At 33.1% G+C, this 144,179-nt stretch overlaps 10 protein-coding genes across 16 annotated transcripts in view; 6 read left to right on the top strand and 4 right to left on the bottom strand.

Annotated features, from left to right (window-relative positions):
• Positions 1-43,693, top strand: part of LOC140063072 (G-protein coupled receptor 54-like) — a 61,936-nt gene extending 18,243 nt beyond the window's left edge. Inside the window, exons 2-4 of the mRNA XM_072109509.1 lie at positions 26,538-26,731; positions 34,423-34,558; positions 41,998-43,693. Of these exons, the coding sequence (XP_071965610.1) occupies positions 26,538-26,731; positions 34,423-34,558; positions 41,998-42,569 (902 nt within the window). The 3' untranslated portion in view covers positions 42,570-43,693. The remainder of the gene's footprint in view (positions 1-26,537; positions 26,732-34,422; positions 34,559-41,997) is intronic.
• A 2,582-nt stretch (positions 43,694-46,275) lies between these two features.
• On the top strand, positions 46,276-47,793 carry LOC140063071 (uncharacterized). The gene has a single exon (XM_072109508.1). It carries the CDS (start codon positions 46,276-46,278, stop codon positions 47,791-47,793), a length of 1,518 nt encoding a protein of 505 aa, XP_071965609.1.
• A 3,838-nt stretch (positions 47,794-51,631) lies between these two features.
• On the top strand, positions 51,632-57,815 carry LOC140062350 (uncharacterized). Of its 5 annotated transcripts, none has more exons than XM_072108526.1 (7): positions 51,655-51,704; positions 52,056-52,139; positions 52,422-52,484; positions 53,062-53,250; positions 54,077-54,201; positions 54,478-54,552; positions 55,831-57,815. In XM_072108526.1, exons 5-7 carry the CDS (start codon positions 54,126-54,128, stop codon positions 56,301-56,303), a joined length of 624 nt encoding a protein of 207 aa, XP_071964627.1. In that variant the 5' UTR covers positions 51,655-51,704; positions 52,056-52,139; positions 52,422-52,484; positions 53,062-53,250; positions 54,077-54,125; the 3' UTR covers positions 56,304-57,815. The 5 variants fall into 5 exon arrangements, with proteins under 5 accessions (XP_071964625.1, XP_071964627.1, XP_071964623.1 ...); XM_072108522.1 differs by having other exon boundaries at positions 52,422-52,496; positions 53,021-53,250; XM_072108525.1 differs by lacking the exon at positions 52,056-52,139 and having other exon boundaries at positions 51,675-51,704; positions 52,422-52,496; positions 53,021-53,250.
• A 4,433-nt stretch (positions 57,816-62,248) lies between these two features.
• On the top strand, positions 62,249-68,042 carry LOC140062834 (uncharacterized). Its single transcript, XM_072109194.1, has 4 exons — positions 62,249-62,451; positions 62,627-62,717; positions 63,341-63,397; positions 65,206-68,042. Exons 2-4 carry the CDS (start codon positions 62,633-62,635, stop codon positions 65,619-65,621), a joined length of 558 nt encoding a protein of 185 aa, XP_071965295.1. The 5' UTR covers positions 62,249-62,451; positions 62,627-62,632; the 3' UTR covers positions 65,622-68,042.
• Positions 68,043-68,102: 60 nt separating this feature from the next.
• On the bottom strand, positions 68,103-78,274 carry LOC140062514 (hephaestin-like protein). Its single transcript, XM_072108769.1, has 15 exons — positions 78,021-78,274; positions 77,279-77,526; positions 76,749-76,961; positions 76,189-76,329; positions 75,511-75,677; positions 75,017-75,140; positions 74,389-74,560; positions 73,955-74,229; positions 73,213-73,421; positions 72,626-72,770; positions 71,857-72,069; positions 71,306-71,516; positions 69,461-70,284; positions 69,113-69,232; positions 68,103-68,533 (listed from the first exon to the last, which is right to left on the bottom strand). Exons 1-15 carry the CDS (start codon positions 78,182-78,184, stop codon positions 68,325-68,327), a joined length of 3,435 nt encoding a protein of 1,144 aa, XP_071964870.1. The 5' UTR covers positions 78,185-78,274; the 3' UTR covers positions 68,103-68,324.
• A 617-nt stretch (positions 78,275-78,891) lies between these two features.
• Positions 78,892-101,311, bottom strand: LOC140062440 (uncharacterized). 3 transcript variants are annotated; one of them, XM_072108660.1, is made up of 35 exons: positions 101,190-101,311; positions 94,282-94,346; positions 93,819-93,857; positions 93,160-93,289; positions 91,671-91,898; positions 91,276-91,323; positions 89,516-89,705; positions 89,155-89,253; positions 88,479-88,529; positions 88,269-88,349; positions 88,068-88,094; positions 87,668-87,703; positions 87,492-87,527; positions 87,197-87,262; positions 86,929-86,997; positions 86,667-86,720; positions 86,261-86,350; positions 85,872-85,928; positions 85,547-85,591; positions 85,290-85,343; positions 85,098-85,151; positions 84,692-84,745; positions 84,477-84,530; positions 84,111-84,164; positions 83,872-83,925; positions 83,578-83,685; positions 83,196-83,294; positions 82,873-82,980; positions 82,257-82,328; positions 81,909-82,022; positions 81,597-81,743; positions 81,287-81,341; positions 80,544-80,738; positions 80,171-80,251; positions 78,892-79,997 (listed from the first exon to the last, which is right to left on the bottom strand). In XM_072108660.1, exons 1-35 carry the CDS (start codon positions 101,198-101,200, stop codon positions 79,807-79,809), a joined length of 2,916 nt encoding a protein of 971 aa, XP_071964761.1. In that variant the 5' UTR covers positions 101,201-101,311; the 3' UTR covers positions 78,892-79,806. The 3 variants fall into 3 exon arrangements, with proteins under 3 accessions (XP_071964761.1, XP_071964762.1, XP_071964763.1); XM_072108661.1 differs by having other exon boundaries at positions 89,173-89,253; XM_072108662.1 differs by lacking the exon at positions 91,276-91,323.
• A 4,720-nt stretch (positions 101,312-106,031) lies between these two features.
• LOC140062473 (large ribosomal subunit protein uL13m-like) lies at positions 106,032-110,884 on the top strand. Its single transcript, XM_072108709.1, has 7 exons — positions 106,032-106,124; positions 106,804-106,927; positions 107,197-107,290; positions 107,580-107,640; positions 108,068-108,154; positions 108,600-108,721; positions 109,078-110,884. Exons 1-7 carry the CDS (start codon positions 106,098-106,100, stop codon positions 109,100-109,102), a joined length of 540 nt encoding a protein of 179 aa, XP_071964810.1. The 5' UTR covers positions 106,032-106,097; the 3' UTR covers positions 109,103-110,884.
• A 47-nt stretch (positions 110,885-110,931) lies between these two features.
• On the top strand, positions 110,932-114,261 carry LOC140062472 (uncharacterized). Its single transcript, XM_072108708.1, has 2 exons — positions 110,932-111,321; positions 112,593-114,261. Exon 2 carries the CDS (start codon positions 112,673-112,675, stop codon positions 113,453-113,455), a length of 783 nt encoding a protein of 260 aa, XP_071964809.1. The 5' UTR covers positions 110,932-111,321; positions 112,593-112,672; the 3' UTR covers positions 113,456-114,261.
• Positions 114,262-114,388: 127 nt separating this feature from the next.
• LOC140062471 (kelch-like protein 24) lies at positions 114,389-118,902 on the bottom strand. Its single transcript, XM_072108707.1, has 4 exons — positions 118,842-118,902; positions 115,834-116,946; positions 115,431-115,595; positions 114,389-115,069 (listed from the first exon to the last, which is right to left on the bottom strand). The coding sequence occupies exons 2-4, from the start codon at positions 116,914-116,916 to the stop codon at positions 114,572-114,574; spliced, it is 1,746 nt and encodes a 581-aa protein (XP_071964808.1). The 5' UTR covers positions 116,917-116,946; positions 118,842-118,902; the 3' UTR covers positions 114,389-114,571.
• Positions 118,903-119,679: 777 nt separating this feature from the next.
• On the bottom strand, positions 119,680-138,344 carry LOC140062439 (alpha-aminoadipic semialdehyde dehydrogenase-like). Its single transcript, XM_072108659.1, has 15 exons — positions 138,142-138,344; positions 137,334-137,453; positions 135,030-135,110; positions 132,288-132,411; positions 130,584-130,716; positions 129,949-129,993; positions 129,509-129,586; positions 128,521-128,578; positions 126,590-126,671; positions 125,863-125,957; positions 124,201-124,285; positions 122,917-123,023; positions 121,702-121,916; positions 121,400-121,549; positions 119,680-120,503 (listed from the first exon to the last, which is right to left on the bottom strand). Exons 1-15 carry the CDS (start codon positions 138,262-138,264, stop codon positions 120,449-120,451), a joined length of 1,551 nt encoding a protein of 516 aa, XP_071964760.1. The 5' UTR covers positions 138,265-138,344; the 3' UTR covers positions 119,680-120,448.
• Between the last annotated feature and the right edge of the window lie 5,835 nt (positions 138,345-144,179).

Genomic DNA, 144,179 nt, shown 5'->3' with positions numbered 1-144,179 from the left:
GATAAAATGTGACGGGTTAGGTCGAATTGCAATGCAGAATATCTATAAACCCATCGACATTTAAACCAAATTGAATCAATTCCCTGATAAAATAAAATTAAGATTAAAATGATGATTTTTAGATTGACAGATAGATCAAATGTGACGTTTAAACATGCACATTTCTGATAGAATTAGTATCAATTTAATACGACACGTAAAAACTTACAATATTCAACAAGGGCCTAATAGAATTGAAGAATACTGCTTAGTATAAGTCATGTAACGTGGAAAAATAGGAATTGATTATGTTACAATCATGCAGATTCAATTTTACTCTTCTCTGATTTATTCAACATTTTAAAGTATTTTAATGATTAATCGAATCACCATATATCTAAAGTGAAATTCCATTACCATAATAACAATAATTTGTTTAAAGATGCATTGTCCTCCAAAATCATGAAAAATAAAGTAAATATAATTAGACTTTGAATAAGCCATTTTGTAGTTTTAATGTTATTTACTTACCGTACCATAGGGAAAAAACAACAATTGAGATTTCACTTATAAAAAGACATTTACATTCAGGGGGACAATAATATATCTTTAAAAATGTTATCGTATTTTGACTAGTATTAATAACTCTAAACTATTGCATTAACTTTCTATTGCTAAACGACATTTGTATTTAGTTAGTTGTGACTGTCAAATGTTTACTCAAATTCTTATCAATCCTTTTAACCTTTTTATTGACGTCTTTCGCCGCCAGATTGATTATAATTTAATGTATCCATATAAATAGATTTTTATTAAACCAAGTCTAATTACCCATCAAGTTCAACAACATGCTAAACGCTGTAAAATAGCACGAGTGGTGAAGCATCACAATACAACAACGAAACAAAAAAGATGCTAGTACTCAATTAAGTATGCTATGTTTCAATATTAGTTGTACCAGGGAATTCACTCTTCCCTGGTTGTACTTTATCCAAATTACTCTACAAAAATAATTGTTAGTTTTAAATTAAAGTAAACAAAATGTATCCACTGTATATCTGCATAAGGGATCATAACGAATTGTTGCTAGTGATTGGTCAATTACTTTCGCTTACTTACTCGCGTACCCCTTTGCGCGGCGTCCTACTTTGATACTGTTATTTTAAGCTCTGTCTAAATTATCAAACTTGACAAAATAAGTGTGATGTGCCAAAATATTGTAGTAATATGCTTAAATATGGTAGTGATATGACATCATCATGTCCATATATGGGCACATTTTTTGTCACATTAAGTTTGATAGTGTAGGCATATACAGAGCTTTATTGTGTTACAAGGAACTTCTCAGTGTACTGTTCTCAAAATGCTTTAGATAAGAATACATTACGTCTAATTTGTTTAATTTATTGATTGAGTAGTGGCACTATGTTTATAAATAAATTAAGCATAATCTCACGATTCAACTTTAATGGTTTGCATTTTAACAAAAACATAATTATTGTAACGATGAAAGAAATGGTTGCTAAGGATTCGTGTTTATTGAGCAAGATACGGGTTTAAAAACGTATTTTCAAAGAACGGTATCTTGTCAATAAAACCTTTTGAAGACCCACAAAAAAAAGGAACTGATCTTAATGTATTTTTTAAACCACAGTTGATTCCGGTCTCCATCGTCAACTGGTTTTAAACACCCTTTCCATAGAGAAATTTTAGTTACAACGCAATCGCGGTCTGCAATTCGACCTACACTCAACATCAAAATGAGAAAATGGTTTTCTTTTCAGTAAAATTGATCTCCAACGGTCACAGACGCGTTGACATGCCATTCAAACTCTAAACATAGCTTGATATGCTTAGTTTGAAGCATAGCAATAACGTTTGATGCATATTTGTATATTCAATTTAAAAAAAAAAAATGATACAACTTGATAATGCCGTATTTTTATATCGCTAGGATACCGTACAAAAATCTAAGTGGCCATAGACGTTGTGAATGTGTGATACATTGAATCACCACTGATGGTTTAATATGTAACTATTGCTATTGGTTACTTTATCAAAGTTTGAGTATGTATACACTTGTCGTCAGGCTATCGAATATCGATGAGCAGTGCCTTATTCTAGTTACAACACAATCATACAACAGTATGGACTCTGAACCCCATCCAATTTAACTTTATATATCCAAAGAAAGCGTAAGTATACGGATCCAATGTCATATCTAATTATTATCTTGCACGCATAGCTGCGAATGTATGCATGCGTTTTTACTTTTGTTCAAATATCTAAGACATGCGTATATCAAACACACCAACAAAATAATGCATTTACACGACATGCTGTAGTAGATCAAGAAAGTAGTCATATTGAACAGCGACTTAATAAGAGATTACAAATTCTAGCTTGTAGTATAACCCATTTAGTATTATTGATTGAACGTGTCAGAAAATGTATGCGAACGGGATAAATAAATTCTACAAAACATTGTATAATTTAGACGACTTTATTGTGTATCGTCAACCATGTGACAGGATACAAACTTAAGTACATAAACACATTAGTCTCTGGCCACTAAAACACATAAATTTTAAATTCAAAGAGCATTACTGTATAATACATTTATTAGGCCTTATGCTTAATTTGGTGGTCAGTCACTTTTTACAGTTTGTTCGAATCCGTAAATTATATAAATCGATAACGTAATTTGTTAAAAGTTCGGTATGCTTTCACGATATTAAATCAGCACTTATGTCAACTGTCCTACATTGCTTTGGCCGTATAATGCATATTTATGGCACGCCAGGACGGACATATGTTATGTTGACATCGCTCGTGTTATGTTAACATCGCTCGTATTCGAAATAGTCGAAAGACAATTTAACTACTACTTTCTTGTTAGAATTTAACTCAGAATGTGTATAGGTAGTTTCAGTACTATATAGTGAATGTTTCCTGATTCTGTCAAAGTAATGTTTGTTAAAATTGCTTACATAAAGTTCAAGTTGTCTAGATAGATTATAATTGTATCATCTTTTCTTTCTGTGACGTTAGGGTATAAAACGCAGTAGCTAATGTGGATTACGCATTTGCTACAATAAATCAAATAAGCATGTTAAAAACTATCAAAATAAAGATGGATGGGCAATTTATAAGTGAAAAATGCAGTAAATTTTGATTAAGGCTATCACTCACAAAAAGTCTACCAAGAAAAATAGTAAAAATGTTCGCCTGTTAGCAATGTATATACGCGAATAGGTCATTCTGCAATTAGATTACCTTTGCTCAACAATTTAAGTTGAAGCCGTAAATCTATAGTGGGTTTAAGGAATATTGATAGATATTGCACTTGATCTTGAGAAATTGTTTCTACAATAAAACAAACTAAACTAATTATAATACACAAAGAGATATTCTACTTGTAAGCGCTAACTCAATTATTGAGGATATCTTAGCCAAGGATTTTTCTTTAACATTTAATTTTACATTTTTAAGTGAAATTTTTATTTTTGGTTCAGATCTTCTTTCGAATTGTGAAAATGCTTTATTATTTTATTATGTACAACAATTTCTTGTTAATTCTGGAAGATTTAATTGATGTTTCTGTTAGTTGTTTTAAAATGTTGTATTTGTTAATCTGAGGCGCCTTGAAGCTAAGATGGTTCCATCTTGTAAGGCGCCTCTGTGTAATATACTGAATAAAAAAAAAAAAAAAATGCAACCTTTCAGCCCTTTTCATCATGTTCGAAACACGTAGTGCCATGAGCATCTTTAGCCTGTAATTATACCTTGTTAATGTTAGATTTCACTCACTGATTTTAACGATTTGAACCTCGTTAGAACCTCTTTCATATTCATGTTTTAATACTTTGTGTGGAATATTTAATAAAGCCAATCAATCTATTTAACGACGCAGCAGTCTAACTATAATCCCTAACGCATACTAGGCTAAAGCTCTGTCTACACTATCAACTAGTTTGACAAAAAAGTGTGATATGCAAATATGGTAGTGATATGACATCATCATGTCCATATTATGGGCACATCACATTTTTTGATAGTGTAGACAGAGCTTTAGAACTGTAAAATAGTCTAGACTTTTAATTTCGGTAAAAATGATATCCAGATAACTAGATTCCATCAGTTCGGGAGTGCCTCTTTAAATCATAGTTTCTTTGATCACACTGAACATGATTGTTACCTTTTTGTCTTGATATATTCTCGGCATTTTTTAGTCAAAATTGGAACGAAAATATACATAATAGTATGACGTTAAAAGAAAATGTTGACACACACGGCGTATCATACCTCAAAACGGCTGCTAGTGGCTCGTAATTTAAACAGTAATGCTTGGTTCCCACTAGCGACGCAACGTAACGCAATCTAGGCAACATAAAGAAAAATCATTGCGTTTTCCACCGCCTACGTGAAATCGAACCTACAATATTTGCAACACAAACACAATTATTGGAAGGAATATTTTTACGTTGCGTAGGTTGCGTTACGTTGCGTCGCTGGTGAGAACCAAGCTTTAAGCGTGGTTCCCACTAGAACGCAACGCAACGTAACGCAGCGATGTATCAACGCAAAGAGCTGTATTGCGTAATCACAAGTGGGAACCGACGATGCAATAGTGCTGCAAACATTGCAGGTTTGATTTCACGAAGGCGGGGGCAAACGCAATGATTGGAAGGGCATTTTCTTAAGTTGCGTAGATTGCGTTACGTTGCGTCGCTAGTGGGAACCAAGCTTAAATGCTCCAATAGAAAAAAAATACTGTATGGCTTTCTTATTATTCCTTCATATGCACCACTGAATACTCTCTTAATAATAATAACGTTAAAATAAAAAAAAATAAAAACTTTAGGGCAAGTCAACTCTGGGCATAGTAATGCACGTTTACACAGTAACAACATAATACCGTAAACGCTACATAACATATTCACAACGTCTAATTCACGGCGATTTATCGATTTTTACAGTGTAAGTAAGTAATGAATACAGTAAGTCGATTTAAGCAGCCTCCCAACCGATTAGGTCTTTCATATTCAATTATGTATGATACAGCGTATGGTTTATTACATTAAGTACCGGTAGTGTTGTTTTCACTTCGCATTTTTCTCTTTCCCACTAGGACAGTCACAACGCAAAGATGTAAGTACAGCGTAAACTTGAAGCAAATGACCCATCGCGTCGGATTTGTAAATCACTTGCCTTTCGTTTATGTCGTTGCGCTGTGTACTGGTGGACAATCAATCGCAAGGGACAGTTCGGATAATATTTGTGAGAATGAAGTGCAATTCTCATGGTTTCGTTTGCGTTCTTGCGTTAAAGCGTCGTTCCCCCAATAGCAAAACAAAACATACGCAACGTAAGAAAATGCCCTTCCGATAATTGTGTTTTCCCCCGCCTGCGTTAAATCAAACCTGCGATGTTTGCAGCACTGTTGCGTCGTCGGTTCTCAATTGTTTACGCAATACAGCACCTTGCGTCGATATGTCGCTGCGTTACGTTGCGTTGCGTTGTAGTGGGAAATAAACCTTTTTATGCGGCGCAAAAAACAATAATATTTGCCTGGTGATACTTATTAGATAAATTACATTGATCTGCCTCATAAACTGCCTCATTCTCTATCGTATACATCAATTTACATATAAATGTCTCCAGTTTTCCCGGTTTCATATTTGGACTGTATCGTCATCTGAAATGTCTACAATTTTCTGTTGGCATTATTAAAATTGAATAATAATACACCCGAACAAACCGGGTGTCACGAAAGCTCAGACCACGAAAGCTCAGACCCCCTAAGACCTAAGATCACGAAAGCTAAGACCCAACACCTAAGATTACAAATACTAAGATATACTACAGCTTAAAAACAATACTTGTTTATCCATACATAATTTTAAACACAGTAGGTTTCATTTATTACCATAAATATAATTTAATACTACCGCAAAACATAGATAAACTCACATTATTTTCGCCCGTTGAGTAAATGTATATTTATATATGTATATATATACAACAAACAAACTTGACGGGTTGTTTGTTGGTATATATTTACTCCATTGTGTTGCTTCAGAGGATGTTTTTCTTACGCACCTGCCTTTCTTGTATTTTGACTCCAAATTTGTTGACTAACTTTATCCTGAACAACACACTTTAAAATTAGGACTTATAAGTACTTTCAGAAGGAGAAACACATAATAACAAATAAATAAATCCTTTAAATTGATGATTTTACAGATGTGTTTCTTTGTATACTGCTGTAATGACAATGTAACTCCTCGAGCTCCCCATGCTCAATGTTTTTGTTTCTATGGAGCGCCAAAAGAGCAACAATAATAGTACAAGTATAAAAACAGAAAGAAAACGAAACAAAAAAACTTATCATGATTTTTAAATTAAAATTTATTTGCCAGTATTTATTTCTTCGTACTTGCATGATTATACTATTATCATTACAATTTTAATTTTACATTGTTCCATCCACACTGTAGATGGACTCCACAGAGTTTTCAGGCCTCTATATAATTTTTGCTCTTTTGACGTTCCATAGAAACAAAAACATTGAACATGGCCCATGGGGTAGGCCTACTGTACTGGTACTGTAGGCTAGTCATTTTGTGTGCGAGAAAAACGTCTGTAAAATCATCAATTTAAAAATGTATTTGTTACTTTTTATGTGATTCTTTTTCATGAAAGTGCCAATTCTAAGGTGTGGTATTCAGAATAAATGGTGGGAGTTAAAATACAAGGCAGGTGCGAAAGATAAATATTTGTAATCTTAGGTGTTGGGTCTTAGCTTTCGTGATCTTAGGTCTTAGGGGGTCTGAGCTTTCGTGGTCTGAGCTTTCGTGACACCCCGAACAAACCTGTTAAGAATTTAGTCTTCTATATCATAATAACATTTGCTTCGAATTCTGGATATCTATAGTAATAAAATCCATTTCAAAATTATGCGCTCTCTCCTGATTTTAAAGTGTGATTTTGATCCTACAAATAATCCATTCTATGAATAACAATTAAGTCATAAACATTTATTATTGAAAGTGATTCCATTTAATTTCAATTTAAGTACGTACTGCATAAATCTCAATTAGCCTAACCTTCTCAAGAGAACACTATTTTGATTTATGCTTTTTTAGCTATCTTCTTATTAAAATATTTGTTGCAGATCGCCTTTTCTTGGGGAGGCAGACGTTTTGCGTAATTTAGTGCCGTTAATTAGCAACATTAGATATCAATTTTCTATTATTTAATGTGCAAATTGTAAATATCAAAGATAAGCGTAAAATCAAAATGAGATAAAGGTGGTGTAGGCCTACGCCAATGAAAGGTGAAAAAAAACCCACTACAACACAGCCTCTGTCGCACTTGTAACTTAAATGAACGCGCAAAGCGAAATTCTAGTACGCGTGTAGCGAAATCGCACTCTCGATGACGTAATTAAGAGTACAATAAACAAATAACAAGAATTCAGTAAGGTTTGTAAAAATACATTATTAGGCCTCCTTATGTTAGTTTTTGAGGATTTTAAAACCGTAAAATCATTGTCAATTTAAACAAAATAGAAACGAGAATTTACCCCTTCTTACTATTTTATGAATAAGCGAGTGTGACAGTGCGCATGCGCGTCAAGATTGAGTTTCCAGCGAACGTATAATATCAGATAAATAGATAATTGATGGAGTTGAAATTTTAATGCATAATAATAACTAAATTCAAACGCTATCAAACTGGCATTGTACTGAATCAGATAATATAAATCATCTTATTATTCTAAACTTCTACAAAGCTTCTCTTTTATCTTAATCGCATTGTTTGACTTGAGGCACAGTTATCTAAGACGTTCAGCAAGGATGTGCCTACGGTTTGTACAGTAGCATCATCAGAACAAAACAATACTAAGAATTTTAACTCTTCCGGCACAGAGGACATGTTTAACGTAAAAGTTATACCTTGGGAGGACATTACGATTGGTTAAAATCGTGCGCTAAAGACTCCAAAACAATAACTACTGTATATACCTGTTTTTTTTTTTCGTGCCTCCCTATTTAAAAAAAAAATTTCCGGTAAACACAGGTAAGAGGGCCGCTTTTCAATTTACTGATTGTTCTTGAGAATTACTGTATTTTTGGAGGCGATCGTTCTTAATGTGAAAAAATACAAATGAAGAAGTAGACTTCATATACTTTTTTGGCTTTGTACTCAAGTACTGTATATTATTAAACAAATAACGTTCATCATGCTAAAATTAGCATATTCGTGATGATGAAAATGACTGTTCATTAATGGGTCATTTGTATTAAGTGGTGCAAACAATGTTGATATAGTGTTTGATCAGTTAATATTGGACATAATGAATAGATGTGTTCATGTAAATTTAAATTTGGGATTATTACTAGAAATTTGGGATAAGTATTAGAATTTTACAGAGGTTTTACAGAATTTGTGTTCGATTAAATTGTTGTCATACATTTTGAAATGTTGCATTTTCCCTTGGAGTGTATTCGACAGTGAACTAACCCGAGTAAATTGTCATGCTCAATCTTGTATACTGTAATCCTATTTTGAAACAACCTGACTGACCCATGGTTACTGTTTTATCTAGTAGCCGGCTTTAATCCTACCAACCTATAAATATCCGACTACCACCCGAGCAGCCTACACAATGGAACATATTTATTTTCAGTATCACAAATAATACGTACATTCGAAGCATTTAACCTCGTGAAGGATTCACGGATTCACGGTATATTACATATAAATAGTAGCTCACCTTTCATTCTTTCCTGGTCTGTAAGAATAATGAATCATCAACACATTTACTACAATTGTTTGGTTACATCTGTAGATCTGCAAATTAATGATGTAATAGAAAAGAAATATATAGCATTGTTACTACTAGAAATCACAACAACAAAAAACAGCTGAAAATCGAAGAATGAATTATATAAGAAATGGTTATTTTGATTATAATAGAAAAAAAAAATATATAGCATTGTTACTAGTAGAAATCACCAAAAACAAAAAGAAAACAACAGCTGAGAATTGAAGAATGAATTATATACGAAATGGTTATTTTGATTATGCCAATGGTATAATTCTGAATAACAAAATAGCAGTAATAAGAAATAAAAACTAGAATACTAATTACATTTTTGAAAGGTTAAAGGCTATGATTCAAAGAAAGTATGATAATAATGATGATGGCGATAATGATGTATGTATATTAATATATTATACTAAAATATAACTATAATGCACGTGTGATAATGGTGGTGATATAAGTGTCACATTCGGTTACTTCCGTTAACTTATCAAATTAAACGGCGATGAATGCGACGTGGCGCTAAGTTTGTCTATCCCTAGCCCAATTATATTCTTGCAACTTTTTGTTTGCCTTTTTGGCGTCACAGATATGTAAATAACAACGTATTAAGATCCTTACCCCGTTACTTAAGTGTAGCAATATTTCTTTTTATATATATCACCATTAAAATAAATTAACGGGACACAGTGATACATTAACACGTAGACGGATATATTACTTTTAGAACTTAAGGACTGAATACTACAGTATTTCAACAATGTCCACCGCAAATTTTCTGTTCGAACGTATTGCGCGTCGCTTCGCGCTGCGTCGTCCTAAAGCCGATTTTCCACTAGGCGAATTTGTTCGCGCGAATCGAAAGCGTCATGCTATGCACATGCGTATTCGCGTTTCTGTCTGTCATACTGCCTTCTTCCACGAATTCTATTTCCTTTGATTTTTCGCTTCAGCGAAATTTACTAGTTCGAATTGTTTCTACTTTTTGCGAAGCGAAATATTGCGCAACCAATCAGAGCTCAGGAAATGAGCTATGACGCTTTCATGAGCACTCATGCGAATCGAAATGCTCAGCAACCACGCGAGGAACATGAACGTCGCAGCTATTCGCTCATGTAGTGGAAAGAGAGTAGGCGATTTTTTTCTCTTCGAAACGTTTGATTCGCGCGAACAAATTCGCCTAGTGGAAAATCGGCTTAAGTGTGAATCAAGATTTAGCTTACAAAAAGCAATTTTTTTAAATATTCATACTATTTGGATAGTATATGCAAACCTAAAACGACACAGAATTAAATTACTTCCTTCTTAGTTTACAGAAATGACATGCAGACGGATGAAAAAAAAATCATTATTAACAAATATCCATCACATCATTTTTATCTAAAGCACATTTTATATGAAAGACTTGGCAGGTGTGTGAATAATATCACAGATAAATATGTATCGAGTATTTTATATACTAGGCCGCAAATTTCTTTGTCATTAACTTTGTCACTTACGTGGTCTATTCATATTAGGTTTGACATGTTTCAAACAAAAAAAATTGCATTGATGTCTTTACAGTTACTTAAGTCTTTCCTTCAGGTAATATATACATTTCATATGGATCATATGTATAATGTAACATGAATAAAGCACTTTGTATAACCACGGAAGAGTATTAATCGTATGTGATTTCACTTCACAACACAAACTTCAATTACAAACATCTGAAACGGCTTGATATTGTATTAATTGTTGGTGACACTGAATCGTTACAATTAACTTTGTCTTGAAATCCACATGCTAACCTTCTCAAATACAATACCAGTCATTTTAATACTACTATTTTTCTTACTTACACACTCTCTCTGATTTAAAAATGCTTAAATAGGTTTTTTATCGCTAATGCAAACGAAAAGTTAGTAATAGTTTTTTTAAACGAAGTTAAACATAACCTCAAATGAAAACCGATTACACGTTAGTCTTGATCATAGTGAAGAAGTTCAATTATGTTTTTATTAGATTTAGCATTTTTTTGTATTCGGTACCGGTATATTATATTTCGCCCATTGGCATTTATTAGTATATATTATCTATAATTACACCGTAAAACAGTATTGATGCATAGTCGTCTCAAAATGTATTGATGTCAACGCTGATCAAACATGCGTTGATGAAAATTGTTAAAAAACGTTAGTATAGAACTAATGTTATTGCGTACAATAATTAGCTAGCAGTTCATAACATTTAAGTTTGTGACTTATTTATGATGCTTGGCTACAACTCAAAGGGTCCTGGGTACAAGTCCCGTCCCGTCATTTTTTCTAAGGACAAAAGTACAACTCCACTCCCAAAGACTTGTAAGACTTTGTTTATGTAGAGCATCTTGTATATGTTTGTCTTGTGAAGCTCTATCTACCTCTAATACTCGTTTCGACAGTTTTTAATTGTGCTGCTTCTCTAGATGTTTTTTTTGGTAGATTTTTTTCACTTGTCTGAAACTGATGTTTTAATTGAAAGCCTTTTAGTTAAAAAAATGCAGCTCTTTTGGCTGCTACGGATTTTGATTTGACTTGGAATCGTTTTTGATGAAAAATAAATAAAGATTGCGCCAAGATATTTTATCAATTTGTCTACACTATCCAACTTGATGTAACAAAACAATGTTGTGTCCATAGGCATGATAATGTCATATCACTACCATATTTGGGCACATCACTTTTTTCAAACTATTTTTATAGTGTAGACAAAGACAAACTAGTATAAAATGTGTTTTTATTAATTTATTTTTGATTAGGTTATTTTACTTTTTTAATACGGAAAATGATTGAAGCAAAATCAAGATAAATTTTGCTAAGCAAGATATTTGGATAAATCTGACCCCAGTAGACATAGGTGTCTGGTATACAGCGAATTAGTTTTTAAAGATGGTAGCCTTAATGTTTATAAACCATGCAAACATGATTTTAGAAAATGTTCTTATAAGATTGGTGAACCTGTAAACATGAGTCTGACCATAATGTTAGTGAAAGTTTATATGCAATAGCGGCACAGATTTGCATTGATGGACCATTTTACACAATCGTGTCAGAGAACAGCCTGGTCAAAATATAATTATTTCCACGCATGCGCTTCTTCTTGACTCACAAATTAGCCAAAACAAACTTATTGCAACGGTACCGTTTATTATAATAATACTTAAAAGTATGCCTAATACCATTATTCTATAGAGTTCTGGTTTTTGGCGGATCGAGGAAAAATTAACGAAAAAAAAAATTTTTTAATACCTACCAAGAATGAGGTTGTGAATGAGATGTTCAGGTGTATGAGTTACTGAATAAATGCAGTATGTTATAGTATAATTTGTCCAGAGTTCAATATTTTATCCCAGTGTCATCGTCACATACTAATTAAAACTAACTACTGACAACTACAGTTCTAATGGAATTAAAATATGTTTGAAACATGCGCACGTTTCACACTAACATGATAGGTAACATTACTTCTGTTGATTAAGTGGTCTTATTTTTCCAATGGGTTAAGGGTATATGGTGTTGTAAGGTAATTTTAACAACGGCGTAAGTCTCACGTATATTAATTGCGGCTCCAATAATAGATATCCGGCGATATTTTGTTTTCAACACGCAGTCGAGTAAAATGCAATTTCTGAGCTTTTTTATGGCACCTAAGGATGTCATTCTGCGCAGGTGCCATAAAAAAAGATGCTCTAAAATCATTCAACCATATCACACTTTTTAAATACGAATCGCGATGATTTTTGGTGAATAAAGACGATGTTGTATAGTAACGGCCTAACCTTTTTGGTACATTTTTTTTAATTGTTTGAAACTGATGTAGTTAAACTTAATGTTTTAAAAACAGACTTGTATTGCAAACATGATTTTACTTCAGGAAATGTTATGATATTATGACTGATGAAACTTTAAACATGAGTCTGAACATAATTTTAGTGAAATTAAATTCATATGCAATAGCGGCACAGATTTGCATTGATATGGACCATTTTACGCAATCGTGTCGGAGAATACAGCCTGGTCAAAATATGATTATTTCCGCGCATGCGCTTTTTCTTGACTCACTAATTATTAGCCAAAACATCATCATGTATCGACCATCTTCATCAATCAGACATCAGCATAGCTAAATTTCCAAGTTTTGCGGTCCTCAATGACACAAGCAAGTTCAGATGTATTTCCTAAGCTGGGATCCTCAAGAAGGACCTTGACGTATGTTTTGTTTCGTGGACCTGATGATCCGTGTTTGGGTTCCCAGAGCAGAAATCTGCTTGCTGCTTCTTCTTCTGTGTGACGATAAAAATGGCCGGCAGCACCCAATATGATCGAGGATGAATTACCTATAAAAGGTTGTTACATGATTTTCGGTCACAGTTAAAAGGTAAATCTTCCATTCGCATTCTTAACAAGGATGAGGTTGTGAATGAGATGTTCAGGTGTATGGGTTACTGAGTAAACGAAGTACACTATCATTTGTCTAGAGTTCAACGTAACATTTTCTCCCAGTCATCGGCACATAATAATCTAAAACTAACAACTGGCAACTACTGTTCTAATGGAATTAAAATTTGGTTTAAACATGGGCACTTTTCACACTAACATGATATGTAACATAACTTCTGATGAAGCGGTCCTATTTTTCCAATGGGTTAAGGGTTGGGTGTTGTAAAGGTAATTTTAACAACGGCGTAAGTCTCACGTACATTGATTGCCGCAGATCCAATAATAGATATCCAAAGATACGTGCAATATCAAGTTGAAATTGTATTGAAATGCCGCGTGATAAAAATATCGACGCTCAGAGGTTCACAAGAAAAAAATATAGGCCTAACAAGATGCTCTACATAAACACAGTTTTATAAGTATGGGAGTGGAGTTGTACTTTTCTCCTTAGAAAAAATCCTGACATATGACGGGACTTGAACCCAGGACCCTTGGAGTTGTAGCCAAGCATCATACATAAGTCACAATCTTAAATGTTATGAACTGCAAGCTAATTATTGTACGCAATAACATTAGTTCTATACTAACGTTTTTTAACAATTTTCATCAACGCATGTTTGATCAGCGTTGACATCAATACATTTTGAGACGGATGTTGCATCAATATTGTTTTACGCTGTAATTATAAATAATATATACTAATAAATGCCAATGGGCGAAATATAATATACCGGTACCGAATACAAAAAAATGCTAAATCTAATGAAAACAATTGAACTCGACCTCTTCTGTATGATATAGACTAACGTTTAATCGGTTTTCATTGGAGGTTATGTTTAACTTTGTTCAAGCACACGTCACAGCAATTTACGGCGACGGTTGTACTGTACGGCAAGCGCACACAGCGATATCGTAAATCTCGCAATTTTCCTGAAATAATATGTACATTCCTAATGCGTTATCAAAATATTGTTCTTGGTGAAGTTGTCCTTTAACAATTAATTTATTCTCTATGCACATGATCAATATGTTACTTCATCTGTTCTGTTTGTTTCTAGTGCTATTATTATCTTGTCTAAATGAATTGTGGTCTCAATTCAATTAACGAAGGGGTTATTAAGTTAAAACAACTTACAGTGGTGTAATAAAAACAATAAAACACAATAGTAATAATATTAAATTAATAATTTAGAGAGCGAAAGATAATTTTGAAATAGTCGATTTTCCTTTAAAACCAATAGTGTCACTTGCATTATGTTGTACGTTCTTTATTGCATCATTTGTACGATTTTTAACAACAGGGATCTCAACCGCACAAGTTGTTTTTTGTTATACTAAATACTTTAAAGCAAATCTTTTGTGTTATTTATATAAATTTTACGAGACAATTATCGGTCTATTGATACCTTTTGCGTCAGAATGTAAACGTTAACGATCTTAAATCCATCATCCTGCCGTTATTGGTTTCTATATTTAATTTGTGTGTGATTAAATTTTGTTCGAAATCGTAGGGGAATTTCATACGCTGGTATCCAAATATCAGTATAATAATTGTATAAGTATTTATATATATAAAGCTTGTCTTCTTTGTTCAAGTAATCTCACTTAGGCCTACACTGATGAATGTGTTTCCCGAAAACTCTGCCAATTTTTCTGGCTGTTTTACTTTATTGTTTTGATTTAGCTTTTTGCTTATTTAATTTTTAACCTTGTGAATGTGAGTTTTGTGTAATGGTTATATATCCAGTGGTCCAGAATTGGGATCCTGGTCCGGATGGCCTCTGATTTAAGGGAGTGGTCCTAGCCCTATACAGTATCTGGTTGGTAAATAACTTACACAAACAACACACATGCTATCGACTATACGGTGGCATGCACCACATTATCACCACTCTGTAATGCATATATTTCTTCAATATCATAGGAATATTTGTTAATATAACAACACATGTGTTATCTCCTATTATTATATACCATAACATAACCCTAAACTTAACATTGATGCAGGCACCACATGTGATACAGAGAGATGCTGAATTACCAGGGAAGAGTGAGTATTACCAAAAATATTTCAGAATTAATTCGGTATATAAACAAATGTTTTCGTAAATATATGAAGTAGGCCTACATATTTGATTTAAATTTATTTGATAAATCATTATTGTCCTCATTAATTTTAGGACAAATAGTTATATTAGAAATCTATAATTAATAAATTGTACTGTATATAAAAATAATATAAAACAAAACATGTCGGATGTAAGTAACAGAGTTTTTTAAGGAAGCCATTAAGGTTATAATTCAATCTACTGAATAATTGGTATGATCAAGACACACAACTTCAAGTCCTTCAACATTTTGTCGTTATTTTCTCGACGTTTCTTTCTTCCAATATTATTAATGTATTGCGTCACCTATTATGTTGGTCACATCCCCTACACTAATAGAAAAGGATATAAAATGACAAAATACGATGTATAAGACAACAACAAAACGAGAAGAGTCCGAAGTAAGTCAGACAGTGATGGCTAAACTAATGCGTGTATGTTAGGAGGGCCGGCTACATTGATAGTGGAACTATGAGATGAATATCATCTAACGAGTTTAACTAGGGTCACTAATACGATTATTTTCTCTAATGACGTTTCTTTCTTTCAATATTAATGTATTGCGTCACCTATTATGTTGGTCACATCCCCTACACTAATAGACAACAATGATATACAATGACAAAATACGATGTTAAGACAACAACAACAACACGAGAAGAGTCCAAAGTATTTGTCAGACAGTGATAGCTAAGCTAATGCGTACATGTTATGAGGGCCGGCTACATTGATAGTGGAACTATAGATGGATATTAGTTGACGAGTTGTATAACTAGGGTCACTGATCCATAAATATAAATAAAGAAGAGATGAGAGATGAGATCATCAGAACTACTCGACAGAAGACAAAGGCGAATGACATGTAAGAGGACGGCTACTTCAACAGAATATTATGATGAAGCTATGAGATGGAATTCAAGACGTCTGTAACTTCCAAGCGTAATATATAGGCCTACTGTCTAAACATGACTTTGTTATGATCACAAACATCGGACAAATTATAAATGCAATTAGCTTGCAGTATTATAATATTATAGTACTTATTAAGATAAGGACCCTCCCCTAAGGAATGGGGGGGGGGGGGGTCAATTATCAAGTATCAAAGTGTAAGTCCGTTGTGTCAAATATTTGTTTTCAAATTGTTTTTTTATTGTTCCATACTGAGCAAAAAACGATTCCTTTTTTGTCATTAAACAGTTTTACCAGCGGCTATAGAAATAATCACATTTCAAAAGAGTCTATAAAATGTTTTTGAATTTCTAGACATCCTTTTGGCAACAAACTGCATAATTAGTGAACCGTTAAATTTGTATGACGTCTTCGTTGATATTAAGACTACACAGTTTAACAAACACAACTGATTTAAAAACAAAAACATGTACGGTACTAATTTCATAAGGCAGGTCACTGTATTAATTCTCTGATGAGACATTTTCAACAGTGACGACAAGACATTTTTTGTCCAAATTAAATGACTGTATTTCATTGGAAGAGTGCACTTTAATTGATGATGGGCAAAGGAACACGATGATGAGCAAAGGAACACGATGGTGAGCGAAGGAACACGATGATGAGCGAAGGAACACGATGATGGGCAAAGAAACACGATGATGAGCGAAGGAACACGATGATGAGTGAAGGAACATGACGATGAACGAAGGAACACGATGATGAGCAAAGGAACACGATGACGAGAAAAGGAACACGATGATGAGCAAAGGAACACGATGATGAGCAAAGGGAAACACGATGATGAGCAAAGAAACACAATGATGAGCGAAGGAACACGATAATGAGCGGAGGAACACGATGATGAGTGAAGGAACATGACGATGAACGAAGGAACACGATGATGAGCGAAGGAACACGATGACGAGAAAAGGAACACGATGATGAGCAAAGGAACACGATGATGAGCAAAGGGAAACACGATGATGAGCAAAGAAACACAATGATGAGCGAAGGAACACGATAATGAGCGGAGGAACACGATGATGAGCAAAGGAACACGATGATAAGCGAAGGAACACGATGATGAGCGAAGGAACACGATGATGAGCAAAAAGGAACGCGATGATGAGCAAAGAAACACGATGATGAGCAAAGGAACACGATGATGAGCGAAGGAACACGATGATGAGCGAAGGAACACGATGATGAGCAAAGAAACACGACGATGAGCAAAGGAACACGATGATGAGCAAAGGAACACGATGATGAGCAAAGAAACACGATGATGAGCAAAGGAACACGATGATGAGCAAAGAAACACGATGATGAGCAAAGAAACACGATGATGGGCAAAGAAACACGACGATGAGCAAAGAAACACGATGATGGGCAAAGGAACACGATGATGAGCGAAAGAACACGCGTATTAGTGTATAAGTAATTTGTTTTTTTTTGTGGTTAATTTTGCATCACGTACAATGGATCATTTTCTCCATTTTCAACGACTGAAGTTATTACTATTGTACGGTCAGCAAATTACTGTGCAACGCGGCAGTCCTCTATGATATTGCGCGACGTGAAACCGACCTGTAGTGTATGCGCGCCGTCTAACTTGTGCACCCGCGGACCGATTCCGATCGTAACAGTTTTCCTGTTGACGTACGTGTCGTTGGGTTGCGTTGACTTGACAGGATGAAACGATTTTACAGGAAAATTGGGTAAAAATCAATGTAAAAAATCGTTGAAATCTGCAATCGTCACAAGTCGATCGTTAAAAACTGACCAATCAAATGATTCACAAATTACGTTATTGCAGATTGTAAAAAAATACGGTAGGTGCGCGCTGACAATTCTTGAATTTTTACAACGCGCGACCGGAACCGTGCCGGAACTTGTGTGAAAGACCCTTGAAAGACCCTTTAAAAATATACAAAAAAAAAGGTTGGGCCTGATATTCGTCCGTGTGCAACGATCGCGTAAGATGTGTAAATATTCGCGGTCCCGCTTGATCCTCGTTATCTTGATTTATTTTCAACTTCAACGATTTGAAAATTCAACACAACTCGCCATAACGTTACTTCGACAGGAAAACAGGCAAATTTAATCAACAGCCTATTTGAATAGTCAATAACAAATTTCAATCTTTTAAAGACACCAGACCTGCATTGTTGACGTTTTGTAAAAATAATGCAAAGAATATTATTCTGTCCTCCATTTACACGTTCATAGTGTATTATACTAATACTGTAGGCAATTTTCCAAACAGAAATACCTCAAGAGATATCATATGCTGATGATGTAGATTTCTTGAGTCTAAACAGCAAGCATAATGTAAACGAATTAGAACGCCATTTATCAACTTTCAACTTAAATGTAAATAAAGAAAAAACAGAACACACGATCGTAAGACGAGAAAAAGAGGACATACAAGAACAATGGAGAAACACGAAAAAAGTAGGATCGCTCCTTGGGGACAGACAAGACATAATTAGAAGAAAACAACTAGCGCGTGTAGCAATGACCAAACTAAACTCGATGTGGCTTCGAAAAGATAAAATCAAATTAAAAATACGTATCAAGCTGTACAACTCACTAGTTAAAAGTATATTACTCTACAACTCTGAAACATGGGGACTCACAAAAGAAGAAGCACATAAACTCGACACATTTCACAGACAGCAACTTCGCAAAATCATAGGTATCAGGTTCCCAGACAGGATATCGAACATAAATTTATACAGAAGGACAGGAACAAAACCGATTTCATTAGAAATAGTCGACGCAAGATGGAGACTATTGGGTCACATACTTAGACAAGACCCATGTACACAAGCAAACACAGCAATAAGCTATTATTTCAGCAACACTACCAATATAAAATTTCGAGGAAGACCGAGAACCATCCTACCAATAACTCTCAGCAACGACCTACTCACCCTTTATAAGCATAATACAGACATTAAGTATCCCGGACAATTGAAAACCAAGAAAGACATGAAACAACTTAAAGAACTAGCCAATGAAAGATCAGACTGGAAGAAACTGGTAAAAGAGATTTACGGAGCAGCCCAAGCGGAAATGTCGGCAGACTTTTCAGCGGAAAGGCAGTAATAATAAATATAATAATAAATGTAGGCATACCTCACATTGTAATACTACCAAGCAGGCTTTTATGTTGCCTTTTTTACTTCATTTTATGAAATATTCTAGTAATGTAGGCCTATATCATCAATTTCTCATACTAGACATAACGTTTGTTATTGAAAGTTTATAATACAAGTTTTTCAGAAATCCCCCATTCGACCATTCGGAGAGCACTTCGTGTACGTAATTTATTATCCGGGTCATTGGCTAAAAGTTTTAATGTAACATAATGGCGGTCTAAAATAGAATAAGACACATTACGGTTTTATTTCATGCTGAAAGCTTTCCACTAGATGTAACTAATGGCTGTGTGAAAAAAAATCAAATTATTGGATAAGATCTGTAGTATGTATAAAGAATGACTCTGGTGTATATGCATAGTTATTAAACACAATCGTGTGTGCCTAGTTGTTGAGAAGCAGACGACAAAGTCTTTGTTTTTCCCACTTATATAGTCGTGATTGGTAGGCCAATACGTGAACATTCTTTTGTATTAGCGTACAAATATAACTTCGATAGAAAGGACCACCAACCTTGTATTTATATAACTATTTTATCACTAGTTACTATACTACATTCAGCATTTTACTACTGCATTTTTTTTTTCTAGGTGGCGACAGACGAATGGTATATGGTATGGTAACATTTCAATATGTTTGTGTACATGAAATTCTCTTTTAATTAAACATCAAACAAACCTACCGCCCAATAATAATAATAATAATAATAGCTAATCGTCTTGTACCGTTAGCATTATACGGGTAGATGTACTTCTGTAATGTAATAACCTGCACTTTTAGAGATACAAAGCCGCATGTTTTTGTTGTTATTGTAAATTTGACCGAGTTATTTCATGATATGCTTACAAAGGACATTGATAAGAGGTTTCCAATCGGTTATAATTCTAAAACGTACTAAACGTAATAACGCCGACCCACCCACGAAGGCAAACACCGAACAGATAAATGGATACATCAATCCGATCAACGTTTCGTTAATTCACCTGAGATTGGATCAATATTTTCAAACTCACAGATTGGAAATGTTCAAAAAATGATCCCGTATGTATACAATATAACAAGTTCAGCGGTACAGATCCGTTTGAAAGTTCGAGGGGAGGGGAGTTATGTAGAAGTTTAATATAAACAGGCCTACTTTGTGGGTAAAGTGAACGTTCTAGGCATGTAATGTACTGTATCTGACTCATACGGCTGCAAACAAAAATAACAATTATGAAAATACAATATTGATATATACATAACGCCAGGATAAACTTACAAGTTCAAGGACCTAACATATGGAAACAGAAATAAAATATGTATCTAATTTATTGTTGAAATATTATGAAATTTCAAATCCTTAGATCAAATAATAGTATTTAGACAAATGGTAAAGTAGATGATACTAAAACGACATACATGAACATAAGAACATTATTTTTAGTTAAATGAACTTGTGACAATGGAAGTACTGATCAAAATGTTAGAAATTGCCGCGAAGTGGTTTAGAACTAATATTTTCCAATAACAATACGTAGCTGACATAATCCTAAAGAGTCGAGCTTGAAAGAAGAAAACTTAACCAATTAAATTTGATGTGCAGTAATTTTTTTTTCTTTCTTCCATTACAATCGTTCATAATGCTTTGATTCCCAAAGGGAAACACTTGAAATCAGATTCGAACGCAATTTAAAAATCGACTTTCTAAACTTTTGACCAATCATAATCTTGGATTTAATCGTCGTGCAAGCTGGCTGTTCATTCTAGTTAAACAATTCGGCGTGTCACACATACTATGCGCGACAACCAATTAGCTCGATGCTGTTCACAAAATAAGGAATTGCAGTAAAAGTATTAACAGATACGAAAAGCTAGCTGTTAAAAGTGAATAATATTATGTACAATCATGGAGGAAAATTTTATTTTTTCCTCCATGGTACAATCAAATTGAAACGGACTTATGCATATACACCATGTGGTTATCTCTTTGCCAATTAACTGTGTATGCATTGCAATACGATCATAAATAATGTTAGAGTGACTGGCTAGATTTCTGACACGATATTTATTTTTAAATATAGACGTGCTTAAAATAGCGTAGCAAATTTCTACCTGCATGGCGGGAATTGTAATGTATTATTGTAGAATGTCAGATTAAGAATCATAAGCTCATTTTTTATGTTACAAAGCCCAGCCAAGAGTGTGAATGTAAAAAAAACAATATCAATGATTGGTTCCTACTAGAACGCAACGCAAGGACGTAACCCAAGAGAGTTGACCAATGACAAGCGACAGTTTGAATAATCCATCGCTTGTGATTGATCAACTCGATCATGTTGCGCTTACGTCCTTACGTTGCGTCCTAGTGGAAACCAAGCTTTAGAACAAACATTTAAATTTGTATTCGACACACGGACTTACTGATAAAATATCGAATGTAATATGTTACCGGTTAGGTTCTTGGTGATGGCTAAGTATTATCTTAGTGGCTGCGAGTAATAGGTATTAACGATTTTTGTATTATCTTTGATATCAATTTCGTGACAATGCAACTTTAATCATGTAAAGAGTAGTTTGATTTGTAGTACGGTGACGATAATGTACTTAATAAGTATGCAAAGTTGCTACTTATTGACACATTGTGGAGTATACGTCAGTTACCGGTACTCGATTTAGTAGCTGAATTTGACCGATATATTTTGTCATACTGCTTCAGGCTAATTGTAGAAAGGACTTTGTTATCGTACTGATTGTAGTTGATTTCTTTCAGTTTCCTTTTTCTTATTTGATACTCGACCATTAGTGCCGTCATCGTCTTTCATACCATCACAATTACTATCTTGTACATAGAGCATCTATCATATATTTTCTCTTTACAATCCGTCCTTTGCCAGACTTATATTATGCACTACGTTTTACATTTCATCTGCTTTACCATTAAACGCTTATAACAATCTAATTTTTTTTTTTTTTATTAAACATAATCTAAAATCCAATCAAGTGACTAAACAACTGTCAATCTATATACTGTATTAGATAAATGTCTGCTAAATGCATTAAATGTGAAGACGAATAAATAAAGTTAATTAGGTGATCTATTTCAGTGGAAAAAATGTATTCGAGAAAACGAACACTGTTTTGCTTATTTTGCGATATAGCCTCTCTTCCAAAAGTGAGAATAACAAAAATCTTAACGTTGAAAATTCACTCGATTCTCGCACGGTGTCATGTCTGGCAACACTAAACCGGGCATAAGTGTCTTGTCTGCTAACTACAACCTTTCTTTCACATGGATTACTGTTTTGGTTTCTCGTTTATTGTTGTTGGACATTACAATATTATGGGAAAACGATTCTAAATTATATTAAATTGAATATATTGATTGAATAATTACAATAGTCATCACTGAATAATTGTAAATTATGTGTAGTTGCTGCTACGTAAAGAGATAGGAGTTAGCAACGGCATTCACATTAATTCATAATTTAGGTCTCTTGCTATGATACTTTAAACTATAACAATCTATTCTAATTCACATTTTACGCAGTGTTAGAATTGATTAAGCTATAATAGTTTTTTAATTCTCGTTACACTTAATGCCATAAGAAGTTGTTATACTTTCTCATTTTTAATCATACCTAAGGGTATTTCAATTACCTACATTGCTATGTTTCTGCATTTAACTGTGTCTTATGAATTATTCATGTGGGAGAAACTTCACATCTGATTGGTCAACGCGTCGATTTCATAGGGTGTCAGTCTTTTTGATCATTTATCTAGGTCTACCCTATTTCTCGATTATGTGGCCTGTTTATGCTAAAAAATTGTCGATCATCGATCATCAATCAATCAATCATTATAAATTTGCAAAGTTAAATCTCATCACATTAAATTGAACAAACATTTCAAACGTTCAATTTACATTGTATTTCTCTCATTATACATGTTTTGTATGTATCAACTTGGAATATCCTCTGGATATACTTTAACAAGGCCAACAGCCATAAGTCGCGTGCTCTCAGAAAAAAATGAACTTTCAAAAAGTAATGTACATCACAACAGTTCAAAAAGTACAGAAAAGCGATAAAACGTATAGTGATACCGGACCGACAGACAGACCGACAGACCGACGGACCGACAGACATAGTGAACCATTGAGTCGCGTCCACGCGACTAAAAAGGAACATGATCTATGTGAACGACATCATGTTGGAAAAAAAATTTATGTCGTTCAAGCTAAGTTTATACGAATGGTTTAGTGCAGTATTATCGTAAGTCGTTTAAATCCCTATGAATATCAATCTTTGTAATTATTTTTACATCTATCTATTTTTGAAAATAATTGAAGTCATTATTCTCCATTGATTTGAATGAGGACATTGTTTAATTCTTCGATTGGTTATATAATCCATTGATCGGCAAGTTGCCTGTTTGTGACATACTTATTTTCTGCTACTGTATTTAAAAATAACATTAAAACTGCCCTTAAGAGGTAACCTATAATTTATTACACTTTTATTAATTATTATAATAACAATAACAATAATCATAACAACAATAATTAAAAATAATAATAACTACTACAGTTGTAATGACTGCAATTTTTATGTGTTTAAATTTTAAATGTAAATAGGCCTATGTATTATTATGTTTGTATGATGTAGTATGTTTAAGCGGATATTAGCCCTTGATAGCATTTGCAGCAATAAAGAAATTGAATTGAATTGAATTGAATAACTTAACTCCGCTGTTTTATGTATTGATCATCGCATATAGATATTGTATTTAGGATTAGAAAACATTTAACATAATTATTTGAAAAAATAACCGAATAATTTTCATACTGTATTATACAGAGTCATTTTATTTTTTAAATACAAAACTTATGGGGTGTATATTTGACCAAAAAGTTACACTTTCGTTAATATTTAACATTCCTAAATTTGCAAATTAGAAGGTCAAGATGTATATTTATATATTAATATGTGTTGGTGATCAGCCATTTTAAAATTAAACATACCAGAGCATATATTTCCGAATTTAACCGATTATTTCTAGTTCACATGAATTAGACCTCTCTGTCTGTGTTACTACAGACTATAACAATATCATAGGCGTTGAGTTTCTCCAATCATGGAGGAAAAAACTTCCTCCATGCTCCAATGGACCAATACATTTACCTGTTGTGCTACATACTAAATAAGAGAAAGAACAGGGATCATCTTAAAAAAGTAGATTAGTTACATTGACATAATTTCATGTTAATAACATTTAAACAGGTGATTTTAAACAAGAACTCTCCGCAGCCGAGGTACATATCTTGTAAAAGTAAAAAAATAGAAATGTTTAACGATTATCATCTTAAAAAAGTAGATTAGTTACACATTGACATAATTTCATGTTAATAACATTTAACAGGTGATTTTAAACAAGAACTCTCCGCAGCCGAGGTACATATCTTGTGAAAGTTAAAAAATACATTTTTTTTTACGATTTTGCTGAGTCAAAGGTCACAAAATTCTACTGACTGGGTTTATGTTCTAGAACACAATATTTTCAATTCTTATTTTTTACCGGAATCATATAACTTTGTTAGAAAATGGCAACAACTACCGACTTTCTTGAACGTTGGTCATTTGGTATTATCAAAGAACTTATAACACAACAATCTCCTGTTCTTTAATTTGCATTCAAAACATAGTATCGGAAGTACAGGGTTAAAAGGTCAAACTGGGCGACGCCATTTCACAGCATGGAAATGAATGATAAAACTAGGAAGTCAAAACTATTAATTACTATATAGAGGGTTCAGTCAATTACTCTATCCCCCCCTATAGTATTAGCAGATCCCCTCTATGATTTTGACTTTCTAATTTTATGCGGGCGCGCTAGTCCATGGCTCACAATGGCGCCACCCATTAGCTCTATTCTATCCCACAATGCCTTTCGAAATTGTTACGCGCTTCGGTGTAGAAATAGTGTTCAGAGATTTAGGATCATAGGTTTCTATACGGAAAAGAATATTCATGTATATTTTATTAGTAGAAATAACCAGGGAAGAATAACGTACTATCGATGTCTCGGATTCTATCATAATAATACTTAGCTATAATGTTTTATTTGAAAGTGCTTTTGTTATGCTTGCCAAAATGCTGATTTACTCAAAGACTTACGTCACGTTTACGTGATGAATAAACGTTGCTTTTATTCACCTTTTAAAATGAATGTCCGTAGCCGATTACTCACGGTATAAACGAGTTATTTAAGCTGATAATAATGTTGTTTTGTTGCTTTATTTGACCTCTGGGATCCTAATAAAAAGGCTTTATTTACAAGAATCTATTTCAGCGACAGATCGGTAGATCAAAGTGTTTCTACAGACAGCAACTCATACATATTAAACATAACTGTATATAAATATAATTGTGAAATGAATCAGATGGCCAATGGCAATTCAGAAATGTATCTGTAGAATATGAATATCACATTATACTATTTTAATGAATAGTTTTTAATGTAGACATGACGGGTGCACTTATGCGTGTACCATAGTGCATATTGTTAAAAGTTAACACCAACATTGTAATGTGTTTAACCTTCTATCATTCATTTCCAATTGAACTAATGGCCCGTGAGAATTCAAAGCATTATATTTGTTTCACCAACAACCATGATGTTAGTTTTTAGAAATTACTAAAAGCATTATACACTGACTTTTTTAATTGAATAGACAAAAAAAAAAAAAAAATGCTAGACCAGAAGTTATGTCACGTGCTAGTCCAGAAGCATGTCGCGCGCTAGTCCAGAAGCATGTCACGTGCTATTCTAGACGCATATCATGGGCAGACCAGACGCATACCACGTGCTAGTCCAGAAACATTCGCATTAGCCCAAGAGCAAATCACCCAGACGCACTCGTTTACTACTTCAGTTGGAGATGATTTTCTGACCATTCAAACACATCCAATGATGTTGGTCTTCAAACACGCTTCGGTTCGAGTTTCATTTGCTGTAATAGTAATTAGGCTATAAAGTAGTTTGATTTTTTTTTTCTATTCCATAGGTAATACGTTAGTATTGTATATCATCATCACTAATAAGGACATGCGGACAATAACTAACCAGTATCTACTACATCTGGCAATTACAGACATATCGTTACTTGTATTCTGTGCAATACCTATGACTATATTGTTTTTTATGGTGGATTGGCCATTTGGAGATTTTGGTTGCCGAATGATCTCATACATGCAATTCGTAAGTATGCGTTCTATAATAGTACAGGGTATATTTTAAATACACTCAATTGAACTGCGCATCTGATGAGTCGAAATCCATTCAGCCCACGTTCAGAAACATGAGCATGCGCACAATGATTGATATGCTCAATAACTGTATAGTAGTCGCACCGCGTCGTGTAAAAAAAAAAGAACGGTCGCTTTTATTTTGTTTTTCAATAAACTCTTAAGCTAGTAATGGTATTTGATTGTTATACATGTTTATGAGAAAAACTGAGATTATTTTCACTTTGCACAAGAATGATGGATTGGTTCAAGTTGTAGTTACTTCATGAACTAATCAGTATTAACTTCGTAATCAAACTGGACCATTTCAAAAGCCAACTCTGTGCATTGTTAACTACACGACAACAACAGTTTTTTGTCTAAAGCTCTGTCTAAAGCTCTGTCTACATTATTAAACTAATCTGACAAAAAGTGTGATTTCCCCAAATATGGTAGTGATATGCCCAAATATGGTAGTGATATGACATAACCATGTCCATATATAGGCACATCATATTTGTTATCACATAAAGTTTGATAGTGTTGACAGAGCTTTATACAGACAAATCTGATTTCATTTAAAAGATGTATGTCATTGGCTTCAATAGGTCTATTGTATTTCATACATCCTTTTTTATCTTCTTGAACTACAGTACAATTTTTAAAGAAACTTCTATTTAACTAGCTCAGACCATGGATGGAAGTATTTCTTTCACGCTTTGCCTTAAGTAAAGATTTAAAATCCTTGTGTGCCGGACATAAGTACATTTTTTCAATTATCGTTAATAAATCACCTTTAATATTGTGCGTGTCATTTGTATCATTTTTCAAACAGCATTGTTTCTATCCAAATTTGTAGAGGAAATAAGTTATATTCTGCTGGTTGGTGGATGCATTCTAAATCCTTTCGGATTTTCGATTTCTACGCTACTAATTGTTGAATTTCGAGAGTAGCATATTCAAGAGTATACAAAGTCCATATTATACTATCAACATGTAGGGTAAACAGTAACATGCATCATTAAATACTTAAATAGCCATTATTATTAATATTAATATCCATTTACGCACTTAAATAGCCATTTTACACCTAAATTACTACAAATTTATAACAATTAGTACATACTTATCTCAGTAATGAATGCAATTTATGTTTGGTTACTCAAATGTTGTATTACCATCATTCAGACAAATCAATGAAAATATACATAAAAAAAATTTTAAAAATGTTCAATTTTGAGAATATTTCATGAGTTCACAACAAATGTATATTTATAAATATTAATTTATTTGAATCTTTACTTTGGATCATTAGAAATAAATTTAAAGACAATTATATGAAATACAGGTAGGCGGGTAGGCATTTGTGTGTATAATAATGATGAAATAGTTTATTTATAATGGTATAACTATTTACAGTAAGTAAAAGCTAAATTAAATCAGAACAAACTTGTTTTTAAATAAAAAATCTATTTCAGAAAAACAAAAAACAAACAAATTATGCCAAAAAGATATTTTATCACATAAATTACGTTGTTAATTGATTATTCGGTAGAGAGAAAAAAAATACAATTGATTTTTATTGGGTAACATTTATATAATCATGTAACATAAAAGTATAACCTTTTTCTGTTTATATGCTTTTGCCATTCAAGTTCATTTTGTACAGCTATATCCAATTCCTTTCACTATGGTTTACAGACAAACCATGGGAAGAAGCAGTGTGGAATTAAACGATAAAAAAGGTGGATAAAACTCCGAAAGCTCCTCTAATCAACTTAAATGAAAGTAATATGATATGATATAACTCTATATGTTACCATTGCGTTATTTATAGAGAAAACTGCGTGGAATGTGCAAATAGCGTTTCAGTAATATTTTTAATAAATACAATTTGTTTAGGCCTTTATACCCAATTCTCAGTGCTTTATCTCCATGTACGATCGACAATATTTGGCCAGCATCATAACATTCGGTAATACCGATCACACGTGGCGTATCATGTAAGGTTAGTTTAAGGGTTTGGTTATGACCTATGACACTTGCATGAATCTTTGTCTACACTATTAAACTTTATGTAACAATTGTGATGTACCCATATATGGACATTATGACGTCATAGTACTACAATATTTTTGGCACATCACATCTTTTTAAAACTAGTTTAATAGTGTAAACATAGCTTTTCGGAATTTGTCTATGAAACTGGTGGGCAAATCTAGATCCAGTACCCGAAAATCGTATATTATGCTCAACTAACTGAATTCTGTACCATTATCTTGATGCGAATATTTGATTAAACAAGACTCTCTGTACTGTAATACCTTTTTAAACACATAATATATTCCTAACTGAATTACATTCTTTTGATGCGAATCACATTACCAAACCTATTAATTAATCATAGCATAATTCAATATAGTTGAGAACTCATTAAAATGCAATAATTTATCACGGGTGGTCGATTAATTTCTAGTGACGCCTCCGTTGCTTTCAACAAGTAATTTGTCATCTAATGGTTTAAATGGAAGTTATATTGATTTTTCTTAACATTCTATATTTCACCGCTTATTTTCGAACACGGATCTAAATCAATATTAATATACGCACTTAAATAGCTATTTTACACCTAAATTACTACACATTTATAACAATTAGTACATACTTATCTCTTTAATTTATTTTTGGTTACTCTGAAAGTTTAATTACCATCGTTCAGACAAATCAATGAAAACATACATAGAAAAAAATGAGTAAAAAATGTTCACGTTCAATGGTGAAAATATTTCATGAGTTGAAGTAATATTGACTGTTCAATGGTGAAAATATTTCATGAGTAAAAATAATATTGACTGTTTAATTTAACGAGGTGCTATCAACAAATACAAACCATTCACTTTGTTTTATAACACAACTACTCACGTTCTAAAAATAAGGTTCTGTTCAGTCTCCGATTATTATTAGGCATTCCTACCGTTTGAAAATATGTTATTTTTTAAATAATACAATGTAGTTCATAATAGATAAAAACATATAATATAACATAATAAAAATACGTTGGTAATAACTCTGCCTGCGATATTTCTTTTCGTACATAATGTGGGGCCCCTCATGAAACGTCACAAATAAACATAAACATTCATTAGTCATATTCATAAGTGGCGTAAGAATTGAGCTACTACAATTATCCAATACAAACGCTTTCTGTCGAGCCGTCTGTGTAGTCGAGTAGATTAGACTATGGACATGTCGATGTATATGGTTCAAATCCCATGAGCAATTTCTTTTTACTTTATAGTAAGATAGAGATTATTTAGAGGGTTAGGTTTACTTATAGTTAGGAAGTAGTTCGGCTATCTTTCACATAAAGGGTCCTTAACTTATTTACGAAAAGAAAAATCGACATTGATTCAAGATGGATGCAGTGAATTAAGTAAATAGAAATTCACTTTAGGACATGAATAAAATCATAATTGTATACCGTATCCATATAAGTATTATTTTGATTGTATTCAAACATTTTATGTAGACTATTACATATATAGATGCCATAATAAGAAACATCTGTTACTCTATATTAGTACCGTACAAATTATGATGGGAATACGACAGACAATTAAACTATTGATCACAGTAGACTAGAAGTCTTTTATTGCTGAATAATGCTTTATTACTAAAGCTTTTACTCTGCCTTTAAAAAAAACAAAACAAACAACAAACAAAAACACTCCATGTAAACATTATTTTGGAGTAAAAGCTGATGAAATATCTGCTATATGTTGAATCAACAAAAAATTTGGTTTTGACATTTGTTTTTCGTAAAATGTTGATACGTCTCAATTGTTATAAGACATTCGCCATTGAATATCGCCAGTTTACTAAAATCAGGAAAAAATTTTTTACCACGTTTGGTACTAACTGAAATTTCACAATAATATGAACCGTTGAAAAATAATTTTAGTTTTAAAAAGAAAACAAAATGGCGGCTATTAGTCGACACGATTTCAAATACAAATATCTCAACACAGACAAGATGGCATATACTGTACTGTAGCTATTCAAATATTTAATAACACACTTGAATTAACATGATTTAAATCTAAATTTAGTAATTTAATGTTTTGAATTGATATTAGGCCTAGACCTATTCGTCCATTCAAAAATATTTTTTATTCTGAGGCGCGGCAGGAAATTTGAATTCGTAACATCAATCAATTTTGTTTTCATCACACTGTACAATAGAGATTAACGCCTTTTCACTGTAGCTTATTGATGGGGTTTAGATACAAACAACAACATTCGAACTGGTTAGCGATTTCTATGACAATTAATATCTTCGTTTTTCTAAAAATATACCAGCGGTAAGAACAAAAAGGTATTGCTAATGTGGGTATTCTACGTGTCAGATAACTGACGAAAATATTCATCAACGGAGACCGTCGGTGATCCACTTGTTTAAACTTTACACAACATCCAACTAGCTACACATGTATTTTATGCATTTGTCAACGTTTGTAACTCAAAATGCACTGACTAGGTAAATCTTTTGTAACTTAAAATGCACTGATTCAGATCAACCTTTTGTAACTTAAAATGCACTAATAAATTCAGGTATAGACAGAAAACCAGAAGCATTAAGGCACTGTTTTTATAAATAATGCAAAAAAGGTGTGATTTTTATTGAAACAAGGTTTATTTGGAATTGGTTTGGAATTACTTCCTTGATATTTATTATGTTTAATGTACAATTTTGTCTTGACCAGAGAAGAGTGGATCCTGGTGCTAACCTACACGTTAAGGCACACCATATCATAAACAACATCATGTATACCTGTATAACCATTTCTCCTGTTGTTGTAAATTTCCCGCATCATATTCTATTGGGCTAATAAATCTCTTTTTTTTCACTACGGTATGTTATACTTATCCCAATCGATCAACTAAAATTAAGCATGGAATCAAGATTGATCAACACCTGTGAAATTACAACACTGAAACCATGTACTGAATTACAATCAACTCCGTTAATGTTTTTTTTTTGTCTACTCTTGCAGAATTCTCATCTTTATCGTTTCATATAATATTTCAGCTGTATTGCTGGGCGGTTTAATATTTCTTTATCTTTTTTACATTATATTCTTCTAAACTAAAAATCGTATTCATCCTAAGTCTTACTTAGTGATTAAGTTTATAATAATATGTAAATTGACTCGTTATTTTTAAAATGCTATATCATGGTGATGTATTAAAATCCATCTAAAACTCCTTTATGCGTCACTAGATATCTTTCCTATCATAGATACTAACTTACTAATGCATAAGTTTGTTATCTATCTTTGATGAAAATAACACACGAAAATATATCAATTATCAACACTTACTGTGTGTGTCTTGATGAGCTAGACAATTATTAGTTTGGAGCCTTCTTATTGGTACGTCGTTCATTTATGATGTAAGCATGACTATATTAATATGAGTTAAGTAAAAGAAATCCACGTTTTTAATTAAATAGACTGCTTCTATAACTGTCTTGTTATTATTACTTTCATTGTAATTAACTATCAAAAGGTATAATATTATTGGCCTACATTTAAAAGTATTAGTGTTGGTAGTTGAAGAATAACATATGTAGAATATAAATAATGTAAATGTATAGCTTTTTAAGCACTTAGGTTGAGGAAAATGAATCATTCTGACCACACGTTAGAATTATCAATAAAGGTATGATGTATATGCAGTATAATGAATTTAAACATAGTTGAATATTAAAGCCACGATAATACTTTTTTAACACCTTGATATTTTGTTTTATTGAAACCATAATTTCGATGGGATTTCAAAATTCAAGATTTTATTTATTATGCCTACAATTACGGTTTTCAATTTACTTTGAATAATTTGTTCATGTAGACTGATTTGGAGATTCTTAGGAATACATTTATTTTGATTTGAATGTGATTTTTTGAATAAAGAAACATTAATCATTTTGAAAACACATTACAACTGATTATCAAGCTATTGTAAAGTTATGTCTGCACTATCAATGTAGTTTGACAAAAAAGTATGATGTGTGCCCAAATATGGTACTGATGCCCAAATATGGTAGTGATATGAAATCATCATGTCAATATATAGGCACATAACATTTTTATTGGCAAATAAAGTTTGATAGTGTAGACAGAGCTTAAGAAAGGTATGGTAATATACATGTATTATGTAAGTTTATACAGTTGAATATCGATAACCATGATAATACCTACGCTTTGAAATTTTATTGAAACCATAATCTTGATGGGATTTCAAAATTCAATATTTCATTATATGCCTACAATTATTTTTTTTCAATTTACTTTGAATAATTTCCTCATGTAGAGTGATTTGGAGATTCTTTAGAATAAATTATTTTGATTTGAATGTGATTGTTTTCTTAAAAGCTTTGCATTGATTGGTTTTACCTCTTTATTTGTGTTGTGTATAAAGTAGTGATGAACAATGATTCTCAAGAATTAGAATAGACAATAAAGGCAATGATTTATTTCTTTCTGTAATTCAATCCATTTATTTCAAAATATTTTGGGGGCTGAATATTTTGTGAGTTGGTTAAAGTAGTACGGTGCCAACAAAGCTGGCATTACTGACAATGGCAATAATATTTCTAATTTCTTTGAATAAACGTCGGCTACCTGTAGTTATTCTTTCCAATCTAACAACAGGATGCTGAGCCCCGGAGATCAAATGGTTTATCGGTGGCTTCGACAATATCAGTTCCACGCCCCTTAACAGACATCGCGCTTCGAGGAGGAGAATATCTACAATACTACTTTTTCGCAGCCAGACATAAGAACAAATGACTTACGAGTTCCTATCTTGAAAAGGCGAGCTCTGTGCAGTTGATAACATACAAAAAAAAAGATTCGTTTCTATTAATAAAGTCACTGTGTGACAAATAACTAATTACCTTTGGTTTAAGGTCAAATACTTTATTTATCCATTCATTGAATCATTGATTAAACTCTGGAATACTGTCTAGACATGTGTTTGATTGCAATTGGACAAACTTTGTAATTATTATTCGAAATGATATGCTGACCTCTAAAAATAGTAATGAAAGTAATTCGGATCAGGATCTAGGGATTACCTTCTCAATATCGAAGTTAGCGTTGATGTTGACGACGATCGAACACTTACCTATACATGTTTTGGTTTGTTTTGAGATTAAATAGGCATGGTATTCTAAGCGAAGCCAAACAAACGGTGTTTACAAAAACTAGAACAAAATACCCGATTCGTTTTGTGACGTAAGCAAAACGTAATACTTGTATATAAGCAGGCATACAGAATGAAATACTGTACGCGTTTTATACAATACAATCGTGATTTTAAAATATTGTTTAATTCTATAAAATATATTTCAACAAATTGGTAATATTGACCTACATTTTTCAAAAAACAAGATTCTTTTTTTATAAATATCTCATACACTGCTTCTTACACGTCATCAATCATAGACCATGATTATAAAAAGAGATGCCATGAGTTGGCACAGACATTATATACTATAATGGATCGAAATTGAGTAGTTAATAAATCATGTACAATACAAAAAGCTTTTATGTAGGCCTATATCATATTTTATAGCAAACATTTTCGTATTATTTGTTACAGGTTTCAACACAAGTAACATGTTTTCTGCTAATGTTGGTGACCATTGATCGATATTCATTGATTGTTAAAGCAGTTCAGTCTCGAAATTCTAGGAGTATTCGAAAAGCACGTATTATAATTGTTTGCATATGGATAGGTAGGTATTATATGGAACATTTTTGAAAACGCATTGGTTGGTGTTTGGTATATTACGTGCACTTCAAAAGCACTGCTCCCTATTTTTAAAATTTATTTTTTTATTACACCTTATTGATAGAGGATGACCCTAAACGGCGTATGCTGACAATCAAGGAGCCCTCTTGATTAGTGACAGTGGCTGTGTGTATACTAGTACACCGGGGTAACCCCCTAGGCTACTCGTCTCGAAAGATGTACTCTATAGGTTCTTTAAAGTGCACACGAGCCAGTGTGTACTCTGGACCTACGGTTTATAGTCCTTATCCGAGACTCGTTCTATCACCAGAACCACGGAGTGAGTGAGCCTCGAACCCTTGCCGATGTTATGGCTATGGATTACGATTCCACTGTCTTAACCGCTCGGCCACACTCACTCGAATGAAAGAATATATGAATATATATACAGTATATGAATTTAATACGATATACGGCTCATAAAAGGTAATGAAAAATAGTTTATATAGTATAGTAATAGTATAGTAATACAGTAGTAATTTAGTTAATACTTGTCAATAGAGGGCAGACTATTTCAGGTTCTTTAAATTAATTTTGCGACTGTATTTCGATTTTTGTGAATAGCGCTTGTACAGATAACCAAATAAAGCTTTATTAATACACAGCCTATAGGCCCATTCATGATTATCCACATTAAATATATTTCCCCGATTGATACCCCTACCCATAATACTCTTAGACATTTTTCGAATATATATTTTGTTAAATTGTAATACTAGATATCATAATATTATTATCTGAATACGCATTGCGAAAAAATTATCGTGTTACCAATTTTAATACGTATCAAAATACGACTAATGCTAAATGTACTAAGATGGTATGTAAGAAAAGGACGATTTCTCGATTGCATCATATAAATTCTATTAAATATATAGAAAGCAATGGCGGAGACGTCTACTCAAAATGTAATCAAATTACTATAATAACATTATATTTTGAGAAAATTAAAGAAAACAGAGCTTATTTCAAGATTTTGGCATTTCGTCAACCACGGTGTAGAGGATAAGCCTAGCTCCTCATTGGTAGGGGGGGGGGGGGAGGGAGACGATGTTTAGTATGAATGTACATCGTACAAGAGACAGAAGTTAAAACCGAAATAACCAAAGTAACATGGAAAAGTCTACTCAAGCAAACCCTGAAAGCGCAACAAGTATAAACAATAACAATCTATCAAATCAAACTGATATATTATTCAATCCTATTACTCTATAGCCCCTTTCTCACAGAGCTGAGTGCCAGGAATATTGCGGGAATATACCATTACCATGCCGGTATGGTTTTCTGTGAGAACGGGTCGTCTTGGCATCATGCCGGCACCATGCCGGCATCGACATGACCTGCTTTAGACCTAGTAATATTCTAGGGATATTCCCCGCAATGCCAGACGGGCATTCTGTGAGAACGTAACGCCGTTATATTCCGGGGTTCCCTGTCGAGGCTTCAGACACCTTGCGCGGTCAAGTGTATCACTTTGGCGCCGATTCAATTCAATTAACAATAATAATGTCGAACTGGAGGGATAATGAGATAAGAGAGCTGCTTAAAATAAGGGGACAAGAAGAAATTTGTAGCATAATCTATAGCAGGCCTAGCCTAGGCCAGCTCTTTGTTAATGTTGGTGCCTAACTAGCCTGACCCTTCGTCGCCTTGTAAATTGTACAGCCTTCTAAGGTGTTTTACAGATTGCCGATTGACGGCTAATTAATTGCTGTACCTGTATAATATATGCACAATATACTGTACATAGCATGTATTGCATAAATATGCTATAAAGGAAGATAATAATCTGTAACCTAACATTCGCCGCCATATATCCCTAGACAAAAATAATAACAATAAAGGACGCCCTCAATAATTATTTTGTCAGAGACTTTTTATTGGCCGAATATGCCCGACTCCTTTCTCACAGAAAGCCGGTATATACCGGTTATATTTCCGGCACGATAGTCCGATGAGAATGGGTATATGCCGGTAACGATACCGGCACGACGCCAGCACTGTACCGGTATATTGCAGACACATCTGTGAGAAAGGGGCTTATGTAACAACTTTGACGAACAGGATGAACTAACTGATCATAGTCTTAGCAATAAAATATGTACGATAGAGACATGCTCATATATGAGCACAGACCAGTTAAATGACTCGGTTAATAAATAAATAATATCAGCTACTCATTTTTACACTATAATATCAGAAGTATTAACAAACACTTAGATGAATTAATTACTTGTTTAAACGACATTAAACACCCATTCACTGTAATTGGCATATCAGAAACATGGCTTAAAGAAACATCACCTAGACCATACTTACCAAACTACGATTTCCATGCTCTAGACAGGGAAAATCGAAAAGGAGGTGGTGTTGGCTTGTTTATTTCAAATACTATAGAGGTCAAAACAAGAACCGATTTGAAAATTAATTTCTGTGAATGTCTGTTTATTGAGATAATTGAAAAAAAGTGTAAAAATGCAATTGTTGGTACTGTCTACAGACCACCAGACATGAAAATAGATGTTTTTAATGATTCACTTGAAGATGTCCTCACTGCTATAGACAAAGAAGGTAAACCATGTTATATCATGGGAGATTTTAATATCAATCTGCTTAAACATGTAACATGCAGTGATGTAAATGATTTTATTGAAATAATGATGTCTCACTCGTTTTATCCATCTATATCTAGACCAACTAGAATACAAGATCAGTCAGTAACACTAATTGACAACATATTTTCAAATACAATTTCCGAAAAAGTTCTATCTGGTATACTAATCTCGGACATTTCCGACCATTTACCAGTATATCAAATAACACACTCTGCTTCGTCTTCCCACGTAAACACGCACATGAATAAAGGCACCTCAGTCTCATGTGACACGTATATAGTTAACAATAGAAATATTACGAAACTAAATAGTGATTTATTAAGTGCAGAGTGGCTTTGAGTATATGAAGCGACTGATCCAGAAATCGCTTATAATGATTTTCTGGATAATTTTAAGTTTCTATATAACAAACACCTTAAAAAAACTGTAAAATCATCAAAACAGTATGACAAATTCAAGCAGCCCTGGATGAGTTTTGGGTTATAGGTCTAGTAAAAGAAAGCATGTAATAATAATAATTCAACATTTATTAGTTTCTAACAATGGTATAACAATACAATAAAAAAGAATGATAATTTATAATGAGAAAATACAAAAAATACCATTAATGTACTGTATAAAAGGTTCATAAAACACCCTACTGTAAAAAACAAAAATGCTTATAAAGAATTTAAAAAAGCTTTTGCACGCACGTGCAAAATCGCCAAAAAGATGTATTATGAAAATCTTTTCAATCGAACAAATGGTAATATTAAAAAAACATGGAATGTTATAAATGATGTAATTGATCCGAACAAAGGAAAAACTAAAGTTCCAACTTCTTTTACACATAGCAATGAAACTATACATGGTTGCGAAAATGTTGTAAATCACATTAATGATTATTTTATTAATGTAGGTTGTAAGGTTCAAGACAATATTGAGTCTACTACGACAAAATATTCTGAATACCTCACAAACAAACAACGCAACTCAATGTTTTGTTGCTATGTTGATGAAGAGGAGGTACTAAAAGTTATTGAATCTCTGGATTCAAACAAAGCCCCCGGATTTGATGGGACATTTCAGCAAAAGTTGTAAAGGAAGTAAAATACAACATTTTAAAGCCGCTGACATATATTTTTAATTTATCACTTCAAACTGGACTGATACCAGGGAAGTTGAAAATTTCCAAAGTAGTTCCTATACATAAAAAAGGGGACCGCCATTTGGCCTCAAACTATTGTCCCATATCGCTGTTTTTTACCCCATTTTTTCGAAAGTTTTTGAAAAGATTATCCATAATCAATTATACAATTATCTTATAAAATTTAAAGTGTTAAGCAACAATCAATATGGATTTAGAAACAAACACTCAACTTCTCATGCTATGATCGACTTGGTCCATATAATATTAAATGCATTTGAAAAAAAGGAATATGCACTTACTACCTTTATGGATTTGTCAAAAGCGTTTGACATTATCGATCACAGTATTCTGTTGAGCAAATTGGCGCATTATGGTATAAGAGGCATCGTTTTAATGTGGTTTAGAAACTATTTAAGTGGCCGCAAACAATATGTGTATGACAATGGTAGATCATCATGTTTAAAAAACACCAATATAGGGGTGTCACAGGGCTCTGTTTTAGGACCACTTTTGTTTTTGATTTACATCAATGATATAAGTCGAGCAAGTAGTAAAATAGATATAATTAGTTTTGCTGACGACACAACTTGTATAACAAGGGGAGATGACCCTACAATGTTAAACCATACTATGAATATTGAACTAGAAAAAATAAACGTATGGCTTAAAGCAAATAAGCTGTTACTGAATGTCAGCAAAACTAATTACGTTGTTTTTAGAACTAACCAAAAGTACTTTGACAAAAACCAGTTTAAAATAAAAATGAATAATGTGTTATTACATAGAAAAGAAAATGTGACATTTCTAGATGTAATTTTAAACGAAAATCTTAACTGGAAACATCACATACAGCTTATTAGAAAAAAAATGTCTAGGGCAATTGGTATACTTTTAAAAGTAAGAGAATTCTTTCCTCATAAAGTCCGTATTAGTCTTTATAACACCTTAGTATTACCTCACCTTCAGTATGGTAACTTAATATGGGGAAATACATACAAGAGCACGTTAGAAGTAATACTAAAACTCCAAAAGAGAGCTGTAAAATGCATTACCTTCTCTAAATCCAGACAAGCCTCAGAGCCACTGTTTAAGAAACTAAAAATATTAAACGCTTATGATATTTACAAAGTAAACGTCATAGGATTTATGGCAAACGTAAAATTCAATGAATTATCACATCACATTTTAAATATTTTTAATTACTGTGACAGTATTAGGCCTACTCATAACCTCAGAACAGAAACTGATTTCGAAATTCCATTCACAAGACTAACTTGCAGTCAACAGTTTATACACATATATGGACCAAAATTGTGGAAAGAATTCACTTGTAATGGTGGTAATAAACCGGTTATCTTAAAGAAACAAAATAAATGTATAAAAAAACAGGTCAAAAAATACTTTTTATCACTATATGCTGATTAACAACACCTTTGTTTATTTAAGTTCTATATACTTGTTCTTATGTAAAAGGGTCCTACAAAAAAACGAAGCTACAGCTTTTTTATGCAGGATCCCTGTTTTCAGTTGTATTGTAATTATGATGTACTGTAATTGATGACTAAATAAATGTGGAATAAATTGAAAATTGAAAAATTGAATACTGTACATTATGTTCCGATTAACTGTTTAGGATTGTAAACATTCTCTTAATGCTATTTTTATATAGTTCTTGCACTTTTTTGTAGAGGGTCTATATTATAAATCTTGAACTTTTTTTTTTACCATTGCCAATGTTATTGAAGGGATTTGGTATAGACAACTTGTTTGGTTTTGACTGAAATCTACAAACTCATACAAATAATCCAAAATCTTTAGATTAACTGTCATGCTTTATTAGTCAGAATGTTGCTTAGTTTCAATCTCTCAGACAATCGTAAAGAAAAATCACGTGTTTTCATCCTATCCTACAATTGTTTTATGGATATAAATTAATAGTATATAATATTATTTTATAAAATAGTGTACGCAAAAACACAGCATATTCTAATGAGTTCTGTATAATAATAATAATAATAATAATAAATCTATCTGATGAGATATAATATTTGAGACAAGGGGAACATTAAACAATATCATATTATGAATTATTTAATGGAAATGATGATACAGGTATTTACGAGAAATCAGTGAAGTTAAGTCATATATGATTAAAAGGGAATTAAATTCACAATCCCGATAAAAGCAAACATTCTATTTATAGTTCCGTCAATATTTTATCCCAACGTTTCTTTCTTCATAAATTATCTTAATGCTTGTGTTTTCTTTAGGTTAGGTAAATGCTTACCGCTTCGTACCTGTGAGTATCTAGATTTCGGCAGTACCATATTAACAGTCCGTAATAAAGCATCACATGTGTTGTATGGAGTGAGTGCAGAATCTGTTTGGGCTTTAGCCTATTCTCATTCCTGGTTATTTTTACTGATGACCGAATAAATATTATTATTATTATTATTATTACATGTATCGCCTGTAATACACAAGGCATGTCGTTACTGAATATTAATTGTTTTATAAGATAATCGCCAAATGTTGTTGTGGAGACAGCAACTGAATTAACAGCTTAATAACATGTCCTAACCTTTGAACAAACCTAAAAAAACACACACTTCTAACTGGTATAGAGGAAGTAAAGTGGATTGGTGCAGTGAAATAATCATGACTGCTGTGGCGAATCTATAATTTTGAATAACTTACTATAAGGATAAACCTTTCTTTATATCCATATGATCCTGTCTGTGTTCTTTTATACGACTGTACATAATCCTTCAATTCATGATTGGATGTGTATTGTGAAACGTGACTGCTAAACGATTAACTAAAACAACCAGTGAAACCTAATGGTGAATTAAAACCTTAAACTAATAGACCTATTTTGTGACGATGTCTAGGCAAATCGTTCGATGTTCAGTTTAATAGTCGGTCTTACGGGCTGTATCCTTAGCAACCACATTGTACATATTAAAAGATTATTTTAATGATACCGTACCATCACTGATTCCAGACAATTACCTGAGGATGTATGTCGTCTCTTTAAAAATTAGCCGTTGTGGTCATTGACATTTATCATTTGACAGTAGGCCTACATACAGTATTTTTCAAATTTATTATATTATATCTCTTGCCTTACATATGTATATATAATTAAATATGCGCCGCCGCGGCTCGGGGCGCAAGACAGATAACTGCTGCTAAGCTCATAATACTGTTACGGCAGTTAACAAGTAAACGCAACCAATATTTTAGCTGATATTTTACATTTTCTATATTTAATTATAATTTGGCTACAGCATCTTCACGCTATGTATAACTCGGTCAAAACTTATTTCAATTTTAATTATAATGGTACATAAATCTTCCGATATTCGTAAATTGACGTTATAATATTGTAATAAAATTAAACATTCCATTCTAAATGGACAAGATAATGATAATCTATATTGGCTTTGAACACTTGCCAACTTGTAATCTTAATTGATTATAATCTATCAAGAAGTAATTTAAAACTGGTAATTGATTACAGTATGATGTTTGAAAGCTATTTTTACTATGAGTTATATACCGTAGTTTAGTTTACTGTAAGTGTTAAAATTATTAAACAAAAACGATAATAATTGCTTGTATTATTTTTTTTTCAAGTTTCTCTACTCCTGCAACTACCGGCCGCTGTGCTAAACAAAGTAACGGTATTTGAAGACGGTGCCAAAGTGTGCGGTACAATACTCAGAGATGGTTTTCAACAACAGGCGTATACAATCTACACATTCTGTTCAATCTACATTGTTCCGCTTACTGTCATTGCAATTTGTTACGTCAGGATATTAAAAGTAGTTTGGATGAGAAAATCAACGTCCACTTCAGTTTCAATGAGGAACAGGAACCGCAAGATACAAACAAAAAAGAAGATAAGGACAACCAAAATTGTTTTAATGTTGGTTGTAGCATTTGCAATATTCTGGTTGCCAATTCATGCATTTTTACTTTGGCAAGTGTTTGATCCTATGAGTATGATCAAGATGATAAATCAAAAGCTAGTTGGGACTACGTATATTCTTGCACTGTGTTTGATGTATTTTAGCAGCTGTGTTAACCCATTTATTTACGCATTTTCTTCATCTAGCTTTCAAAAACAATTTAGAATCATTTTTACAAAATGCTGTGTAAACTCACGAACAGCACGGAAAGTTTCGACATCACAAACAGGCCTATAGCTCTGATATTTGGAAAGAAACATTGCGAATTATATGCAGCCCACCGAAACTCGTACGGTACAATGTCTAGAGACTGGTGGGCTGTTTCGTACCAAGCAACCAGAAAAATGTCAACATTTGGTAATTAGTGCCAAGCAGTTGGCTTGCCGAAAAGAGTTGACATAATGTATACTGAAGAAAGGATATAGTCAGGAGACAAGCAGTTCGTTCTCTCTAGACATAGTAGTGTACTACTTTTATAGGAATCATAATTTAATGCATAACTAGAAAGCCACTCTGAGAATGCATACCTCCACCTACATCAGATATAGTCACCGGAAAGTGTGTGTCTCAATGCTGTGCTAATTTCACTACAAGCATTTGTATGTGAGTTTGGTGTAAGAGTTTCATTTTATAGTGTTCGTAAATATGTAGAGGAAAAATATATCAGTGTATTATTTTAAACTAATTGGCAATATAACACTTACAAAGAAATGTAATAAGACGAGCTCAGAAGGGCAGTTTGTTAGAAGAGTATGGGAAACGATTGGACAAAAATAATATAGATTATTTTGTATGATTGTTTGAAACAACAGTTATTGTAGGTTTCTTAGCAAATAAAAAATGTTTTCTAGAGGGTATCTCAAATTGTATATTGGCTTCTGACGTACCCCTACCAAATCAAATAACTCCTAACTTAAGCAACGTTTTCAACATTATCCCACTAAATGGTAAAAACACGACCACGCTAGTCTATTGACTGTAAAGCTGAAAGCTAGACTCACCAGCAGCTGAAGAATTAAAGCCATCGACAAGGCTATATATGAAATGAAGTTTGCTGGCAAAGACGCGATACTGTATGATGTTGACGCTAAACATGATACTGACATTCATGCAACAGCGATCTTATTTCGCAGAGTAACATTTCTCTTTTTTACAAGAAATATACAAATAAAATGTTTTAAAATAAAAGTTTAAGACGTTATATTGATTCAGGAAATAAATATAAATTAATTGGATTAACATTACTGTAATGTAGTTACTACATTTATTGGAAGGAGTAGAAAGAAATTATTTATATTTTTTAAAGGACAATTATGATAAAATCAATTGTGGACGTGATTGCATTCGTATTGATAATTTGTAAGCCAAACATACATGTATAACAGTATCAATAAAACATTTATCAACAATACATAAATAAATAATATACTAAAATTCATGATAGTGGCTTCTCTAACTTTGTTCATAATACAATAATGTATAACACGTGACTGTGACGTAAGGTTACTCTATGACAAAATGATGACATGGAATATTATAAATACAAAAACAAATGTTTCTATATTTCTCTCTTAGGAAGATATTATGATTTCTGGGTTAACGTAATACATTTTGAAACTTCCCCCAACGTTTGCCGTTGGCGGCGACATTCATGTTTTGTTGATTTTTTTTGTCAGGGGCCACATGTAAAGTGAAGTAAAATAAAATCATACTGCAAAATAATAACGATTAAGTCAAATATCTATATATTAATATCAACAATCGGGTAAAAATCACGTAAGGCCTACATCGGGAGAACCGACAATATGTTTGAAATCAAACCCCGAACCCCCAATGGTAGCCGAGTTGTTGAGTTCTGGGCAGGTTTGTAACAGCGCGCTATCTGTTGCATGCAAGCCGTTTAAAACGTATATCGTCCATGGGCCAGAAAATCTTTCTGTGAGGTTTTTACTCGAGTTATCTAGGCCTATGCCTAACATTCCGAGATCCATCGTCTACACTTATTACTATAGAGGGTGAAGTGAGCAATCGAAGCGAGCTCATCCTCTAGTTGCAGTAATGAATAACGTATTGCACTATGCTAATAGAGGGCGGTATAGATCTAGTTTCATATTTATCGATACTTGACAGACAATTTTCATCAATTGTGATTGAGTTGAGATTAATTATAATCGTTTACTAAGTCCAGTAAAAATCATGAGAAGAAATACAACAATAACTAAACTAAGTAGTTACTGTTGAAGCTATTATGTACAGTAAATTAATTTACAATTTATAAAGTACAAATTATTGGGATAATGTTAATCTAAAATGTAAACAAAAACAATTGTCTTGACTTTAAACCATAGACCTATTACAATGTATAGGTGATCAATATTATATAAAACACAGATATGTAATGCATTGGGTCCACGGTGTCTCGGCATTGATTAATTTTGGCTACATTGATTATGTTGGTTGAAGATTAGACTCACGTACAACTATCATTTATATTATCAATTATATTATCAATAATACATGATAGTACCCCATTCGGTTGTGTAATGTATTCTGTGTGTGCTCCACATCATCACCTTAGTATAAGAACTTTAATGAATGTACCGTAATGTAAAGAAGAGTGGTTGACATTTTTATCGGCACCGAAAGTGTGTTGTTTAGAATCGATCGACATTCGTTCAGAATGGTAATAACATTATTATTAATGTTCTGAATGAAATCTGGTTCAATCACAACAGGGTCGATGGATGTTTAGAGTGTGTCAGTATGTGCCATACGACTTATTACCTGACTTTAATGGAGGTAATAAAGGAGTATGTCCCCCAGTGGAACTGTTCCGTAATGCCTAATGCCTCGATGTACTAAAACTAGATCAAATTTCAACTTGAAAAAATGTGTGTAATGTTAAATGAGCACGCTTACTTTCGTGCCTGATTTACCACTTATAATTTATTTATTTTGAAAGTTTTTCAGAATTTGATATCATTAACAGTGTGCGTGTTTGCTTGTCAATTTCTTACCACGCAGCGTTCAATAGATTACCTAAATAGATTCAATAGACTCAATTGATTTGATGATCGTGGGTCACATGGCGTTTTATAGACTGTATACTGATAAACGATCGTGTGATAGTACTTTTTTATATTTTTGTTGTATGAAAAAATCTTCTCGAGTAAGAAAAACAAAAATTCAAGAGTAATCTAACACTACAGTATCGCCTGTTGTTTTGCACCCCGAACAAGTAAAATCGGTTATGTCAACAGCTTTTTAGGCCATGTTTCTGCAGTCAAAACCAAATTATCGGTTAATGTCTTAACCAATAAAGTGCATGTATCATTACGAAAACAATCAGATGCCCAATCACGATGCAAGAATGTGTCCGTCCTTCAGGTCAAAGGTTCAAAATTGTCGCATATTTTCGATAAATATCCGATTTGAATGAGATAAATTATCGGTTAACTTTTCGAGTGGAATCAGTAAAATCCCGTTTCTACAGGAAATTTAACGGTTAATTATCAGTTATTTTTTGGCTGCGGAAACACAGCCTTAATTTTACATGCCGACTCTTTGGCTGAATGGTATATTCTTCAGCTTCATCGACTTTAATGTCATTGATGTATGTATTTAATAGTTGATACAGATTATTTAGAAGGTTATGTTTAGTAATATTTAGGGAATATCAGATTTCTTTAATTGTAAAAAAGTTTCCGACCAAGTCATTAAAACACTGCTGCTACTGCTAAACAGGTTAGATCAGTGACTAAAACATCGGTGCTAAAATACATCACTAAAAAAGGTTAATGGCCTAACATCCACAAATCGTTCAGATATAACCACATAGTGATAAAAACCAAACATGCGACTTTAATCACATCTATTAGGCCTACCCTATTAATTCTTGAATGCTAAGACCGGATCTGGGTACCATCAGGGGTTTGCACAATGCATGGGCCAACATGGTAAAGGAACAATAAACAGCAATGGAATAGCACTTTTGGAGATGGCAATGAGACATAAACTCCTACTCACGAATACTATGTTCGAACACAAAATGTCACATAGAACGACATGGGTTATGCCAGTCAGGGTTAAACCACATAATGAAAAGGACGGTACGCCACGTAGAAATCCCTATAGAAATCAAGTAGATTACATTATGATTAGGAAGAGAAATTTTAATTTTGTCACGAACTCTAGATCTTACAGCAGAGTTGATGTAGAAACTGATCATAGAATAGTAAAAACACAACTTAGGCTGCAATATTTTAAGATGAAACCAAAAAAGAAGTGTAGAATAATTGACGTAGAAAACTTAAATGAAAGGACTAATCAAGAAAAATACCAGAATAAAGTGAAAGAGTCTTTAGATACAGATAAACTAACTAACGTTGACACTTTTAAACGATGGGGGCTTATTGCAGACGTCTGTAAAGATGCAGCAATACATGTAGTAGGATTTAAAGAAACTCGAAGAGCAAATAAAATACAAAATGATGAAATTAAGAAACTTTCTCAGAAACAAAAGAAACTTAGGCTAGAAATAAATGCATGCAAACAAAATGATGATAGGATTAAAATGAAAAAACAACGAAATATAGTACTTAAGGAAATTCATAGTAAGATAAAATATGAGGAAGAAAAAACAATAAGTAGACAAATTGAAGAACTTGAGAAAATAAAAGATGAACCAAATAAAATGTTTCAAGCAATAAGACATCTAAAAAGAACAGAAAAAACGGATAAAAGTTTTCTATACGACTGTAGAAATAGCATAATTACCAATGAAACAGAACAAGTAAAAATTGTAACAAGTTATTTCAGAGAAGTCTATGAGAAGAAAGGAGTTGAGAAGAACCTAGGAATTGATAAAATAAGGATGAAAAATCCATTTAAGATAGAAGAAATTAAATTAGCTGCCAAGAAACTGAAAAATGGGAAGAGCCCAGGGCCAGATGAGGTTCACTCTGAACTTATAAAATATGCACCTGACAACATTTTCAGTAGTATTGCAACTATGTTTAATGATATGGTTATGACAGGAAAGGCGCCCCATGATATCACAGAAGGTATCATAGTTCCATTACATAAACCAGGCAAACAAAAGGGTATCGTAAAGAACCTTAGACCAGTTGTCCTCCTAAATATCATTAGAAAAATTTTGGCCATTTGCCTTATAAATAGAATTGATGATAAGCTTATGACCATTATACCACCCTCACAGGCAGCATACTGTAAAGGAAGGAGTGTCACTGAACATGTGTTTACTCTCCGAACACTAGCAGAAAAAGCAATCACATCATCAGACTACGAAATAAATGTACTCATGTTAGACATGAGCAGTGCTTTTGATACTGTAGACAGGAAAAAATTAATTGATATAATATCTCACATCCTTGAACCAGAAGAGCTAAATATTATCAAAATTCTCATAGAACAAGTAGATCTTAGAGTAAGGATTGGATAGGAAATAGGCGACCCAATTAAATCAAACATAGGAGTACCACAGGGAGACTGTCTTAGTCCCATCCTTTTCATTACATATCTAGCACATATCCTACAAAAATATGAACAAGAGCAACGTCAACAAAAACAATATACACCTGAATTTACATTAAACATTCAATATGCAGATGACATATCTTTTGTATCTACCTCACAAGAATATATAAATGAAATAAATACAGACATTCCACGGTATCTACAAGACTATAATCTAAAAGTTAACCCGTCAAAAACCGAAGATTTTAAAATAAAAAGGAAAGGAAATGAAGACTGGCGAAACTGCAAATTCCTTGGAAGTAAATTGGGAACCAGAGAGGATGTTAATAACAGAAAACGTCTCACATTAGCAGCTTTCAGCAAGATAAATCACATACTCCAAAATAGAAAAATAACAATAAACCTGAAAATGAGAGTCTTCAACGTATACATTACAAGCATCTTTCTGTATAATTGTGAACTGTGAACAATGACAGCATCACTAAAAAGCGAAATCGATGTCTTTCAAAGAAAATTCCTAAAGAGAATAATAGGTATAAGGTGGCCGGAGAAAATAAAAAATGAAGATTTGTACAAAAGAACAGGAGAAAATGAGTGGAGTAAGAACGTAAAGAAAAGAAGGCTGACATGGTATGGTCACCTGCTCCGTTTAAATGAAAACACACCAGTTAAGATCGCACTCGGAGAGGCTCAGAGAAAGACCAAAAAAACCAAAAGGAAGACCAAAAACAACATGGATGGCAAACATAAAAAAGGAAACAGAACTTTTCACACGCGGACCTATACACATGCTGCTCAAAAACGTACTGAGTGGCGAACACAAGTGAGACGCGCAATGTCTAACGACGATTAGCGTTTTAGGAGGGATTAATTCTTGTATAAATTAGGTAACGTAGGCCTAATGCGTTTTGGATATTACAGTTTAGATTGGTTGTTGCCTACATTCCTTGTTTTATTATGCTAATTACTTACTTATTTATATACAATATGTCCTATTGGTATATAAGCACTCTAGGCGTTGTTGTTTTTGATGAGAATAGTTTCTCGAAACATGTCACATTTACATTTTAAGGCAATTTGCCTTTTTATTAAATGCCTCGTTATAGTCATCATCCTAACTCGAAAGTTTAGATTTCGTTTTAGAACCGTACTCGAAGTTGACGAGCGCCGCCTATAACAAAAAAATGGAAACTAGAAAAGCAAATCTTGGAAACTCGGTGATGTATTACAAACCTACAAGAGTCATAACTTACGCCTAATTACAAAACATCAAGTTGTACTAATAATTGAGACACTTATTATTATTATTACTAAACATTTTTTTTGCCAAATAACGGTCTTAAACCATTATGTAATATTTGTTATTACAAACTATTGAACACTTCCATGGTATGATTACTGCCATTACATGCATCGAGAACCTTGCAATAATAAAATGTGTTCAGTAGCAAAATCGATTTTATCTTTATCATAAAACAACCACCCAGTAGTTACCATAGCAATATAACCAAAATATTAGATCTAATACTTGATCGCCTAAGCAATTATGCAAGTTTTAGAGTGAATAATTCACATTATGAAGTTTTATAGATCGGTTGGTTATTGTTGAAAAGGTAGTAATCGATCGATTATCGTAATAAGACTGTTGTACAATTAGACCTACATACACTTAATATTGTAAAACATTACAGAAAACCGATTGAAATTGTTTCTAGAAAACAAATATAGTTTTTCAACTAAACTATTTTTTATTTTAAGCTGGTGATTCTTCGATGTTGGTGGTAATGACGAAATTTGAGTTGATAATGACAATAGGGACTTTTAAATTGAGTGAACGTGCACACGACCGTCACGTCCACGTGGGTCGTAGTCGACTGTTACACGTCGACAGTATGTAAACGTTTAGATTAAGTGTACATTAATTTTACGTTGACGTGCAAGTGAACGTATGATATAATGATCTTTGGATCTGACTTTGTAATCTCTATATGTAGCGCTCGTCCGTGGTGCTATTCAATCGGTGAAATGGCACGGGCTAAGTTGGTGGCTGATGCATAGTCTAGATCCTTAATTTTCTGAACGAATGCCGGTGTCCAAGTGATAAGCCCAGCCCATAACCTTTATTATTAAAAGCTTTATTTCAAATAGCTATACAAATTAATAATTCACAATGTGAAAATCTAATTTGACTAAAGTTCACTCTAAATTCTCAGAAAATCATAGCGACACATTCTCAGCCATGATTTTGGTAAACATTTCCAGTGTTATGACGTCATACGTCCACTAGTACTCATCGAACGTCAAAATGCCACTGAACAAGTGCTCAAATTTGACATTCGACGTACCAGTCACATAGCGCATGCTATGACGTAATATGGAAAATCTGAAAGTTTCATTTTGGCTATAGACTTTAAATAATAGAGAGCTTTTGATTTGCGACGATCACGGACCGACAACCAACCTAGGTCAGGTCAAATTGTGTCGGTGGGGAGGACACGCGTTCCAATATTCCGCATGCGCACAATGAGCTACGGTAACATGACGTAGTTTGGTTGTCGGTCGTCGCAAAGTCGTTAAAATCAACAAACAGCTTCTGATAATGGGTTGCATTTTAGCAAAAGATTAAAGCTGTGTTCACAGACACAAGGGTTATTCACACACGCACACACGAAATGGGAAGCCACGACGTTAAGTTCTTTATAAACGTCATAATGTAATATTATAGAACGAAGTTACTAGTCCGTAAAATTACATAATTATAGAATATGTAGATGTTCGTGTAATCGGTTAATCTCGTATTCCTGATTCGTATCGTTAAATCTCCGATACCTTGCTGCGATATAACTATACGCTATACCAGGTAAGAGTGCAGTTTCACTCTTCGCTGGATGGTATATATCCGATAAAAAGTTCCGAGTTTGACACAGAATACATAATTACCCCATGATGGAGTCGAAACGTCGTTCTTTTTTAAGCGTTGTTTTTATATTATGTAGATTGAAGTTTGTAGTTAATTTCGTTACTCTCTTGATGTAAAACAGCAAAAAAATCACTCTATTAGAGTGTGTCACTCTTTTTGATTATTAAAGGAGTGAAAGTCCCTATGTTAACCATTTTCCTTACTTCCATAGTGAACTAATTCAAACGATAACATCATTTCAAACAATTTTAACCACTCTTGTTCACTTGTTTATAACGATAGTGGGTAGTGTATATGAAAATTGTTACAGAATACTGTACATTGCGTGGTTTGTTGACAGCCTTGGGTTACAAATTCTTGTAGTATGTGTGAGTATATTAAAATATAAATGTATATGAAAATATATTACTTTTCACGGTAATATATATTTTACAAAGGTTAACAAAATGATTATTCAAAATGTATGCACACAAGTACATTTACAACCTTGTGAGCAGTTCAAGGAAATAAGATAAATTTCATCAGCGAAATATTAAAATTCAATACAAATATCATTATCATAATCTTCTCAATTACATTAATATCGATCGGTATTCATACGTCGATAACATCAACTATGTTTCTAGACACTGTAAAAACACAGTCGAGATATTAAATATAACATTATTTGATAATCGGAATTTAAACAAGTATTAAGCATAACTTATAATGAGAGTATAATGTTTTTGCCTGACATAGCTTCAGTACACTAGCGTGGACTGATGATCCCGTGCGGCATATTTATTATATTATTCTCCTGTCGATATTTCTGGAATTTCAAACAAGATACAATATTCTCAGTGCGCATGCGCCATGCAGTGCCTAATGTCAGGTAACTAGATTATATCTCAGATGCGAGATGGATGTCCACTGATCGAATAATAGTAAATTATCTGTATAGGCCAATGCAGTAAAAGGTAAGTTTATTATTATTAATTTAAATAAATGTAGATTATTGAATGTTGTTTGGCCAATTTTTTTCTCTAGTAAACATCATACAATATTATATAAGAATATATTATAATCATTAGATGCGTAATAGATGATTCCTAATAGATACACTCTATGTACCGTTATTAGTACCGCCATCATACCGTGTTATGTTTGCTCTGTGTATCACAATATCAGAAATGTCTAATTAAGTTGGCGCTGATTAAACAGTGGGCTTAAATTAAATAGGTTATAGGCCAAATAGAAAGTAAATTGTATTAGTCGTAAAACCTGTTTCGCAATTCAAATAGTATGTCAATTAATTATCTTTAAAATAGTTTACACACAATACGAATGGGGTTCAGTAACTCAATGGGTGTAGAAAAGGTACAGTTGCAAATTAAAATGTTGATTGCAATAAGGTAGGTTTCCAGATTGGCAAAAGATGTATTTGGGGGTTTTTTTGGGATCAGATTTAGACCTACTTTACTTTACTACATCAGCGTTGTACATGGCTATTTAACATTACCAACTTGACGACTTTTAGCCAACCTTTTGACACGTGCTTTAGTGATGATATAGAAATACGTACGAATGTACAAAATAACAACATTTTAGAGATAAGGAGGGAGAGTAGAGTTGCATTGTGGACAAGTTGAATACAGTAAAGGTTTTTTTTAAGAAATTATAAAACATTTTTTTAGAACATACTGGCAACCAATTCACATAAGATAGCTGTGTACCGAGATTTAACGTGATCGAGCAAGGTATTCATACTAGTATGTATCCGAATGTATCCCTTTTTTAAATCATAATATTACCGCCACAGATTTAACGTGGAGCGATTTTAGAATATCACTCTTTCTATAGAATACGGTAATACAATATTGAATATTTTAATATTTTAATCTATATGATAATCTATCCATAAACTATCACTAGGGAAAAACACAACCTTTGATTGATTTTGCATATTTATCATTAACGTCGACATGAACGAGTTTTGTAAATTGGGGGCGTAATGGTTTAATTGAGTTATTTAACGGCCAAGGGGGAGAAGATCAACTCAAGTATAGTAGTAATAGCTAGCCTAAGAACATAGATGAAAGATAAAGTTTTGATTGTAATTACGTGATGTAGGCCTACCGCTCCTGTGTTAAACTACGTTTTTATTTTGGTCATTTAAGGTTAAAATTGTTGAAAAATTTAATTAATTAATTTTCCATCGGTTAGTTCCGTTTATTAGAAATTGTAGCATTCAAATGTTCACATGTCACGCTTATCAGATTCCTTTTGCTATTAGGACAGAGATTTTGTATTGACTTAAATAGCATGCTTTCTCAGCAAGCAGCTGTCATAGTTGTATTCGGCGGGCTTTAAGATACTCTGGAAACTAAGCGAGTCAACTTATGTCAGTCATACAACCGAAAGCATCTTTGACTGTGATAAGTACTGTACCACCAAAAAATCTCGGGCCTAATCCTTTTCGAGACCACCACAATCCGAGACATTGAAGAACATCTGAGAGACTTTGTAAGCAGTTATTTTTTTAATTTTTTTTTAAAATTTTAATTCATACACATCCAAAAGCGAGCACAAACTCGCCAATTACAGGAAGGACCCTGGCACTAAGTTAGGATTGAGCAAGCACGTTAACCACCAAGCTACAGTTATTAATCAATAATATATACTATATAATACTACTAGGCCTTTAATATAGGTTTAAAAATAGAAATAATAAGACTGCCTAATAAGATGATTCAATTAAACATGCATAGTTTCCCGTGGTGAGGGGATTTAGTGTCAATAACAATGAAATACCCTCGGGTTAATTACAACACGAAAACATAACAATCATACATTCATTCGTGTTTCACAGCGCAAAATGAAGCTTCTTAACATGTTTCTACTTTATTTGATATTGATGACGTTGTGTTTTTCCAAGTTTTCAAAATGTAGGCTTAGGCCTACTACACATACTTCCTTAAACTAACTGCAGCATACCCGTGTATTTAAGAAACATCTAACTAAATACAACAACGTATTTGTTGGTGATTTATGTTGATTGATTCCAATATAGCGTTTAAATCTATACGGGATTATTGAAAAACTAATAATAGTCATTTTCGCTGACAGATTAAGCTTTCTTAGAACAATTCAATGACTTTCAATCTTGTTTTTTATAGTTCATTTATCTCTTTTTTCCATCAACATCCTCGTTATAAATTTTATAAGCATCTGCAGTAGGAATTGAAATGCAGTATAGGCGTTATTATTTACTCAATTTTCAGTACGATAAATAATTGTATTTTTATTTTAATTCTTCTCATTTGCAATGACCCATGTAACTCTGTTTCAGAAGATGACCAGCATACGTCAGTAGTTTATGTATACGGCTGCTGTTTGTGATGGGTTACAACGTCGTATACATCCTGTATATTGCCGTTACTTCCCTGGGGTTATTAGCAAGTGCAGTTTACAGCGGTAAGTAGGCACTCTGAATATGAAGAAACAAAAATGAACAGAAAAACAGCATTTCTATTATATTTTGAAACAGTAAATGTTTCATTCAATGGAGCAGAGTTGAATAGAACAATAATTGAAATATACTCTCTGGTACGGATTATGGAGGCGGAACGTTATAACTTTGCTACAGGTTGAAACATGTACAAACCTATTTTCGAAGAAAAAACATTATATTTTCTTTCAATGATAAATTCTCATGATAATGACTTTGTTGATTATCTTTTCCCTTCGAAGAATCCGAAGATGCATCAAATGAACGCCCACAGAGACAGCGCAGACAAACGGGTGCTGGAGGGGCATACTCATCAAGTGAGAAACATTTAGTTTTAATAATGTTAAATTTTAAAATAAAAACTTTAAATAAAATCGATTAGTGATTAAATTCACATTTATTTGTGTAAGTACTGTAAGTTGGTATTCATCTTTTATGGGAATCACCCACCTTTATTGTAATTTCTTCTCATTTTCAATTAATAATAGTATAAATAATTCTGTCATTCGTAAAACGATATAGATGCATATTTGGCATTAAGGTAAATAGACTCTATACAGATGAAACTATAATAGAACCATTGATAAGTTGATATTCATTATAAGTATAAATTAATTAATTGTCTTTGTTTAAGTTGTTCAGTTTTCATTATTATTTTGGATTAATTTCGGTGGACTTTTAAAACAAAATAAAGTCCACTCATCCATGTAAGTGACAATAAACTATCGCTATTAATAGGGAGCTTTGAAAATTCGACAACCTACCGGTACTGTACGGCTTAGAACATACGGTACTGTATGACGTCATGTCAGTCTATTGTCTGCATGTGTTTTAACATTAGTTTTCGATGTCGTAATTTTGGAGACATTATTGTTAGGCCTATATTCTAGTGATAAATACGATAGTGAAACTTGAGCAATCAGTGTGATATGATAATTATGCAAAGCCAATAATCTAATATTTCATCAGTAATTGTCGGTTATTGTGTAATTGAAGGCGACCGACATAAGAATACAACGACAAAAATAATAGCTTAGGGAGGTTTCAAGTTGTACGAAATAAAAAAAAACATCGTTAAAATCTAATAAATAATATTTTCTAAATTATCATTATCATAATAATAGTTTACATATTTCTACTAATTCGACACATGTTTACTTTGAAATTGTATACATGAAAAAAGATGCAGTAAGTAGCATGTACCTATATTAGATATGAACACAATTAAAAATTAAATAATTTTATACAACAGTGCGATGATGATTTATGATATCGTTCACGTACCAATCATTATTTTTCTCATGCTATCGATGTGTAAGATAAACAACTGTACTAACGCCTACGCTGAAAAAGTGCTAATATATACTAAACCGTACGTGGAAGAAGTTTAAGCACACACTAATTTTAAGTTTGCAACAAGATCAATTAAAAGTAAAATTAAACCAGATTAATTGTTTAAAAGTTTAATGTCAGATGGACCTAATTTATATTTTGTTGGTCTTTTGTCTTAAGTTTTGATTTTATGTACGTATAAAAGAAAAGAAAAACAATACAGATAATAATATTTAATTTTTGTCATCTTTTCACTTTGACAGGTGGAACTTTTGCTTGGTGGAAAATTGTTCTTGTTGTTATTGGTGGACTTGCTGGAATGGAAATACTCTACTGCTGCTGCAAGAACTATTTACGGAAGCAGGGTAATGAAGACAACGAGAAAAGTAAAGTTCAGAAAGTTAAAGACAATCGCACTGAAAGTTCAGTAACTATTAACGAACAGTCTGCAAACCATTTGCGCAAAAATAATAGTTTCGTTGAGGCAATGAAATTACAGGGATATTCAACACTACGTGATTATAATTCTCCTGGTTTCTACTACCCTCCACCACCGATGTCCTCTGGAATTAAGCCTTCATATCCACAAAAGAACACATTCTATGTAGAGCAACCGACACTAGGGAACGACAGTAGGCCTGTACATTTAACTCATCATTTGATGATGTCAGACACACAAAGTTTGCAATGGGGACACACAATGCATCCGTTGTTAGGAGCATCAACATTTGTTTGATTCAAGTATGTTTGTGAAAGAACGAGTATTACTACTTTTTTTTAGAATTATTGGTTTTTTCGTTGATCTTTTTTTAGAGATTTGTTTTTGCTTCAACACTAAAAAGGACTTGAACATGTATAGACATAATTTGTATGTACAGTTTATGCAATAGAAACCACTCTAATTGCCAATAGAATGCAATAGAATTTAAATTAAATTGAAACTGATTGAACTTTGGTTAAGAAACACGTTTCGTCACTTTTCACATATGACTCTACAAAATGTCCATCAAGAAAGACACTGGCAGAATGAACAAATTGACCATTCAGTTCTTAACTTCAACCAATTTTAAAACAGCTGATTTCTACTGTAATCTATTTCTTATAAATGTTAAATACATAATTAAAGTATGTTTATTTTGTACAGTAACATTTTGATAACAGTATTATGCAGATAAACGTTGCTCTTCGGAAACTGTTTTCAATAAACTTGAGTATTTAAAACTATATTTGAAATTGGTTCTCTGTATGTGGCAAGAACATGCATCGTTTATTCAAAATACAGTAGTTAAATCTTTCTTCTCTGGCTCAGTAGTAAAGAGCCCATAAGTATTACTATTGCCCAAAATAACAAAATATTACGTTCTTCTAATTATCTTTACAGATTACTGTATATTGATTATATATAATTAGTAATTATTACGTTTATAAAAAGATGTTGTTTTTTACTGTTTCCATCACGACGAGTAGTCGTGCCTACGGTATTATTGTCTATTTTTTTTAATAACTTGTGGTTATATTAGATATCACACTATTAATTTCATATTAATCAAATCAAAAAATAATATTGTAATTTAGTAACAGTTTTAATATATTTGTAATTTTGATTGTAATATAATATAATACTTACTCTATAATTATTTATTACTATAATTTTGTTTGTTTGTAATTTAAATAAATATACATAAAAGGATACAGATCGTATGCTTGGTTCCAACTAGAGACACAACACAACGACGTAACGTAACGTAGGGGATTTGACCAATCACAAGCGATGGATTATTCAAACTTTCGCTTGTCATTGGTCAACTCACTTGCGTTGCGTCTACGTCCTTGCGCTGCGTCCTGTGGAAACCAATTTTTAGAAATCAGCTCTCAGTATATGGCATTTTTATTTATTTTAAGCATTACATCATACTGTATAACTGTATAATATCAGTTTTGCAATTATCATGTCATATATTGGATGTTCTATTTGTCGCAGTCAATAATATCACAATGGTTATTAAATTGATAAAGGAATCGATAAAGTTGAAAGAAAATAAGGGTTCCGTGCATACAATGCGAGTGTAAAATTGATCTTTGTGGAATGAAACGTCATACGTTAACTACCTAACATCAAGCTATCTCAGAGCACAATGTTAAATTAAATGAATGCTAAAGTATTTTAGTAAACTTAATTTAGACTTTTTATTTTTAATTACATATTTATAGTATCTATAATTAAACTACGTCTCCGTGTGTACGTTTTGTCTAAAGCTATGGCACCTTATTATAATGTATTTACATTAAACGTATATTATGTATACAAACTGGTTGATACACCTCCCAGAAGTATCAGTCGCCAATTAATATCAAAATTAACTTCATGGATCAGTTACAAGTGATATACATCGTTCAGTGTCGAAAACGCCATACAACACACAAAATCTCCCACAATCCTGCATTTTTCATTCCTTATCTTAGGTGTTTAGGCCTATTTTTTCAGCAACATAACCGTCCTTTGTTCATAAACGAAAATAATGAATTGCAAAAACGTAAAACAATCATAAGAACGTCCGAACATCGTTCAGTGTCAAAAACGTCATACAATACACAAAAACCCTCACAATCCTGCATTTTCCCTTCCTTATCTTAGGCGTTTAGGCCTATTTTAACTAACCTTTAGCCTATTTAGTAACTTAACCGTCCTTTGTTCATAAACGGAAATAGTGATTGTAAAAACGTAGAACGACAAGACACGTCCAAACTATCAACGAAGGTGGTAGTTACTGTTGGGCGTAGTTGATTATTGAGATGGATGCTCAAGGAACAGTATCATTGCTCCTTAGAGAGTGCACTGGTAAATTTCCGGTTTATCCAAGTAAGCTAGGCACGAAATGGACTACTAAACAAAATACAAACAATTATTGTTGATGAGTAAAATGGTACAAATATAAAACGTTCTTATCTGTTTTATAGCACACCTACTTTTAAAGAGCACTCCGATTTTATCGAACGTGACTCGGTCATCAACAACCTCTTGTCGCGTATGGTGTTGCTCACCGAAATTGCAGTAAACCTACCCAATTACGTATAACGAGACCGCACTTTTAAGAGTGCTTATAGTACATTTATTTAATATCACGTGACCCATTAATCCCCAATTAATGACAAGGATCTGAGGTGTGTCACAAGATAATATTCCCAGTGTCTTCAAAACAGCAATGCAAAACATTAGTATTTAGATTTGTAGACTAAATATGTTTGCTTTGTATGGAGACCACCATTTTCTTTATCGATAATCCATTAATGCTCACCGTCTGTAGCTCTTTTGTTGTTTATTGCTTTTTTTCGAAATTGATATTTTAAATTCAATAACCACCGTATTTATAGCTAGTCTTTGGATGTCTATTTTATTTTATAAAACATAAATCGATTTATTTTATTTAAAGTACATGTGAAAGTAAACATAATTAAAACATTTGGGTACAACTCACCGCAAGTAATTTTACCAATCACGACGCGATAAATAATCTAACTAACGGTTGTGATTGGTCAACTCACTTAAAGTACATCGCGATGCATCGTTGCGTTGCGTCCAGGTGGGAAACAAGCTTAACGTGTTATCCTGGATTCAATTTTAAGGTGCATGTATATTTTACAAAATTTAAAATATTTTTTAAAATCCTTTAGACAGTGTATTTTGCATTCCAACGTATAATAAAGTTTACACGCCAGTTAATCAATGAAATAACACGATCTTCCGCCATCCATATAATTGATTTGTGTTATTAATCAATGTTGGTCAGTTAATTAAATTCTCTTTTACATAATACCTATTCATGGGTAAATAATAACCTAATTACGTAGGTGGTTCAATGAAGATTTTCAGTCACGTGCTGTTCACTCTTGTCTCCTACCGAGAGTCATTTGATTGAGTATTTAATAATGTGTATTATATAATTTCCAGTAGTTTATGGCAACCCAGACAAGTATATAATAAAATCTATAATTAACGTGCAATACTGTAAACCTTACCACTGTACAATAATTATTGATTGTTTTTTTTTTATAGAAACGCAAAAGGACGTGTGCGGTTATACCAATGACAAGTGAAAGTTCGGATGAGCCATCATCAGTGATTGGTCAAATGACGTTGCGTGTACATTATTGTGTTGCGTCTTATACAACCTACGATATTAATTAATAGTCAAAATACCAGGTTATCTAACTCCTATATTTTATTGTTTAAAGTAACAATACGTCCTAATTGTCACCAGCGTTATCATCAATGTGTATTTTATCGATATGACTCAGTTTCATTTAAATTTAAGCAGCATAATATTTATTTTTGAAATTTGATCAAGATCAACTTAATAACACCTGTCAGATGATCATTATTAGCCTATAACCAATCAACTGAATAAATAAATATATTACCATGAAAAACAAAGGAACGACTCGATTTTAATTGCATGCCCTTATCGACCAAAGGATCTGCCTAGCCTACAGATAAATATTCATTTTCTTGAGTGAGTCTACGATACCTTGGAATTTACCAATGCTTGAACTAGACAATGTGTTTATTTTTGCTAATACTTAAATAAATTCATCCGCATGAAGATAGTGTTTAACAATTTTGATTTATCCATGGAGGAAATATTCTATCTCTCGAGGTATTAAAGTTCACGGATTTAGTAATGTCAATACAAACAAATATACAAGTACGATTAATGAATATTAAATGTGATTATGTGTCAAAATTAGTAAATATGAGGTGTGCAGTTTAATTTTTACAATAACATCATTAGTTAGTATTTATGGCTGCAATCTTATTGTGCATCTAATAACTAGGTATATTTGCAATAATTCATGAAACATCACTGTGTATCGCCACAAGCATCTTAACACATGAGGTGAGGTGAGTCCCATTTTCTCTGAACGTAGGGGAATGAGCTGTTAGGAGCTCATTGTACTAAGCCTCGGCATTATGTGGTAGACCGGCCAGTTTTTTCTCCCTAGTATTTTCAACCAGGTACTCATTTACAGCTGAGTGGACTGGAAGTTGTCTTAACACATAGGCGGACAAAATGGATTGAGTTTTCTCATATATCTAAATATAGTATATACCTAGGCCTACTCGTTATTACATTTTTTTCTGTAAATCTGAATTTTCTGATACGCCATTACAACGTTTGGAACTATATGATCGCTAAGCATTTATATAATGGTTCTTAACTTAGCAATAATATCTTACGAAAAGCACTGGCGGGAAATGAATCAAACAAAAGCAAATATTTTCCTTAAAAAAATCTTCCGTTCAGTCTGAAGTTTATTTACTAGATCAGCGCCCTCAATTAGTCAATACTAAGTACGAATATGGTACTTTTGTATAATAAAAGTTTGGTCATTCATTCATTCATAATAACAGTACAGTATTGATTTTTAATCAAACATACAGAAACAAAACAGGACAGACAGACAAACAAGTAAGGCACAAAAAGACAAGACAATGATTAATGCCATGGAAGCACAGAAAACTAAAATAAACGTGTTTGTTCCTTTTTTTTGCGATATTGCAAGTTATTTTTGGAGTAGGATTTGTTTTAGTTTAATAAAAGAAATTTTTTAAGGTGCCATTTTAATTTGGTGCCACTATAACGGATATTATGTTGCATTAAAATTAATTTGGTAAGAGGAGGTTACAGGAGGATCTAGTGTTATAGGTTTGAATGTTCTGGATGTATTAATTTATTGTTCTTAACTGTATTTAATATATAATAATTATATATATTTTACTTCACACCTCTTGGATCTGATTAAGTAAACATATAATACATAGGCCTATGAGAATAAATATCGTAACTCTTGTAAAGCCTGGTTTCCATAAAATCGCTACACGGCAGAGCGTAGCGATTCTATGGAAACGCTAGAGTTTATCGGGGATCTAGTACGCGTATACGATTCATCGCCGACAAAATCGGCAAAGTTGAACATCGTTGAACTTTGCCGATTTGACTGCGATGAATCGGGGAGCCTTCCCGATTGCGTCGGCGACATCTGCGCGTGTAGCGATTTTAATGGAAACGCTGTAGCGATTTTAATGGAAACCAGGCTTTACTGATCTCCCTTTATTAAAAACAAAACCTATATAAAACAACTGCTTATGAATCGACACTAGAACCATGTCAACAAATTCGAAGCAACCACATGCGAAAAGCATGATAAATGCATCAGTGCACACAAATCAGAAGAGACATTACATTATTTAAGCACATCGCCCACAAATTGTATGACAATTACAATGTGAACGTATAAACGCTGGAAAATTATACTACTAGGGTGTGGTGGTGTTTTTAGTTTGGCAAGATACTGTAAAATCGTCATAGCTTAATGTGAACAAAAGCCCTGATGAATACGTATTACCTGGTAAAAATACCTGTCTTTATTCAATTCTATTTACTTAATTTACAGGTAAAAAATCTATGTCGACGCATTGGACATGTCCTCTGACGTTTACTAAGCATCAAATGTGACGCCTGATGTGCAGGCTGAGTGCACTAAACTGTAACAAGGCATGACGCAACGCGTATGATTATGTATCTGTGAATCATAAACATTGACGCAATTATTTGTTTGCTAACAAAAACAAGGAGCGGAAGAATATTGCAAAAACGATATAGTGTACGATGTGTATATGTAATTGCTATTGGCTATATTGATCGAAGGCTCTATTCAAGTTGTATACCGTAAGAAATGTGATCAGTGCTATCGCGTTGTGTAAGTAAGCGTATTGTGAGCGCGTTTCATTTCTACTTAGGCCTATATAAATTTATCCAGCACATTTAAAAATGGTATAGCAAATGAGTGCAAATGCAACAAAAATTGTGTACGATTAAATAAAGGTAAGAAAAATGTATATTATATGTTATATAGATATGCTTTTAAATTGTCTTAATTACTTTAATATTAATGATTAGACGCTATTGTTGCGTCATATTTCGATTGGTGTCATAATAATTTATAATTACAATTAGTATATGCGATGCAAATAATTTATGATTATGTCTTAATTTATAGATAAACATGTATAAAATGTCTATAACGAAGGTTCTGGGAATAACGGGTGTAGGAATAACGGTGGCATTGTCTTTAACAACAGCAACACCTAGTAAGTGAACCGATTTTTTGTTTTGCTTTTCTGCATATAAATTCCAAAACAATACGTTGTTTAATTTAATTATAAATTACAGTAGTTCATTTATTAGGCCTAGAACTGGATATATTAAGCTTGATTTATCGTTAGAGAAACTTCGATCTATGTACTTCATCCAACTAATTTACGTAATAGTTTGTTGTAATAACTGAATACGGCCTGTAAATGCATTCCCCCACCCTCTTCCAAATCGTATAAATTCAAATTAATAAGGAAATGTTGTCAAATGAATTCTCCTCACCTGACAAAGTTTAAAACATTATAATGTCATATTATGTGTGCGGTATTTATTATTTTCGTTAAAAAATTAAATCAAATCAAATTATAACGTTTACCTTTATACAGTATACCGTTGAGATAGTGTCTCTTATAGTTAGTATAGTAATGAATGATATCTGTTGTGGTGTTTGCACGGGTGTGTTGAGGGTGTAGTTGTGGTGTTTTTACGGTGGTATCGAGGGTGGTGATTTGGAGGTACTGACTGCATGTATGGTGGTCACGAATTAGAAAGGTTTGCAGAAATTACACTATTGTATTAAATTTTATATATTACATTTTTTACAATACCTCATCCACAGCCCTGTCGACGACTACAATTTCAAATTCAAATGAAAATGGAGAACAAACAAATACAAGTAAGTAATACATTGACGGTTTTTTGTAATATTTTGAATATGTTTTAGTGTAACACAAAATATTGCTTTTTTAAGGTTGGTACGTTTATATATAATATTTAAAAATCATTATCAATATTATACAACAGCATACCATCGCAGTCACTAATATCACAATACAATACAGTATCCATATTAATAACTCAAGTAAAAATTACAAAACTAATGAATATTCATGAGGCGTACGCACATACAAACGGACTAGTTACAATGTTATAGATGGCCATAAACTCTGACTATGGAGCATTTTTTTGTTATTAGATTGTAATTTTCATGGTCTTTGTTTATGGCATTGTGCTATTATTGTACGCAATACTAGCATTAGGTATATCATGCTCTATCGATCCACTTGTAAACCCAATATATGCAGGCGTCAGAGCAATTTAAGGGTGGTAGTATTGTCGCGAGTGCTATCCACATAGATATTCTTGAACTTCAGAAAAGTGCTCTTGTCTATAATTCAACGTTCTCTCTTAAGTTAATTTAATTAGTTAATTGTTCTGTTAAAACACATCTGCTATTTGTCTATCTATCTTTACAAGCTGGTCAAAGCTGATCACTTACAAATTCCATTAGTCTCAATGATTAATAATGTAGATCTAACAAATATGTATGTACAATATTGTAGTTAGTATAAATAATTGATATAATTAATTTAGTTTAACCATGTCAATGTATAACTCCAGTAATTGAATTGTTACATCAAAGTATTTTCTACAGAGCCTTAATTGTGAAGGCTAATTAAACATTATATAAAAACATTCTGATTAGTCAAGGCAAGGGTGATGTGTTCAGTAATGTACAGAGAAAAATATATATAAACGTGAGACACAGATCGACATGTTAAGAAAAGTAGTGCGACCGGGTCACAAATAAAACACGCTCATACATATCCTAGATTTGAAGTAACCCATTTAATTCTGACGCGACAAATAATTTCTACCACCTAGTAAAAGCTTTGTTAATAAGCAGTATTATTAGGAACTACTTTTTACATAATGGACAATATTTTATTACATTTCTCAAGCATTGAGTAGATAAATTGGTAGCTGGTAGGAATAATTAATGAAAAATAAGACTGCTATAAACAAGGTGTTCAACGCTGAGGGAGCTCTCATTATGGGCCTAGTACATATCAATAACATTGTTATTATTTTCAGCTATAGTTATGTAATAAAGGACAGTTATTTCGAATGTTTTAGTTTATTTAAGTAAAAAATAAATCGTGTGTACTTACCACACTTGTTTACGTCAGGTAAGGTAGCGTATATCCGACTTTTCAAACATGCCTAATAGGCCTAATGATCTTCCTAATATAAATCCACATCGATGAAGTTTATCCTAAACATACACTTAATTAACATCAACTTGTGTCTTTCTTATCGTGGCAGTAATTCCCTTGTTTCACATAGTATAATCCAGTAAACAGCTACCGGTACTTGACTTACATCATGTATTATAAGCAAAAGCCCCAAATACCGCGGAAAATAAACGTTTACGATTCTGCGTGCGAGAGTATTAACGACCAGCAGCTACATACTGTACTAAAGTAAAAGTCGGAATTCCTTATGTATGAAAACAAACCGGTCTAGCGTTGTTTAAAACAATACCGTTGAATCAAAACAATCTGAATGTGACATCAGCAGCTGTCATATTATATGCAAAATGACTCTGTTCCTACATAGTCAATATTTGTTTAATTAGGAAAATAATGGGGTACGGATCTGTCTGAAAAATATATATTTAACAATTACATTGTTAATTTGCAGGTTTGACGTGGTGGCAAATATTATTACTCGTAATTGGTGGCTTTCTGGTGTTTACTTGCTGGGGTTGTTATTTCTTCTTAAAACACCGCGAGAAACAACAAGCCAAGTTTAAGCCAATCGCAACATCCAACGGTGATGATCCTCGAGTGCGTTCAGACTCGAATACAGTAGAAATGGAACCACCAAGAGCATCTGCTGATGAGCAGAACGATGATGTCGAAATACAATTAGACGCGTCTGAACAGCCAGCAGGGCATACGACGCGTGAGGACTCTGATAAACGCATTGTTGCACAGGATGAAATTGTTATCGAAAATGTTGACGAACGTCAGCTAATTGCGTCAACATCTGATTATCAATATGATCGTAGGGACACGGCAGAGCGTGTGGCAATGGACGATTTAGAATATCAGTGACGTCATTTACATTTTTCGGCGATCTGAGAAATGAAAGAGGCGTACGTACGTGATGTATCGTTACCGTAGTAGGCCTATATTCAACAAATTAGGCCTACAACAGAAACACGCGGTGTTGTGCGCTGTAAGACGCATTGTGCTATTGGAACACAAGTTAGATGTTTTGTTACCCAGTTTGACTATGGATGATGCGCATGTTAATGTTGTACGATATATTTATTAATTGTCAATGTTATAGTAATTTTCTAAGTTTGGTTGGTGCACTCAAATAAGGATATGTTCTCATCTTCAACAACCGCTTCCAGTACATGGATAACAGTCGGTTAAGAATAAATGTTTTTTCAGTCTTCTTTTAAGAAGTTTACTCACATAGTTACATGGGCCTATTTCTGTTTTTTTTTTCTTCTAGTAAAGTGGTGTACTGCACAATTTGTTTTTATAAGAGAAAAAATAGGCAGAAATCATAGTAGGCCTGCCGTCATCAATGTGTAGTTCATGGGTATACCTATTCGGTACTAATATGATTGGAAATCGATTCATGAAATAGTTACAAAATACTTTATGAATTTATTTTATATTTTATTGCTGTAGAAAATTTGGTGTTTTGTCAAAACAGTTACTTTCGGTAGATGATGATGTAACATGTGACTTATTATACATACCAGTATACGTGAATATAATTTATATTTTCTCTGTATTATTATGTATTTCATACCTTATTACAGGATGGATACAACATATCTCTTGCACATTTGTTTGTATATTGAAGAGGTGGGCATTATTCTCATTGGAATCTAGAAGACATTCTGAGGAAATCAGTTTTTCTTTTTAAATATAAACATGTTGAAAATTATCTTGTATCCAACAGAGCAAGGATACAGTATGTATACCTTCCTGGAGCATAATGATGAGGATTTCTGTGTGGACTTATTACAAATCGTTTGTTTTAGTATTGTGATTGATACAATAAGTAAGACTGAAGGTATAGAAAGATGAAAATTCACCTAAAAGTGCAATATTCCTAGCCCACCAACAATCAGACCAGTCAAAATTAAAGAACTTCTTATTCCAAATAGTTTATTAGCAAACAAGATATTTCACTCCTCTATCGAATTTCCTATTTCCTTCTTTAGATAATACAGTAAATGTTAGTAGATGTATTTGTGATGAATGTAAAGTTGTGTCAGTTATTGAATTTAGATAATCAGTTATTGAAATATTATATATTATCACCATTAGTTATACTCACTACAAATTAAAGGTTTAAAAAACAGTTTTAAAAGACATCCCCTACCATATTGAATAGGCTAATAGTTTAAGTAAACTTCATTATTGAAAATGCAATTAAAATATATTCATGTCGCAAACGAGTGTTGTAACATTTTGGATCACCGTGTTCAACTCGTCAACAATCCCGGAGAAGGAAAGTGATATATGTTAACGTTAATCAAGTGATATTAATTCATATTAGTATCGAACATTTATAAAGCGCTCTTTACCGGAGTCTCGCAGCGCAAGATGAAAAGAATAACTACTGAAAAAGGTGAGTTTTCAGGAGAGATTCGAATTGAAAAGGGAATTGAATGTAACGGATGGAATGAGGAAGTTGGTTCCAGATCTCTGGTGCCTGACCAAAGAAACCCTGGTACGGATTTAAGGTTGGTTCTAGGTGGTGTTAACATAAGAGGATCCGTTTCAGAATGAAGACCTCTGCGTAGAGGAATATACGGTTTATAAGTTTGGCAACTCTAACGCCTATTCATTACTATTGTTGATAATATCGTTTACTTTTTACAGTAGGCATATTTACTCATCGGTAAATTCAGTTGGCACAAATTATTAATTACTGGTAACATAACAATTTACTCATTCTATCAATTATTTAGCATAATGACAAATGTAGCTCTATGGCTCATTTAATATAATTGATTTAACTGTATTCTCATATTGTTATATCGATTTCAATTTACTTATTCTGGTTAATTAAAAACATACTGGCTATATCTATGACGTCATAAGATATACAAGTTATTACCATTGCAACATCACTAATGTACAGCAATGAATTTACTAAAATATATTAAAATGAAGAAAACACACATAAGTTATCAAAACAGTTGAATTTGCTATGGTAAATGACGTCACAAAAGAAAATTACTACCATTTTACTACTGTAAAAGATAATAATGACGTCACTAGTAAGTATACATTTAAGTATATATATACTCAGGTTGAAAGTATCAGACCATTAGGATAGAGTGCTCGATACCAAGGTACAGCATAAATAAAATAATCAGAAAACTTGGTTACGTCATTGTTTTAATCGCTACAAATCGTTTCGTATGACCAGAATCTTGCTGGTCAAACAGATTTGTAGCGATTAAAACAATGAAGTAACCAAGTTTTATGCTGTTATTTTATTTAAGTATATATATATATATATATATATATATATATATATATATATATATATATATATATATATACATATACATAAGGTATATATAGCAATATATAGAACTTACATAACTTACTAAAGGAATAATGTAAAATTATTATACATCTTATACAACTAAATGTTACTAAAAGATAATAATTAAAAATAAAAAATATAATGTTTACTCGCACTTCATTTGAAATTATACACAACTGTCAAGTTTACAGTAAGAAACTACCGTATTTCATTTCATTAAATTAAACTTATTATGACATAGTATATGCATTGTTGGTCTGTCCCCTATTATTGTAATTGACTGATTCTTCCTTTGTTGGTGTTCTACGGAACAACAAAATGTTGATAATAACACTTACAAGCAACAATACACTAACTATTGAAACTGCAACGATCAAACCAACATTATCATCATCTTCTTTGATTGGAATAGGTTTCTGAGTAGTTACTGGTGGAGAAGCTAAATTGAAAGAAGAGAGCAATTAAAACACATCGTAATAACATGAAATCGTGGAATATACCACATACACGTACACTTAAGCCTGTTTTCCTGTCGACGTCAGTCGACGCTATCGTTGACAATAATCGGCGATCTTCTACGTAAACATTGAAATGAAAACGATTTACAGGAAAAGGTACTCGTTATCGTTATCACTTCAACTTGATCGTTTCGCGTTGAACTGTTAATGATCAACGATGATTATAGCGTCGAATAACGTCAACAGGAAAACAGGCTTGAACAATATTGTACATGTTGTATTACAACCGTAATGGTAGGATATCTGATTAAGAAGAAGATCCCGGATTCGAATATCGGTTCATAAATGTTGACTATAATATAGTCTCTGGGCGGTTTAAAGTTTCTCTAAATCTGGATGTAAAATGTATTAACAAGCGATAGTATCTTTTTTTTTTAGCAGCAGTTGATTTCAAGAATTTATTTATTCAGTTTTAACTTAGAACTTTGTTTCTTTACATTACATTACTATTAGGAATGTAGATGCATGTTTTATATTTTGATAATCTTGTGTAGACTTACTCGGTTTTTCGTAAACTATATACGTAGTTTCCATTCCAGCCGCTAAATGATCATTCACGTGACAGTGCAATAACCATCTACCTGGATCATCAGCTAACATCTCCATTGTCTGGAAAACACCTTTAATGGAAAATTACAACAATGAAGAACAAAACTGATTACATTAATATGTACAGGAGACATCGTAACAAATTAAATTAACTAGGGATAAATCTATTAAGAGGACACTTTGTCATGTTCGGAAGGTGTCTCATCCGTAGGGTTCACTAACTATATTTTAATCGTGTATATTATACGCCAGATGGTTCAAGTGACTTATCATCTGTTCAATTGCAAAATTAAACCTACCTGGATATAGCTCGAAAACATCCACATTTTGCTCTGTAGCATGCTTGAATGTGGCTGTCTGTCCGTGGAAGTGCACAGAATGCACGTCTACCTCATTACCTACACCGATGATATACCAGTCGACTCGTTCACCGACAACCATTTCAATTCCACGAAGGTTTCCATATAACCGACCATTTATTCCGTGCATCAGATTACTTTCTTCAAAAACTCCATCTGCTTTATCTACGCTTGATGGAGTAAAGCAGTATGTGTTTATGTTCTCGTCCAAATACCAGCTTTTATTTTCATCTAACACAGTAAAGAGGACCGCATATTCTCGATCAACGTCTGTCCGAAACCCGTCTTTATTAACTGTTCCAGGTTTACAGACGATCAGTGGTCCTATAAGTCCAGAGTTTATGTCTCGAACAGGGTTAACACTGGAGTAATACGCCCAGGTGACGCAGCTCGAATCGGTTTCAGATGGCCCAGAAGTAGCCGGGACAACCCACTCATACATGTACGTCTCACCTGGTAAGATTCCATCACCTTTACTATTGATACCATCATTGTACAGAGACCCTTCGTTCGTTTTGTTATGGGCAGCGCCGTGTGCATGAAACGAATATTTTCTTGGATAGCTCGCAAGATTTTTGAACAAAATCTTAAATTTATCGCCAACATTTGCCCGTAAAAGAGGTCCAATCATTCCAAGGTAATCCTCATCAGGACCTCTTAGCTTTTCTACTGTGAACGTACTGTCGGTAAATTCACGGAATACAGCTTTCTTATACTTGTGCCCGATGAAACTGTTATCACGATTCACAAATACATATCCATTACTAAAAACAAAAAGACGTAACACATAACATCTAACCGAAATGTATTATTTTTACTTGTAGTCAACTGAGAACTGAATTAAGACCAGGTATGGAGGACGACAACTTTCTTCTGTTTTACTTACAGCTGCCACCGAACGGCAGTCATCCGTCCTTCCACGACAGAGGCTGAGATGGACCAGTACACCCGGGTAACCCCAACTCTTCCAAAAGATGCACTGGGTTAATTTAAAACCGCACACCACAAAGATAATACGAGAGCCTTGAACGTCCCGAATATATCGGCATGGTACACACTACGCAAAATGGTCACGTGCAATTGTACACCTAATCGTGAGGACTAGCGAAAATAATAAATGCACGACTCGATATACAAAATCAATAAAAATCGGCAGACTAGTCGTGTAATAATTCATCATATAACTCAGTCTGTCAATGTTTACTTTGCTAAATGGGACATGGTACTGCCATGCAAATACGGATCGTGTGGACCCAGAGGCTGGTGCGAAAATTGGAAATGCAGAAGTTCGTCTAGACATCGACGTCTTCCAAAATTTCTGACATTATGTTGCTTAAAATTGAGGGGCTAAATATAACAATTATGAGATCGAATACAGTTGGCGAAGCTACAGAAAAAAAAAGATTATGGCGTGCTCTCCCTGAATGCATTTTCATGAACGTCATTTTGAGGGAACGAAACTAGTATTACTCTAGCTATAAAGAAGATGACCGGTTAGCTTAATGATTCATTATTGTAATTGTTTTATGAATTGAACCAATATCAAAATTACCGTCACGATGGCTCCGCATGAAATGCATGCCTCGCTGGCTCGCACTTTGGCAACACTCATCCAGGGTTGGGCTGAGCTAGGAACATTTTGAAAAATAGAGCTGCTAGGTCCTTAATTGCACTTATACTTTAAAAATTTCAGGCCTAGACCCGAAGAAGCGCCTTTGCGGAGATGAGACCAAAGTCTAGCAATGAATGAAATTAGATAATTGTAATAATGAAATTGTATTTCACCTTAACGGATCAGTCAATGGAACATCATGAATCCCGTCGTACATATCCTCAGAATAATCCCATTCCACCTCAATTGCCGCTACATAGTGCAGCCTCTCTATACCACTGAATTCGTTCGTATCACTAGACCCACTGCATCTGGAAACATTATATATAGCTTCCATGCCATTAGTAAAATGATCATATGTTTGCGATTCAATTGCCCACTTTCCTTTAAAAAAAAATAATAAACATTTATTTCCATTTGTAAATGCTCTGTTGATAGAATCTCTACCCCAACCTCACGTCGGTAGCAATTATTATTTAGACTGAGGGAAGTTTGTTCAAAGCAAGTGAATGCTGAGTGTAATGGTCACCATGCTATACTGTTGAATTATTAGTATCTTAGCAGGTGGAGCTTGGCAGTCTTTATTTAAGAAGACTTATTTGCTTGTGTCAATTGGTATACGGCGCACACATTATATATAAACAAAATTATTGCGCCTACAAGTGGGATTTTCAAATGTAGGCCTGTGTCAAACCTGTTTCAGATACAGATATTTAGTACATACCAATTTCAGACGTCTGCATTGTAATTGTTCGCTGAATACCCGGAAATATGACGACAGTATCGGACCTCGTGCCTTCGTTCAGAAATGTATGGCCGTGGAAATAGACGGTGTTTTCATCCGTTTCTTTACCAAGTCCCATAAGATGCCACATGACGTTACCACCGACGCAAACGTCCAGCCCGGGAAGGTTTGCGTACGAATAGCCATTAATTGCTTGAATTATATAACATTATGTATGTTATTTAATTTCAATGCATTTTATGTGTTGTGTTAACGGTACCGTTATGTTCTCTTCTCTTCTATTTTTTTTTGTAGGGTGGTGGGAGGGGGGGGGGGGGGGTGAGGTCATTTGGAGACAAGTTTAACTTCTAATTTTGATCCTTAAAATGGTCTTGTTGATTGTTGATTATTGTTTATTGTTATAATATTGTTTGTAATGAAAAAAAATGATCATTTTAAAATAAATGTTTATTGAAACTTGAATGTTATTGAACGATTTAGTACACACGCTTGAAATACATGAATTATTGCTATACAGTAGTACAAATTATATTACATTTTTAAAAATAAATTTCATGAAATTAAAACAGGAATTTATCTTGATACCCGACAAATGCTTTAAATTTAAATCTATCATAATGAAAACATATAAAAACAGATCTCAATATATCTTACATTCAGTATAAAAAATAAATATGCAGGTAAGGAGAAGCATTGTGGAAAGCATATTCTCAATACGGAAACATAGGATATACGGTTTAATACTCACATGCCATTTGATTTGACAAAATAAAGTTATCTTCCTCCTTGTCAACGCCATTACAGTAAGTCGCAATATTTTCGTCAATATGGTAGCTTAAATTCTCATCAAACGTTGTAAAGAACAGGAAATATTCATAATCGACCTTGGTGTTCTATTACAAATTAAAATATAAAATAATAGCCAGTGTAAATGATTGTAAAAATATATATTTTTATGTTAGCTGGTATCACACTAAGACCTTTAATTTTAAGATAGGCTATCTATTTTACGGGAAGAAAAGGCCAGCTTCAGTCAACCAGTATATAGTTTAAACAAAGTATTCTTTCTTTCTTTTAAGTATCCACACATATAAAGTATAAACATTGTAACATAAATAAAACATATCAAGGGAAGGGATAAACATAGTTAAAACTAACCAAATTCAGCCCCTAAACATTGAAAAATAAACAGAATGGAAATGAATTTCAGAGAACTTACACCTTTGCCCTTCTTTGAAGTAAAATGAACATGAATAATGTGCAATGTCTCAGATAACATGTTTACATACTTGCACGAACATTAATAACATAAAAGTCAAACAGAACATAAATAACCTTAGATCCATTGCTATCCAAAGTTCCCGGTTTGCAGATGACAAGTGGGCCAACAAGACCCGTAAACAAATCCATGCGTGGGTCTACAGCCGAGTAGTACATCCAAGTAACGCAGTCTTCGTTAAGAGAAGTAGGTGCAATAAATGTTGGGATGGTCCATGTATAATTACATGTCATATTCGTCGTTACGTAATTGCACTCAATGTTTTCTGATGACAAAAAAAATGAAATAATTATTGGGCCTGTATTTGTGCATTAATAAGCTGTACATATATTACTATTATTGGTAATATTTATTAATATTTTGACAATTTTATTTATTGTATGTTTGAACACAATTTGCCTTTCGTTGATTATTATCTTTCTTTTTACACTTTCTTGTATTTTAAGGTGTATTTGTTGCTAATAAATATAAGATAAGAGAAAATAGAGGGAAAAAATGTTGTGAAATTTAAAAATAAAAAAGTAATGATATTTTATTTTATATACACTTATCGAAATAAATTATTTGAAATTCAATACTTACCTACCACCTTATATAAGTACCTTATTTATTAATATTATTGTAATAGTTTATGACGTGAAGAAACTAAATGTTTTACGTTAAACTTGAAATTGAAACCAGTCACTGATAATACATAATTATACATAACTGTAGAATAAGTGGACAGGTTACTCTACTTGATATATTTGTTCTAAATTTGAAGGTGTACTCGGGGTAGTGTTATCACCAGTACCATACCTGAACTAGAGTAGAGTTGTCCTTCATTATTTTTGTCATAGAATACTCCATGTGGATGAATAGTCAATGGTTGAGAAGCCATATTTTTAAAAATAACCCGAATAGTTTCGCCAACTTCAGCACGAATTACAGGGCCTAACAACCCCATGTGCTCTTCCTCTGGTTTTCTTGTGATCTTCTCATCGAACCTTTCGCTTGTGTAGCCAAAGTATCTAGTTTTTATGTAGGTGCCACCGATGCGACTTTCGCTTTGGTTAAAAAATATTGCACTGTCCCTATCAAAAGAAATTGTTTTCCCACATTAAACAGATAGATGCAATAGGCCTTATTATCATAACTACTATTTTGCAAATTGTATGCCGAACTGCAGACGGCAATTTATAGACTTAGTCTTATTGTTTACCGGGCTTATTATTACGTTTATTTGGTCTTACTTATTTGGATCCGTAATGTCACCACCGTTAAACATATCCATTCCAGTAGGTGCATAGTTCCATTCCACATCTTCTGCGGATATATAATATTCTCTGACTTTATCATTTAGTTCACCGTCTATTTCTGTAGTTCCGCATTCACTCGAAACCGTATACAGGGCCAATGATCCAGCTATTTGAAAAAAAAGACGAGGATTTAAAAACAAAGTTTAATTGAAATATTATGTACATTGGATCTACGGTTTATAGTCCATCCGAGAAGACTCGTTCTACCAGAACCATGGAGTGAATATCGAACCCCTGCCGATGTTATGGCTACGTAATTATGGTTCCACTGTTTTAACCGCTCGGCCACTCACTCAAATAACATGATTATTATTATCAATATTCTTAAATGTTTTTTATGCATTGCGAAACAGAGCATCAATGATCATGATATACAAACGTTTCACAGAAAGCGCATTTCAGAAACAACAGTCAATCGGAAAAATTGAATCATTTCAATATACTGTAGATGTGAAAAAACGAATATGCATACAGATTATAGCCTCACACAATTGTATTCATTAATTTACTAAATGTTCTGTATACATTTATGTTATGTTGTGTAAAACTATAAACATCATACCCGTGTAATGCCGTGTAACTCCTGAATCAACTAACCAAGTACCAGGGTTAGCTGCATACATAGTTGCCGTCACCATAGAGCCTGGGGATGCCCCAAGTCCATCAACACGTCGTCCTTTATATTCCTGTAAAATTAAATCGGTTACAATATTTTACCATCTCATATGTTCGCACATGATTCAATGCATTTGTAGATCATGTCTAAAGTTGAATTACTAGCGTAGAGGCATTATTTTTACAACCGGATAGTTCTTAGTCATAAACAAAGTATTAAGCTCTGTCTACACTATCAAGTTTTATGTGACAAAAAATGTGATGGATATGATGATGTTATATTACTACCATAGTTGGGCATATTAGACACATCACACTTTATTTGTCAAATTAGTTTTTGATAGTATAGACAGAGTTGCATAGATGTTTTGCTCCACCACATAAAATTGACGCTAAAAATAACCATATTTCATAATCATAGTGTAGAATGACATTATTTACCAGAAAATTCCCATTGAAATTTAGAGTATGAATATCTTGTTCTGTACCAAACACCATGATGTACCAATCTGCTGTATCTCCATAACATAGCTCAAGTCCCGGAAGGTTTCCGTACATATAGCCGTTTATATTGTCCATCATGTTGCTATCTACGTAATCCTCGTCCTCTGAAAAGGTATCGATACACAGTAATTGTAGCTTTCCATCATAATAAAGTAGAAGCCATAATTTGCTTTTAAGGGACACTTCCTCCTATTATAAATCAATGGGGAAATAGCACGCCCAATATATTTAGTGAACCCCCTTTTTAGGCATAGGGTTCTTAAGTTTTCATTTAACAGTGTGTAATATTAGTTCTACAGTATTTGATTTACTGGCGAAAAATCACTTACATACAATTTTGTTTTAAAAGTTTCTAGTCTGTAGTGTTGTCTTTTATCGGACATATACATGATTTCTAGTTACTACACTTCATGCCCTGTGCCTTTTACACAAAGTCTGCATGTTTCTGCTTCAATTATCTTATTGTATGTTTAAACATTGACATTATGTATTTATAATACCCCTTTATCAAAAGAAGAATTCTATTTCATTGATAAACGTAATGCCATTGTAGCAAAATGATTTCAATTCGCAAAAAATAGTACAGCCTGGTAGGCCTACTGAATTTCAACAAACCTTGATCCATAGAATCATCTTTAATAAATTCATTAAAATTATCTTCGGAATAAACGCTTAGATTTTCGTCTGTTACAGTAAACAGAAGAACAAACTCGTTATCGATGTCTTTTCTTGAATGTCCATCATCGCTAAGTGTTCCTAACGACATGGATTAAACAGAAGTTTATCATAATAAAGTAACTAAATAAATTATTAATCAATCACTCAATCAAAAATTGAACTATTATTAAACCTACAAAGTAAGTTTACCCACCCAGGAAACCAATTAACTTACCCGGTTAAATAACCTGTAGGCCTACGGTTCGCGTACGGCCCGGGGTACGGCCCAAGATAATACACCAGCATTTTTCGTTGGTTTCATGTACAGTCATTGCTAACTTTAGTGATCAGCGACCCACCTACCCGGGTAAATAACGGACGAGATACTATCCAGCACTCGATCAAGTCATAAATACCGTCTGCTATTATAATCACTTCACCATAAGGGTTAATGCACATTTCAAAATCAAAGAATTCTTTAGATAGCCAATAATATTTATACTATAAGAAATAAATACCTTTCCGACAAGCAATGATTGTTCCGACCAACCCGGCCGCCTCTTCACTGACACTCTCATGGTGAGAATGATATACCCATGGAATACAATTACTGCCGTCTTTCGTAGGCCCTGTTCGTGGATGTACTTCCCACCTGTATGTATGCGTTTCACCTGGCTTTACTAAATCATCCTTTTTATCGTCACCTGTTGTACCGTCCTTATAAAGCGCACCTGGAAAAAACACATTTTTTATTTAATCAATTTGTTGAACTTAAAACGTAAAATAGAGAATTATATCTATCTAATTATGTTTGATAAACTAGGTGACACATTTATTATGCCGTAGGCCTACTATAATTATGTGAACAATTAAACAATTATATAATAATTATTTTAAATATACACCACTGCATCATTATTATCATTATGACACGTATTATATATAACTATATGTTATTATGTTTAGTTACATATATTGAGAGTTGCAATAAAAAGATGTTCAAAACAAATAAAATGACATTTTTGTGTGTAAAATTATGAAAACAAACCTTCAGATGACTTTTCATAAAAAACACCATGGGGATGCATTGTATAAGAGTGTTCTGATGCCAAGTTTTTAAAATGAATAACAATGACGTCATCAACCTCGCCCCTTAGGACCGGTCCTGTAAAACCCAACCATGGCGGAGGCTCAATTTGGGTTTCGTATGTTTCATCCGTGAATTCTCTGTACACAGCTTTCTTGTAAACTCTACCAATTCGATTTGAAGCTGGTTCCAAATAGAATGATTCAATGCTATTGACAGAGAAAGAAATATTATAAAGAGCAAAACAATAAGATAATAGAAAAAAATGACGAATTTGTACACTTAGGCCTAAACATCGAAAACTAAAATCCATGTGTTATAGTATTACCAAGACAGACGTAGTATTTTGATTCAGTACAACTATCGTCCCAATGGGACTAAATTACCATTATTGACCAAATGTTCATTACGACATAGACATATCATCAACTTTGACTATAAATTAATCAGTAAAATTGGACGTACATGGGCCTATACCTGGACCTATGGACCTATAACGATCGACGTTCTTCCAAAATGAAAGTTTATCTACCGTGTTTTCGCAGACGGTTTATTTCGCCGTTAAAACTACAACTTGCCATTTCGATTGATCGTGATCGGCCTAGATAATAGCCGCCTACAGCGAATTTAAGCAAATAAAAGGGTTCTTAGATATGGCCGAAAGAAAGAACATTTAGGTCTAACGGATCTACTTTATACTGACCTTCCATTGGCGAACGGTTTGCCTGTGATGTTGTTGATTCCTAACGGTGCGTAGTCCCAGTACTCTTCGACGCTACCCACGTAGTACACCCTATCTTTAGCAAGTATACTAATTATACAAAAAGCAGAAATTAAGAAGAATTTGATTATTAACCGTTGACCCATTCTGCATATAATCACTGATAGTTGGTTCAGAGACAGCAATATACTGTAGATGAATGTATACACGGTCGTATTTTTTATCTATAGTGCTGCACTATGTACCTAAGGATAGGTCGACGTCATCCTTTAAAAAAAATTACGCACGTGAACGATTGTTGTTGAGCTAACAATCAATCACTCACTAAACTTGTGCAGGAACTATATCAAGGTAAACGAACTATTCGATAATTCGTGACTTTGTTTGATAATTCGTACAAACTCTGCTTGGTTACACGTTTGTTTACATATTATCTCTACCCAGAAAGTATATACAACTACTTACGTATTGTTTGATTTTAATATTAAGTTTGAAATAGTCATTGATTTTGGAACGAATAATATTTGGACACTACTACACGTTAAAAATGACAATATCAGTTGCCGGGCGATAATTGCAAAACACTGTACAAGTTTTTGAAAGCAGAACTATAGATTAATATTCATGTGACTATTACGTCACACCACAAACTAATGTGAAACATGAACATTGGTTCCTGGTAAATAAATGAATGCACGAAGCTGATGAGACACGGTGTCACAAGGTTAGATGATCCATCGTGTAAAAAGGCGTAAACCAGCAAAGATCGCGTTCAATTTCGAAATAACATTATGTAATACTATCTATCATAAGTGAACAAATAATGAATAAAGAATTAAAATAATTACAATGTTTAACTTTTATTTGTTTTATACCGTATAGCAAGCAGCATATTATCAAGTTTATACAATTAAAAGAAAGCAACGAAAACGAAGCAGCATACTTTATTATAATAATACCTAAATAATTACCTACAGGAGGGTTTGAAGTCCGGAATATAAATTGTTGCTGTGGGGGCAACATGATAATGTTGTTTCACACACATTGGAAAGCTTAATTTTTCTTTTTATAAAACTGACCGGTCATGGTACTTCAAAATGTAACGAGGAAAGGGACGTGAAACTATTATTTTTTTCAAACTTTTCCTAAGAACAACTAACTACAAAACGAATGTAATCTATGGTTCATTACTAGACTAATGGAATACTGTATTAAGTACTTATTTTCAATCAATTACAAAAATTGTATTACAATTATAAATGTAGTTTACTGTACATGTTTGTAGCTTTTAAAAATCTGACTGTATGTAAAGAAAACTCTAGAAAAATTTATACTAAAGCTCTGTCTACACTATCAAACTAGTTTGACAAAACAAAATGGATGTGCCCAATGATAGTGATATAACCACATCATTATATGGGCACACATAAAATGTGATAATGCAGACAGAGCTTAACACAGTAGGTCGTAATAGGTGTCGTTTAAAATAAAAAGCTTTTGTTTTGTTCAATTATTCTCCATGCAATAACCTATAGCATAGTATCATAAGCCTACACCGGGATTTCTAAACTATACTATGATAAAATGGTTGAAAAAAATGTTTAAGACTATTATAATAAACAACACGTATAGTCAGCTAACGTTTGAATATGTTTGCAGTTGATTCGGAAAGAATCCATTACAGATTTAACTATTGTTCATATGAGTACTGATTATTAATTTTCAATTATTATCATTATGTTCTGATCAATTATCGATTATGTTATTGTTATCCTTTAACATTCACTGCGTATGGATAATATGCTGCTAAATTAGATGGTCCATATGAACAATATCTACAGTAGCCAGGTGACCCTTCTGTCCCTCTTGGTCCAATAGGACCACGCTGCCCAACCGGTCCTGGTGAACCACGTCGTCCGTCCTCACCTGGACGTCCAATGCCGTCACGACCAGGTGGACCTACAAATAATAACATAAATAAAGCAACATTCGTTAGGGGAAAAATAAACAACTATGTATAATCCGTGCAATTTCTTTTAATTCAAACTGTTGTAGGTCTATGTCAAATCATTTTTTAACTAACATTAGTATTAGTTTTACTAGGCCTACTTGTAGTTATAAATATCTTTTACCTGGTGGACCAGGGGGTCCAGGCGAACCAGATGCACTCAGTGCCGCCGGTACAATTGTGTCACTAGTGTCTCCTCTTGGACCTAATATTACGGAATAAAAAGAGCTTCTGTATTCTCAGAGAAAAGTGAAATTACAATGTAATTTTACTCTATACTATTATATATACATTTAATAAAAAGCTGTACAATAATGTATAATAAATGAAATTTTTTTTCATCATATAATTTGAGTTTATTAATACTGGGTACGACAATTTAAGTAATGCAAATTATACATAATTATCAAATGATAAACTCCATACGGTCCACTTCACAAAAAAAACTTAGTTCAAGCGATACATCGGGAACCCTAATTTGCCCGGAAAAGTCTTACCTGTCATTCCTGGATATCCAGAGGGTCCACGTAAACCAGGTAGACCGATTGCTCCCTGTGTTCCTCTTGAGCCTGGTGGTCCTGGTGGTCCAGTTAAACCAACTGGTCCTGGGCGACCAGGAGGTCCTGGTGGACCTTCTCCTGCCATTATTGGCGCTGGTTGCCTTAATCGTGACTCAATAATTGCAAGACGATCTACAAAGAAAAAGACCATTGTGTGATGGACGTAGGATTATGAGATCGTGGGTTCGAATCCAACGCTCGTCGCATTGCTTGTATCATCCTTATGCAAGACACTTTACTCACGTTTGCCTCCACCCATGGATACAGTACTGATTACTAGTTACATTATGGAAGTATGTTTCTATACATGTTTGATTCAAAAATGGTAATAATGTGTACAGTGCTTGAGGTTTCACAACATTAGGCGGTTTATAAATTCAGTGTAAAAGTAAAAATGTGTTTATTTTATAATTTAAAAAACAAATCTTTTATAATGAAAACTATAGTTATGATAAAAAAAAATCAACAAAAGAAAGAAAATAAAGAACATAAATTATAATTAATATCTTTTTAATTGAGGCTTTCGTGACGAAACTATTACCTAGTCAAGTAAGTTGTGTAGTTATGTGATTTCTAGGAAATAATTTGGGAATTGCTTCCGAATACTATGAAACAACCAAACTTCAGAAATGTGGACTCCTACTCCTACTTACAATCACTGTCATTACTATACTACTTACCCTGTAACATTCTCTCAATCATTCTTGCTAATTCACCTTCTGACGGAGTTCTTCCCTATAAGTAAGCGACGTACGAATAAAGCTATTACATTATTTTACAACCAAAAGCAAAGTTCTAGTCAATCTATTATAATCACGTACTTATTTTGAATAAGCCAGTATAAAAAGCTCAGCAGTGTTGCCGTAAAGAGCATTATTGATATTGAATTATTCCAAAGAATATTGAAGACTTCGATATCATAAAGAGTGAAAACAAATAATATGTTTGCTTAATAATTGAAGTAAAAAAAAACAAAACTCAGATACTGACTGGTAAACCTGGGTCTCCTTTTGGCCCTAGAGGACCCGAGTTACCACGTAATCCCTGATCTCCTTTCTGACCTTCTCCTCCGGGGAAACCAGGCGAACCCAATGTGCCTGGTGATCCGGGTGGGCCAGACTCTCCCTTTACACCTTCCTATTAAATAAACATGTTAAAGTCAAAAATACATAATCGATTGTTGATGTTATACATTTATGCCAATGGTATTTTAGGATGAAACGTACAGTATGTTGTGCAACATGGTTAATAACATTAAAGTTATTTTTGAAAGAGTTGTAAATTTAATTTCTGATAGCTCACCGGTCCTCGGAGTCCGGGCACTCCTCGTGGTCCAGTTGGTCCTGCTGGGCCTACAATACCCATAGCTCCAGCCGGTCCTTGTTGACCCTGATTACCTTGTTTACCCGTGAAGCCCTATGAATAAATATAGAGAAAACATAAGACTGGCTAAACGAGAACAAAACATTATTGTTTAAACAATTCGTAAGTGATCGAGTGAGTGAATGACATCAATGTTCCTAATCCATTTTAGAGTAATGTGAATACCACTATCGTGAACGGATGAAAGCTTACGACGTCATAGTAGTTGGGCTTTTATTGGAATAATTCATTTTGCACTATGGAGGAAAGATGTTGTAGTCTTCCTACCTGTGGTCCTCGTGACCCAGCGTCGCCTTTCTGTCCTTCTGGACCAACAAATCCTCTTGGACCTCGGTCACCCTTTAAAAAATGTAAGGTTTTATAACATGTATCAACGAGACAAACTGATTTTGTAGATAGTAATTCTTTCTATTTACACATATTCTGGCTCTCATTTGTTCGGCAAATGAAGTTAAATAAAACATATTAAAATGGTATGAATATTTAATGTCGTAAGAGTAACATTTAGTAAAAATAAATTATTTCATTTCTTTGCCACCGAATTTGCTGTTTTTTTTAATTGTCTTATTTCAATAAGTTATTATAAGTATCATTGCATATTATTTGCACTGATGAAGGGCTAGTGTTGCCCGAAAGCTCTGTACAATTATTTGGCCGTTTTACTTAATCGTTTTGATTTAGCTTTTTGCTTATGTTATTTTGTATCTCCATTGAGATCCAGCCACTGATACCAACAGCATTGTCATTTTTTTCAGTAATTTTCCTTTGGAATCATATTTTATAATATCATACATAAATAGGATTACAATGAAAATTGTAAACCGTAAAAATCATACTGTAATGTTTTCAATGAGTAATAGCACACATGTTTAGGCCTACTTACCAAGTCTCCTTTTTCCCCTACTGCACCTCTTTCTCCAGTCGCGCCAGTTACTCCTCTTTCACCCACGACACCTTGGGCTCCTTGAACTCCGCGTTCACCTTGTGGACCCTATAAAGACAACCATACTAATAATAATACAATTCATCATAATATTAGGTCATATATAAGCATGTTAAGCTTTGTCTACACTATCAAACAAGTTTGACAAAAAGATGTGATATGCCCAAATATGGAAGTGATGGGCAAACTTTTTTTTGTCATATAAAGTTTGTCGTATTAAGCTCCATAGAGTGGTATTCATTGTAAAATAACAATAAACTTACCGGTGCTCCTCTTTGTCCCTGTGCTCCAGTTCTTCCAGTTGCGCCTCTGTCTCCCTTTGCTCCAGGTGCACCATCGTCTCCTGCCACACCTCTTAAGCCCTGGTAGAAGAACGCAATATCATATGTTAGTTGGAATATTTGTTGATGTATTTATGAAACATAAAATCAACACAGTTGAAAGTTTAATACAAAATCTATAGACTAATAATGTATCATAGCTTTAAACACCATTAAACTGTCTGTGTTTCAATTTAATTCATTTAGATAAATACTTATTTCAAAGTTCGATTTGTCGAACTTGTGACTGACTTGATGACGTAGTATAATTTGTTAATAATGCATAAAATAACAAAGTGTGTACTAAAAATAATACTATACTTACGATGGGACCAGTATCACCAATAGGCCCAGGAATACCTTCATTACCACGTGGGCCAGCGTTACCTTGTTCACCACGTTCACCTTGTGGGCCCTCAGCACCTCGATCGCCCTGCAAAATGTATTACATAGTGTAAATATACAAATATACTTATGATATGTATGCTGTTTACACGGCGGCATACTGTACAATACACCGTACCGAGGTAAGATATTAGCACATATTATTATATAGGGTCTTTGTTACGCCTTCACCAAAGTTGCTCTGTACTATATAAGTTAGTGTATATTAGTATACCTTTTCACCCTTTGCTCCTACAACTCCTGGGGGTCCTACTGGTCCATCGACTCCCTAAAAACATAAACAAAAATTAGTTCCTTCAATGTGTCACTGATAACCAACAGTATAACTAACAGTATCTACTAGTCAAGGAGGAATACATTTGTACAATATGATAATTTTGATGGTGACAACATTGCTTATTATACATCGTATAATGTGTAAAAATAACTTTTTAATAGATAAGGCCTAATTACCTGCAAACCACGCTCACCACGGCTTCCTTGTTCTCCTCGTGGACCTTGTACACCCTAATGACAAATAGTAAAACATTATCAGATAAATAAAAAAGCATTTTGTTGAATTAACAAATCGAAGTAAAAGTACCGAAAATGCAAGAGTACAGGTAAGCCTTCATTTACTGCTTGTGGTCTACCATAAGGAGATCCAGAAATCAACTCAACAGAATTGGAGTTTTCAACGTAGATGTGTACTTGTTGGTAAATTATGGAATGTAGCTAGTTGTTTTGTTTTCTCATGAATACCAACTTCTCTCCATTCCGCGTACAGCCGTAATTTGCATAAATATTCTTAATTTTCAGTGACCAACACGTTTAACTTACCTGTGGCCCTGCTGGTCCCGGTGCACCTTGTGGTCCAGGAGCACCAATGGGTCCCTGAAAATATGGAATAATTGATTATAATACCACTTTTTAATAGTTGAGGTGGATTGTATCTGACATTCAACGCTAGACTGCCGTCACCATTCAATATGACGTATTATTGAGAAAAACTGACAATAAAGTACTGTAATTCACTAAAATAAAATGTTACGTACCACTTCTCCCTTCTCTCCACGTGATCCACGCACACCTTGGATACCTGCTGGTCCCTAAACACAGCACAAAAACAATAATAGTACGTTAGAACTCATATACAGGTTTTCCCGTGAAAAGTACGAGGGGCATGTTTTAACAATACGGACAACTTTTTTGAGGTGGACTATTAAAAGGAGACTTGGGTGGGTACAGATGGTTTGCTCTTAATAGGGGTTCAACAGTACTGTGTTTATGTCTATATCTTTCATAATAATAACTATGTCAACAAATATGTATTGTGTATGAATCGCTAATCAGTGAATCTCAATGTACACTACCATCATTACAATTACTTATTGAGATGGTTATTTTGTACTTGTTTTCATTTCAGCTGTTCAGTGTTTAAATAATTGTATAATAATTTACCCTTAATCCATCCTGACCACGTTCACCTTGTGGACCTCTTGGACCCTGGTCTCCCTGAAAAAATTTGTTTTCATCATCTTAATTTAACGTCTACACATCAATATCATGTTGTAATATTGTATAGTAACGAATACGTATAAAGAAATTTGAAAGTACGTTCCAGGCATGGTGTGAATATACAAAGCACCCTACCTTTGGTCCTCTTTCACCGACGGCACCCTCATTACCCATCGGTCCTGGATCGCCCTGTATAAATACATCTAAATAATTACACATTTTATAAACCAAACTCATACAATAATATCACCTACACTGATGAAAGTGATAATTTTATGCATACCATTTTAATGTAATAATAATGTATATAAATGAAGATTACAAGTAACATAATGTTAAAACTCATGTGCAATTTATATTGAAAATACTATTTCAAAATGTTATGAACAAACCTGTGCTCCTACTGGTCCCGGATAGCCTCTTGGTCCAGCAATACCCTATGAGGTAACAATGAAAAGACACACACTATATGATTATACGTCACTGCTACATGATAATATCATTATTATAAACAATGGGTGTAATAAAAAAATCTTAGATGAAAACCAAGTTTAACAAAAATGGAACAGCGAAGATAAATGTCAACATTCATAATAATATCGTCAGGCTTTTTTCAGTACTGTACAGTTGAAAAAGTTGTTCTTATTGTGATTTGTGTTTTTATTTTTTTAACCAACTATAAACTATGTTTAATTACTACTTAGACTAGATACTCACAGTAATGACTCCATCTTCATTCTGTACAAGAGCAGATAAAGCTTCAGGTCCGACAATCTACAAATATATATAAATATTTGTCTGCCATTAAAAAGTAAATATGCCTAGTTAGTTTTAAATCATAATTCATTTTTTTAGAATAGCAAGTGTTACTAAATATTCATTTGTATCCAGTTTTTGTTTACCAGACTAGTATTAGTAGGTCTAACAATATTTTATGCAAATAATTAATTAAGATGCACATTTATAACCACTTGCCAACCATTATGCCTAAGGAAAAATTCAAGACAAAAATGGCCAAAGCGTTCCTGGTTCAAATACTGTAGTCTGTAACGTAACCTATCTCTAGTCAGAGCTGACTTAAAATTATCTATTAATATATATCTTACAGCACTTCCTGGTGGCCCTGGTGGTCCTTGTTCCCCTTGAAGTCCAGCTGGACCCCTTGGACCAACACGTCCTTCTACACCTGGCTTACCCTACATAATGGAAGTAAAAGAAAGACAATGATTAGTTTCTATTACAGTTATCATATAAAACAACAAGTTCTTCGAAAACACAAAATCAGGTAAAGTATACAGTGTTGTAAGCCCTCAACTGTTCTATTTGATAGGCCTCGCCCACTCGTATTATTTTATTTCTCATGCACTAGAATATATACAAGTTTGTAGGTTTTCATTGTTTTGTTAAACATAATATTGTTGCTCCATTGATGTAGGCCTATTATACAGACAACCAAACCCTGGTAATTCGTTTGTAATTAAAATATTACTTATTATATCTTATCATACTTACTCCGATTCCTCGTTTTCCTTCTGCTCCTTGAATTCCTTGATCTCCTCTCGCACCCTATAAAGAAAGATCGCATTTTAAGGTTGCATATTCAGTGAAAAGAAACAGTATAAAGTTCACTGTATGGAAAAGAAAAGAGTAATGTCTTCTTGTGCGATGCTTGCACAAAAAGCAAGTTTAACAACTGCCCATCGTTTTGCAAGTATTGGAAATAGCGTGAATTATTTTTTGAAAAATATGCATTTCAAAACGATACTGAACTTACTGGTAATCCATTTAATCCTGGGAGACCAATCGGCCCAACGTCACCCTTCAATCCAATTCTGATTAGTTCCTATTATATTTAGTAAAATACAATGTCAATGTAGTTAGAATATGCATTGGTATTATATTCAAGTTATTCTGTTCTTTATAGAATTATATGTAAGGAGTAGAAAACAGTAAATACTTGTGTGTGGTATTTGAACTTAGTATGTGTGTTTAGACGTGTAAATTGTTTGTTTTATTAATACAATGTTAATTAAAAAACTCACATCAATGGTAGGAAGTTCACCGGTAGGTCCTGATTCACCACGGGGGCCTGGTGGACCCACTTCACCCTATGGTTTTAATATAAAACAATAACAGTTATTGAAATTATGACGTTGTCCATCAATATCCATATTTAAATGAAGAAGAAGAAAATAAACACACACGACACACGATTTAAATTTTCAAAAAGTATTTTTATTTTTTTTATTGAAATCATCAAATAATATTGGGGTCTTTTTATTAAAAAATAGCACTGATCGCACAATGTAATCTGTAAATAGATGAATAACATATTACCTTTGCTCCATCAACCCCATCAACACCATCATAACCCTATGGAAATAAGAAAATTATTAATAATTGTAAGTAAAAAGTAATTTGCTATTTAATTGAAAGTTTGCATATGATTCATAAGTCTTGACCTGAATTATTTAGGCATCGACATCAGCAGACTAATTAATGTTTGTACTTACCGTGTCACCACGGATACCTGGGCTGCCAGCTTGACCCTAAAATATAATAACTGATTGTCATTTCGTGAGGATGTGGTTGGAGGAATAGTCCATTATTGGAACGTTTATATTTTCATATAATAGCTCTCCATTTGAAGAGCATGTGCTATTAACTGCTTATTTAAGTAAGCAGAAGCACTAATTACGACGCAATCAAGATATGTGCTAATTGCTAAGAAAGTCAGTTTTATTGAAATGGAGTAAAGTTTAGAGCATCTTCTACTTTATAAAATAGTCTATATACATACTAATCAACCTGTACCGTAAATATATAAAAAATGTATGTCAACAAATAAGAAAAGACAAAGATGGAGTTCCTGGCAATTGCCGTACTGATTAATATTATTATTATTTTACTCACCCTTGGTCCTCTTGAACCTTGAGGTCCCTATTTAAAAAAAAATTGTGTAAACATTTACATTATTGAATGAAATAATATCGATACTATTTTGCTATTTGTTTTGATTACAATTACAAATCTGAAATAAGTATATCCCTAATACACAAACTAAGCTAATTAGAAGAATTATGTGTAGAGGATCATTGTGTCTGCATAACTCACGACAGCGCCAGGAAGACCAGGATCTCCTCTCTCACCAGTCAGACCAGTTGGTCCTCTTGCACCTTGTGGTCCAGTAGCACCCTACGAATACCAAAAATAGTGAAGTTAACCATCATGTTACTAGATCAATGTTATACAAGGAGATATCATTCACGTTATGCCAATATTTTGTTGTTGATTCGATTCGACTTTCAACCAAGGTAAACTTACTGGTGGGCCAGCTGGGCACTGATCGGGACATGCCTCGTCACCTTGTTCGATCTAAAAAAAAATGGAAAAAATGAATTTAAAGTAAAGGTATAAGTATTAACATAATTGTATTATTGACGTACCTCAAACAACTCATGTTAATGGTCATACTAAATATAATTTCACAATACAATCTGTACACTACAATAATCCACGTAACTACGACAAGCATAGTAAGGTACTACTTTAAATCTATACAAAATACAGGACCACGGTAATATTACACAAACAGAATCCAATCTTCGATTACTAAAATCTAATACAATTTACACCACTATACTGTATGGACACATCAGGTAAGGATCGGTACACTAACGGTAGGCTACAACATTTCTTTAGAACAAATTATTATTGACTATTTTCTAATTCTATTCAAATGAAATCACAGTGACACTAAACACCATCTATAAGAAATACATTACGGTATCTATAGGCTTGTTCAGGCTTAGTTATTTAACCGGGTAAATTATATTTGGTTCCTAACCCATCAGGCTTAATTATTTATATGATGTCCTACAACCAAAGTTAGCGATAACTGTTCCCATGAAACCATCTTACTCGGGTAAATAACTAAGCCTTGGTGCTGTTACTTAGCTACATATTTAACTACTGTAATTAGTTCTAAAATAAAACACACAGTTAGATGCTTGTCTACCAATTCGTTACAGTTGTCTCGTCCTCCTTCGCCAGGGTGAAAGTTAGGGCTGCAGTGTACCATCATCCATTGCAACAACAACTACATATAAAAGATATAATTAAAAATACGTTATATTTATCTGAAAACTAATACAATTTATAAAATAATAAATTCATTTATTAAATTTCTCTCATGTTAAACAATTTCACTTTAATTTTAACGGAATTTAAAGTTTTATCCACGTACAAGGTAAGTTCATTCATTATTTTATTATTTATTTTTTTTGCTCAATAATGTATGTATACCTGGGATAAATAATCCATAACATAAGAAAAAGTAGCAATGTTGTCACAACACATACCTCTACTTGTTTTGCGCCCGCTGTAGTTTTCCCAATACCAACAGAACCGCTTACGGCGCTATTTAACGTTCCTTCGTAATTTCCTTTTGCAATACCGATACAGTCGACATAAACAGTAATTGATTTGTCTCTCTCATCAACGCTAAGATGTAGCTTGTGCCATTTGTAGTCAAATAAATCGGCAATATCCCTACAAATTAATAAACATGTTAATACCTTGGTTTGACGTCTGTGTACGTCATCTTTAGTAGGCTACTCCACATTTTAAGTCGCACGAATCGAAATCGTCAAGTTTTGCGCATGCGTATTGCCATCTGTGAAAACCGTTACTGTGACGAGTTCGAAGTCGGATCATTATTAATGTACTGTAAAATATATGTATGCAAATGTACTAGGATATTTAGAAATGAAGCAATGTACAAATAATTGGTTAAATTTAATCCTTTTAAAGATTTAAAAATTTGGATCCCATAGTAAAGAATATGCATAGCAAAATATAATAATTATAATAATAATTAGGCACGTCATAATGCAGTAGTATAGTACACTACCAATATAGATTTTACCTTTGAACAGGTTGTTGTTTTTCTGAGTAGAAACTAATTATAACGTATAAACCACTCTGTTACACGTTATTCCTTCGTCACATAATGTTCGTTGTCATACTTACTTAAATATAACACACACTATCTCTCAATAAAGTTGTAACAGTGTTTAGCTATTTGAGATAATTTGAATAATGATTTAGGAAATAATAAAAATGGAAAGACCGCTAGGGTTGACTACAGGAGGAATGGAATCGTGGAAAACACCTATATAGAGGGAGCTGTTTTACAAAGATGCATAGCATGGGCTAAAAGCACGATTTGTTGAATATGCTACATAAATTTAAGTTTGGGGTAAGGTTACTAAAATCCTGTACAATGAGCCAATAGTACCAATACATAGCTGTTTATCTGATCGGTGCATATAAAATATCGTACATTAATTAACCATTTACCTGGTTCTAGACAACGTACGTTGTATATTGTTATTTATCTTTGTTTATGATTGAAGGAAATGTTATATTATAAAATGGTATTTCAGAATTCTGCATCGAATCGAATAAGAGCCATTGTTATTAACTGTCAGTTGCAGTTCCTTCTCGTGGTCCTTCTCACAAAACTATATGTTAGTAAGCTTCAATCCACACACGTTTGTGTTTTTATACTCAATACCAGCAAGTAGTTGAACTTCATGATTATAATTCATAATCCACACGTAAATATTCAAAATAATATAATTAAGGGGATATATAAAGCATGCAAATTAAGTCAGGTTAGAATAGTTATAATGTGACTAAAATCTTATTCCACCACTTCAACAGTGTTATGTTTATAACTTCAGTTTTACTCGTAATCTAACACAGTAGAACACCTATTAAGAGAACATCTTCTCAACCCAACAAACTGTGCCCTTAATAAAGTTAATAGTATTGTCGTTCGTTCGTTTTATTACAACAGCAGTTTGATGAACATTTATGTTGATGTGTTTGTATGTCTGTTAAAGGTAAGTTTAAATACTTATTTAGTTGTCAGTTTTTGATAAAGACAATCTTTTGTGTGTAATAACCATTTATCTTTACTGATAAAACTCAGGAATTGTTTTTTAAATAAGTAATTATTGTATAATATATAATAATAATTATAATATAGAAGCGGCAAAATGCAAATTGAAGCGGAGGGAGTGGGTCTTTTAATTCTAATAGCCTCTACACTTACGCCTCGTGAACAATTTTCTCCCGTCGGAAAGACTCGGCTCTTTTACTACTGTAAATAGATAGTCGTTAAATGATGACATTTAATTCAATTTAAATGTAGGCTAGCCGATGGAAATAATTATAAACACAGTAATTACTTCATAATGTACACTGATAAAAGATAATAAATTGTAAACGATCGTTAAGAAAGGGAAATATGGTCAGGTACATGGCTCCTCACATGATGGCTCCAGAAAAGGTTTCGGTTGTTTTTATATAAATGGATAAATCTGGATTGATCTAAAACTATACTATGTTTTTCCATCGAATAATCATTATATACATGTTCTAACAATTATAATACTTATGTTCATGACTTTCACTACAAAAAAAGAAAGAAGCATATGCTTAAGCTACCTGAAAGTAAGGAATTTAGGGTCCTCTGGTTCTTCTTCAGTTGTGTAGACTATTTGAAGTGTCTTAAGAGACAAAAGAAGTCTGATTGCAAATCTGTACTGCGTATTAGGACGACGAACCTGGAACAACATCCAGTCAGTCATTGGTTCGTCCGACTCTTCTGGTTTAGGGATCTTGAAAGTCGAAATGAACGTAAATGACGATGGAAATTCCTCTGGAAACAGTTGGCTTAAAGAAAAAAAGTATTTCTGAAATGCTTTTGTTGCTTTGTAGTTGTTTGTTGTTCTTGTTGTCTTTTTCTTTGGGATCCTGCATGTGACAAGATGCGTTGCTTTCTTATTTTACAGGATTCTCAATAATGTCTTAATTATATTATTGCTATTTTGCCATTATTGAAATTAATAAATGTTCTTGGAGGTGAAATAAAAAATAAAAACAGTAAGAATATAATATCAACACTGTATTAATACCTTAAATATGAAACTGCAGAAAAGAAAAAAATGTAATGTTTAAAATAAATTAGACAAAATATATGAATGAGACGCAGGAACAAAACAATCAACGAGTCCTTATGGAAAACAAAATTATCAGCATTTTTAAGATTACAGTATTCTTACCGTATTAATAATAATTTAATGATTTATTTAACATTTTGAACTTATAAGCACAGAAAAGGAAACATAAATTGTAAAATAATTTATAGACAATACATTTAATGAGACGAAGAAGCAAGAATATAACCAGGTCCATTTAGACAATTAGTGGCCAGTTATTAAAGAACCTTTTGTTGTATGTATTAATATTAGTCTATATCTGGTAATATATTACTAAAACTCATACAGGCCTGGGCGGTCAATAATAATATAATTTATTAAAAACAGAGACCATCACGTGTCGTGCTGTGAAGTATGTGGTTAGGACCTTTGCCAACACATACAGTCAAGTATTGGCTAAATCAGCAAAGAATGATCGTGCCCGGTCTAACTTATAAGTAAAACCTTACACCATGTTATGTACAATTTAGGTAACTTTATATGTTATTATACTTACAAATGGGTTTTCTGTTTTCATATTAATGAGGCAATAGAAAAAGAAGAAAATATTATTGTGCATTCCAACATAATACGTGTGCCGTAAATAGATATTTAATAACAGGCTAATGTCCAGAGCAGCCTCTGTTAAAGGTTTTAACGTTTTTGCTGTAAACAACAATAAACAACAATGTGCTCAAACAAAATCATACTTTTTCTAAGATATTTTTTCGTTTCAATTTGTCGTTTTCAATGGCATCAATATAATTCATATACATTGAAAGATTCGTATTATAAGATACGATAGGTCTAATTATTGATGTGGCCTATATTTTTTTTATGATAATAAAAAGAAATTACATTTATATTAATGCTTAAACATAATCATTGGGCTTTTCCAAATTTTACTTACTTACTAAATGAAATGTTGGTTGAAACATAGTTGTGGGAATATTTACCTAGCCATCGTGGTCAAGTTTGCTTTCGGCTCTATCTTGTAAGAAGATTGGAATTCATTTGAACCTCTGTCTAACTTCTTAACTCCTTTTATTCCACCATCCATTCCAAACGCACGAATAATATCAAATGCTATAAATTATCGAAGAAATAAATGATACATATCATTATAAAAAGGTACATTTTATAATACACCTCTGGAATAAAACTGATTGTTAAACATAAGTTCATTTGCTTAGAATAAAATAGAAATATAAAGTTATCAAGAAAACTTGCTCGTAATCAGAATTGCAATTTGTAAGTGAGAAATCTCTGAATAAAATAGCTTATCAAACTCATAAATGTAATGTTTGGCTACAACCAATGAAGAATAAATGTTGAAATATAAATAAAGACTGGATCACTTGTTACCTTTTAGCAAAAACATTACAATGTGTATTAAAAAATTACTCAAGAGATATTCTAAACTATTCCTCCTTTACTTCCCTACACTATCAAACTTAAGTTTGACAAAAAAACTGTGATATGCCAAAATATGGTAGTGATATACCCAAATATGGTAGTGATATGACATCATGTCCATATATGGGAGCATCACATTTTATTGTCACATACAGTTTGATAGTGTAGACAGAGCTTTACTCCACTTGTGATTACTTACTTGTTAAATCATCGTCTAGTCTTGAAATGTCACAACGTTCTGTGAAGATGTTTTTTTTAAAGAAAATAGTATAATCATGTCTTATTATTACGTACGTAGGGCATAAAGTATATTTGTTTTATTATTGAACCCTTTTAATATCTTTAAAATACATTTTGAGTTTCATTTTTAAGTTTTTATAAGTTACATTAATATGTATATCTAACAAATTCACTATAACTAGAGAGATATACGAGTGAATTAAAAATGAATATCGATATAATAATGATAACAACGTTTTACACGTCATAGGGTTAATATAGGTCCCTGATATGATTATTAAGTTCATGTCATAAGATCCAATATTTGTCATGCCAGATTATCCAGATATACGATTATCTTGTGATTTAATTATAAATGTAAATTGATAAGAGCATGTTATGATAATATTTTCTCATCCTAAATTTATAAATAAAACACATACGACAATTGACTATGCTAATGATGATTAACAGAAGCGATACAGCAACCAATCCATTTGAAGATGACCTGAAAAATAAAAACAAACACTAAATAATAAACAGAAGAGTGTGATATCGTATCCAAAGAAAACGAAAATGGAGATCTCTGTCGAATCATCATTGGTATAAAGATTGGAAAGTTGAATTATTAGTTCCTCTTATTTTGGAGTATGTTTTATACTTTGTTTTGTAATTTATTTAGTTAGGCCCCTACTATTTAATTTCTTTTATTTCGGAAATTTCATCCATTTCAACAAACGTACAAACAGAAAAAGAAATCTAAAATACATTTTTTAGTTATGGAGCATATGTTTGCAAATACAAGAAAAAAAGAATATTACAACTATTCAACATACGTTGCATGAAACCATAGATAGATGTTCGCATATACTCATTAAAGGAAGGGACACCATGTTCAATAAACATCATACTGGTACTACTGCTTCTAGAGACATTCAGTATACGGCGCAGAGCATTATTGTAGCATACATTAAGAGATCTAACAGTCGTCATACTATATTTAGCGTTGAATCTTTAGACTTATGGTAATGTATTTACTACTGGTATGTTTTGTTGTTCCATCATTCTTAATTGTATTGGCGTGTATGTTTACGGTACTGAAATTTCCAAAATAACAACTGTTAAACGACTGAAGTTACATACAAATTCATATACGACAGGGCAGCAACTCTGACACTTCTCAGCGGGAGCAAAACACATTTAAAAGCGATGGGTAATCACGCTGGTAATTCAAAGGTCTATCATTCCGCCAGGTTCATTGCAAGAGCAACAAGACTATAATATTGGAACTTAAAGTTCAGAATTAAGTCGTGTGAAACCATGGTGGGAAGTTGGCACGCAATACCTGAACGATTCATTTGTAAAAATGCCTGGTGACACAATAAATATATCAGTGGCTACCAATTTAAATTCACATTAAGTATACCTAACTATTCTGATGAATGTCATCGTATGTGCGTTTTGTTATTCAGACATAGCTGGACATACCAAACAATAAAGATCATGTTAACAGTTTCCTAACATTTCAGTCGCGTGCAAACGCGACTCTACAGCTCACTGTGTCAGTCTGTTGGTCGGATGGTTGGTTGGTCGGTCGGTTGGTCGGTCGGTAAACACTAACTCAAATTTTTAAATGTAATGTACTTTTTCTGATATTAGTCTTTGTATATTGTATTGATTTTTATTACTGTTTAGTGGGTGTAATTAAGCATCAAGAAAAAAAAATCCATGAGATTTATCTTACCTAATCTTATAAAGTGCTTATTTAATATATGTGGCTACGAGATGCTATAAAGCAAACATTGTCATGAATTATACGCATGATTTTAGTATAAATTCAATTTTCTCAACAGAAGTTAAAAGCTATCTAATGTTTTTTCATTCGTTTGTGGGGGCTGAAGGATGTACTTAAAACCTTAAGTTCACAGTCTAAGAAAATAATGATGAAATAACATGCATACATATAATATTATTAACAGCTGCCTACTTAATATAGGTTGCTATAGTTTACTAATTTATCGCTGTTGTCTATTCTTACGAAGTAGAGGGTCTTCACTACTTATGTTCGTTGTACACCAGATAGAGGGCCCAGCTGCTATGGAACATGAAACTGAATTTGGAATACTTATCCCAGAAGAAATTAACTAATAAGCATTACTTTCATTGGGAATAAGGACAAATTAAAAATTGAAAGTGACTCGTTTTGATGTTCTTTCTCGATATAAGAAGAGTCGAAAATCGAGTGCTTCGTACGGCAACATGGGGATATGTCGTACATCAGGTGTAATGAGTAGAATACTACTACTCTTAACGTATGTAAAAACAGCCTTTAGGCAATCTGTTCGTGAGAATGGTATTATACTGCAATAGGATAGTAAATCCGATTACACTTTTTTATTCTCTAAATCATCTTCAGGGGGGGAAACTTCCGCTAGGGGACGCGTTGGACCAAATTATGTGCCCTGCAACTACAAACACAATTGTCAAACTTAATGTTTTGCCAGTAGCCAAAGGTACGGCATATTAAACAACACTAGCAGATTGTAATGTACAGAAACGTCTCACTTGTTCTATGTAGTTGTTATTATACTTTTAATTCACAAATTATTTTAGTTCACATTATTTGTTAAACAAGATGTTTCAGATCTGAAATTTATGGACGTCATCTTCTCGTTCCAGAAGAATCTATCGTGTTTGTTTTTTTAATGTTACTATTTTTATCATTCTTTATAATACATTGATTTAAAAAAAATAACTTATATTTCGTTTTGATAATAATGGTAGATTTGTTTTATTAATTGCTTATCTAATATTTAATTTGACAGACTTTGCTGCGCATGTGTAAACTCTTGCAGGAGTTTCATTTCAGACAAGAAAAATATGTATTTGTAATTGAACTGAAAAAACAATAATCTATAGCTTTGTATTAATTCTTTCCATAACCTAAAGAAATAGTATATAGGAAATTAATCGTGCAATTATCAGGGGTTAAACATTTTATTCACAGATAAGAAAAAAAATAAGCAACCTAACTGTTAGCAAGTAACAACCTTTCTGACAAATATATTATTTATTAGACGAAATGTTAAATTAGTACATCAAGCCTACATTTGATTAGTAAAGAAAACATTTACAATTTCAACTAGCAATTATGAAAATATGTTTTAATTATAAACTTATGCAAATCAACATAATAAACTGTTTAGAAACATAGTGATTAGTTCCATAGTTCAGTATGTGTAAAGTGAGTCTTATTTGCTATCGAAATAGGATGGTTGTTGAGAGTGACCTAGCGACTTCTTAGGTTATCATTAGCGGATCATTAGCTATAGTAGACCTAGTAGTATTAATATTAGCAGGCAGTTAATGGTCAACACTGACCACGCACACCAGTCCAAGCGACGGGAAGCAAGTAAGCAGATCGCTTACAAGATTGTTAAAATTACTGAATATTCTATTTTCAGACGAAACATAACGCAATTATTTTGATACTAATGTAAATACATAGGTAACTATTCCAAATCACTTTCTTACAGGTCATCGTTGTTTTTTACAATCATTTTAATTTAGTTCTAATCATTTTTAATGAAATTCAATTGAACATAATTGGTACGTATGGAAAGCCTACTGGGTCATTGGATATCGGAATACCTTCAAAGTGCATACCAATTGAATTCCTAAATTTTATCAAATAAAATAACTACACAAATGATAAATCAATTTTACAAAAATATGGTTTAGTATTCGATCATGCACATACGAACTAAAATACTCTATCTATATATAAACCGGGCCATTAAACTTAAATGGACGCATATATTATATAAAAAAATTGATAGTATAAATTATGCAAATAAAAAAAAATGTTTAGCTTAAAAATATTCGTATATCGTATATTCAAACTACAATTAGAGTGTTTTTTGTTACACTTGGTAGTTTTAGATAAGGTGTAGATTCCATCAATATAGAACGTGGAAATTGAGATGTAAACAAGTGGCTCAATACATCTATTCGTGGTCAGTGACCAGAAAAAATAAACAGAATTACGTTAAATATTGGTATCAGATTTATTTATAATTTTTTTTTATTCATGAAAATCAAATAAACTCACGAAAACGATTATAAACTAGAAATATCATTAACGTGGTTGGGTATTATATTGACCCTCAATGGAATTCGAATTATTAAGGACACTAATATAGAAATATAGGCCTACAGTTAAAGTAAATAGTACGGCATTACCAAAATTGCTGTATTTCTGCAGTTTTATATCAGTTTATCTTTTTGTATTTTTCTTTTGTCTTGTAAAATAATTTTGACCAAATCAAATAAATAAATAGTTTTATCTTTTATCTATCTTTAATCAAGGTCTTTCTATCTGTTCCGCGAAATTCTACTGTATTGTTAAATAGCAGCATAAATGGCAGACCCTGCTATCGACATCTAAATATAAATACACGATAATTTTAAATATGTTATTTAGAACAATTGTATCGAGGTAAAAATAAATCTTTTGATCAAAGACATTTTGACCTTTTAGAAAGTTGTGGCTTATAATTGGTCCAAAGTATTTTCAGTTGCACAATGCTGCCAAAAACAAAATAACCCCTGTAGCAACTGGGTTCATTCATTACTGTCAAGGTCATCCTTGCGGCGAATGTGAAGCCTGTATCATCAGTATAAATTTCAAACAAAAACTTTATTATAATAATAGTAAGCTTTTAGGCTAAACCATCCAATTACATGCAATTCCAATTGTTATTGCAAAATAATTAATTCAAACATGAATGTTGATACGTTAAAAGTCAATCGGCTGAATATACATTTATGTTATTAAATTAGTATGATCTTTGTCAGCCATACTATACGTTCTTGAAACTTTTTTGTTGCTGAAAAAATCTGGTTAAAATACCCCCGTTTAAACAATCTAATAAAATAAGCATAATTATTATGATAGTTACATTGCAGTGACACATGCTCTATGAGCAAAGTCTTATTAAATCAATGATAGATAATTTTGTTATCTCGCCTAATTAACTGAAAGTAAAGCCTGTGAAAATGTTTAATAAACGCATAATACGGTAGGCCTACATAAAAGATTAATATATTAGGTATTTAGGTCTGTTGAAAACTTTGTAATTGAGTATCGTGACTTGAATGTTTTTGGAGATGGAATACATTTCAGGTCACTTTACTCTTTCAGATTGTGAATCTGGTAAATAAGCTCTGCGTTTTGTTTGACACAAGACCTACCCTACATGTTTTCTTTTTTACGCCGCTAAACATCATTAGGACAAATAAATTAAAAAAAATATTGCGTACAGAAAGATTTTAATGCCAACAAATATTACTTGAACTAATAATATGTGCATGAATTTTCAGATCCACGTTTAATCAAGAAGTACCAAATGTTGAGACGTGAGGTACATTGTCACACAGTGGTTAGTAGGAGATCACACTATCTTAAACATTCTCAAGTGACCGTATTAAAATTTACATTAACCAATGTAATGTCTAACTAATGATAAATGTCATAAATTCTGAAGAGGGAATGAAAGAATGTTCATGAAGACATAAGTCGCACTGTTCTTTATACCACCTTTACCTGACACAATTTACCGAGCTAATTATGAATAATGCGGTCTTGTTGAGATAAACACACGTGTGTGCCCTCAATGAATACCAGAACGTGCTTTTCCCACGAACCTCGTGATACGAAACTACACTAATAATTTCAAATATGAATTAAAATAGATTCAGAATTGTATTTATTATAATGCCACACCTTGCATTCCATAAATGTCAGAAACGGATCTCCCACTGGGAGACGGCGGACATCTTCTACACACTGATGAATGTTCTCCTTTCTCAACTGTACCGTACTTTATTGATTGATAAATAAAATAAACATGCATACCTAGTTAACTTTATTGTGGTAGTACATGAACATTTTTTTAAATTGGCTTTTCAGGATTTATTTTAAAGATAATACACCTTTAATCAGATACAGAAAATACAATGAATTTATTTTAACCATGATAAGGAAATGGCGGCGGAACAGTACACTGTTTCTATACATATCATTACCATGGCACTCTACATACTAAGTAGATGCCGCTGTATGTAAATGAGCACATAGATGAAAGCCGTTTACTGTATTTGCATACAAATGTATTTTGTTTCCATTATTATTCTACTTTTTTACGTGTCTAATTTATTTTATTTACCTGTGCTATTCACATTGCCTTGTTATAAAAATGTATAATTTCAGAAAATAATTTCTTGTCATTTACCGTTCCATGATTTTTACGTTGACATTGACACCATTGAAAATAAAGAAAATAATAATTGTACATATATTTTACACATTACCCTCTACATTCGTTTACCGGAAAGTGTCCTGTTTTAAATAAGGCTTCCTCGTTAATCAGCGATGTTTCGAAGAAGGGTTTCTCTCTCTGCAACTAAATATTTACTACTAGTTTAAAGAGTTTGTAAATGGTATAGTAAAGAGAATCGAGTGGTGAAAAAACGGTTTACAACAATCTTGCTTGACTGTATGAGGAACGTGTGTACCTCTTCATCCAATACAATGCAATGCAAGCACAATCCATGATATAAGGTACCAAAACCATGGAAGAGTAAACTTTCACCGCTCCCTGCCAGAACTGAGAATAAGCTCCGTATTGTGAAAGTATAAATTTAAAATCCATTATAATGTGTTTTTTTTTTTTTTTTCATAAAATGAGTAGAATTCAGACATTCTCAAATATTTGAAATAGTTGAATATTTGCCATAAATGGGAACGTCTGTAAAATACTACTGTACTATATTATCATAACAATTTCTTTAAGCCAATATTTTGTTTTTTAATACATTGCTTATTTAGCGTGCCAGAAGAATTCAGCCTTTATAAACTATGATCATTCCTGAGAATTCTGTTTATCGTTTTCCACAATTTGTACTATTCTTAGTTTCGATTAATTATTGATCATGTTACTTTAGTAGCTTCATGAGATACATGCAACCATGTTTTGAATGTGTTTCCTGCAGCGTGTTAGTTGATATCAAAAAATCCGAAACATCAAGCGTAGATCAACATTACCACATACCGAGTTAACTCTTAAATACCTATAGATAGTATTATAGCGGATGCTGGAAATATGTAACCTTTACATTGTTCTACATTCAGTATAGTTTTAAAATACTAAAAACTTGTTATTAGTAAAAGGAATACACTAATTCTAATTAGTAACTTTTGCTAAAAAGTTGAAGAGTCAATATTATGTGTTCTGATGCTGCAATAGAAACATAAATAGACAATGTAATAAGAAATAAATGAATAAAATACCTCGTCAACATGTTGTTGGTTACGTGGCTACAGATCCGTGGAATCTGTACTCGAAGTATCCACAAAAATCAACGATGGTAGTCCCTGACTTTCTACAATCGGCTCGTCCTAGCGACTGCTCTGGTTGACTTACTGTCAACTTGATCTACTGCTCTTCGGGTTTTGAAGCACCACGGGACGCCAATGTTGCCATTGGCCGGTAAAATAGTATACGGTGAGTTTACAGCAGTGTACATAATAAGACGCCAAAGATAAGCCCACTTCTGTAAATACCTCACAAGCCACGGGCCTATGGCGTTTCTGTAAGGTACATTGATGTTCTTCATAATATCGGAGGAATGTCTGTTAATTTCGTTGTGAACATTTCGTGTACATTCATCAAATTTCAATGTATAGAACAATTTAATACACTATCATAATCTGAATTGGTGTGCATTTAAAGGACACGACATTAAGACTACATCACAGTAAATGGAAAAAAAACTCGCATGTATTTAATTTAGGAAAAAAAACAACATACTAATACCAAATTGCTCAAATGGTTTCTTTTTTCAAATTGCTCATGTTTTCATAGATCAGAATATCATGTAGTGTATCTATCTTTCCTGACAATTTAACTCAACGCCTTTACTTTGCCATTGGGTAATCAGTGTTCCAATGGATTCCAAAATAAAAATAAATAAATGTAGGCTATTCAGACGACTAGGGAAAAATAATATGGCAAGATAGATTCTAATTAAGAAAACAAACCCATAATATAATTTGTTTTCAGACGATAACGTATTTTGATAAAACCTATTAATTTATAACACGACTGTGTTTCTGTAGTATTTGGCTGAGATATTCTTACTATAAGTCACGAAAAATCCTTCGTAACTGTATGTCACCTATAGCCTGCAGCTTTAGGACACAGGGTAGAACTTCTAGCATTGCCCCTAAGAACAGTTAAATGATGGTGGTATGATGACATTAAGATAACCTTTCAACGACTAAATTTTCAGTTCAAATTATTTTACATTCAATTTGACTTGTGGGCCTATTTAGACAATTTATTAGTTTAATGCGCTAATTGTAATAGGGTCTGATGAAAAATAACCAAACATGATGTTTTCAATTGTAAGAAATTAATAACCAGAATATTGTCATTACACAGGATAACTCACATGTGTAAACCTGTTCAAAACCTATTTTTGTTTGTGACCGAAACTAAATGTTAAACGAAACTTAAACCGCTTCAGGCAAGTTTCTTTAAAGTTTGCTTTGGGTTCCAAAAGGCCTGTTGTTTTCACAATGTCATAAATCTTTCAAAATAACAACATAAGCAAGGTCCAGTTATTTAGGCTTCATTTCGAAATATTTTTATACTGTTTTATGAAATGAATTTTTGCATGGAAGGAAATGTAAACACACTCTTTCTCCCTCTATCCTCTTTGAAGTTGTGTGTCTACAGAATTTGTATTATAGCAATACTAATAATCCCAGTGAAAAGTATAAACTCTTCCAGAAAAGTAAACTATTACACACCACGTATAGACATAATTTGTTGTTGCTCGACAATCAAATATAATGACTTTGGATACAATAACTCGGACACCCATGTTGATGACGAGACAATATTCAATCTAGCCAGTACATTAGCTGACAACTTCCCGGGCAGACGACAGCTAGACCTTTAGTTATGATCTAGCCTTATTAAATTGTATGTCACAATCATATGTTCCATATGGATCTTCTTATAATCTATAATTGATTCAATGTGAGGATCTTGTTGTGAGTTTAATGACTATTTTCATACACAAAATAATCCGCATGACCGGTGGTATAATTAGATAGAAACAGGGTCCGAGTCAACCACAGTGAGTTTGGACTCGATTGCCTCATGTGAGTTATCCTGTGTAATGACAATATTCTCGATTTAAACAAAAAATAAAGTTTGAATCTTGAATCTTGGTGACGATATAGCTACATGAATTCGCTTATGTTTTACATTAGATTTTCTTAGACAAGTCACATTTGGATTGTGTTATTTATGTTGTGTTAAAACATAATAAATTGTTCATAAATTAACATTATCTAGAGTGTTGTGCCACCACGGGCCTACTACAACAGGTCAACAAAAACTACCAGAGTTAGTCTTTTGAGTTCTAGGCTTACATAATTGGTAAGTTTAGCCTATATTGTTGCTAGATGCAACCTAAATAATTACCAAAACTACCTTACATACAGATAGAAGAATAACATTATTCGAAACTAAAAGAGTAATGAGTTACAGAAACCATAGGACAAATTCTCCATAGGCTATCTATTGCACCAATAACCTAGGCCTACCTCAAATGTTAGCAAAAACGAAGGTGTAGCATTACAATAGTTATTATTGACATTACTTCTCTTACTGATGGTATATTCAAATCATGTTTTATCTATAATAGCAGGTGAATATTACATTATTGTGTTACTGTTGATGCAGTGGTATGGGGCGTGGGCCAAGGTCGTTAAGTTTCATTAAATTATATCTTGGGGTAGATAAATTCACGCTTGAGATTAAAATAAATTCCAACAATTTTCCATTCATTTCCTTAATAAAACATTACAATCCACCAAATCTGATTCAATTCTTTTTCCGCTGTGTACATAATGATAACTAAGAGATTCTTATCAAATTTCTAGACATGTTTGATTACTTTTAAAGTTTTTAACATATTTAACAAATGCTAATTTTCTACGAAAAACATGAAAGATATTTTGCAATTATTACTTCTCTCTTGAATAATAATATGTTGATTGTACAATTTATCTTTTTATATGACCACGGTGCCAGATAATGATGATGATGATGAAGATGATGATGATGATGAAGATGATGATGATGAAGATGATGAGGGGGACATGTGGAGTAGGTGGAGGATGATGCTATATCAATATTATATTACATTTGTTTATTTTGCAAAAAAAAATACAATGTTCGTATGTTTTCGCTTGAATCTGGTTGCTTTCAAAGTCAATTAAACTAACATAATTGTATGAAACATAGTATAACACTATGTATTATAGTGGTCGTACCTATGGGATACAATGGAACGCTAGGCCTGAGGGCTGAAGAAAGAAAAAAATATTTTCACATTACGGTATGTACAACTACCCAATCTTGTTTTGTTTCTGGGGGCTGATACAAACTACCTGGTCTTAAACAATGTTATAATCATAGTAAGCTAAACCATTTCATTGCTTGGTGTATAATGTATAGGTTAAATTTGTATTTTCCTTTATCCATCTCTTATAAGGTAACAGTCTACAGTAGGCCTACAACTCACATCAATCGCTTATCAAGATGGGGCCTTGGGGCCTAAAGCAAAATGACTGCACACCGAAACTATAGGCCTACTTACTTGTTTACCTCATTTGATTGTTTTGATTGAATATCATATATTGGAATCTATTATCACTATCAAAGTTATAAACGATAACAAAAATTAATAACGAATAAAACGTATTCTACATCATCTGTTTGTCTCATGATGCTATTAAAGTTCAAACTATTTCAGTTTTTACTATATATAATTCCATTACTATCTCATATGTCCTCATTCATTAAAAAGCTGCTGGTTGTATCTCCCGCGAGTGAATTTTGAGACAAAAATAAATCGTAATAAACACAAAATCTACTATAATAATTACTGATAAGGCATGGTTTCACGTGTTTGTAAATCAATATGCTGTACGTCACTTGTCATTTCACGTAGCTATTTCACATCAGGCACCGAATTACAAATGCATTTTATTTTCTATGTTCGTAAGGTATTCCGCGTCGATTGTCACAGAAGGTGAATTGATAGGACAATTTCGTTGTGCAGTAGGGGTCCAGACGTTAATGCAGAGGAATGCCTCTGCTCACTGGCAGTAAACGGTGTCGTGGACAGGTGCGTTATTCAAGTACTATGGCTGAGGCTAATAGCTCAATTATACTAACCCAGAATAGAATTAACCCAGAACAGTGGAATAATATAAAGTAGACTGTTTGACCCTAACGGGTTTGCTGATAAAAACAACATTTCTGATGTGACCGTCACGCCCTCAACTCTGCGCGATACTCAGGTAGAGTGGCGGTTCCCCTTGATCTATTTTATTACAAAATTGTGTTGGTGTTACCTATGTTTCGTACATAGCTATTATCTCAAGCAAATTCAGTTCCAACTTAGCAACCAATTGACTCAAGTAGTATCTACCGTCTCATCTAACCTGCTTATTTATAAAGACACTTTAGGCCTATCGGCCATCCCCTATATCTGTCGTACTAAGACCTAAATCAGGCATCATTTTAAGATCGGTTTGGTCCAGCAATTTCGGTAACGATGCTAACTTCCTCCTACGGAAGTTCTCGCGGATGAGCAATATTAACCCATAGAGGTACCTCCATGATTAGCCTACCTCTCTCAATTCCTGTTAGAAAGCATTAGTAAGAATTGCATCAGACTCAACCATGATATGGTACTGTCATAGGTCTCATATTCATTAGTGTATGGTAGAAATCTTTAAAACTATTGGTAGGCCTATAATAGAGAATCAAATAGGTGTACATTCAAATAGGTGTCAACGGGGCTAACCTAAAAAAGCAAAAAAAACTTTTTATTATTTAACTCATATATGTCAGTAATGCAAACAATAACATTAAGGCTACGTATGGCACAGTTTATCAAGACAAAATGGTTTTATTCTGTCTAAATTATTATTTTAAAATTCTCTATTTTATAGACGCTTCTTCATGCCGTCTGGCTGAAAAACTGACTTGTAAGAATATAGGTGGCGCTGTAAAATAAGAGAAGAGAAACAAATAATTACACAACACACACACACACGATGGTATAAACATTTTTCTCTCATGTTGTGTTCCCAAAGTTTATTTACAATAAAATGTCATTGTCAAGTAGAATAACTCAGGTAAAATGTTTGTGTGTCATTTAAAAATAGTTAGTTTACCATTCAATGCTTTCTTTATTAGCAATTTACCCAGAAATAGTTGCGGCGGGTAAAGAGTTATAAATCGGAGCTAGCTAGTGCTTAGGCCTAGCTAGTAAGTAGGCTAGGCCAATCATCCAAAAGAGGACTCCACCAGCTGCTCAAACGCATTTCGTTGGGTGGGAGAAGTATATCTTGGTTTGACCTAGACCTAATAGGCTAGCTAAAAATTAAATTTCCTTGTCTTGACTGTGTGTTATTGTGCGTAAGGGTAAATAATAAAATATATAAAAATGTATCATTGACATTGTATCACTTCAGGAAGCCTAGTTTGAAATGGCAGGGCTTGGTATAATAAGAGGAGGACCGACCCGATTATATATAACATTTATTACACCAAAGTGGCCTCAAAACTATTAAAATGCAACACTCTAAACATATCCTATTTTTATCCTATAATTTAACCTTATAATGGTAGGGCTTAGGGCTGGTATTTAGGACGATCCAGTAGGCCTACTACTACAGTATATTTGCCATTTAATTTATCCATCATATAGTACTGTAGCCTACATTTTTTTATTTTCGCGATGGTGAGGATACAACATTGATAATGTACAATAATATATAGTAATACCAAGCATTATTACATTTACTTCTTCAGCAATGGTTAACGTTTGGTCGCATGTGGTACCTTGTAGATGCATACAAACAACCACCGGGTAGATTGGCTGCGATGGTAACACCCTTTTTAACAGGCAAAAATAAACCGATATACCATCCATTAAGTAAGTAAATGTTTAGTTTCTGTCATTTCCTAAAAGCAGCGTTGATAGGGATAACAAATCTGAAATCGCCCATCATATTTTTCTTTTTTTTATAAAGCAATAGCACAGTATAGATCCATTTATACTACACTCTGCATTACTTTACAGTATTTTAAAAATTTAATTATGTCCATCATAAACATTTTTTCTTAACACTCTTATAAAGATTTTTTTTCAGCTTGGAAAAGTTCCCAAGCATGTGCAAATATAATTTTGACTGGTTTTTTTAGGTGATGTCGGTGACCATGTGGTTATTATAAATACCAAGCATGTTGCATTCTCATTAGATAAATGGAAGGAAAAGATATACCATTATCATACAGGGTAAGAAAGATTGGAATGTTATTTACCCTTTTTAACCATTACCAACTAAAGACAACGATTAAAACAGTGGAACCGTAATAGCCATAACATCGGCGAGTAGGGTCTTACCCCGGTGTACTTCTAGTTCACACACAGCCACTGTCACAAACTCATCATACTGTAGTACTATACACTCTAGAAGAACAGTCTTTGACTGAAGAGGCTACCCAGTATAAAGAATAAATAGCTAATAGCTCACCGCGGTTGTGATCACAATAAACCATGTTACATGTTTCCACTTTTTTTCTAGATATCCAAGAGGTTTCAAGAGTATGCCTGCCTATAAACTTCATGAACAAGATCCAAAAAAAGTGAATAATTTAATTTATGAAACACCTATGTAGATTCTTTCAGTCCTGCACTATAGCACTCTCGACATTACATGCAATAGAGTCCTGCATTTTCGTCGCGGTGGAAATTCAATAGCACCGCATATTTTTTGCTTGGCTTTTGCATAAATAACATTCAAAATGGCAGTCAATCGGAACAGGGAGTTGTAAAATTATTATTTTACAACTCCCTGATCGGACCTAACATTTTTGGCTTCCCCTCATGAAAATATAACCATTTATTTTTCACCTTGAGAAATTTTTTGCCCCATTGCACTCATAAGCATTAATTATTTGTATATTATTAATTTTATTTCCAATACTTTTAATGACACACTATTTCTGGTTAAATATGCTATACCATTTGAATATTCTTATTCATATTTTCCCTGATACTGTTTGTTTGTAGATAGTACATAAAGCAATATATGGAATGCTTCCCAAAGACTTGAGGCGGAGAACTATTATGTGTCGTCTGCATTTATTTGAAGATGATGTAAGTATGGTGTAGGTTTTAGGTTAACATGAATGTTTCGATCCCAGTAACCAGATCTTGGCACCGAATTGCCATATTTTTACCATTCAAACATACAGTAGGCTAAATGAAGTACTTACCCTTAAATTTCACAAATTCTTCTATATAACACTTAAACGTGGTTCCCACTAGCGGCGTAACGCAAACGATGCAACGTAAGAAAATGCTCTTCCAATAATTGTGTTTGCCCCCGCCTGCGTGAAATCAAACCTGCGATGTTTGCAGCACTGTTGCGTCGTCGGTTCCCACTTGTGATTACGCAATACAGCACTTTGCGTCAAAAAGTCGCTGCATTGCTTTATGTTGCGTCGCTAGTGGGAACCACGCTTTACTGTAAGGGAATTTCTTAAATATTTATTGACTTGAGTGAAATTGATTTTATTTTGTGTGTATTTTGTGTACCTAGAACATACCTGAAGATATACGAGATAATATAGTGGAACAAATAAAAGGACCGAGAGAAATTCCACGAACGTTACGTGAATATACCCCAGAGGAGATCGAGGCCTTTCCAACTCTATGGTACCCGTAAGTATCACTTTATTTTTGAAACATTTGTTAAATAATAATAATAATATATTTTTCAACGTTTAACATATATTTTATCACCAATGCATTTCCTTTGAGTTCAGACCTTCAATTAAGTTACTGTAATTCCATGGTGTCATTATCACTATACTTTGTGGGTAGGTTACTAATTTAATCCAGATGAATTATTAAACCTGTACGGGCTTTATTATAAGGCATGTGTGTTTTAGAATCATTGTATTACAAATTCTGTCCTGATGGTAGTTAACTTCTTTTGTTTTTTAAAGAAACAAAACATAATAACTTTTTAAGCAGGTACGTCTCTAGTATTAATTTTCCCATAATTCTTTTTATAGAAATGATCCAGTAAAGAAAAGGTGATCTTTATCATATCTATGGAGACGTGCTCAACTCAATAATAAACAGCCATGGACAACAAGTTTGAAGTAAAATACTTGTTTACAAATTTATGCTAATTAGTCATCATGGTGCTCTGCTTGGAATTCGATGAAATATAAGATATGTGGTGCTGGTGTATTTAACAATGTATTGTATTTCTATTGTGCAAATAGTACTGTACTATAAACCTACTGTAAAGGCCCATTTACAGTAGGACGATAATGGTTGACGATAAATAACGACAAATATGCATTTTTCATTCATACATAAAATAAAAGAAATACAAAAACTTTTCGTTCTAGAACTATAGAATAACCATCTATGCTTCCTTTATGCTTCCTAAATTATTATTATTATTTTTCACATGTCCAATCAAATGACTTCATGATTAGTAAGAGCAAAAATATCGTGACAATAAAATGATGTTATTTTTTTATTTATCATTTGATTGGAATTTTAAAAATATTATTTTTATCAGACAGCATAAATGATTATCCTATAGTTCTAGAAAGAAAGCCTTTCTAATTTCTTTTGTTTTATTTTTAAAAAAATGCATGCTTATATATTTATCGTTATCGTCCTAGTGTAAATGGGCCTTAAGCCTACAGGAGCATAAAAGGGTTAGAAAGTATGGAATAAAGTAGCAACATAAAATCCACTTTGAGTGAAGTCAAGGTATGAGTTATTCTATTTCTAAACTTTACTTTAAAAAATTGCCGTCTTTTTCAAACAAAAACATTTCTTTTTTAAGATATAATTAATAATCAATCATTTGCATCGTTGATGGTTTTAAATGTTACAATTTAAAAATTGATTGAAAAATATGGTAAAAAACAGATTATTTTGAGATGAACTAGTATACAAATAAGAAAAAGGATGATGTCCTTGAATGCTAGTTATAATGTTGTGAATGTTTGCTGCCGCCGCTTCATCAAAATAAAGTATGACGTTATACAAAATGAAAATAACTGATTTTAATAATGTTTAATACTAGTAAATAACCATCAATTTAACATCCTGTCAGACTCAAGTTTTTATTGTAAAAGGCTATCAAAGCTGGGTCACTGAGTCAGTTGTGGATCTGTAAATTTCTATAAATAGGCAATTTACACATACGAGCGGTAACGGTAAGCGGAAACCCGCGTAGCTTGTCCCACTAGAAGTTTCAGCGGAAACCGCCCGTCTGCTCACCGCTTTGTGTTAATGGTCATAAGGAATAACATAGACTCTATATGTTTCCACACATATTTTTTTTTTTCCTTTTGGGTTTAAGCAGAAACTATCGTGCATATATCATGAATATTCATTATTTATGCCTGAGCTCCTGACGTCATACTTGTAAAATACACTGTCTGATGCATGTTCGCAGTGCAGTTCCCCCACTGGATCTGCTACGTATTATTACTTTAAATTACAATAGCAAACATAGTTTTTTTACATAGAAATTGTCTGTACTTATTATACTGAGCTGTAATTTAATACAAGCATTGTATCATTCCTCGTTATGGTTACATATGACAATAATATTCATATACAGTATACACATTTTAAAAGAATAACTACTATTAAAATATTAAAAGCTCCCGGCATTGTTATAATTGTCTTTTGCATTGTTTGTATTAATCTCCATTAAATTCAATGCTGGTAGTCATGACGATCACAAGCAATTTTGCTTCGTATCTAGGCAACACGTGCATTAGAGTTGGAATTTTCACTGTAATAAAGCGACCAAGTGATAATACGTTTACATAAGATGTTCTCGTTCATTACCTATCATATCGGTACGTTTTGTATACACTGTATTGTATCTGGCCTTGAAAGAAATAGAGGGCGAAACTTGTAAGTCGTCAATGGATAATTTGTACACCCTTACAAAATTGAAGTGATTGATACATTATCATACTGGTATTGATATCTCCGACACCTTTTGCAATTCTTACATTTGACGTAAACATAATTTAATTTCATGTAACCTTGTCTTGACTATACTGTTACTGTATATTAAATGACACACACAAACAGCTTGAGGCAACTAAAGATAGTAAGTTTATTCGCTACGCAACCAATCGGGACTTCGTGCTTTTATAGATCTACACTTATTTCATTGTTTGTTAGCGGAAGTTTTTGCCAGTATAATATCTTGGGAATTGGTAATATTACGTATTGTTGACTTGTACCCGGACGACTGCACTTCTTCTATGGTAAGTGTGTCTTATAAATGTCTTTGGAGACTTTAAACGTTAGACCTATTGACCCTCAACTCAAAATTGTGCGTAGTTATTTATTCTGATGACAATTGCTATTCCCAGTTATTTAAAACAGGGAAATGTAAGTCTACAACAGGATCAAATAATAAATAGAATGCTTCCATGTTGGTTATATTAATAGCAGTTTAAGTATGCATTATATGCGTATCTCGCGTTTAGTTTCATGGGTAGGCATACATGTAGCAGAGAGTTTTGCATCTCCCTACATGTACTAAGTTAGTTTGATGACCTTAAAATCGATATTTCGAGTGGATACATTTAATTCTTTACCAGTAGGCCTACAAAAGTGATCAATATAAGTCAATGTTTTTCCCCACTCATTGCGATGTACATGGCTATTTCTCATGAAATAATCTTGATTGTCAAAAATTAAATTATGAAGCCAAATAAGTTGGTAAAACTAACCCAAAACGAAAATTCAATTCTTTCTAAAATGAAAAATGTTCGGAAATTATTATTAGGTAATAAAGATTGATAAAAAAAAATTAAACATGATTTTATTGTAGATACGATTTAAAAATATCCGAAGATAAAATCCTCTCGAAGTTGTTTGAAGTTCCAGTTTACACTTCCAAACATCGAGAGCGACATAAGAACGTTTCCTACAGCCATTAGAAACATTACTGATACGATTAAAAGAGAAAGAAGGTTATGATTGTATTATGTTCTTCAATGTTTATATATAAACATAGTATAGTAAATATTTATAACAATAATGTACACATTGCTTTTATATGAAATTTGTTTTTGGAATCGTGAATTTTCTGTAAAAAAAATGTAAAACCTATGTATATATAATCTAATGTAGACGTTATTACAGTCTGTCTGTCTGCTTATTAGGATATCATCTGCAAATGTAGGCCTACAATGTTCGTATTATAGAATCACTACATAATGCGATGAAAAAGATACCCGAGTCTATGATGATGCTAATAATGTTATTTCAAATAACACGGTAACGAGATATCGAACGCAAAATAGCAGTTAAATGCTATTGATTGAGAAATTACTGTTTCAAGGCGATTATCTGTTAACGACACACTTATCGATTTGTATTGCTTAATATCCTAAGATATCTTAAGACTAGTGTACGTATTTCGTAATGCGAGTGAGAGAGTATATAGAGCAAATAGCAACCAAAGCCGCCAATATTGGCTATAGCATGAGTTACACAATTAACAGGTACATATTATTTTTCTCAACAGAATACCGATAGATGCTGGTTTGGTCGTGTTTTTAATTATCTACCATATGTCCACCAGATTTGATATCGTTAAAATCAACGATGAACTCAGTAACACCACGAAGACAACGAACTAAACTCCGTCTTGATCGAGACCCGATTTTTAATTTGAAAAGATTAAAACTTTCTGGAAGAGAACTATGCGACATTCCAAACGAGACGTTCACCATGGTTAAGATTGAGTTTTTAGATCTGAGCCCAGAACGGGAGTCATGTTTGCATTGGCGCTTACCCGAAGTGCCACCACAAATCAACAAACTAGTCAACTTACGAATACTTTGTGTTGATACAAACGAACTTATCTGCATTCCGCAAGAGGTTGGAGAGCTCTATAATCTAGAGCGTCTATCCATAAGTAATAATCTTCTCACTGATCTACCGCCTTCTATTCAGAACCTACAGCAACTACAGAGCTTACACATGGCTAATAACTACTTCGAAGAGATACCACGTGAGGTGTTCAAACTGAAAAAGCTGGAATTCCTCGACGCTAGTGACAATAACTTAGTTGTTATTCAAGAGGACATTGGTTTACTGGTTAAACTGGAGACGTTGCTTCTGTTGTACAACTCAATTCAAGAATTACCAGATTCAATCTGTAACTGTACAATGCTACGCAATGTTTGGCTTGGTGCCAACCAGCTACGATCACTGCCGAGGAACTTTGGAAACCTCAAGCGTCTAGATTGGGTGGATTATCCGCATTCGTCAAATATTGAAGGCAACCAGTTAATTTCACCACCGATTGAGGTTTGCAGACGTGGTGCTGCTGTGATAGAAGAATACTTCAAAAACCACCAAGAAGGTGAACAAAGAGAGGCTTAATACTGATGAACGTGAACAGTTTAATTTATAATTCCACCAGCATTTTCAAAAGTAGGCTACTCTTGTGCGTTGCTGCTGACGAAGTATATACATTGCTTTTCTGGTGCAATTTGTGTTTGTAGTTTGCTTTGTTACCGTAGTATAGGTTCATCTTGACAGAAAATGTGTTTAAAAAAACTTCCAACAGGACTGTTATTAGTTTTTCAAGTAGGCCTTTAGATATACCCACGCGGATAAAATTTCTTCATATTATTATTAAACTATTCTCATGATTTGTGATTTTATGGAATAGTAGGCCTATAATCTTAGTGTCATTTTCTCAGCAGGCATGAACTAAACTGAACTCTATTAGAGGTGCTAAATTAGGCCACACATTAATCTACACAAGTAGAACTTATAACAATGTGAAAAGATAAAGAGTGTTCAGCGTGGTATGGCGAATCAGTAATCGTTGAAAAAACATCTTAGCATGTAGAATTCGCGGGGTAAAAAAATGCTTTCAGATCGGAATTTAATATACTGTATAAAACACCTAAATAAATTCCTGTCATTTGATTGGATGATTGTGCGTCACATGGCGTACAATAACACGCACTATTTAACGATCATTAAATAGTACTTTTTTGTATAGCCTACTATGATAGTCCATCAATAGTAATTAGCTATGGAAACAGAAGGTTCAGAGTTGCGAGAAACTAAACCTTCATAACTAAATAGCTGTGAACACTATACCTTGGTTACTATTTTCTTTAAAACTGTAATTTATTATATTATATTTTCATCAGAATTATACTTTAATCTCTGAATTAGGCATTTATAAATGAATTAATGTTTAATTAAATAATATCTTTGCCAAAATACTTTATATTATGTGATGGAAATAAATGGTAGATAATAAATCATAATTAATAAGTCGTTTACTGTATATATGATTATTGTAATACGCAAACAACATGAAATATCACACACAACCCTATCTTAACAATCAAATGTACACACACTACAAGAAGTACCGTAGTAGGCCTACATTTACCGTTTCAAGCTCTCTTTGGTATAATGATTAACTTAATTACATTATTCAAATTACTGTAATGGCATTCCAATATAAAATAAAAATCACTTTGGTGAAGCTATTGTGTGAACTCTTTTTGTAACCGTCACACAACCAAGTAGTTTTATAGGATACGGTAACTTTTGACAAGGAGTCCATCGATTGAGGACGGGATCATAGCATTCGACAGTGTCAATTGGCGAATTTGGTTGGCTTTCCCCTCCAACAACATATATCTTATCATTACAGACAGTTGCCGCACACAAAGCCCGTGTACTGTACATGCTTTCCACCTGGCTCCAGGTGTTCGTCTTGGGATCATACCGATGTACAATTCTAGACAAACAACCTACCACATAGATGTAGTCATTTAGAGTGACGGCGGCGATCCCCGATAAAGCATGAGGTAACGGCGCGACTTCGTCCCATGAGTTAAGTTGGGGGTCGTAACGTCGTACTTTGTTTGATGCAGACTCCCCTGTCAATGCTCCACCCAGTACGTAGATATTTCCTCGGAAAATGACAGCAGCTGGAGAGCTTAACGCCTCAGTCAACGGTGCAACCTGTTAAAAACACCACATGGTTATCAGTAGAATAACAACTAAAATGGAGTTCAACAACGCATTGAAGGATCAACAAAAAGGGAAGAAGGAATATTTGAATATGCCTTAATATCATGTGGGTTTATATAAACATAGCAACATTCACAAGTTAACAAAACTCATCACATAAGGCTCTGTCTACACTACGGTATCTTTATGTTATGTGATGTGGCCATTATGGTAATGATATGCCAAAATATGGCAGTGATATGACATCATCATGTCCATATAGGCCTATGGACAGATCATATTTTGGTCACATGAAGTTTGACAGAGCTTTATACAACAGTAATTTCAACGCATGCGCATACGCAACACATACCTTTTCCCATTTATTTTCCTTGGGATCAAAGCGCTCCACACTGGATAGTCTTGATCGTCCATCGTATCCTCCGATGACGTACACATAGTTCCCTAATGCTACCGATGCATGTCGTTGTCGAGACTGGATCATAGCAGACGATTCAAACCATTTGTTCCGTCGAATCTATACAGAAATAAAACAATTAATTTAATATGTAATAAAATACTGAAAATTATGCATTGATACATTGGACTTCATTGTCGTAACCATTTCCAATTCAATTCGGTGAATGTTGTTGACAGGTCTATTATTTTAAACTGTCATAGTGGTCTTATTAATAATATCTCATGTTTGTTCGAACGCCAATAACAATTATGTATAATTTCGATCATCTAGAAAGATTGTGTCGTTTAACACATACCATATATAGAGCAGTCGTCCCTTGCATGCCTGTTACATAAATATCGTTTCCCAAAGCCACAGCACTACATGCCGCCTTTCCTGATTTTGGCAGCTCAGTAAGAGTTGCCCACTTTCGTTCCACTGGGTCAAAAAACTTCAATTCTTTCATTTTCATATTCGCTGGACCTACACCTCCAACAGCGACAACAACCCTTCTCGAACGTGTATTTCGGTATTCATGCCTTGTTAACATCATCTGGTCACTAAGCGCACGTTGCTGTGAAATCTTGGTAAAATCTGCGAAAACATCGGAACGAGTTACGATTTCTTCTGCTAGGATTGTATTCCCGATGTACTTTGCAGGAAGAAGGTGCAACCTTAGCTGTTCTAGAAGTTTCGACAAGTAAGTATCTCGTTTTGTTTTATCAAATTTAATCCATCGTATGATAAGTTCAAACACAAGTTCTTCACTTTCAACTATCAAATCATCTGAGCTGATATACTTGATGATTGTATCATAAGTCTGTTCCAACGGTTCGTGTTTTTTACACACCTCGTTAAAGTTATCAAGCGCAAACCTCCAGGCATCATCAGCCAGATTTGAACAAGCAAGTCTTTCAGAAAATACGTACAGATCTAAACAGTTTTCGGGGGTAATGTTTCTTGATAAGAAGCCAATGCAGGCGTTTCGTACCGGTAGCACTTGGAAGAAATCGGAAGCTTCGAGAAGGCATTGGACATTTTCACGAGTAATTTCAACTGATCCAGTATATGCAAAATCTAAAATAAGTTCTAAACTTTTACAAGTAGCACCTTGTATCTGCACCCGTTCTTCTTTACTTTCTTTCATATCGCTAGTGAACATTGTTTCAAAATATTTGCTCATTGATATAAGAACACATCGATGACAGCGGAACTCTTGCTTACCAACGCTGAGAATAAGGTCTGTAAACCGCCCGGTCTTTCGCAGTTCTTGAAGACTTTGGATAAGTTTTGAGGCATGATTCTCCTCAGAAAATATATAGGGAGAGTCATTTTCATTGTAGACTGGCGATTGACGTTTGGTATTCCGGCTTGGTGAAAGACTATTGGATCTTGCCATTTCTGCTAGCTGAACACATCACAGTATGACCTGCACAAAGAACGTTATAAAATGTCATTATATAGGCCTTAACAGTATTAAACACAAGAGGGATTATCGGGTGTAGGATGGTCTAAGTGGTCTGTCCACTTGTGACTAAATTAAAAGATCTGAGAACATCTGCAACAATAGCTTTTAATAATAAATCAAACAGGCTCGACTTAATCCAACAATAGGCCTAATTGACGTAACATTGTTCTTATCATACCATAGTCACATCTATGTCAACTGCAATAAATACGGCCGTTTCTTCGGTAAATTTGCTTAGCTCATGTGTTTTGTCCTATACGATTGCAGTTTTACACATGGACTGAACATACCTACCTTAAATAAGTATCAAGGGGGGAACATTAGCTTGAGTAACTATTAATGAACCACATCGATTTTGTTTGAATTGATTGATTTTGAAATTGTAAACTTCCCTTTTTTCTAATTGTGTATTGATGTAGAAAAACACAGGTGCATCAAAAGACTCCTACATTGTTCATTAAATGTAAATTTAAACAGTTACTAAATGTAATATACTTATTCAATTACGTTGTATTGATTTATTATAGAGGTGTTATTAGACCGACATTTACGGTATTTTAGAAGTTCGAACAACCTCTTGCTAAATTTTTTTTTTAATTTACAGATTTTGAGATTGAAATCGTATTGAGTGTTTTGGGTAAATTGCATTTCCATTGATAAAGTAACAAGTCAACTATGCAGTTACATTAAAACATGGATAAAAACATTATTCCGCGAAAAAATAGTAGAAGTTCCGATTAGAGTGAAGTTGAGATTAAAGTAGAGAGCTTTTCAATAATTCAGCTTCAGGAAATGTTCATTAGATCTTTTATTTCCACGCCTATAAACATGTAAACAATTCAGCTATTGAAAAGATGTATTTTAACTTTAATAAAGGCAAACGCAGTGTGATTTGAAAAACAGAAAGATACTTCTGGCATGATTTTTATTTTTAGGTAGGCCTTTTAATTGTAACATACTGCGTGGTGTAACTGACGAATTAGGCCTATGAATTCGGCGTTCGATATTGGTTAGCGAGATTTTCAAAGCGAAGTTGGTAAATCAAAACATTATTTTTAAGTAGTGTTGAATCATCAATCATTATTTCATTACACGTGCTGAGTTCACCCTAAAAATCAATAGTAATAATAGTAAGATCCTACGGTAACTTAGTCAACAAAGTTATTAGGCCTAGTAAACAATTGTTTTTTTAGTTGAATAGGTTTCTACATGGAGACATTTTTTCTTGGTTTGGCAACTAAATTAATAATTCTGTTATATCGTAATAGTAGGCCATACATCAAAATATGAGAGATGGCACAGCATTTTTTTGTTTGTATTAAAAATGCCATTATTTTTTAATGACGTGCTTAATACAATATGTCGCAGAATATACGCTATCAATTGACTTTCTAAGCAAGCTGAATGTATTCATATATTACGCTCATATAATTATTATAATTATTTTATTCAATTACTACAGAAATTATCAACATGTTTATGCGTTTCCTACAGAAGAAGGCTCGCATTTAGTATACAATCAATCGGGATCCTGAATAGTAAATTATAATCATAACTAAATGCTAATACAGTAGGCCTAATACTGAACACATTTATATTTATTTTTAGGGTTATTTTAATGAGCATCGAATATTATAAAAACAGAATGTCCTGTTTGTATGCTTGCTAACGTTAAAGATAGGCTTCATAACAATAACATGTATACGGATCGTACACAATAAAACGTATTGTATTCACAGACAATAAGTATAGCATTAATACAGTTTACACGGGTAACCATGGTGTTGCTTGACAAATTGACAAGCATATCAGTAACAATGTGAACGCAAATCAGTGATATAGTTTGTAAATCATACCTTTTAATCTCGTTATAGGCCTAGGTTGCTCAGTCGTGTAGTTGATCGTCTGTTAGTAAACATGTTCTGTAGCCTTTTCACGTTCGTAGGTCACCGAATTTTCGGTTCACTGAAGATTCAACAAATAATCGTATTGATTTCTATTATGCGTAATACAGAAGCTTTTGTTAACAATGTATTGTCGATGATGTCATTTCAAACCACCTAAGTTGCTAGAAAATGAATAGCTGTGATTATCCATGCATTGATATATAAAGCAAGCTTATACATTTCCAGTGAAAACAATTTCCCAAACTTACAGAGCCCAGATAATGTAGATTATCCGCCCTCCACATACAGCATAGTTCGTCAATGGTTCTAATAGGTTATTCAACCTAAACTGTATTTTTGTTTGCTTACTTTTGCAAAGTCCCAAACCATACCTAGCCTTCATCAGCACGTTGCCAAAACAACGACCAATCAGATGTATTTCTTTTTCAGTGGGCGAGAAAAGTAAAAAACTTCAACCAATGAAAAACTAGTTATTGCTTCTTCTTGTAGTCATACCAAGCCATCGAAGTCTACTATACCAGATTTCAATGTAGTATTGTAGTTTTAAAAAAATATATAAGTTTGCGTTTGCAGTACACCATGTGTTTCCAAAAGGAATAATATAGTTGAGAATGTTGTTTCGGTTGATATTGCACAAACCGTCTTCTGGAAAATGCTAGGCAAGTACCGCAAACCTAAATTTACCTGCACATCTGTGCTTATTAATTATGCAAACCTTTCAACAATATTAATAAACAAAATATAGTAAACAAACAACTTATTATAAAATGAAAAAGATAGAGAAACATAGTTTATAAACCTTTTATTTCAGTCAAGCATTCTTCAAGAATTCCCCAATAATTTATAATACTGGATAATTTTTTTGGTTTTGTTTTTTTTAAATAGAAAAGTTAGTGTACCTCTTGTGCTAATTTACCCTGGAAATCCAAGATCACAATATTTCAGTAAGTCAGCAAATCGAACTAAATTTAAACATATTTAAAGGCATGTCCAATGAATTGAATTGGTTTCGTTTGACACTATTATTATCATATTTCATAATTTTTCATTCAAGATTATTTAGGATTATCATAATCTCTATCATACAGATTATTTAGGATTATCATAATCTCTATCATACAGAATATTATCATAATCTCTATCATACAGAGGATTATTTAGGATTACCATATCTCTATCGTACAGAGGATTATTTAGCATTCTATAAAGCTTATACATAGTATAGTCACTTTATTTTACGTTAAGTACAGTATGAGATATCTTACTGGATTATCAGTAGAATAAAACTGTCATGATCAGTTTAATATAATTGTAAATTAATATATTTCATGATTTCTAGTTAAATCGAGTACTGTTTACTTAAATTACACAATTAAAATTGTGACATTCATTTTAATGATTTACTTTTAAAGTTGAACTGCAAACAGAAATAAACTTTGCTCCACTGCTGGTGACTGTAAAATTGTTTTTATCAGTTAATTTCAGTGCATGTAACTGATCAGTTGAGTTGAGACAGCCTTTCAGTTTACTATAGTCTATTGCAATATCTTTTTACATCACTCAAACTTGATTCCCTGTGCTAGCGGCAGTTCCTTACTATAGTTGATTGTGCTAAAAATGAACAAAAAAATAAGTGAGCAAACATTGTATAAATTAATATGCATATTAATAATTTTGTAAAGATATAAATATTATTAAATATACTGTATAAATGGAGAACAATCTTATGCTTGAGTATAACCATCTAATTTAGGATTAAATAATTTAGATAAATTTAGGCATTTTTAGAAAATTTTGCTGTACTAGAACAGGGATTTTTTCAAAAGTGGTATAATGCCACCTTTATAAAAATTATACTACTATTATAATAATATTTGTATTGCTAGCTAAACAATACAACATTACAAAATATGTATGTTATAGGAGTATTGAAAATGTGCAAAAGTGGGTAGCCAAATTATATTAGGTAATTTTTACTCTTCATAAGTTCCCTGAGCGTCTTTTAAAATTGCACAAGATGTAAAGTTGGTCAGTATTTTTATATTTTGGAAATAAGAGAGAAATAAGAGAATATATATTCCGCCGTACCATGGAGAGAATGTTAAAGAGTCAGTATCCAATACCATGAAAGGACGTCTGCATATCAAGCAGAAGGTTCCAGGTTCGAGTCTCGGTTGGGGCGACTTTTTCTCATTCTCACAGATTTCCTTATCTTTATCGATTCAAATTAATTAATTAAATTTCAGTATATCACTGGGTGGTTTAGAATTTATTCTGTGCCTGTGATGTTTATATATATTTTATGTCAGACGGTGTTTGTAATAACTCACTTCAAATGGCAGATACTGTTGATTAGGCTGTCATGGTTTTAAATATTATTAAACTTTGAATATTAAAAATGATCACCTATCAATCAACTGACATTACTATAAACATCCAAGCCATCAACTTATATTGTTATTATATATTATATTTACAGTCTGAAGACAAATATGTTTTTTTTTTACCATGTTGATCTTCTCATGTACTGTTTCCATGCATCACTACCAGACTCACGGCCACCTCCAGTATGCTTCTCACCTCCAAAAGCACCACCAATCTCAGCTCCACTAGTCGGGATGTTTACATTAACAACCCCGCAATCGGAACCATGTGGTCTGTGAAATATTACAAAAAGTGTTGCAGCAACCCGGGTTGATCCATATTTTGAATAGAATAATAGAGTAATTGTTGACATTTTTGGCAAGAGAAATTATTAAAATTTGTGTAGCCTTATGCTCATAATGAAGAAAATGGTTAGGCTTCTTACCCCATCCACTGGAAGATTCTTTCTAGGTTCTGGGTGAAGAGACTACTTGACAGTCCTTGTTTAACTTCATTATTCCAGGATATAGCTTCTTCTAAACTTTTGGTTTTTAGAATGTAAAGAATTGGTGCAAAGGTTTCTGTGTGTACAATATCGGCATCATGCTTTAAACCACTCATAATGGTTGGTTCCACATAGAAACCATCCCGGTCTATTCTCTAAAAAAAGAAGGAAAGACTTAACCTTTTAAAAACAAACAGTGTGCTTAAGAAATGACAACTGAATTCCAATGTTTATAGTGGAGCTTAGTAGATAACATAATTATGGTCCAGGGTTCAATCCTCACCAAGTACCACGGTTCTCATAAATATAACTATTTCATTCCCTAACTTAGACTTAGTCTCTAAGCATGATATATGTTATCCTAATTCCTATGTTTATAGTGGAGCTTGGTAGTTAACATGGTTATAATCCAGGGTTCAATTCTGACCTAGTACCAGTGAGTGAGTGAGTGGCCAAGCGGTTAAGACAGTGGAACCGTAATTACGTAGCCATAACATCGGCATGGGTTCGAGGCTCACTCACTTCATGGTTCTGGTGGTAGAACGAGTCTTCTCGGATAAGGACTATAAACCGTAGGTCCAGTGTACACATCTAGCTCGTGTGCACTTTAAAGAACCTAGTACATCTTTCGAGACGAGTAGGGGGTGGGGTTACCCCGGTGTATTAGTACATCACAGCCACTGATCACCAACTGGGCCCTCTGGGAGACCAGTCTTTGACTGAAGAGGTTACCCAGTATAAATATATATTTCAATTCAATCAACCACAGTTTTCACAACTAAACTACTTCATTCCCTAAGCTTCAAATGAGATTTTTTTTCATAAGAACGGTATATTTTATATCCTTAGCAATATTGCAATAGTAATATAGTTGATTTAGTAATAAACCTCTAATAAAAGTGGATACTTTCAACTGTAATTTCAAACAATTACATTGTTAAAGATGTATTGTCCCCCTGAAAAAATAATAGTTAACATTTTTTTTTGAATATGTCATATAATAGTTGGAAAAAAATTGGATCGAAAAAAATGTATTTACCTGGATTTATTTTGTCATTTTATAAGTAAAAACAATTTTTTTTTCTACAAAATGTTTTTTGGGGACAATACATCTTTAAATAATAATGACTCATTAATAATGAGTCTTAGACCTACTTTTCCTCCATATTCTAACTTAGCACCTTGAGCTTGTGCATCTGCCACTGCCTTATCATACAAATCAATCCCCATCTGAGAATGCATCGGTCCATATAATGTGTCCGCTAATAATACAAGAATAATAAATTGATATACCTATTCAATATTAAACCTCAAGCACTCACACCATGCAACTAAAACAAGTGGGAAACATCATCACGAATGCTGAACGTCTTGCAAGACAGAGCAAACTTAACAGGACTTCTCCACTCAGAGCAATTATTTGCCAAAGATTGCATAGACTTATTTTATTTTTCTTAAGCAACCTCAAACTTGACATGTAAACTTAAATGTCCTTTTATACAAAATTTGTTTTAAATTTATTGTACATGTATAAATTTTATTTATTTTTTAATCTGTTTGAGAAATTTAATTTTATGAATCTTCTTGTATCTTTATGTTAGAATGTCGTCTGTATATTTTTGTTTTTGTTTTTTAAGCGGGCCTCATCAAGTCAGCTGTACTGCTGTAGTACAGCTGTTAGTTACCCTTGTAAAACAAAGTTGAATAAATTATAAATAAATGTATGTATGAACTTGCACTGATAAGATTTGAATTCTGTTATTCCAGTTTAAATCTTGACAAGATTAAACAAGACAGAAATCTCCTACTAAAAACTGTAACTTAAATCAGTAAACATTATATATAGTATCCTACATTACAATAAAAAAAAAATATATATATATATATATATAAATTTATATAGATTATATTGAAAGATAAATTCTTCAACAGAGTACTTTGACTTAATACAGTGACCTAGATTATTAGATAGTTTATATCTGGTTTAGCGATTGTCATTCATGAACCAACATAGAGAAGAGCTTTAGTGTATGCTGAAACTATTTTTATTTATGTTTAGGCATCAAATGACATAAATCTGTTAAAAAAAACTACTTTGGTTTAAAGTAGATTTACATAGATTTAACACAAGCCTGCATAGAGAAACTCTACAGCATAATGTGACATACTAGAAATAAATTAATTGTATAATATATATTATAAATACGTTTTAACTATTTAAAAAAAAGCACATTTTAAAGAAAAAATTATTTTACAAAAACTAGGGGTTGGCCACTTCCCTTTGAGCACTTTTGTACCCCATAGGTACTAGCCACTGTGTTCATTCAATATACCCCTGAATATTACCCATTCATTTTTAATTCATGTAACATAATGTACAGATGAAAAGATAGATTAAAGTTTACTATGAACGGAGTGTGGGGAAAAACTGGAACTTACCCTCAAGAGGATTTCCAATACGGACTTGTTGGTAGGCCTTCTTTAGTCTTTCAAGTACTTGGTTGTGTACACTTTCATGTACAATCTAAAGAAAAACATAAATAAAAAAAAAAGAAATTTGGACACTCATTTTACCATGAATTATTTAATAATAGTATGATAGAATGTATCCTTGTCATTTGATTGGTTAATTACAATATATGACATGCCATGCTTTATTCGGATACATTTTCATGAAAAGTCCTTACTTATTCAAGGTTTTTTTTTATATATTATATTGTGCAACGCAATACTCTGGTGACTGAAGCTAAGCTGTAGTGTGTACAATATTGACTTCATGGCCATATTTCGCAGTTTTATTTTTTGTGTTCTTCAACTTCCAATTCAATATGGATGCAACAAATTTATAAGCTAAAAGGGGTATTATAAAAAAAATAACGTAGCTCTTTTTTTCTTAATGTTATATAAATAAAAAATTTAAATAAACGTATACTGTATAATAATAATAATTTTTCACAACCCAGGGCTCGATTTAGTGCTAGCCCGGCGTACAATGGCTAGTAAAAACAGCTCCGGGCTACCTAAAGTATCTTCCTTTAAGCCCGGATGGCTAGTAGGTTGTGGGAACTCGAAATTGGGACGAAATGACCTCATAAAAATAACTCCAGCATAAAAGACATAATGTCTTGGCAACATCAGCAAAAAAAACCACTCGCGCGCTGCTGTGGCCATAACAAGTGATGATGTAGGCGGAGCCTCTCATAATCAAGCAAATTTTCCGAATTATGATTGGCCATTTATGTTTTTGTCACCCAGGTTATTGTGAAGTAGGCGGAGCTTCATTATCAGGTCAAACGTGTCACAAAAATATGACCATAAATAACGAACTGTGATTGGCCAAATGTAGTAGAATTTTGTCAATGTTAAAAATAACTTGTCTAGTCTTGTCAGGCCGGCCCTGGTTGTCACAGATCAAAGCTAGGGATATTTTGTAGGGCCGGGTGGCTGGCTCTATCCCTGTAGGTAGGCCATGGAGGCCATATTTTATAATATGTATAGGCCTAGATAGAATCAAAAGCCATCGTTTGGCATCGTGATGGCTGCTCAGCAGCTAGCTAGATACTACCATTTTGGTAACAGTTGAGTAGGCCAGGTGCTCCAATGCGATCTAGGTAGGCCTCTAGGTCTATCCTAGCTACCCTACTATAAATAATAGGCTCCAGGCCTAGGCTAAGGTAGACAGAATCTAATTAGTTTTCTTGGCTAGGTTGAAGCCCAACAACAAAAAGACCTCAATAAATCGATTCTGTGAATATGGTGAGCATGAAATAGACTATGCGTCGCGACGCAAAGTTAATTTTTATAATGTGAACAATAAAGAAATACAATTTTGTGTAATTTTTCATGCAATAATAGTTTAATACAGTATGTATGTAAATGTGTAGCAATTCTCGAGCGTTTAGATTAGTGCGCCCTCTATTGTACAAAATGCCTGAATTCATTTATATGGCGGCCCTGCTATCACGGTGCGATAATAAGAGTGGGCTAGTAAAATAATGTATGGGCTAGTGAAATCTACAGTGAACTAGCCCAGCGGGCTAGCAACATGAAAAAGATAAATCGAGCCCTGCAACCACAAAAAGCATCACTAGTCTCACTTACCAGACGTCTTGTTGTAGTACATCGTTGACCAGTTGTACCCACAGATGCAAACAGAACAGCAGGCACAACCATATCTAAATCCGCATCTTCCATAACTATACACAAATTGTAAATTGAATATATGCATCATCAATGTAATATAATGCTAGGTACACAAACCAGGGCACTTGACAATGACCGCTAACCTCAAAACCCATTTGAACCTCACGCAAGCATTTAACAACCTCAATTTAAAAATTGCCTTTTCCTAAATTACAGCTAAACATGCACAATAAATGCTTAACAGCCACATCAATCATCTGTAAAAAGGCTCTAATTGACTCTTGCCTTTAATGCTGGTCATAACTCACAAATCGATTTCCTCAAAAAACGACGCCTTGGACCTCGGAAAGCAGAAACTTTACAGGCCTCTTAAAACTTAGAGCCATTAATCACACTTAAATGTTACATTTGACAACTGCATATCAATTTCACTTGGAAAACTTTTCCTAAATGTTAAGTTAAATGGTTAGTTTAGTGCAAAAAAAAAAAACAACTATTAGTTTGAGAATACTGATTATAAGATGGTACATTATTGTTTGCATGGTGAGTACTAGTAAAATTAAGTTATGGTACATTGTTTTTTCTGAAACGGTTGAAAATGTCGTTTTTGGTCATTATGCTACCACAAACCTAACTTTTGTGGTACATTCTGTTTCCTGTATAGTACCGTTTAAAAAATTCTTACCTATAATAGCGTTATTTCCACCAAGTTCCAAAAGAGAGCGGCCAAAGCGTTTCTGTACAGCTGTACCGACTTTGTTACCAACCTAAAAGCAAAAGTAAAATACCTTATTCCTAATCATGTCTTGTGAAAACAAACTCATAAAGTAAATTTATTCCAAATTCAAGAAAACAACCGAATAAGTGCAATAATAAGAAACTTGAAACTTCTGTAATTTATTTGTGTTATTAGCTCATAATTATTATTACTAGCTCTGTCTACACAATCAAACTTTATGTGACAAAAAATGTGATGTGCCCATATATGGACATGACGATGTCATAGTACTACCCTATTTGGGCATCACTACTATAAAAGCACATCACACTTGTTTTTGTCAAACTAGTTTGATAATGTAGACAGGGCTTTAGACAACAAATATACACTGTACAAACTACAAGGCTCAAAATCAACTCTAGGAGAGTAGCAGTAAAGCTTGGAAAAAATAGTTACATATCAAAAGTACTTGAGGCTTAATAATTACTGTAAATTTGAAATGTTAAAGACCCCTTCCCTGCAATTTTGGACGTTTTTTGGAAAATAATACATATATATCACTTTAAAAACATTAAACCATGTCATTCCTTGTCTTAAATGTACGTTTTATGGTAAATTATGATAAAAAGTGAGAAACAATGCACTACCTAAGCAGCTCGCCGCGATCGACCTCTCGTGGACGGTCTTAGGCCTAGCCTAGCTAGGCTTAGTTTTGTAGGCCTAGCTGGTAAACATCGGTAACGTACGAACATCGTACACGAGCTATATACCTAGCCTGACGTTGCATAGTTGCTGCATTAATTGTCTTTCTATTTTTGCCAGACTCCGTTGATACAAATTGGGGAAAACCCGGTATTTTCGCTGAAAAGTTAGGAGTCTTCCATTTGTTTTGGCCTCACGATCGATCAGTGGGCGAATTACAGGTGAAAAACAAAAATATCAATCCGCGCGCAATGCATTTTGGGATTTATAGCGGGCCGCTATAATTATTAGAATCGACTTATTTTTCACATTTTTAACCGTTTTAAAGACGAAAAAAGTTATCGCAATAGGACCATATAGTATTATTTTTACATTAAATATAGTTTGTGATCTTAAATTAGATCTAAAAAACGTAGGGAATGGGGCTTTAACCGAACATTGCTAGTTAGGTTCATTTTGTTTTGGATAAACTACAGTAAGTAAGTAAAGTAAATTTTTATCTCTGTACTGTAATAATACTATTACTTATTTATAAATTTTCCTGTTTCCGGCTCATGTTTTATTGTTGTTCTTTTTCAGTTTCTTTTGGGCTGCCTGTTAAAGCTTTGCTTTTATGGATTTGCCACATTTAGTTTAAAATCAAATTATTGTAATTTATTATATACATTTATTATACTCATGAGTGAGTGAGTGGCCGAGCGGTTAAGACAGTGGAACCGTAATTACGTAGCCATAACATCGGCATGGGTTCGAGGCTCACTCACTCCATGGTGGTAGAACGAGTCTTCTCGGATAAGGACTATAAACCTTAGGTCCAGTGTACACATCTAGCTCGTGTGCACTTTAAAGAACCTAGTACATCTTTCGAGACGAGTAGGGGGTTACCCCGGTGTATTAGTACATCACAGCCACTGATCACCAACTGGGCCCTCTGGGAGACCAGTCTTTGACTGAAGAGGTTACCCAGTATAAATATATATTTCAATTTCAATCATATGAATTTAAACGAGAACTAAATGTTACTTTTGACTTTGACATGGCCTCTAAGCATTATTTCCACTCAGTAATTTACAGTAGCCAACATTCAATAATAGTGTAACATCTGAAATTGCATCATTACTGGTATAAATAAAATGCAGATAGATCGATTGCCTGAGGACACAATAAGTTGGCAATAAAGCATGATTTTAACTCACCTCTGTGCTTCCAGTAAAGGATAGCAGTGGAATTCTATTATCATGCGACATAGCTTCACTAAAATTAAGCATATAAATAAAGAATAAAGTAATGTCTGCAGATAATTTGAAAAAACCTACACAAAAATAAAGGTACAATCAGTATAATATTACAAAGCAAAAATGACAATACTTCATGTATGTACAATATTTCAATACAAAAACACACATACAAACATATTCTTGTTTTCACAATTTCTATTTGTTGTATTGGCTACTGATGTCATCAAATGAAATGTCTGCATCAACAGACAATACAATATAAATACATAAGGTGGAAGAATTGGGTTAAAAGGATGATCCTAATAGTTTGAACAACTTTACTGATGAATTTAAGGAAGAAAATTGTTATTTTTTGTCAAAAGGAGTAAGTTGAGAGAAAATCATAGAGTAGGTTGAGGAGGAGCAGTCTACAGAATAAGCTTTTTTTATGAGGCTAAATAATACAAATAAAATGTTTCCAGAATATTTAGAACTATCTATAGGGCTTTTGAGAAAGTATGATATGAATGATTAACGCTTCTTAGGTAATGAAGTCGCATTATGCCCTTAGAAGATTTTAACAATTTACGGTTCTCTAGGTAGACTATGATTGGCTAAAATAATCTTGGACACTGGTTGGATGTAAACAGTGACAGAGCAGCCACTGCTTTTCATAATAAACATCAAACTTCTTTTAAAACTGGTTGCTAAATATTATTTTAATAGTATTTTTTTTTATTGAACCATGTTTCATGAGGGTAGCTCATCCAACAAAGCTGATCATTGGGGCCCTCAACAATACAATACAAACAGCACAAAATACAATTTATTACACATTAAATATGGTAGTGATATGCCCAAATATGACATCATCATGTCCATATATGGGTACATCCCATTTGCTTGTCACATAAAGTTTGACAGAGCTTTAGATTATAATAGGTACCTTCAACTAACTTAAACTTACCCAATGTCAGCACCTCCATTTACCATTGTGCAAACCGCTGGTGAAATTCCATTTTTAATTAGTGTTTCGGTCATAATTCTAGAAATTGAGAAAATAGATGTGAAAAATATACTAGAATAAAAGAATAACTATTGAAATATGCACGTTTTTAGGAGAGATTTGAATGGAAAAGTGGACGGAGTACATTTAAAAAGTCTTCCGATTAAGATATTTCTTTAATTTCATGTTTCAAAATTAACAGTTAAATGGCCAAGAAATAAAATGCAAGATGGAAATATTAGCATCATGATGGCTATTACATTTCACTAAAGTGGAATTTAGAAACATTAGAAAAAAAAAACATTTAAGATAATGAAACATACAATGCCATAGGCCATGTAGTGTAAACGAGATAAATTTTTGATTACTGTACAATCAGTATAAAATGTGAAATAACCTACTTTGTTATTGCAACACTGACAAGCGGTGTTGAAGGGGCACCTTTCCTGCAACATGACACCAAAAAATGATTTTAGGATTCGAGTACAGATGAATATTGATTCTCAAAAGAAATTTGAACTTTAGTAAAAGAGGATATTAGACTACAATAAAGGCTTGTTTATAATATGATAATGCGAATCATAGATACAATATTGTTTAAAAATGTATTGTCTCTGAAAATGACAACAAAATCAAGCTTTGAATAGGTAATTTTGTAGTTTTAATAAAGTTAATCACTTTTGAAGGGAAAAAAAAACCCACAAAAACAAAGTTTATACTTATAAAAAGACAAACGATTAAATTCAACAAAAAGGTATTGGTTGGTAGCCAATTTGACTATTTTTTGCTTTCGATTACATTTTTAGTCAATGTAAACTACAGTATTACTGTATATGACATTAAAATAGCATATTAAACAGGGAATAATATATAATTTTCTTTAGAGGTTTGCATGGCGAATAAACAGTAGTAACGTTAGGTTTGCGGTACAGGTTTGAGAATCTCTCAATGTTTTGATTGTTATGTCTTTTGAATGAATAGATAAATATAAATAAAAACTTGTCTTAAACAATGACTTTAAAAAGAAGGTACTTACCATAATACTGTATTCCCGCAAGCCAATGATAAAGATGTATTCCAACCATACACAGCAATTGGGAAATTAAAAGCAGTTATAACACCAACGAGGCCAATTGGATTCCACTGCTCTAACAAAGCATGGCCAGGACCTAGACAACACAAACAGCCACATATTACCTTTTAATATGATAAAGTTGTTCATTTTATGCGATATGAATTATTGCTCAGATTTTGCCTGGTATGCCTTACAGTACTTGGATAATACATTGACTTTAATAAGGGAATTACAGTACTTTCAGAAATCATTATTAAAATAATAAGTATTTTAAGAATTATCTATTTTAATAAATAATTCGTCAGATCAGAAAGATATTATAATAAACGCCATGGTTCGATATTTTGCCCAACTCTGACATATACTGTATCAGTGTATTGAGAATTCTTCATTAATGCATTCATTTTGCTCTCATTAATATGGCGTAAATTTAAAAACAGCGAGTCAAAAACTGTACACACATTGGTCAGATTTTCTATTCTCTCTACCTGTAGGTCTCGCCTAGTACAAAATTCACTTGACATGATGCTTTAAGTTTTTAATATTTTTCCTTTGTAGATAAGACAACCTTATGCTTGCCCCTTTGATTTCCCCATTTTCGATTTCTTTTAATGAAACTTATCGTCGCTTTTCATCAGTTTTAATCTTAGTATTTTGAGTTGGAAAGAATTTTCAAACAGTATCAATAATACTTTAAATCGTTGAGTCTTATTACAGAGGTGAAATTGCACTATGGTATGATGTGTGGTCAAGCAAAGTAAATTACAGGAGTATGATTATATTGAAATTTCAATTTGATTTAGTGTCTCTCTGATGACATGTTCATTTAAAACATCTTTTTTAGTTCATAATCTAGAAGGTCGGCAAATATATACACGTAATTGAAACTAAGAGTTTGGTTATTTCGTTTGCCAGCAAAACAAATAAATCATGTTAGTTTGTCAATTAGTCTCATAGACAGTAATGACAAGCAGTAGCCATGGTAACATACACAGAGGATCATGGGGGTTTTTGTTGATCAAATTTTAAGGCAATTTCATCTAACTTGATTTCAAACAGATAGCACATTTGGAACTGAAGTTATGAAAAATAATATGGTGAGTGTAAAGTATGTTTATTATTTATTTAATATTCCCACATATTTATATTTACAATTTATCTTATTGTTATGTATACTCTATTGTTTTAAAAATTGCATTTTTTTTAAAATTATTTTTTAAAAAACAATTGTAGTTTTAATTGAGTATGTATAATGCATGAACTTTGTACAATTTTTTGTCACGTTTTGCTAGAATTAATGAATATGTAATTCAATGTGTACTGAATAACAATTCTAGCTTTAATTGAGTAATGTTGGACCAGGGAACTCCCCTGTTGGACTATCACAGGTAAGGCTTATAAAAAAATAAATATACAGTTGGAGCATACATTTTTAGTGGCGTGCAACGCGACTCTACAGCTCACTATGTTGGTTGGTTGGTCGGTAAACACTTACTTGAGCATGTGACTGCAGCCATGTACATGGCCTTGTTTTTTTCACGTTTTGCTAGAAATAATGTTTCTCAATGTGTACTGAATTAATAACAAAATTAGGGTTTGTGTAAAAGTTTGACACAGAACCAAGCTCTATTTAAAAGAACTAATAACATTGTAACAAATATTTACGCTCTGATGGGAAGACGTTGCCACCAAACATTCTGGAGAGTCCCACGGCATAGTCACAGACATCTACAAACTCCTGAATTTCACCTTCTCCCTCTGGTAGGATCTTGCCAACCTCAACTGAAAGCTAAAAATAAGAAATAAATGTTGTACATCTCACAAAACTTTGTAAAATATACTTAATATCAGCTTTTGGCTGCCATTAAATTTTCTAATGTTTCAGGAAATAAAAAATACAATGAATAATAAAAAATAATAATAACTGAGTATACAATAGTCGCATACACAGATTCAATTTTATTCTATCCATTCATTTCTGGAAAATGTGTTGCTGGCATGAAATATGAAATATCAAAATACAAAAATAGTTTTTTGTCAAAAATTATACAAAGTACTGTCAAAACCACTCTCCAAAAAACTGTCAGAAACTCTACCAAAACTATAATTGTCCTTAAGGTCTATAACAGTATCAAACTGATTTGAAAAAAGTGTGATGTGCCCAAATATGGTAGTGATATGCCTGATTTTGTTTTGGTCAAATAAATAAATGAAACAAATACAATAAATCCCTTTCCCTTTTAATAAAAAAAAAGAATGTTGGTTGACCTTTTACTTTAACAATTTTATGAAAAGAAATGAGCTTCTTTTATGATCAGTTGATTTGTATGATCTTGAAAATTTTTGGATCAAGTACTTTGACTCTACTTAAAAAACTCTACATTGGAATAAGAATGATTCCTAGTTTGTATTGTACTTTCATTATTTAATGCAAGGTCAACGATAACATCTAGTTTGATGTACCCAAATATGGTAGTGATATGCCCAAATGTGGTAATGATATGACATCATCATGTCCATATATGGACACATCACATTTTTTTGTCACATTAAGTTTGATAGTGTAATGTAGAGAGAGCTTAAGTTTCAAATGAGACTTAGTTTATAAAAATAAAAAAAGTTTATACACTGCACTGTAATATGTACCTGTGCGCTTACAGTTTCCTAATAAGAAGTCAATTCGGGTGTAATTCATTAGGCGCCTAATAGTATATTTAAATTTAAAAGGCAACCTAAAATTTATTACTCCACTAAGCCTATGTTGACTCCACAATATACTTTTCAATTATCTATAACAATTCAAGTCAATTGAACCTTTCAACCCTTGCAAGCCCCCTGCTTTATGTATGACATCCTTCATTGGTAACTTTAGTAAATCGGGCACTCGTTTTAAAGGGTGAAACAGTCATACAATTTACTAGTACAATTACTGTACTATTAAATCCAGGTAAAATCAAACTAAATAGGCTAAAAGCTTAATTTTAATTTGTTTTGAAAGATTAAATTGAAATGATTTAACATTTGTCGCAAAACCGAATTGAAAATGGATAAATTCAATAAAGTTTAAATTCAGAAATGGACGATTTTTAATTGGTTTGGTAAAATGGTAGCCAAAGGGTCTTCGTTACCTAATTTATTTTGGAACATATATTATGCACAAATATAAGCTGGGTTTTAGCAGCAGACATAATGTCTCCTACAGTTAGGAAGAAGATGATAACAGAGTACCTGAAGGCAATAAATATTACTATAGCTTATCCTTTATTTATAGCGGGAATAATGCCTTAGGTGTTAATATTTCATTGTTAAGATTGATATTCCAGAACAGTAAACGAAAAAAAACTCAAAATGATCTCCTTGTTGTAATCCACTTAGATTAAACTCTGTAATTCTGTTTGATGTCATCCAAAAGGTATCCATGTTGCATTAAATATAATAACAAGAAAACTAATTAAACCGAGGTAAGATAAAAGGAATAAAACTTAAAGGCATGTAAATGTAACCGATATATTAGGTGAATTAAATGTCAATCCCTAGTATTTTCTTGGAAAAATATCACATTAAACCATCATTGTTTAAGAATAAATTTACATTTGTAACTAACAGTAACACACAAATATTGTAAGATGTACAGAATTTTGTTTTCGTTAGAACTTTTATTTTGATTTATTTGTAGCATTTCATATGATGATTGGAACATTTTAATTAACCAATCTTTGGTGCTCAATTTGATATATCAGTCAGACAAAGTGTTATAACAACCCTGTATGTAGGGGGGTGGGAGGGCGGATCTAGGATTTTGAAACAGTGGGGGCTCCAACACTAAGTATTTGAGCCACAGGCCACAATGTTGGGCCTGTGGTGAAGTGAATTTCGGTAAATGATGGGTGGAAATGGTACTCTCACAAATAAAATTCATGATAAAATGGCACTAGTCTATTTGGTCTGGAAATGACATGTATGTATCGGTCGCAGCAATCAGCAAAACGATCATACTTTTCTTGAACAGTAAACACACCGACGTAACATTTTGTTTGCGTATGTTAAGGATACATGTTTTAAGTATGGGAAACGTTCTTCACACAGACAGTGCTTTGTTTTGTATTCAATGCATACAGTAGTCAGCGTTTTATTTTTTTTTAAACAAGTGAGAAAGACATGTCTGTTAAATATTTAATTTTTTTTTTAGGGGGGGGGGGGGAGGGGGAGGGGGAGCTAAAGCCTAAATCTGCACATGTTTATAATAGTGCAATGCAATAGTAGCAACCTAAAATTTTCAAAATACAAATAAATTGAAAACTGTTAAAAATTGCTTAGATGATATTTTTTTTTTATCACAATCTCTTATAGTCTTTACGGACTAGATTGAAACAGCCTCAGAAAATATATAAATTTTCAAATGCATACCAATTTGCCAAGCTCTGTTTTCTTTTCTCTCAAGGCATCTCCAATTTGACGCACAATTTCTCCTCGTTTTGGACCAGGTATCTATAAAATTAAAGGTTAATATTTTTTAGTAAAATTATGATTACTAAATGGCACGCTCGCTTCGCTCGCGTACCATCTAGGTCGTGCCCACAGATGGTTCTCGAATGCACAGTATTTCCAGCGAGAAAAAAATGGAGATTTCAAATGTACGTACCGCAGGACTATAATACATTGTCGTTTACAGAAACGAATAAATATACACAATGATTTATGTAGTCAACCAAAATTAGCACCCTGGGAATTACTTCCGAGAGAGAAACAAAATGAGTCAAATTTTTTTATTTGGACTCATTTAAACAAACCCAATTTGTGTTTTGTATGTAACATTAAGGGTTGAGGGATGGGGGAAGAAGATAGGTACAAAGAGGAAACATTTTAAAATATATTCTTATCCACTCAGTAACGAAATATTGTTTTTAATGTTTTATAGGCCTATAAATAATATACCACTAAATACAGTAAAACATTTACGATTTAATACGGTACTTTGTTAAAACTCTCACTGTCATAGTCGATTGAAATAGTAAAGTACATGTAACGATACACCACTACGACGTTTATATATTTTTAAATTATTAATTAATACAAACGTTGAGAAGCAACTGTCAGTAATAACGTTTATTTATTTGTATATTATATGTTTATAATCTAACAGTAAGGCCTACCCACACTCACAGTAATAAAGTTTATTTGTATATATTTTTATATTACATCTAACAGTACCAACACTCACAGTAAGAAATTTGCGATTCAAATTGCGATCAAAAGTGGTTAATACCTTAACAGTATTGTACAGCATTGCAATACTATTTATGTTTATTCTCCAAGGGGGCCCATAAATCTAAATCTCTACCTCTATGGTTAAACCAAATAATTTGGAATGTTTATTTGTATATTATTATTATATGTTTATAATCTAACAGTAGGGCCTACCCACACTCACAGTAATAAAGTTTATTTGTATATATTTTTATATTACATCTAACAGTACCAACACTCACAGTAAGAAATTTGCGATTCAAATTGCGATCAAAAGTGGTTAATACCTTAACAGTATTGTACAGCATTGCAATACTATTTATGTTTATTCTCCAAGGGGGCCCATAAATCTAAATCTCTACCTCTATGGTTAAACCAAATAATTTGGAATGTTTATTTGTATATTATATGTTTATAATCTAACAGTAGGGCCTACCCACACTCACAGTAATAAAGTTTATTTGTATATATTTTTATATTACATCTAACAGTACCAACACTCACAGTAAGAAATTTGCGATTCAAATTGCGATCAAAAGTGGTTAATACCTTAACAGTATTGTACAGCATTGCAATACTATTTATGTTTATTCTCCAAGGGGGCCCATAAATCTAAATCTATACCTGTATGGTTAAACCAAATAATTTGGAATGTTCCATTCATCACAAATCAATACATTTGTAAAAACGTATATTAAATGTATCAAAATAGTATTTTTTAAAGAAAATCGGCCTGTCTTCAACATTATGATGCTGTACTCGAACTGTTCAACCGGTTTTCAGCTATTAAAAACAATTATCGTTGGAGGAGATAGGAAAATGCGAAGCCTCCTCGCATTTTTGTGGCGGGTATTTTTCAAGATGGACATCCATTAGACAGTGTATACCACGATCGGAAAACACCCCTATTTGGGGCAAATCGTTGAACCTAAATTCGTTTTAATCGTCAATAACTAATTATCTAACTTAATTTAATTAGTAAACAGGGTTACATCAGGTGGTTAAAATCAGTACCGAAAGTACGAACCAACTTTACATACCATCGAGTAAAAATTCTAGAAGTAAGGCGCGATTTACCGAATTTTGCCCTTACGTAAATTTATATATAGATTGCTGCAGAAAATTAAAATCACACATTCAACAAAGAGAACAGGTGGTTTGCATGCATATTGATTGGTGCAGGCAATAATTGTCCATTATTGCGGAAAATTTTTTCATGGCGTAGAAATAATTGTTCTCCTGATATTCCAAATCGACCGTGATACAGTATGGGACAGATAATAGCAGGGGCAGATCGAGTGTGTAACTTTGGATATAGCATAACATTTTAATTCTTGTCACGCTCGCCCTCGATCCCATTCCCACCTTTTACACCAGAAACTGTGACAAATTTTAGCATTGGGATAGCTTTGGTATTAAGAGGACTGGTATGAATTTTATACTACAAAATGAAAATGTATGTACCTTAGCCCAATCATGCCAAGCTTCAATTGAATTTTCAACTGCTGTGTTGTATTCTTCCTTCGTTCCTTGCTGTACACGGGCTATTGGCTTGCCATTGAACGGGCAGACTGATGTCACAATCTGTAATACACAAAAAAATAACATCATGCTCATCATATCAATCTACTAGCTGAGGGTAAATAACATCATGCTCATCAATCTACTAGCTGAGGGTAAATATTACATCATGAATATACCTAAAATGTAATTGTAGTCTTTCTGTAGTCCAGTCTTAATGTCCCATCCCATGTCTCCAGTGTGGAATTGCCATTTACACAGTTCCTACAGTACTCTGCAGCTAGGCCCTACATACATCTATCTAGACTATTCTATTACCTATTATTATCTAATCAATTCAATTTGTCCGCATTAATGTAAAATAAGTTGTTGATAGTTGTAATTATGAGTATAGGCCTACTTTATTGTGTAATTTTTTAAATTTTTTTTTTTTGTGCATGTTTCTTTTTTTTTTGGGGTGGGGGGGGGGGGGCGTCTGTCAGCTTGAGTACTGTTTTATATTAAATTTAATTATTAGGCCTATATGTATGGCGGTTTGGGCCTAAATGAGCAATAAAATAGCCTAGCTAGGCCCACCCAGGCCTACTATACAATTATTATTAATCATTATTACTAATATTAGTATTATACCAGCTATGCCTAGCATAACCCATTGTCTATGCGCCTAGGCCTAGCTAGTAGTGGAACACACTCAACGTATCCGTGCAAGGACGAGAGGTCTGGCCTGGCCTGGCTAGGCCTAAATTCTCACCTCGCCGCTACCGCACCAGCTCCCATTAAAGACACCCTTATTGTCGGCATTTAAACCTAAATCTTTTAGAAATGCAAATTGGGGATCACTGTCTATTAAAAGAGGACCATCTGTGCTTTGCATACGCTGACATATTGAAGCAGAAACGGTTCTTGAAAGTCTTGAAATTGTCACAAAACCAACACGTCTGCAAGCTGCCTGTAACGCCATGATGAAAAAGAGAGAGTAGAGCAAGACAGGGGGCGTACTCCATGAAAGTGACACACCTCCAACACACCCCGCGGTCTATCCCTCCCCCAATCATAATCATAATAATAATCAGCTCAACATAACATTTTCAAAATTGTCGTTCTCAATTTGTTTTTTAAATATTAAATAATCATAATAACATTTGTTATTTTAATAGTGTTTACACATTTTTAATGCCACATTGTGTTCACCACCAATATTTAGTTAGTAAGTCTCGGGTCCTTTGCATTTTTGCTTAAGGCCTATAGTAGGGAGGCCTAGGCCTATTTTGACACATCCTTTTTCAATGCTGAATTATTATTATTATACTGCAGTAATTACATTTCTTACATCAAATTAAATCTTGACCGACCTAATCATGAACAGACATTTAGTTTGTTAATCAAGCTTGATTGTCAATCAACTTTTCTACCTATCTAATATTTTTTTTTCTTTTAGGCCTATGGGTCTCTCCCATCTTTATTCATTCAATCTTTATTCATTCAATAATGTATATACAAAATTCATTATTATATAATATAATAAAATAATATTATAGAAGAAGTTGTTAATATAAGACAGCACACAAACAATCTTTTTATAGTACTGTATATAAATATTGCACATACATTAAAATAAACTTTATAATATTATATCTTACGCGTATGGATAGTGTTTCAAAAAAACATTCATTTTTTTATTTATACAATTTTTCAGGTAAGTAATACGTTTCATTATTTTTATACATAATTGTTGTTTATAGCATTGATAATATGTTTTTTCTTATATTTTTTTCATTTATAAAGAGATGATGAAGTGAGGCATGTTTCCATTTATTTAGTTGTTTTAATACATTAGCTTTGTATATGCTTAGCAAACCAATTGAAAACACATGATCTACATATGTATTTCCAGTGCCAAGTATTATATTTTTTAAATTTGCCTCGATATTGAATTTAGTTATTGTATGTTCATTTATGTAAAGCCACAAATTATTTGCTTCCGCACATTCAAAAAATAAATGTGCATCGTCTTCAACACAGTCGCATTGTGGACATTTGTTTATGTTTACAATTTTCCATATACATAACCTCTTTCTAGTTGGAATAATCATGTAGTAACTTAAAGTTAATTTGTTTGAGCTTGTAATCCTTAATTTTATTTTACGCTCCCAGGTTAATTTCCAATCAATTGTAGTATTAAAGTACAACTGCCATTTTATTTGACATTTTGGTTCTATACCTTTTTTTCTAATAAAACAGTTATACATTTGCTTACTTGTTATTTTACATAATTTAGTAGCAGACTGAACCTTGTCCTGTATTGTATTTTCATTTTTTGACTTAATAACGTCTTTCCATTCTTGTGCAATGGCTTGTAGTAATGTCTATCTAATAGTTTACCACAACTATTATCTAAGTAGGCCTAGGCCTAAGGTAGGAGATAAAGTGCCAGTCGGGGTACCAGTACCCCTATAACATCGATTACTAATAAAAGGATACACGTTGATTGTCAAATCTGTCAGACCAAAACAACTAAAAACGTTATTGACATCCTGCAAAGATAAATTACAAACTAACAATTTGTCTTTAACATTATATAGTACGCAGTGTGAAAACGACACCAATATTTTGGAATACCTTAATTAATTTTAGACGCGACTCTAGGCCTACAGCTCACTATGTCGGTCGATTGGTCGGTCGGTCGGTCGGTAAACACTAACGCACATTTGAGCACGCGACTACGGCCATGTATATGACCTTGTTTTTACCCGCTCTCCTTTATTATTGAGTTTCTTGTTAGCCAGGGTACTTGGGTAAATCTTCGTAACTCAAACAAGTAACAGGGACTTTAGCGTAGATGACTCTTCAAGCCACAAAAAACATTTTTAGGCGTACAGTAATGTTAAAAGAACTGAAGAAAGAAATTTGATGAATCGACATCTCAAATGATCGACTATTTAAAAAAAAGATTTTCAGAAGAAGATTGAAAATCCAATTTGGTCTTCCATATATCAGTCGATGTTGTACTTAGCCTAAGTGGAAGTCTACCGTTTTTTTTCACTTGAAACTGGAAAAATAGAAATGAAATTATAAAAAAAAAAATTATAACGAAAAACTGCTACTGATATCCTGGTGTGATAAAGTTATAATATTAATATTGTTCACAAGCCGGCTATAAAATTGCGATGGTCGACCTATACACTTAAGCTGTATACGTTACCGGGCCGGCAGTTTATTATGTAAATGTCAAACATTAATACTAGTTGTCTGAGAATAAAAACAACATTTTCTACTTTCTGCGTTATTAAAGCGTCTGGCTATTGTTTTAAAATGATCATAATAAGTGAAAATTGTTAGATAAAAGAACATAATACTATGAAAACGACGCCTTATGACGTCATTAAATTGTTTCTGGCAGACAACTGAACGTATTTTTTTTGGATTTCGGATTGTTGTAAAGCCATCGTCAAATACCAGGTGCCTCTTAATGGTGCAACTAACATTACACGTGCACGGATACTAACTTTTGATGGATCTATGTTTTACAAGTATCACCAGCTATGTAAAATCATGGAGAAAGTAGGTCGCATCTAGCTTGTTAGAAGTGAAATACAGATTTACGTTTTAATACTGTTCATATATACATCGATTATAATTATAACATGCAGTGTATTAATAGTAGCGTGGATGTCAACGAACCTCATATATTAAAATAAACAATAATAAAGGTAATTGTTTACAGCCGTAAATTCCATGCTGCCACATTATATCAGTTTCATAATATTAGTCAGGAGAATTCAAAACTGGAATTGGAAACATCCAGAAAGGCAGGAGGAATCAAGGTCCATTTCCCATTTATAATCCCACTTCAAATTTTATCTAGTCTGTTGTTTCTTTATCATCCTTTGGCAAAATTGTGAATACGAGGTCTTTATCTGGATTTTCCCCTGATGAGAGATATAATTATGATACAATTTCTTAACTTACACTTATTAGCTTGATACTAACACGAACACATAGGCGAGGTACCCTCAAACGTACCCTCAAAAAGGTTGAAAGGGCCACTTTTTATGCCTAGGCCTGACATTTTCAAAGTAAGTGCAATTTATGAGGACCTGTTAGCTCTATTTTTCAAGATATTCTTAACTCAGCCCTAACACGGTTGCCGAAATGCCACAATTAAGAAAAACCAATTGTTGTTTTGCATATTTAAACGAAAAAAATATCGTAGAGTGAGTCGAAACCCAACTGATAGTACTCGAAACAGAGCATTACCCGTTATGCCACAAAGTAGGTCTACGTAACTGAACATCTGACACAACAAAGTCTATTTATACGCACCTCATATGTAATTCATCATTACGTCCTAAATAGGCAAATAAGCATAGTTAAGCAAGATGATCAGATTGTTAATAAACATGAATGCTGTAGGTTCGAATCCCACGCTGATCAATATTGGTGGAATAGAGTTACTGTGTTTTTGGGTCCACAGAATTGTACGCTTCCACCACACATCAGTATGCAACATCAATGCATCTGGTGATGGTGACGTCGTGGAAACGACCCAAGGCTGTGACAGAGCCTTTAGTGCCTAGGTAGGGAGAGACCGCGCCATCTTCCTGTCCTCGATGAAATAACTATATTTTTACCATATTGCTTCGGAAAAAATAACTTACTCTAAATGCATTTTTCTTTTATAATAAATATTTATGTTTCTATTTACATAACATACCGTACATTTTATAGATGTAGGCTATGATGTAGGCCTTCTGTAACCAGTTTAAACTCAAACAAAAGTAAGAAAATTGAATCTGAAGTAAAGAAATTAGGTCTTGTACTAGGCCTAAACGAATACTTTAGAAGAAGGCATGAACAAACAGTTTTAAAACGTCGATACATCACAATCCCAGGTATAATGATAGAGCTTGAGTAGGCCTTTAATTAACATTAAAAGCATCCGTTATTTAGTGCACCTAATACTCTCTTACACTGTTGGCAGATAAAGCGCTTGAATTTCAAGTTCACGATAAAACATTTATTTCTTATAGGCCTAGGCCTAACACGGTAAAATATCGAAATCTCTCTTGTAAAAAAGTTTTCATCGATTTAATTGTATTTTTTTTTTTAATAATTTCCTCTCTATGTAACATTTTGTGTAAAAAGAGATTCTAAAAAATAATTTTTAACTATTCGGCCCACATTCTCTTCTCCTTCATCGCTAAAGTCCCTATTAAAAAAATTAAATTATTTGTAAAAAACAAATATACATATTATTATATAGAATAATTACAATGGACGATTAACACAAAATATTTTCACTTCGTCACGTATACGTCTCGCGTTTTGACTGATACAGTGGTTTTACACAATGGAACATGAGTATGTACAGGCTTTTGTGATTTAAATCAATCGTGTAATTGCCGGTATTTGACAGGTGATCGACTTGGCTAAACATTAAATTTAACGGCCTGGCACGATATTTGTAATCATGACCACTGCGGTACATACAAATAATTAATGAGTGTATAGTTGATGTGGCATAATACTACGGCATAACATGGTCATGGAGTTACACATTTTTATAGTGGAATTTAACTTTTTTTCTTCCAAGTTTACACATAAGCTATTTTCTCTGTCGCATAAAGTATACATAATGTTCCTGTCGGTTATTTTATAGGAGATACTTGATAACATTAAACGGACGTCAATTGCATTCAACACAAATCGTATTGCCTAACGGCTGCCTTACTTTTTTTAAATTCCAGAAAACACAGGAGCTTGACGAACAAATGTGAGTATTTTTCGATAATTCAACGTTTTTATTATCTTTTCAAAAGTGAGGAAAGACCAACCCGAAAACATCGCTATTCGCTGATGTAATCGCATTTATTATTATTATTATCATTACTAAAGAATAATTATATTTTTGGGGAAAGAAATCAGGGATAGCCAGTCTTGGAACTAGTTACAATCTCATGTACATGACATAGGCGCTTGGCCGACGCTGGAATTTTTTGAGTAGGCTAAACAAATAACATTTAAATGTATTCAAATAATAACACGCTGGCTTGATAGCTTGATATTCATATTGACGTTTCGACAGTAAAATTACTAATTTATTAAATTGTTGAAGAATTAGTTTATTTTATATATGCCGGTAAAATAACTACACATTTTGCGAATACTTGTAAGCAATTTTGTCTCGGGTAATTTTACTAATGCTCTGTGTTTAATACATTTAGACTGGCCTACGGCATGAAGGTGCTTAAAACCTAAATTGGTTTTTGTATCGCACACTGTTAAAAATAACTGTAAATTCACAGTTAGAATTTACGGTATTTACTGTTATTCCACAGTTTGTAAGTAAAAATATGGTGAATGACCGTCAAAATAAGTTTTACTGTATAATGTCCGTTATTTAACGAGAAATTGATATCTGAGTTTTCTAGATCTATCTGACTTTTCTAGATCTAGAAAACTCAGATATATCTGAGATCTGAGTTTTCTAGATCTGAGTTTTCTAGACACCCGGTTTTAGTATGTTAATGATTATGTACAAAATTATTCTGTACATTTACATACAGTCAGTGAATTGCATTTTAGATGATGATGATTGTTGGTTTTAGATTTAAATGATTATGTACAAGTTATACTGTACAGGTATTAATGTACCGTATTACATTTTAGATAATGATGATTGTTGGTTTTAGTATGTTAATGATTCTGTACAAGGTTATACTGTACAGGTACAGACAGTCAGTGAATTGCATTTTAGATGATAATAATTGTTGGTTTTAGATTTTAATG

Source organism: Antedon mediterranea, chromosome 11, assembly GCF_964355755.1.
Source record: "Antedon mediterranea chromosome 11, ecAntMedi1.1, whole genome shotgun sequence".
Taxonomy (NCBI): Eukaryota; Metazoa; Echinodermata; class Crinoidea; order Comatulida; family Antedonidae; genus Antedon; species Antedon mediterranea.
Note: the sequence above shows the minus strand (reverse complement) of the source record. Positions and strands in the feature narration are given on the sequence as shown.

Bases quoted from the DNA above. Each gene is read 5' to 3' on its own strand.
- LOC140062440 (XM_072108660.1), bottom strand. The intron at 86,351-86,666 runs GTAAGTATGATA...TCCATTATGTAG, and splicing joins AAGGAAAACGAGGAATCGGA to GGTAAGCCAGGTGTAGAAGG. The intron at 84,746-85,097 runs GTAAATTATTAT...TGCTGTGTTTAG, and splicing joins GTGGTCAGGATGGATTAAGG to GGACCAGCAGGTATCCAAGG.
- LOC140062514 (XM_072108769.1), bottom strand. From the start codon at position 78,184: ATGGGTCAACGGTTAATAATCAAATTCTTCTTAATTTCTGCTTTTTGT. The intron at 76,962-77,278 runs GTTTGTTTTCAT...TGTTTTTTCCAG, and splicing joins TTATGAAAAGTCATCTGAAG to GTGCGCTTTATAAGGACGGT. The intron at 74,230-74,388 runs GTAAGACCAAAT...TTCTTTTGATAG, and splicing joins GACATTACGGATCCAAATAA to GGACAGTGCAATATTTTTTA.
- LOC140062350 (XM_072108524.1), top strand. From the start codon at position 54,126: ATGGGTTACAACGTCGTATACATCCTGTATATTGCCGTTACTTCCCTG. The intron at 54,202-54,477 runs GTAAGTAGGCAC...TTCCCTTCGAAG, and splicing joins AGCAAGTGCAGTTTACAGCG to AATCCGAAGATGCATCAAAT. The intron at 54,553-55,830 runs GTGAGAAACATT...TCACTTTGACAG, and splicing joins TGGAGGGGCATACTCATCAA to GTGGAACTTTTGCTTGGTGG.
- LOC140063071 (XM_072109508.1), top strand. From the start codon at position 46,276: ATGGGCCAACATGGTAAAGGAACAATAAACAGCAATGGAATAGCACTT.
- LOC140062472 (XM_072108708.1), top strand. From the start codon at position 112,673: ATGAACTCAGTAACACCACGAAGACAACGAACTAAACTCCGTCTTGAT.
- LOC140062471 (XM_072108707.1), bottom strand. From the start codon at position 116,916: ATGGCAAGATCCAATAGTCTTTCACCAAGCCGGAATACCAAACGTCAA. The intron at 115,596-115,833 runs GTATGTGTTAAA...ATTTCTGTATAG, and splicing joins GGACGACTGCTCTATATATG to ATTCGACGGAACAAATGGTT. The intron at 115,070-115,430 runs GTATGTGTTGCG...TGTTTTTAACAG, and splicing joins AGGAAAATAAATGGGAAAAG to GTTGCACCGTTGACTGAGGC.
- LOC140062439 (XM_072108659.1), bottom strand. From the start codon at position 138,264: ATGCAAAGCACAGATGGTCCTCTTTTAATAGACAGTGATCCCCAATTT. The intron at 135,111-137,333 runs GTACATACATTT...TTAATTTTATAG, and splicing joins CTTGGCATGATTGGGCTAAG to ATACCTGGTCCAAAACGAGG. The intron at 126,672-128,520 runs GTGAGTTAAAAT...TTTTGCTTTTAG, and splicing joins CCTTTACTGGAAGCACAGAG to GTTGGTAACAAAGTCGGTAC.
- LOC140062473 (XM_072108709.1), top strand. From the start codon at position 106,098: ATGTCATTGTCAAGTAGAATAACTCAG. The intron at 107,641-108,067 runs GTGAATAATTTA...GTTTGTTTGTAG, and splicing joins ATGAACAAGATCCAAAAAAA to ATAGTACATAAAGCAATATA. The intron at 108,722-109,077 runs GTAAGTATCACT...TTCTTTTTATAG, and splicing joins TTTCCAACTCTATGGTACCC to AAATGATCCAGTAAAGAAAA.
- LOC140062834 (XM_072109194.1), top strand. From the start codon at position 62,633: ATGTATAAAATGTCTATAACGAAGGTTCTGGGAATAACGGGTGTAGGA. The intron at 62,718-63,340 runs GTAAGTGAACCG...CCTCATCCACAG, and splicing joins TTTAACAACAGCAACACCTA to CCCTGTCGACGACTACAATT. The intron at 63,398-65,205 runs GTAAGTAATACA...GTTAATTTGCAG, and splicing joins TGGAGAACAAACAAATACAA to GTTTGACGTGGTGGCAAATA.